At 32.7% G+C, this 144,179-nt stretch overlaps 8 protein-coding genes across 8 annotated transcripts; 4 read left to right on the forward strand and 4 right to left on the reverse strand.

The window, feature by feature from the left end:
* Nucleotides 1-6,565: 6,565 nt before the first annotated feature.
* LOTGIDRAFT_127724 (hypothetical protein) lies at nt 6,566-6,796 on the reverse strand (the record flags this gene model as incomplete). The annotated part of the gene is made up of 1 exon (XM_009063558.1): nt 6,566-6,796. A coding segment is annotated over one exon (231 nt), but the record flags the coding sequence as incomplete, so codon positions are not given.
* A 16,691-nt stretch (nt 6,797-23,487) lies between these two features.
* On the forward strand, nt 23,488-25,868 carry LOTGIDRAFT_207015 (hypothetical protein). The gene has a single exon (XM_009063559.1). The coding sequence runs from the start codon at nt 23,742-23,744 to the stop codon at nt 25,809-25,811; it is 2,070 nt and encodes a 689-aa protein (XP_009061807.1). The 5' UTR covers nt 23,488-23,741; the 3' UTR covers nt 25,812-25,868.
* Nucleotides 25,869-26,658: 790 nt separating this feature from the next.
* LOTGIDRAFT_179278 (hypothetical protein) lies at nt 26,659-36,210 on the reverse strand (the record flags this gene model as incomplete). The annotated part of the gene is made up of 14 exons (XM_009063560.1): nt 26,659-26,835; nt 26,960-27,058; nt 27,658-27,759; nt 28,040-28,091; nt 31,924-32,094; nt 32,295-32,370; nt 32,810-32,949; nt 33,303-33,382; nt 33,500-33,550; nt 33,945-34,118; nt 34,369-34,494; nt 35,068-35,162; nt 35,428-35,556; nt 36,102-36,210. 14 exons carry the CDS (start codon nt 36,208-36,210, stop codon nt 26,659-26,661), a joined length of 1,581 nt encoding a protein of 526 aa, XP_009061808.1.
* Nucleotides 36,211-37,252: 1,042 nt separating this feature from the next.
* On the reverse strand, nt 37,253-38,787 carry LOTGIDRAFT_150772 (hypothetical protein; the record flags this gene model as incomplete). The annotated part of the gene is made up of 4 exons (XM_009063561.1): nt 38,742-38,787; nt 38,417-38,464; nt 37,798-37,945; nt 37,253-37,311 (listed from the first exon to the last, which is right to left on the reverse strand). Coding segments are annotated over exons 1-3 (199 nt in total), but the record flags the coding sequence as incomplete, so codon positions are not given.
* A 204-nt stretch (nt 38,788-38,991) lies between these two features.
* Nucleotides 38,992-42,845, forward strand: LOTGIDRAFT_235069 (hypothetical protein). Its single transcript, XM_009063562.1, has 4 exons — nt 38,992-39,061; nt 40,347-40,396; nt 40,730-40,867; nt 42,229-42,845. Exons 1-4 carry the CDS (start codon nt 38,996-38,998, stop codon nt 42,314-42,316), a joined length of 342 nt encoding a protein of 113 aa, XP_009061810.1. The 5' UTR covers nt 38,992-38,995; the 3' UTR covers nt 42,317-42,845.
* A 3,997-nt stretch (nt 42,846-46,842) lies between these two features.
* Nucleotides 46,843-97,355, reverse strand: LOTGIDRAFT_91668 (hypothetical protein; the record flags this gene model as incomplete). Its single annotated transcript, XM_009063563.1, has 7 exons — nt 46,843-46,932; nt 52,451-52,558; nt 53,224-53,276; nt 54,886-54,999; nt 57,182-57,358; nt 65,747-65,874; nt 97,063-97,355. Coding segments are annotated over 7 exons (963 nt in total), but the record flags the coding sequence as incomplete, so codon positions are not given.
* A 7,000-nt stretch (nt 97,356-104,355) lies between these two features.
* Nucleotides 104,356-106,197, forward strand: LOTGIDRAFT_166508 (hypothetical protein; the record flags this gene model as incomplete). Its single annotated transcript, XM_009063564.1, has 1 exon — nt 104,356-106,197. One exon carries the CDS (start codon nt 104,356-104,358, stop codon nt 106,195-106,197), a length of 1,842 nt encoding a protein of 613 aa, XP_009061812.1.
* A 28,728-nt stretch (nt 106,198-134,925) lies between these two features.
* Nucleotides 134,926-135,315, forward strand: LOTGIDRAFT_166509 (hypothetical protein; the record flags this gene model as incomplete). The annotated part of the gene is made up of 1 exon (XM_009063565.1): nt 134,926-135,315. The coding sequence occupies one exon, from the start codon at nt 134,926-134,928 to the stop codon at nt 135,313-135,315; it is 390 nt and encodes a 129-aa protein (XP_009061813.1).
* Between the last annotated feature and the right edge of the window lie 8,864 nt (nt 135,316-144,179).

Here is a 144,179-nt window from a genome sequence, read left to right on the forward strand (position 1 = left end):
ATTTAAATGTTTTATTTTAATTGTAGCTATCATTTGGCTCATATTTGCCAGACTATTTCAATCAAAATCTCCACACAAAAAATTGACAGTAGGATTTCCAGATCCTCATATTTTCTTAGTAGTTATCTAGATACAGTTTTGGACTATTTTATTTACCTGATAAAATATCTGGTGGAGGTTCTAATAATGCATTTTGTTGCATATCTAACATGTACCTGAAATTGATACAAATACTGGTATATTATACCAGGCAGCATGTTGATATATTGAATTAATTAAATTAATCTCATTTACTTGATTTTATTATATCTGAAATCAGATTGCTTTATCTTTTATAATATGATTAATAGCTTGTCAGGCAAGGTAACATACACCCACGTCTAAATTACATCTAGAAAACAATATTGTATATTCTAAAAAAAATATTTTTTAAAGGGTTTATCCTCAAATAATAAACACGTTTTACCATGTTCATCAACATCTATTTAGAATTGCCACATATTTCAAAGAACAAGGGCAATAACTCATTAAATATGGTGCGTGAATACTATGTGATATTTTCCCTTCTTGATAGGGTTTAGTTTTGGACGATAAACAATTTCACCAAGTTTCGTCAATATCTGTCTACAATTATAACTTCTAGAGTGTTTACAAGCAATAGATTTGATCGATGCCAAATATGGGTGTACAAAATGAAGTTTGGGGCCCAGTCAAGAACTAACACAACAGCTTTATTTGAATATGGTCCAATTTTTTTTTTACATATTTTCTGGTGATAAATCAGTTTTATCTTTAAGTTATAAAATACACTCTACAAGTTTCATGAAAATGTTTGTCGGGTGATATTGAAGATCAGTAATAATTTGTGCTTAAATCTCAATGGTTTAATATGAACTTCAGATCAGTCTACGGGTCTATAAGAAACAGATTGTCTATGTACCAATGGTCAATTCAGCATACTGGGTTCTTTCAGTGACATAAACCCAGACTATTCTTTGACGTAGTAAAAAATTTCTTAAAAATGTATTAAAAAATATTTTACTCTTAACTACTTAAAACCTTGATTCTTGCCGGATTTTGACAAAATTTTATAATATTGTTCAGTAAAGTTTAATAGAAGTGTATGACAAAATGTTGAATATTTTATTATACTGCTTAACATTTTTATTCAAAATCAAAGCCTTGTCTGGCAAGCTATCTTTAAAACTGTTTGATGAACAGAGTTTTTAAAGAACTTTTATACCCTACTGAAACAATTTACTTGTAGGTCATTGCCATTATCTTACCTCTCATTGGAAATTTACATATGAAGAATCATGAGATTTTGTTGCGAGTGATTATTCATTGTGAAAATCTAGCCAATTTGTTGATCCCAAAGTTGTCCTTAATGCCAACTATTTTTAAGATTAATTTGGACAAGCCAATACCCAAGGCACAATGACAATTTGTAATTTGATTTTAATTGATTTTAGGCAAATAAAGCAATAATTTCAATAAGCTTCCCTACTGAGATCTGAAATTCCTTTATAAAGACAACAGAAATTTCGATTGTTGAATAAAACAACACATCTCATATCTTTTTAATTCTAAAATATACACAATAACAATATTCAACATATTCATACAAGAAACTAATTAGATGCTTTATTTTATGTTTAGATTTCCAAATTGTAGGCTACACCATCAATTTCAGCTCAAACTTTCTTCTGCATGGTATCTATCTACAATTATAAAAGAAACATACAGTGGTGTAACCTATTTTCGTTGATATAAGGATTCAACACCGAATTTCGTCAAAGTTAAAAAAAAACAAAAAAAATTTTATATGTTTTAGATGTTTCCTCAGATATTCTACAAGATAATTAAAATTGGTTTATTTTGATTTTCTTTATGAATCGTTCACTTTGACCCATATTTCATGAGCATCCAACTCGGCAACGGCGACAGAATGCGTCACCTATTTTCGTGTACAATGTTTGATCTATAGAAAAGTCTAGAAAAACACGTTATATGGATACCGGGTGGTATAATTAACTTTTCTTATGCAGCGGACACACAACAAGGCGAATTTTCACGGCGAATGGTTCGGGCGAATCAATCGGCAGTAAAATTCGCCTTGAGTCTCCTAGTGTGTCCAGTGCTACGACGTTCGCCCGAGCGTCGGCCGAAGCCATTCGCCGACATCAAGCATGTTTGATAATATTCGGCCGAATATTAATCGCCGCCGACTCATTCGGCAAGTGTGTCCACTCGGCCGAAGTTTAAGGCGAATATTCCTATAACTCAACCAATCACAGACGCCGAAGCGTCACATGACAAACAAAATGGCGACCTCCAACGATGCAATGTGGAGTCAGGAAAAAGAAGAGGAATTAATCATATTATGGGAGTCTAAGCCCAACTTATACGATATTAGCAAACCCAAATATAGGGACAGGGTGCAGAAGGAGGCGGCGAAACAGTTCATCGCTGATGCACTGGACACATCAGTTAAGTTTGCATGCCTACCAATTCAATTCAAATTAGCCCGGCAAAATGCCTTAACTGACAATTGCCACTTTCCGCTTCTTTCTGGACACCGCCATTTTGTGATCATGTGACTAAGTCTCCCCTACGCATGCGTAATTTAATTCGCTGGCAAATTATCGACACAAACATTCGCCCAGTGTGTCCACTTCGTCGGCCGAATGGATTCGGTGGCGAATTGTCGGGCGAAGTACCAGCGAATTAAATTCGCCTAGTGTGTCCGCTGCATTAGTATTTATCTTTAATATCAATTCATTATAACTAGTGACAATTCCTTCAAAGAACCACGATTTAAAAAAAAAATAGTGACTGACAAAATAAGATACGCAGCGTGATTTATTGCTAAAAGTCACTGAAACAACATAAGAATATGGTCCTCTTTGTGTTCCATAGAAATTTTCTGCTGACACGGAATCCGCTAGTTGATCACGTGACTTCATTCGTTGGACTACATTCTAGCAGACGACACTTGGAATTCCGATTACCGTTTGGGATTATAAGGAAATTCGGCCGATAAAAAATGGTGACGTTTGGTAATAAGTGAAATCCGCCATTTTGTATTTGTCAAAGTATACATTAAAACATTTTACATTGCTTGAAACTACTGGATTCATTCTACTAGCTGATATTGTAGAGAAAACCCATGTTTATCAAAACAAACTAATGCGGAGGTCGCGCAAGGTCGCTCATGTAAATTATTAATCGTTTCCGGAAGTCCACGAATAATAGGTTTCCACGAAATAAGGTTACTTGACTGTATATATTCTAAATATATACCATCAATACCCACTGTATTTGATGTGTGATGACCTTTATCAATTTGGAATCCTTCTTATATATCTCAACATTTCATGTTCTTAAAGTATTGAATTAATCAAACCCTCTAAAATGACAATTATTCAGGAAACACATAAACAGAAAATTTAATAAAGTGTTCAATAAAACAGGCATAGCATGGAGTCTTCCAGCTAAGATATACAAACCGGAGCACCGGATTAACGGGTAATTTTACATAGAAAATATTCCGTTCCCAGTAAAAAGCGTGCGGATATCGGGGTTTCCGGATTATCGGCAACCGGATAAACGCAGCTCCACTGTATAAGTATATTTGCGGCTAAAGAGAGACGATTCCTGACAATGAATAAAGGTAAACATATTTCTGGGACAGAATCTTCCAGCTGCTTATTTCTTCCCACTGCAGTTCATAGTCTGTAGAACTCATTGAACAGTAGTGGAAAGCAGTAAAGATATTGATAATATTCATATTATTGTCAAATAAACAATTTAACTGAAGAAATCAGATGAACCTAATTATAAATTATGTAATATAAAGAAAGATTATCAATATTAATGTCTTATTATGAGAGTAATTATTGTTTTCACAATCAGTAACAACCTAATTTATATTCTTATCCTTCCTAATATTTTCATCATGTATTGTTATGACAAATGTTGATCAATTTTAATTCACTCACTAAATTACAAAGTTTTCTGAACACTTTCAACTGATATCTTTCTTTATAGAATAGATATCTTTTTTGATATAAAATAAAAATAATAAAATAATAAAAAACCAAAGCCACATGAGACATGGGAGAATTGGTAGGAAAGGATTTAAGTATTAGACATCTAAGCATTCTGATATCAATAGTGTTGTTAAAGTATTCACAGACTTTCATTTATTATTAATAAAGTTTAATACATGTACATTGTAATAAACATAGCAATAGAAACATGCTTGAGGCCACCTGTGGTTACATATTTTCCTTCAAGAACAGAACTTTGCATTTTGAAAGAGTCTGAAAACAAAATTCAAAGAACATATTACTATGCTTTCAATATCATATGGTCTTTACCTTATAAATGAAACTTCATTCTGTGACTTTTCTTTCCTAGTCTGGATTCTTGGTAGAAATTAACTTTTAATATGCTAAGATATCACTCTTATAAACAATCATAAACTAAAATAAATAAAGACAATGTATAACAAATTCAATAAAACACCAAAGTTCAGCTTTCAAATTGAAAGTTAGATATTCACAATTGAAACTATTCAGATTGGGAATTTGAAGTCATATAAAAATAGATAAAGCAAATGAGGCAAGAGGAAGTTATAAAATTGAACACTAAAAATGAATAAAAAAAAAAGAAAAACTTACCTAAAAGAAATTGAATGAACAAATGTTAAATTCTGCATCCATGTACATTTTTTCTGTTATTTTGCTGACATGACAACAAGGTGAACTCTGGGATGTCTGCAGTCACAATGAACATGTACTACAGCTGTAGGTTACATCTCACCCCCAAACAATACAGGTGTACAGAGGTCTCCTCCCTATACTGATTACAGCTCACCCCAAAATAATACAGGTGTATAGAGGTCTACACCCTATTCTGATTTCACCTCACCCCCTGCTTTAAATATCACCTTTGTTTAACTTTCTAGAAACTCTTTAATACCCCTGAACAAAACTCATCATTAATGAACAAAATTTGTTACCTGAAACCCTTGAACCGAATTTATCATTAACATTCAAACCCTAGTTTAAAACAATTCTTAATTTAATTGAATTTAAATGAGAACTCAAAATGTACAACAAGTTTAATAAAGATCGGATGAAAACTGGCTATCTCCGGTCAAACTTTTTCAAATTAGTTGAATTATACTCACTTATAAAATCTGTAAATTAAATAACCTATACCTGCTAATACTACTATTAATATAACTTGAAATATCCAGTGCTGAAATATTATAGAATGTTTATTTCAGTGACTATTACTAAATATGCCACCACTTATTAGAGAAATATTTTGACATATTATAACTAAATAAGCCAATGTGTTCATAGTGATAAAGACAAGCCTTTCACAAATTTGATAAGTATCGCTCTAGTAGCCTGCAAAAATAAAAAGTTCTAGTAGAAGATTTTTATAAAAAAAAAATATAACCTTTTTATTTTCAAAAGAAACAACAATAAACTTACTGGTATTGAAGGTTTAACAGCTATATATTGGTCAGCTAACACAATAAGAAATCCTACACCACCACCAATACAACTAAATAATATTGGTTCTTGTTTAGTCACTATTAAAAAGATTGAAATTTATTTAAAATTTTGTAACTATGAAAATGCCAACATGGAAATTAATTGTGTTTTACAAAGTTTTGAATTATACATAAAAGTCTTGTTTCCCCTACAAGTTGCACTTGTACAAAATTTGTTGAATATCTGACCAACTCTTTACAAGAACTGATAGATGAAACTCAGCTCTTATGATTTTACTGTTTATTCATTCTATTATATTTATACAGGCCAATCCTTTAAACAACATTTGAAGTGTACAGTGTTTAAATATATGCAAATTCAAAGTACCTTTCTTTATTCTATTGATTTCTTTAGTTGTTTTAGATATAGCAGCACTGATTCCTTCATCATTACAATCTAATACATATGCATGCTGAATATTATAAAATAATCTTATGTTAGAACATTTATAATATAAGGTATTCCACTGTTCATAAAAAAGACACACTGCAATGGAATGGACTTTTATATCTACTCTTCTAAACTTTCTTCAGTTGAAGACGACATCAATGCTATGTAAAGTGCAATGAGGACAATTTTCCCATGACAGAGCATTAATTTTACTCTTGACTTCGATCCTAAGTTGAGGCAATGGAAACTCTGGTTGCCAATTCATAGGAACCATTTTATCTTCATCTTCTGTCTGAATAGAGCTCTCAATAAAAAAAAAATTGCTTTGTATTCCCAGCCTGGCTTTCGATCTCAACTCTGCAAAAAATACTTACATTATAAGATTTTAATGCTTCTGAATAATTCTTAACTTGAAACTCAACTTCACCTTTTCGAAAATAGCCCTAAAAATATACAATCTCAACTGTATTAAATGTAGAGTGAAAGTAGAAATAGTTTGTATTAAGTTAAGGGCAAGATGTCCCTTCATTTGAAATCGCACTAAATTATATCAATTATAAAAGAAATTGATTAAGTTCTACACATATTTTTTAGGCACTAATTTATAAAAACCAAACGTACTGTACCTTTGTCCAGTTTGGATCTAACTGTATAGATTTCCTAGCATCTTGTATTGCTAAATAAAATTGTTCAATTTTAAGGAATGCTGCAGATCTGTTGCTGTATAAAATAGCATTTTTTGATTCTATTTTGATAGCATGTGTGTAATGAAAGACAGCTTCAGTATGATTTCCAGCTTTCATACATTCATTACCTTTCTTCTTTAGTTCCTCAGCCTACAAAATCATTGATATTCCATACAAAGTTTAGTATGAAATAATTTTGTCATAGCCTATTAACATCGAGAACTGTGACTGCCTTCTGTCAGCAAGTGTGAAAACAACCTTACTAAAAAGAAATTGATAGATTTATTGAAATCTCAATGAAGATAGGCTGTAGGTCCATATCATCTTACAATATTGTATATTGTACCTGTCCTATTATGTTATATGTCTATGAATGAATATAATATTTATTTCAATTTACAGCAGCATTATCAGAAAAATAAGGAGCCAACCAATGTAATTGTAATAGTCTTTATCTTGCAGGAAACTAACAGGTAGTGTCGCCATAGGCCTATAGAGCTATCGATGTTACACTTGGCAGAGAGAGGTAGGCCTGCTTTAATCATATACATGTATGTCCTGAATATTCACAGCAAATTTCAGATCACAGAATACGTTTAATTTTTCCATTACCTCTGCTTTCATGATGACAGTTCAAATATGAGCGAACCTTTTAAGGAAAACTCAGAAAAACCACAAATCGCTCAGGTTTTTTTTTCTACGGTAATCCCTTCGGATTCCCCTACTTCCGGTGACGTCATTAGTCAATTTGTCCGTGTTAATATGTCACGTTGGACACACAAAATACGTATATATATAAAAAAAATATATATTTTTTAGTGTATCTGTAGATCTGCTTGTGAAATGAAATCAATTTCTCCACAACTAAAATTGGATGAATTAAGGTAGGCCTAAATAGGGTAGGCTAGACACAAAGGCTAATTTGAAAGCTCAAGGCAAACATTAACAATGCAATTTTTACATTAAAGTTCATAAAAGAATGCAGTTTCAGCAAAATGTGTCGCCTTTCAAAATGAAAATAAGGTCAGGTTACTTTGAAGCCCTTGTTAAGATTATCCCATGCAGATATCATTTGCTATTGGCAATATATTAAACAATGTTTATCAATAATACAAACATACATTTTATCCAAATTGCACTCTTTTAGCCTTTAGGCATATATCTTCCATCTAAATAAAAGAAAGACACATTTATTTTATTATTTTAATCAATATTAAGAAAAAAATGAACATTTGTTCAGAAGAAAAACAACAATGACAAAAACAACACAATGAATAGCCTGTTTTTACGACTAAATTGCACAGTTCTCCACAATTATGATAATAATATTGGAAGAGATAAGGGAAATATTGACAAATAGGGCTATTGGTTAAAAACTGTATTTCAATGAAGAAATAGGCAGTTGACAGGAAAATTTTTTAATCAACAAAGCAATGCCATAAAGGGAGGATATATTGGGGGTGAAAGATGACACTAGACTGACTTTTCAGAAGCACTGGCAAAGGCATCAGAATTTGAAGTGAGTGAGGGTAAGCATTGCCTTACATATAACAAGTATTGAAATAATCCTTGCATAAAGACAGAAAACAAATAGAAGGTTGAGTAAATTTGATATTATCAACCTATATGTTTCAGTGTAATAAATAACAGTAAAGGTTATCTAATTCAAGAGAGATATCCTATATAGAAGTCACTTTTACAATGACTGACATTAGAATAAGAAGTTTCACATACAGTATAACTATTATTCACACCAATGATATTGACAATGATAGCGAAACTGTGACCAGTAAAACATCAGCACAAAAATCCATTTATATCAACCCACTTCACAAACACTTAATATCCAAACTGTACAATGTAACAACTTTCTGAGAAGTTTGAAGCACAAATGATATATCTATTGCATAAGCATTTAGATTTAAGTTATTCAAAATGTGCCATTATCTTGGTTTTATAAATTGCAATATGATGATGAATTGAGTCAGTGGGGAATAAATAAAAACTGGCAATGACAAAAGACTTTTGATCCTTCAGGCTGTTTCTATAAACTAAGCATTTAACATCAGCTAAAAATTACTATGCAAATTTTTTAAAATGCTTTTTTAGCACCAGTACAAGTATTTGATTAAAATAAATAATCTCTTTTTACTTAAAATAATAGATTTTTATATAATGGTTCCACAATTTGTCTCTTAAAACAGCAATTCTTAAATATTATTCAAAATTACAAAGAATAAGTACTAAACTCTGTACAGATGAATACCAAATGTTAAAAATTTACTAGTATGTATCATTCAGCGAAATAAAGACAATATAAAGTAACCTGTTTATAGTACATGTACATAGAAAAGGCTTAAAAAGGATCATTGTCTCATATGATGAGAAGTCTATAGTAAAGGTGGAGAAAATGATTTAATTTCACAATTAGCTGAGGAGCTTGATGAATGATTGATTTTAAATACAAAATGCTGCCAAATTAAAACATTTTCTTATTGATAATCAAATATTTGACATTAATTAAATTAATTATAATTTTAGACATTATGGATATCAATTTAACTATGGTACAACGATGACAAACTACAATGTGAAAACTATTTCAATCATTCTACTACATTGATAACTATTTACACAAATGATCCAATGATAAATATGATAGTCATACAACTCAACTATATCATCTCTTGTTTCTTTTCTGTTATTATCGTTTCTCCATTACAGTGGTATTTTTAAATACCTGAACACAAACTGACTTCCTTCACAAAAACTTTTTACTATTACTCAGACATATTTGGACAAAATATTTATAAGGGTTGAAGCAGTAATATTTTGACACAAAGCAACAAATGTTCACATACAAGATGCAATTGTTAATAGAGTAAAAAAACATTCCGTAAAAGTACAGTCCATTTCACAAAGTAAAAATGGTAAAAAATCACAACTGCCATTCACAATATAGACTTATGACTATTTCACTATGCATGTAGAAACGGCACTGTAAAAACAAGCTTTTTAAGCTCAATTAAAGATTTCACGACACTGTAACATAATGTTACTTTGTATGATGTTTTGAGCGTGAAAATTAAAATGTGAAGTAACTATTGGTCCATTTATTATTACTCAAATAAATTATCGCACGACCGATGCTTCTTTATATTCTGTTGGGTCCATGGTAAAGAATTCTTCCAGTTTCCATTGTAATGTTTCAAATGTGGGTCTATCCATCTCATCCTTCCGCCAGCATTCTAACATAATCTCATATAATGTTTTAGGACATGTTGGAGGAGCTGGCATACGATAACCATGTTCTACTTGATGTAACACTTCAGCATTTGTCATACCTAGAAAAAAAATTACACTCAAGTAATATTTCCTGAGATACATATATATATGAGAAAATTCTTGGTTTTTATCATGCACAACTAAATAAATATATTTATATTTGTTTTAAAGTGCTTGAAAAAAAGACACCTTTCCAATCAATTTCAAAAACCAACTGATATTGATTGTTGTATCTTTTCTAAAGAGAAATAACTAATGTATCTTAAAATATGTTGCCCTCCATTCTAGAGAATTCATGCAGGTTAGAATGGGGTTAGACCTTAAATGTCCACCATATACTTCTTTCACAGAAATAAGTACTTACCAGGATAAGGTACACGACCATAAGTAACAATTTCAGTCAATAATATACCAAAGGACCAAACATCTGATTTAATTGTAAATCTGTTATAGTTTGCAGCTTCAGGTGCTGTCCATTTAATAGGGAATCTAGCACCAACACGAGCTTCATATTCATCCTCCTATTATATATATATATCACAGTTAGTTACAGAATTACAATTAAATTCAAATTACTAGGTCAAAGTTAAAGTTAAGTTAAAGTAAAAATCTAACTTATAAATCTATTAGTAAACTTATGTCCTATTTGTTACCTCCAGTTGTGGAAGACCAGTAGGCTATTAATTAGCATTTTGCACTTATGGTTTCTTGTATTTCAAGATATTTACATGCTCATCAATAAAACATTTTTCTCTGTTCTCTGTGAATGTGAACACCCAAAAAAGGATATCTTAGAATTGCATTCTGAGGAAAGAACTGGAAAGAGATTTGCAAGAGTTGAAATGTTGAAATAAAGAGAATGATGTGACAATATAGCACACATTGAAGAACAGAACACTATTGACAAAATAAGCTTTCAAAACATAAACATTGCAAATTAAAAGACTAATAAAAGCGGTGACTTAGACAGTAGCAAGTGATAAGCAACATAGGAAAATAAAATGATAGAATGAAGCGATAACACCAATACCTCTACCTTTATAACACGAGCTAATCCAAAATCAGCAATCTTCACATGATTAGAATCTCCTACTAGAATATTTCTTGCAGCTAAATCACGATGAATATAATTCTGCGATTCTAAATATGCCATACCACATGCTATCTGGGCTGCTATGTCTATAAGTTGTGGTAATTTTAAACTTCGACCTTTTCCTATATAAGAGAAGTAATGACATGATTCAAGTTTTAAGTGGTAGTGTGCACCAACTTGATTTTTCTATATAAAAGATAACTTGCGTTGCAAGCTAACATACGCCCACTGGCAGCTGTAAGAAATAATAAAACAGTCTTTAGTGACTAAAGTACGAATTTTCTCATATTGAAGAAATTATTTATGCTGAATAATTCCACAAAATTTTTTAAAATCAATATCAATAACCCAAATACAACAAACAATTAAATCACACAGCTCCAATCAAGGGCAAAAAACAACTTTTGACGCGTGTTTACAAAGTCAAGGGAAATAACTCCAAAAACGTTCATCAAAAATATCTCTTGTTAGAACTTGTCCGAGATCTGTGCTCACAAACAAATTTTGATGCGTTTTTCGCAAGTTAATGGCAATAACTCAAAAAAATTTCATCAAAAATGCGTCAAGTTAGAACTTGTCCGAGATCTTATCAATTCCAATGATCACACCAAGTTTCATCAGAATCAGTTGAAAACTGTAACTTCTATTTTGCTCACGAACAAATTTTGACGCGTTTTTAAAAAGTCAAGGACAATAACTCGAAAACCGTTCATCAAAAATGCATCAAGTTAGAACTTGTCTGAGATCTTAACAATTCCAATGATCACACCAAGTTTCATCAGAATCAGTTGAAAACTGTAGCGTCAATCCTGCTCACAAACTATTTTTAACAAATTTCGACGCATTTTAATCAAGTTAAGGGCAATAACTCAAAAACTGTTCATCGAAAATGCGTCAAATTAGAACTTGTCCGAGATCTTATGAATTCCAATGATCACACCAAGTTTCATCAGAATTGGATGAAAACTGTAGCTTCAATCCTGCTTACGAACAATTTTTAACAAATTTCAAGGAGTTCTAAGTCAAGGGCAATATCTCAAAAACCGTTCATTGAAAATATGTCAAATTCGAACTTGACCGAGATCTTATCAATCTAAAGTATCACACCAAGTTTTATCAAAATCAGATAAAAACTGTAGTCTCTATAGTGCTCACAAGAAATGTTGACAGACGGACCGACGGACAGGGGCGACGACAATATACGACCACATATTCATGTGGGCGTATAAAAAAGTCTAACAGCAGATTAAACCTGAATGTTGTAAATCATATAATTTATATCTGAAACATGTGTTTCCGGCTTGAGATGAGTCCTTTCCCTGTCATTGAAATACTGTTTTTGTACTACAGAATATTCTTTAGCTCCTGTTCAGTATCTATGTCCATCTGTGTTTTGATAACAACAGCTATGAATCAAAAGTTTAGATAAGGAGTTCTCTACTGAACATGTATTGATAGGCAGTTGTCAATGATGTACACACTAATACAAGTATGGAGTACATGAAGAGAAGTATATGGTATGACCATATAGATGTATCATACCTTGTAAGAATTCTAATAAACTTCCATTTTTCATTAATTCAGTAATAATATAAATAGGTTCATCTTGAGTACACACAGCATACAGTTGAATTAATTTAGTATGACGTAATTTTTTCATGATTTGAGCTTCAGCCAAGAAATCTTTGGGATCCATTGTACCTTAAAATAAAAGAAAATTACAAATCAATACTAGGGGAATATGAATATTTTGAGATACAAGATTTCATATTAAAAATATGTATCAATTTTTATAAGAATTTTGTTAAGACTGATATTTGAATATTCTTCAATTCTCTTTTCTCCTCCTCAAAATTCAAATTCTTAATACACAATCATCATAAGAACTGTAAGGAGAGTGTAACAGCCAAATTTGGTTGAAATTTTCAACTAGTATCTTGGTGCAAACTGTGCACCAATAATAAGTGGCATTGGAATAGCTCAGTCAGTAGCGAGTTTGATGCGATAAGGTGCTGTTTCTCCAAAATTCTGATGCCTGCGCCAATGCTTCCTAGAGTCGGCCGCGTGTCTGCTTTCAGCCTCTAATACCAATAATTGATTTTAGCTATAGTTATTTTCATTTACTTTATAAAATATGCAAAGACTAACATTAATACTACTTACCGGGTTTCAATGTTTTAATGGCTACGGGTGTTGTGTTGTTCCATAGCCCTTCCCATACCTCACCAAACTGACCATGTCCAATCTTTCGAATAAGTTTCAAGGAATTTTTAGGTATTTCCCATTGATCTTTAGTATTATAAGATAGACCAACAGTTTGAGGCTTTTCAACCTAAAATATAGAAAAACATGATAGGTTCAAAAGTCACATCAATACTGCAATATTATAAAATAAGCATGTGTATGTATTTCAATCCTCACAAGTTACCAGAACTCTAGTGATCATTTAAATAAAAAAATGTTTATCAGAAATATTACAAGGGAGTTACAATTTTCTTTATTTAAAAATATTAGTCCAATCAAAGGGATATTATCATTATCTTAAAATTAATTATACTAGCTGATAAATCAATTACAGTTAATCATATCACTTTTCAGAATTCTATCTGACATCAGGTTGGTTGCATTTCGAGGACATTTGTAGGAAATTTGAAGGTAAATGGTTTAGAATACTGTGAAAAGAAACTTTATTAATATTGAAACGCATAATTTATGTGATCAATAACTGACTACAGATCCCTAAAATGATGGATTTATTTTATCTCTTAATCAAAATTTATTTGAGGGTTTTATCAGTATTTACTGTTGTAATTATGAACTATAACTGCTGACTCTAATATGAAATTCCTGTTTGCATGGTATAAATATTTGTACTATTTATCCAACTATGTAAAGTATAATGTTGGTATGTTTTATGTCATCAATTATTAACAGTGATAAGCTTACATTATAATAACAATATTCACATGATATATCTCTATTATATTGTTAAAGACAGGTGACATACTGTTTAATATTCAACACACTATATGTCAATACCATATGTGTGTTGTTTGTAAAATTCTATACCAGTAATGATAATATGATACAAATGATATTATATAATGTCTCTATTTATTAATAACTTCTGACACTAATTAATAATTAGCCCACATGAATTAATTAACTAATTATTACTGTAGGTATTGAATCATTTTTGAAACCAGACATCCTAAAGAATAAAGTAGGCTATGAAAATATATTTATCCACATGGGTAGATATAAGTAATTTCAGGACAGTTTTTACATAAGACGAGAATTTGACTAATATATAGAAAAGAAGACTACAAGGAATCAAAATTGGATCCAACTGTCTATGTCTTGGTGTTTGGAAATCAATTTTATTATCTCTAGATAAGTTTCTAATTCTCTTCATGAATATAGCAGCAAACATATCCATAATCTCATGAATATGAACTAGGATACCAATTTATTAAAAAATCCTGCAAAATCAAGGCTAATAACTCAACTAACCCTGAATATAAATCATATATGATCGATAATGATATCATAATGATAAGAAACTGATTTAAATCCATTGATGGCAAAACATTTCATATGAAAATTATTACGATGAAACACATCTGAAATTTGTCACTTGAAGGCACAGTGTAAATTGTTTTTAAAGAAACTTTTATGACTTGCAATTCATTTCATTTACTAAATCTATGATCTATTTGAATGTGTTGAATGCAAGGCATGTTCATCCTTTAGGAAGAATTTATGTGTGACATTTATTTGCTATGATTATTACAGTGATATAATAGACAGGGAATAAAAGAAGAAGAATTTCTCCTAGAAATGAATAATTAGTGAGTCATAAGACTAGTTATAAAGTATTCCAACAGACACAAAACATCATTATACTCAAACAATTTATCAAATAATGAGTCACATCTACCAACCAGTCTACTAACTGTAATAGAATTACAGGGTTGTAGGTTTAGTTAAAGTAAGAGCCAGAAGTCAAAACTGTTTCTTTTCTAATACTTGAAAACTGAAGTGCGCATATAACAAAGGTTATTTAAATCAAACTGTATAAATGGACACACCCTGAACTGTATAAATTAAAGATTATCACAATCATTATTTGTAATGTATAAATAAATTGCTTAACATCTTCTTACATTCAAACAATTCTAGTTGTAGGTCTAAATTTTCCTTTTCCCTATGATTAAATTTGTATTTGACATCAACATATATTGAAATATATTTAAACTAGAGTTTTAATATATTATTAATGTGTATATTTCTGTTTTTTATTGTATAATTCAAGACATTTCTTCAAGTGTTGGTATGTCTTTGGCTTGATGAAGATTCCAGTTATTATTATTTGGAAATTCAAATTTACAGACAGTGTTTTACATTCCAAAATGTGGGTCATTTGAAAGGAATTGGGTTGCATATGCTTATTTTAATAGTAAAATGACCAAATCCTAACTTTGTATAGTATGTTTTAAGACATTCTAAGACAAAAGATATAGTATTCTTTATATTGTGATGGAACTTGTACTGGTAATGAAAATATGTATGGTTAATGTGACCTTAATAAAAATGTTACAAAAACAGATCAATCATCTAGATACAATATGGTATGAGAAATTATCAGCAGTTTTTTTCATCAATAACTTAATTCAAATGAATCAAATCTTCTAGTCAGGTTCTCTGTAGATTGATTGAAAATGAAACCAGTAAAAAGTGGAAGTAATGTGTGATAAGAATATAAATGAGATTTTAAGATAAAATAGAACCTGATTCATATTAGATTATACTATAGAAATTGTATTGATTGATCATTTGGCTTTCTATTGAAATACAATATTATAGAGGGTTAGACTGAAATTAACAGATTTAGAACTAGTTTTTCTATCGCTCTACTACAATTATCGTCCCACTTTTCAGACAGTGTTTTACCATAATTATTATGGACAGCTTCGATAGCAATAGCTTAAAATAGTCACCATAGACTTCATGTGAACAAGAATCCACATTGTACAGATTCTAAAAAATGGCTATGTCATGGCATTAAACTGGTAGATTGAGAGTATTGAGTTAGTTGTTTGTGTTAAAATCTGTATCAATGAGAAGTTGTATTCTAGAGTTGTCAATATTGTCTGGTAAAAGGTTATAAATGTTTGGATGTTGAAGTCCAGTAATGAAATAAATTGTTATTGATTTTTAAGACTAGAGTTAGAAGATTACTGAAAAGCCAGTAGTTTGATATTGAATTCCCATTCTCTATCTTGACACAGGATGTTTTCAATCTATGAAAAACTTTCCCTGTCAGTTACAATGAAGGTTAAATAAGCTGTCACTTTAATTATTTGACCATTTCCTAGTCCTATAAATCCATTATCATACTAGTTTCAAACAGTATTCAGATGAATATCATTATCACCTTAGACCTTATAGACATAGATTCCCTATTGAATTCACAGTCGGTTTCATTACTTCGTTCATAACATATGGTTAAATATTCAAATTGGATGGGTTTCATAATAGGTTTTCATGCCTTTGTATGTGTAATAATGGACTTCACACAGCCTACCCTTGTAACATTATATTCTGTGTATGGAGTTCCTACTACTTACAAATTAGTCACTATATAAACCTATCATATTTCTAATATTGAGATAAAGAATCATCCCCTGAATTATAATTTGTATGTTTTTTAAAAAACAAAATGGCTGACTTCAGATTCTAGAACAGTGTAATGGTCAAAGTATTTATTCACTATTCATAGCAATTAGGGTAAAATTTAAATAGGCTATTTCCTGATAATAAAATAAAACATGAACTGTAGCTACTGTAGGAAATGAATACATTAATATAACAAAACAAGCATCAAAATACATTATGACACCATTCACAATGGTTTTTCAAATATGACTCATTCTGTTTACTAATAAATATTTTGCACGTAACCATGTAAACTGTTTAAAGTACATATTTTGAGAGAATGATATTTTTATTTTCAATTTATCATTTTAATAGAAATGCAATAACAACACATAATTATACTTGCGGAATGTATGTATGAAAATTATCAGGTTATTGATTGAACATTAAAACATGTCATACCAAAATACACCCTGACCATCCATAGTGTCAAGCCTTAAACATCTGTTTATCTTTTCTGGATTGCAGGTTAGTTGGATCATACTACTGAAGTATTTCTTGGCATTTTCTTGTACAATGGATAGTTGACAATTGAATTGTGTGAATTATTTTTCTTTTTAAATTAGGACACAAAATTATCATTGAAAAAAATTTGTATTCAATGGACATCAACATAATTTCAGTCAAATTCAAAATATGCCACATTTTCAGTTTTGTCTACTTGGGAACACATTTACGGAACAGAATACAGTGAGCGAGTAATTTTCACTTTTGCACAAATATATCATTATATGATCTCAATGATACCTCACTAATTTCATGTCACAAGATGGACACAATAAATCATAAGATAAGTATAAACTTAATGCAAGAAACCTATTGATGAAGTACTAGTAATAAATTAATAACCTTACCTGAGAACAGGGTCTACGAAGATTAACACACAATCCATCAGAATCAGTACTATAATGATCTACTAGATCACTTAATGTTTTAAATGTTACACGTCGAGCAATGAAGAATCCACCTTCATCAAGTTGTCTTATTCTATAATGTTTGACTGTATCACCATCTCTAACTGTGAATAAATAGAAAGTCATTATAAACTATGTAAGATAATCAATACATACTATGATACCACACCCAACACACTTACATGTATTTACTACCAAACATACCATAATTAACTTGAACTACTGTAGATCATTTTTTTAAACCAGAGCAATAACAATAATATTAAGATCATTAAATGTGCTGTCTCATTTACCTTTAAATGTCCACATAGTTGATAAAATTTTTTTGTAATTAATCAAATAATGAATTTGCTGTATTTCTACACAAATTCAATTTAACTATTTCTTCGTAAGTCATATATTTCCAATTTACTGCCATTCAAAAACTATCATTGATGTAAAATTACTAAGTAAGCTTATTTAGTCAAACAGTAGCCTAGATTCCATATACGGGTCATGTCAATCCGTCATGCCTCATCGAAATGGTTGGTTTAAGAGGGTATGATTCCATATATGCAGAAGCGGTATCTGTCAAATGGTCTCCGTCATACGTCAAAAAAAAAATCGCCGGGTGTATCGCCGCGTGACGTGACGCGACGTATTTTGTGGGGATTCCGTCTTTTTTATGCACCAAAGCATTCATCTGTCTAGAAGTCTGTGCATCAAAAGAAAGATAACGCATACGTTTAACGCACATATGGAATCATATTTGACGCATGACGGATCCCCAAGGGCCATTTATGGCCGCAAGACGCACCCGCATGACGCTTATATGGAATCTTAGCTTTAAAGCCCTTCAAATCAGGTTTAATAATAGCTTGATTTAATATTAATATTTTACAGACACTGAACAAGAAATTACAATAGAAATTAATATTATTACCTGATAAAGAATAATCGTTTCTGCGACTTTCACTATCACGTATCAAATATGCACCATGTTCATTTTCAGGAGACAGTAATTTCTTTTCAGCTTCAACTCTTTTAATTTTACCAAAATACCACCTAAAACACAAATAATACAAAGTTTAGTTAGAATTATGAGCAGAATATAGGTTGATTGGTACTTATACAAAGGGTTCGAACTAGTGCTGGGTCATCTTCACAATGGCAAGCTTTTACAAACTGCGATAGCCACCATTCTTGCATCATGGAATCCAGAGATTTGATTGGATACAATAGCCAATACAGGCAATCAGAGTCCTTGACAGAAAGTCTGTAATTGACACGCAATAATGTGTTTTAGGCTGTAACATATTTTTTTGTTATGCCCAATGTTGTAAATTATGTGATATAATGTGTGGCATTGCCAGCTCTTGTTTGAACAAATCTTTTCCTTCTCACAAAAGAAACCATGAAGTTCTGCTTCTAACACATTTTCACGTTTAAGGCATTTAGTAATGAATTTACTGCCTTTGATCAAATTTTTAAAACCAAGCTTAATCAAGGTACTTAATCAAGGAATAAGAATAATTCAGCATCAAGGTTGGATATTGTGCATTACGTTACGTACAGATTTCAATCAACCTCCACTTATCATTTTCCGAAAGATAGGTTAACTATCAAAAAAACAGAACTACACAAAAACTGTCAAATATCAATGGTATGACAATATCCAAATATTTTAACATATTTCTCAAACTTGACATTATATCAACATGATAACATGTTGACCTTATACCTAATAACCTCTAATAGAATGGCATTGTGTGTCTGGTTTTGAATAACAAAGAACTTGTTTTAATACATTTACTATTGTTCCTTATGATAAGATTTATTTTTCCATTTTATATTTCAATGAAATATTGTCTTCTGACATGATGTTAGTATAAAATGGCGTAGTAAAAGTTTACAAACTGGATTTTAAACTAAAGTAGTACATGTAGAACATCTGTTATAGGCAAAGATCAAAATACAAACTACATTCCTATATAACCTTTCTATGTTATTTTCATTTAAAACACTATTCTATCTTACACAGGCTTTTAATATTGTATTTCATTACTTAGAACGAAATATAAAATTCCATTTCACAAAGTACTGAGAGAAATGACTTAAACAATCACCAGCTACCCTAGAATCCAGACTTAACTTCAGACCTTATCCATATTTTTGATTATGTTTGCTGTCATATTAGTATTATTTCCTTATTAGTCAGATTTTGTGCTTCTTTTACACTTTTGCTGAACATGTACCTATAGAAATTAACAAGAAATAATAAAGATAGCTTTAGATTACCTTGTACCATGAACAATACGTAAAGATTTTCTGGAAGATTTAGAACTCATCTGTTTAAACATGAAATACACCTGCATGATCACATAGGAAGTAAAGAGGTTAAAAAATTGATGCCCATATCAAAAACTAAATAGAAATCATAGGGAAGTTCACATGATACTTTATTTGAATGCTAAAATATAGCTTGTATCATTTGATATAGTTATTATGTGTAGGACAGTGACATTTTTCTACTTGAATTCTTGATATAAGCCTACATTTAGGTTCTAATTTACAAGTAATAGTTTCTCTAAGCTTATCTTATTCAGGATCTCCTTAATCAATATAGGCATTCATCTTTTTTATCTTAGAAAATTAACATAATAATATTTACAAAAAGGTCTGCATGTGAGTTTAGTATTTATCTGTCTACTTCAGACCAACATAAAAGAAAATTCTGGACCTATATATATCACAAAACATAAAAATTTTCTTGAATAACTCTGTGATGATTTTGGAATACCTGTTATAAGCTTAGAAATTATTATGGGGACAATTTATGATAATCTTTAAAGGGATTGTAAAGAGGTTTTCTTAAAATTTTATGTGTATAGGGGAAACTAATAGCATCAATATACGGCATTCTAATTTTCAATCAGACGTCTGCAATTCCACTATTTGATAAAGTCACTAATAGAGAAGAGCCTTATGTGATAAGGCATATTTTACAGCTTGTGGCATCATCACCACTTAGTTTGCAGGAATAGCAGAAACCACAGACGTCTTATTGAAAACTGGAATGGTGCAAATTGGTATTATCAGTGTCCCTTATACACATTGTAATGATTGTCAAGAAACAAAAAGTCAACTGATTTCAAATGCAGTAAATCAAATATTTTGGACTTGCTTTATAATTTTCTCACACATCAATACACAGTGGACAATATTGACAGCATTAAGGTCAAAGTAAACATTAAATCATAACAGTTCAGTTAATGTATTTTAATGACTAACAATAAAATATTGCTAAGTCTTGACCACTCCATCATTATAATATACCAAATTATTCACCTCAAAATACTGCATATCTTATTTTTTATAAAAAAAAAAACTTTAAAAAGTGCTTACTTTGATGACAGAAACTAGTGACAGAAAAAGCTTTTACAAGAAGAAATGCCAAAGTCTTAAATCAATAAGAGAATAGAAGACTGTAATCAGAGTCTGAAGTCAAGAGAATTATTAGTCACCAATTATTCAATATTCCTAGTCTCAATTACATCAATTATCACACAGAACCCAAAACACACTCATTTTTAAACCTTCATATCATTCATTATTCATAAGTTGGCATTAGTTCTTCTATAGGATTCAAGACTTTCACAGCAAGACAATTATCAATATTATGATGTTTGTTACAGTCAAGTAACCTAATTTCGTGGAAACCTATTATTCGTGGATTTCCAGAAAGGATAAACAATTTACATGAGCGACCTTGCGCGACCTCCGCATTAGTTTGTTTTGATAAACATGGGTTTTCTCTACAATATCAGTTAGTAGAATGAATCCAGTAGTTTCAAGCAAGGTAAAATGTATTAATGTATACTTTGACAAATACAAAATGGCGGATTTCAGTTATTACCAAACGTCACCATTTTTTATCGGTCGAATTTCCTTATAATCCCAAGCGGTAATCGGAATTCCAAGTGTCGTCTGCTAGAATGTAGTCCAACGAATGAAGTCACGTGATCAACTAGCAGATTTCGCGTCAGCAGAAAAGAACACAAAGTGGACCGTATTCTTATGTTATTTCACTGACTTTTAGCAATAAATCACGCTACGTATCTTATTTTTTCAGTCACAATTTTTTTTTTAAAATCGTGGTTCTTTGAAGGAATTGTCACTAGTTATAATGAATTGATATTAAAGATAAATACTAAGAGAAGTTAATTATTCCACCCGGTATCTATACAACGTATTTTTCTCGACTTATTTATAGATCAAACATTGTACACGAAAATAGGTGGCGCATTCTGCCGCCGTTACCGAGTTGGTTGCTCATAAAATATGGGTCAAAGTGAAGGATTCATTAAGAAAATCGAAATAAACCAATTTTAATTATTTTGTAGAATATCTGAGGACACTTCTAAGACATAAAATTTTTTTTTGGTTTTTTTAACGAAATTCGGTGTTGAATCCTTATATTCACGAAAATAGGTTACACCACTGTACAATTCACCTTTTTTCTGATGTTTAGCACAATGTTTAAAACATACGTTTGGCAAATTTAAAGTTTTCAATACTTACGGTTCAGATTCTAAACTCTTTATTTTGGCAACATAGTTGGACGGGATGTAACCTTCAGATTTACTAGATTTCGACTTAGCATACCACCAATCGCCTTGTGTATCATTCAATATTTCCAAATGCTCTCCTTTCCTGAAACTCAGATCTTCATCAGTTCTGGCATCATAATCATACAATGCCACAAACACTTTACCACTAGTAGCCACAGATGGTTCTAATGACAAGTCTGATTGATGTGGAGATGTAGTGAGAGATGGTGTAGCTGTTGCTGGGGCTGTATTTGCCAAAACGGCAGCCTGACCTGTTGTATTGGCACCATTTTCAATTGGTCGCTGAGGAGTCAATTCACTCACATTGTTCTGTAAATAAGGATTTGGGTGTTTTCCACAACAATTCCCCATTGTCTTACACCAGCATTACAAAGTATGTGAAATGTACACCATAATAGAATAATAATACATCCGTCAGAATGTCTTGAAATTTGTGTATTTCGACATCAAGGAATTTCACAAGTTATTGATTTTTTGACAGCAACATTGGTCTCGGCCACATCAATCAAACTCGTTTAGCCTCATATACACCAATATTAATACGCTTCATGCCTGGTTATTCATATACCAATTATTCTGGATAATGTAAATTCTAACAACAATCCATTATTAATTTCATTTGTGTTCCGCGAATTCTAAGATTGAAAAATATGACTGAAGTATAGAGTATCACTACTGTAAATAATGATACGGAACTATTTTGTCTAGAAACATTTTATTAGAAAGTGGAAAATAGTTTCGTTAATAGTAGCAATGTAATCTATGATTACATTGGCCAGTAGAAAAGGGGATTGGGTGATGGAAATGGATTAACCAATCAAATAAAGGTTTACAAAGTATACTCAGTGGCAAACTCTGTTGTTCTCTATCCCCATTTACTCTGACATACTTTTAAACGCGATGTTCAGAAAAACCTTATGAAAACGGGCAATGTTATGGAGTAGGCCTATACAGTGAAGGAAATTTTGTTCACAGCGACATTAGGCTAGCCTGCTCGTTTAGAATAAACTTTAAATTTAATTTCGGGCTTAAACACTAAACATCAATTCATTATCTATTCCAATGTGCGAGTCGAAGGTACATGTTAATTCATACAGTGATTACGTGGTCAAAGGGGTGCAACTGATGATTATTTGTGGTCTCGGAAAGAGAGCCAATTAGAATTTGCCAAATAAATATAGATGGCGTTAATGATATAACTCTGGACACGCCCACCTGTTAGGACTTTATTTGGAAGTGACAATTTTTGTTGCAATAATTAGCGACTGGATTAAGAGATCAAATTATGATTTGTTAAATTAACATTGTATACAATTGTTATCAAATATCTCGGTGAGCATTAACAACTAGGCTAGTAGAACTGATTTGATATTTTGTTCTGCACTGCAGATCTCCAGTCTCAATCATCAAAATAAACAAATCCACTACAATTTGTATAATTGAACACATTTTTATAGAATACAAAACTGACCATGGCTGACGGAACAGGATTAGCAAGGGTTTTAGCCAAACCAGCTTTTGATGCAGAATCATTTGTTGCCAAAATAGCTGCATCAGGGGAAGACCAACTGTTAGATATGAAGCATAAGATGCAAATGCTAAATGATGACACTGCTCAGTCATTAAAGAAAAATGTGTACAAGAATTACTCACAATTTATAGAAACTGCCAAAGAAATTTCTATTTTGGAAGGAGAGATGTACCAGCTTAGTCATATGTTATCTGATCAAAAAATTCTCATGTCATCTATGATGGCAATGTCTTTAGTTAGTGATAAAGCTGTTGTTGAGGGTCCAAAAGATGAGGATGAAGAAAGTGAAGTGAATCCAGAAGAAGAAACAAGAAAGAACTTGGCATTTCTGTTAGACAAAGTAGAAGGGTGTTCCAATGTAGCAGAAGTACCAGGCCGTCATTTAATACATAATGGAGACCTTGTAGAATTAGATACAGAAAATTTAACACAAGTGCAACGGGTTCATGCCTTTCTCTTAAATGATAGCTTTATGATTGCAACATGGGTTCCTAACAGACGTGGTCCAGTCCGATATAGATTTCAAGGCTTATATGAACTAGACAGTTTAGCAGTTGTAAATGTGAGGGATGTAGGTTCAGTGAAGAATGCTTTCAAGATTTTAATGTTTCCAGAAACAAGGATGTATCAGACTGACAGTACTAAATCAAAACGTCAATGGTTAGATATACTAGATGATACTAAGAAAAAGAAAGCTAACAAAGATAAACAGAAGAAAGAAGCCAACACAAGACTTGCTGAACAACAGATTCAATCTCTAAACAATTCTACCTCAGAGAATGAGAAAAATAATCCATTTAGTGAGGAAGTTGAAGATGAACTAGAGTTTGAAGATTCTAGCTTTTTAACAGATGAGTGGCTGGAGCTCCCTGAAGATTTAGATATGTGCATTGCTCAGAGAGATTTTGAAGGTGCTGTGGATCTTGTGTCCAAGGTTAACAACTTTCTGAGAAATAGACCAAGAACACCTGCTGTCAAGGAATTTCGAGCCAGGATTGATCATAGAGTTAAACTACTGACAGATGGTTTAATGGGTGAATTACAAGTTTCCCCAGAAAGATCATTACGTGGTGGACCAAGAGCTGCTAGACGAGCTGTAACACAACTTATTAGACTGGGAAAATCATCTCAAGCTTGTGAACTGTTTCTAAAAAATCGAACTGCATTAATTAAATACAATATTAGACAGTTAAAATTTGAAGGCGCTACAACTTTGTATGTTAGATGTTTATGTGGTGTATTTTTCACTAGTTTGTCAGAGACAGCTAAAGAATTTTTGAAAGCTTTCCCTGATCATAATGGATGTTTCTCTGCATTTGTTGTCTGGTCAAAACATGAACTTCAAGCTTTCATTGGGACATTTTGTCGTCAAGTATTTGAAAGTAAATCAAGTTTAACCACCATTACAGATTGTGTATCTTTAGCAAAGCTTCATTGTCTGGAATTGAAAAGTATTGGACTGGATCTAAGTTTCTCATTGACAGGTATGTTAGAAACTCCATTACGTCAAGTTGTTTTGGAAACTCGAGATCAGTTAATAGAGGGTGTTAAATATCGTTCAACTGATGATCTATGGAGACCAATGAATCATCTCAATAAAAGGGATTGTGATAAATTTCTTGCAGAAATGTTGTCCAGTGGACTGGAAGCCATCAAGGAATGTGTTTATGATGAATGTTTTATAAGTTTAACCATGAACACCACTCAATTTTCCAAAAGTGTTCTCATTTTTGCAGAAGATCTTTTGAAGTTGTTTACAGTAGAGTGGGAAGAATTTATAGCTGATTGTTTAGCAGCTGTGTTTAAAGCACAAATAAACCACATGGAAACTTCTTTGAAATCAGATAGATTTGTAAATGATGAGAAATTTATTTTAAAGAATGCAAAGTTTATTTTAGAGAATGTTGTGGCATGTATTGAGAAACTTTATCAAGATTCTGATAAAACATTTCCTACTCAATTACAAAATATTAATGCTGAATATAGAAGATTGAAAACTATTTCTAAATAATTTACTGAAATATTTACAAATTTATATCTATTAATTATTAAATTGATAATATTGCAATTTGAATGTTTTAATTCATTAAGAATAGTAATATGGCCCTATTTTTCTTAGATCTTGTGTCTGTCACAAATATTTTTCATTCTATATTACCCAGTATGGCTCAGAAATCCAACAAAAATCAACATGATCTAATTCTGGATCCATTCAAGCTGTATGTGAACTGTTGGTAGACATTAAGCCTGAGTAACACCAGAATTTCTGTAGCAGAAAAGATCACATAGTGTACAACTCTGATTAACATGTTTTATTAGGTGCTGTTATAACATTTCTATTTCTATTTTATGAAAGATGTGTTATCCGGTCCACCCTTTTTATTGAGTTATCAAGGCAAATGGAGCTTTATGTCAGATTGTCAGGGGACAATCACATCCTGTCTGGTACTGAACAGTATCTCACGTTGAAATTTTCCAATATTTCCTTCTGTTCCTCTACTTTTGAGCTGGAGATTACAACTCGATTTAACCCAATAGCTTATTGGTCCAATTTATTTATTTTCTAGCAACAACACCAAGGGAGATAATTATCTAACCCATATTCTTGTTATCTGAGATTAAATATCTTATAATGATTCATGCACATCAATATATTCAATATAACTTATTTATATCTTGAACTAAAAAGTTCAAAATATCATTCAATAAGAGTTTTTCTATTTCGTAACTTAAAAACATGCGATCCTTCATTCAAACTCATAACTTGGCTTAAAATATCAACACTATCAAAAAATGTATTTTTATTTATACCCTTTTACATTTCACATCAATATAACATCCTAAATATTTCACTATCATTATTTCTTAGTCTTTTTCTGTTTTTTACTTTTGGATTTTTTACTTTCGGCAGACTGAGATTGTTGTGTTCCTATATGTAAAGCATGGCCAGTCTCTTTAATATGTTGAAATAATTTATTTCTAGTTGTAAAACTTTTCTGGCAAACATTACATAGTTGAGGTTCTTTGTTTGAAGTCTGAAATAAAAATAGGAATTTAACATCATAGAAATGTAACTTCCAGGCCATTCTTAAATGCAGTAATTACTGATTGTTGAGAAATTTTTTGAAAACTATCCAATATTAACAGGGCCATAGGCACCTGAGAATCTTTCCAAACTCTTAGGGGGCAGTGTTGTATGCGGTCAACGAGAATGCTGTTCGAATTGGCCTCAGATGTATGGCCCCCAGTTTTCACTTCCTACTGTACTGATAACTAAATGTGAGAATGTCATAGAAATTCATCATCATCATTTTCTGAAATCAGATTTATAATCAGTGATACTAATAGCTGCTGAATCTAAAACTATAGTTAAATACTATTGTTGGTGTTCTGAATGGAATAAGTAACACTGATTAACTATGCCTTGGAAGTGCTGGATATTTACCTGTTGCTGAGATGATTCATTATCAGGTAAAATTAAAGTGACACCATGTTCCTCTACTAATCTATGTAATATACCATTATTACTGGTATTGGTAGAATCATTAGTGACTGACTGACTAGACGTCTTCTACAAATCAAGAAAAAAAAATCAATCAAAAAGTAGGGATGCAAAAAGTACATAAACCCAGTAGCACAGTGACTTTAGATGATTTTGAAGGGTGAACACTAGGAACTTACTAGTAAGATAATTGGTGTATTCAATCAAAAATAATAGTTAGAAGTATCGCTAATATGGCAACTGAAAACATTTGCAATACATTTTGACTTAAATGAATTTGGTCACAATGTTTGTATCAAATGATGTATGTAGTAGTATATAGTTAATAATGAGCTCAGTAAGTTAATAGTCTAACCTGTTCAGCTGTGATGTCATCAATTTGAGGTGATAATCTTTCTTCAATATCTTCTTGCAAATCTTCCTTTTCTTCTTCTAATTCTTTTTTTATGTCACATTTCTACAATTATACAGAAATCAATATATATATTGAGATGATATTTTAGACATTTGGACAGAGTTTCTCCTTTTCCATAAAAAGTAGGCTAATGCTGCTGACACAAATACTCTAGTACTCTGGTGTTAAAAGGAAAGTTTCAATATCAACTGTGTAAGCTTTGTCATAGATATCTAAACCCCATTGCTCAGACATTGAAATTAAAATCAATAATTTTTGTAATTATCATGATGGTAATGGGAACTTATAATTATCTAGTAAAAGGATATCAAAATTAACAAACCTCCAATTCTGCTCTTTGCTGTCTTCTTTTTTTCTTCTGTTTCTTTGATAACCTACAATATAAAATTATATAGAAAAATATTATACTGACTATATAGCACTATTGTTTATAAAGAGATATCAAACATGCAATATAACAAAGTTAAAGATGAGGTTATTTTTAGGCTTAGTCAAGAAATGTTTTTTCAATAGCAAATGTCTGATCCACTCTGATCAAACTAATCTATTCAACTCAGCTTTTATACTTTAATTCATCATATAATATATCTACAACTTATGTATATAAAAACACCCTATTTTACTTAACTTTACTTGTTTTCATTATCTATAGACATACTTTGTTAAATATATAGTTTAAGACAATCAGTTTCAAACTAAATCATTTTAAATGAATACTACCTCTTAGAATAAACATAAAATTTAACTTTGCAAATATGTAGTAATTAGTATATATCATTGGACCTGCCTGATGTCATAACTTTACAGAATCCTTGTAAATGACAATAAATGTACAGTAACGACACTAGGGAAGTCAAATGATGAAAATACCGTACTCATTTTGGCCAAGTTTAACATTTTTTTTTTTAAATTAAGAGTAAGTATTTCTTTCAAAGAAAAATAAAGTCAGAGCTGCTTTAATCATTTTTACATTTTGATTCTTTTGAATGGAATTGAATTAACTGTGCTTTTCATATAACGAAAACTCAGAATTCATAAGATAATATAATAACATAATACACAAGAATTCACTGTTTCATTATTTTAAAAAAATAATGGTCTACTACACTACAACACCAAAACCATGAATGGTCTACTACACTACAACACCAAAACCATGTTTGGAAATTTGATATCACTACAACATTCTATTGTTTCCTAAAGATGACTGACAGCTTACATGTAACAAAATTCTACCCTTTGTTAACTCTTATTGGGAAAATTTCTCCAGGTTTTCTTTCACAGATGATAGGAAATAGTTGATCAAAGATAACTTTTTTTGCTAGAAGGAGTTACAATAGATAAATTTCAGGATATTTCAAGATACTGAGAGGAACCATGAAATTCAGATTAATTGTAATATTTCTATGTTTTGTAAACATTAAAAGTGTTCCTATAGAAATAGAACCTGAACAAGAAGAAGGAAGAGAACCTATAGAAGGTAATTTAGAAGAGAACCTACTACCACCTGGTAATACCAATAATAATAATAATGGTAATCTAACAGTAGAGGAAAGACTAGTAAATGTAGAAAGAAGAATAGCTATACAAGATCAGAAGATAAATCAAGTTGATGATCAGATGATGTATATAGTAGGTCAGTTATTTTTTCGTTTATAAGGGCTGGTACTAGACAGGGGTGGGGCTTTAAGAAATATTTCATTCAAGAAACTCTGACCATATCCACAGGCTCTGACAACCAATTTTGATTGCTTGTCATCAGGGAGAAGGAAGACACAAATGTACCATATGAGCATATACGTAACAGATACCAAATAAAAAATGCCTACAGTGAATTTAATAATATTTCAAAAATTTAAATATTTGTTCAACAAGGGATGGTCCATTTTCATTTTGAATTTGAATACCAATACTTAGTTTAAATTTTGAAATATTTTGGCTAAGTGATGAGAATATCCCCAAAATACTGAAAAAATGAATAAGGGATCTCATTGGTATGCTCAAAGACCAATTTTGACATGTTGATTCAAAATAGTCATATAATGATGTTAAACTTAAACTTAATGAGTAAAGAAACTCAAAGAAAATCAAAAAATCAAAAAAGAAACAAATAAAAGTATTCTAATATTCATTTCAGTAATTTTGGTCTTTTTATGATGTTGGCAATATCAGTATGAATAGAGAGAGTTTGTACCAGTTCATATAGAAGTAATTTTAGATTATTATTATCCATGTTTTTTTCTTGAGCATTATTACATTTGACATCTTCTCTTTCAGGCATATTATTTCATCAGTTGAACTGGAGCAAAAATAACCAAAATAATCAGCAAAACAAAAACCAATTTCACAACAACCAAACACCAAACCAAGGAAATCCTAATAACACTGGATATCAGAATAATGGATCAGCAAGTAATTATGGTAATCAAAATGGTAGCTTAACAAATAATCAAAATGGAAATCAAGTTAGGGGTTCCAATTCCCACAATGGACATCCTTACAACTATCAAGGAAATCAAAGTAACCGAAATAGACAACAAAATAACCAAAATGCTTCACAAACACCAAATAATCAACAGTCAAACAGTCATCAAGGTAATTCAAATGGTGGACATCCTAACAACAGAAAAAATCAAAATGGTGGAAATATGAATAGTAATTCTAGAACTGGACAAGGTGATCAAGCCATGAATACTCCACAAACCCACAATGGAAATCCATGGCAAAGAAATATAAACAATAACCCCCAGACAACAAACAATAGAGGGTGGAACCAAAATGGTGGTCAATTCAATAGACATGGTCTGCATGATCCAACTAACCCATTTAGAAACTGGCACCAAAACAATGCGAATACCAATGCAGGTTCAACCAATCAACAGCCTCAAAATACTAACAATCCAAACTTAAATACTGGCTCATTTAATCAACAATGGGGACAAAAAGGTCCATTTAATCCAAGACAGCAAAGACGAGGGTATTTTGGTGGTGGACTATTCAGTTTTGAGCAGAATTCCATGGAGAGAACAATGAGTAGTATGCTTTTTAATAGACCTATGGGAGGTACAAGCAATGGGGCAGAATCCTTTGAAGACTTCGGAAACAGGAGAGGTATGGTGTTCCCAAATGGTAGTCAACATTTCTTTGGCAGTAACAGAGGACAAAGACATCCGCAATCAAATAATCATAATCATCAACATAATAATTCTCCATCCAATACAATGAACCCTGTAGGAAATCCTGGTCAGAACTCTGTTCCTAAACAATTAACCACCACACCATCTCCTAATAAAGGTCAAGGTCAAAACACTTCCACCAGTCTAACAACTCAGAGTACAAATCAATCTGGTCCACGTAATATCAATGGAAATACAGACAACATTGATAAGACTATGATCAACAATAGTAAGTCACCCAAGATGGAACGACCAATAACTGATGGCAATATACCCAACAATAGACCAATAGAATCTAGAAATAGAAACGAAGATTTCAACAACATTATAACAGATGATGGTTTTACAGGGAAGAATAAAGGAGGTAAACAGAAACCATTCTCACCAATATCAAATGTTCCGCAAACAGGTCAAATGCCTCTAAGGAATCAGAATACTCATAATGACAAAGCCGTCAATAAGGATCACAGACAACATGAAGGAGAACAAATCTGGAGTTCCAATGGACAAGTCAACACCAATCAAGAAAATGAAGAAGCCTTGGGTAAAGAACCAAGAGAAGAATTTGGTCAAGAAGAAGGTGAACCTGGCGAGGTTGGTGAAGGAGGAGAATTTGAAGGAGGTTCTGAGAGAGAAGGTAGTGAGGTAGAAACTCAACAAGCCATGATGCTTTCTAATCTTGGTGAATCACCCTATGAGCATCCTCCATTACTTCTTGTACCATCTCATGTTGATGAGGACAATGATTAAATAATGTCATGATATCAAATCATTCATCATTGTTTACTAATGTTTATTATAACATATACTTAACAAATACTTTTCTTAATAAACAGAATTATTTTAATCTTTTTTCAATAATTTTTAATTTTTAAATTCTTTTCTGGAATTCCAATCGAATGATTGATTGATCAATTCATAACATGTTATGAAGAGACAATTGAATCAGATAATCTATATAGTATAGGTCAACATAAAGAAATAACAGTGAAAATATTTTATTATTGTATGTATACATAAATATACATACTTTTGTCTAGGTTCATCTAATGTAAGATCTTCTAATTTAGGCAAATCTTCTTCAGAATTAAGATTGCTCTCATCAATATTACTATTTTCTAGTTCTTCTTCTTCTAATAACTGATCTCTTAATATAGCTACATTATCTTTATGTTTCTTTGATTTCTCATGATTCAACATTCTGGAACAAAAACATGGGATTTAAGTATATACAGACACCATATACTTGAAGGTCAGTTCAACAGAACAATGCTCTGTTAAAGACAACTATTTCCAAAATAAACTAGTATATGTATTATCACAGTATTAATTATTTCAAAACCACAAGTTACTTAGTCTATTAATATTTTATCAATTGTCATAAAGAACAATTCTACTTACGATTTTTCACTTTTAAAAGATTTATTACAAGCAAAACAATATAATTCATCCATTAACAGCTCTTCTTCTAATTCATCTAGAGGTATTTTACATAGTTAATTAACATAAATCTAGTTTTGTGTCATCATTATAATTCACAATTTATCCTTTTGTAAAAAGAAAACTAATGCACAGCATTGACCAAGGCAGACAAGCAAGGATAATATTCAGAAAATATATAACTTAAAATGTTAATATACACAATTTCTTCCATATAACTATTACAATATCCAATTAAAAAGGTACCTTTTAAATGCTTTTTAGTATGTTTTTCACAAGGTTGGCAAATTTGTCCTCAAAAGCATATTAATCAATTAATATTTATCCAAAATATATTTAAGGACATTGATTGTCAAATTTATATGTGTTGCCAAATTGCTGGTTATGAATTTACAGTCCCAAGAAATTCATGAAAATTAAGTCCCCAAAAGTGTAGATTATGATACAAAAATGTTGATGAATAAGTGAATTTCTACCTTCATCCTTTAGTTGTACATCAGAATCACTATCACTATCATCTCCATGTTGCTTAGCTAATGTTTTCTCTAATTGTAGAAAATCATTTTCTAGAGCAGATGTTGATGCCCAGCCCTCATCTTTATAATTCTCCATAGCTCTAAATTATCAATGTATATAACTACATAAGGGGGAATTTTTAGGGTTTTGCTCGTTGTAAATAATGCCTTTTCATAAAGATTTCCTTCTTAGTAAATCCAAATGTGTCACTGGATCTGCTCCTTAAAGATATATTAAGAGTTAAAGGGTAGGCTTACGCTGCTGAAAAAAATTCCCTCATTGCACACATCTACATGCCTAATTATGAACATATATGGATGTACATAATATTTTCATGTGCATAAATGGCGTGTCATAAATGCTTTTATTTTAAAAAATAAATCTTTAGGATATATTTGGATGCAATATACTACTTTCAATTGAACTTCTATAAATAGAAATGACACAACATACTGGAGTCTTTCTCTTTTTTGTTTCTCTCGATTTTCCTTCTGTTTACTTTGAGCCTCTTTAGCCCTCAATTCCATAAGTTCCTGAAATATTTGAGAAGAATATGAACTTCTTATTTTCAATTCCTGCAATTAATAACTAGTTTTACATTTACTTACTGACTATACTATAATATTCAGTAACTCTATGTAAGCACCTACCCTGTAAGCAATAACTCTTTTATCACGTTTCTTCACGAAGGCTACTAAATTCTGAAATGAAGAAAACATCTTGAAAATATAAATGACACAAATCAAGATACTAACCATGGACAAAGAGTCCAAAATTTAATGAAAATGAAATAAAATAAGTTTTACAGTCTATTTCATTTATCTTATTAGGATAATGAAAACTGACTATGCTATACTATGCAGTGTTCTATGAAGAAAAATTAGCAGAAAAGAATCATAAGCCTATTCTTTATCATTGATAATAGGTGTCTTTATCTTCATTTACAAATTGACTTGAGCTGATCTAATGCATCCCACATGTGTTATGGATAACAATCCTCATCAGGACAGATAGTTTTGGAAATGGGGGTAACCTTTGCCAAATCGGCAAACAAAGTAAATAAACTCATTGAACAGGAATAAAGACTGTCCTTACCCTTATTTCTTCATTTCTCTCCTTTTTAGCAGCGTCTCTACATTTTTTATTTTCTGCCTCTGCTTTCCGTCTAGAGTATCTATCAGGAGCATCTCTTGTATTATATTTCTCAACCCAAACATAGGATTTCAATGTAAAATAACTACTCCAAAAATCATAGAAAGCTTTCACCACCTGTTTAAAAGATAAAATAATTAATTTACCGATTGTTGGTCAAAACTGAATCAAAACCTGGAATCTATGATGTACACAAAAACAAATTTCTTGCAATTCTTGTGTTCTGACATTAAGAATTGTACATTGTACAGTGCTTTACAGTGAAATTTGGGAACAGACCAACATACCAACAGACATGTGCGACGACAACCTTCGCTCTTTCTTTCAAGTAGGTGCATATGAATTACAAAATGAAGCAAATACTTACCTCTTCATAAGAACTCTGAGAATTACCGAAATCTGGATATTCATAATCACTATCTTTATCTTCCATAAACGGTACATCTTGTTCAAATATAGTATGAAACACTTTTCTATAGACACTATAAAAACCCTGCATAGAACAAAGATAAGTTAATATTCTGGCACACAGATTTTTAAATGAAATCAAAGGAAATGAATTGAGTTTTACGTACTACTTTTCTGCACCATTTGGGCTGATGAAAACGGGCAAGTGTGTGCAGTGTGCAATTAGGGAAATTTTGCCAGGACAGTGGCATTAGCCTGAACTTTTTCGATCTTTAATGGGCAGAGCCTGTAGCACACAGGGCTTCGGTTTATTGTCCAAAACCGAACAACTAGACACTTTTTCCATGTCAGCCCCTTTTACCTGCATCACTGACAGGGGGAAACCGGGTTGACAAATCTGAAGTTATTATCTCGACCTATGCCGGGATTGAACCCTGAACCTTCAGTTTAGTGAGCAAGCGTCTAATTCATTGAGCCACTGCAGCTCCACAGATTTTAAAAGACAGACATATGGACATGTGATAGGACATTTTTGTGATGAAGTATATATAAATATATCTCATGTATCTAATTCAGACAAAAACAAAAAAGACAAATTGAATCAGAAACCAAATAGTTCTTGTTATTAATAAAAGGAACTAATATTCAAATAATATACCTTAGGATCATCACCAAAACCTGAATAGCAGGATGATGTAAAATATTGGAAAACATCTATACTATCATCTGTGTATTTATCACCCCGACCTAATCCTGCAATCAAAATTCAAACACTTGACTAGTACATGTCATTTTCAGGACTATTGGGCATCTCTTACAACTATGCCATACTAATTTTTGATACCCTGGATCCACCAATAAAGGTTTGAGTGACTAACTTGACGAAAAATGCATTGGGTCATATGATTGCAGAAAGTTTCCATTTAATTAACTGGTCAAAAAAGATTTTATAAGTTCTGTGGAAAGACAGAAAATACCTTCCACTGAGAAATAAGGAGAGATTTCAATATGATTTTACCTCCTCTTAATATAGCTTCTCTATGATTATCATACCAAGCACGTTCTTGAGGGTCACTCAATACTTCATAAGCTTGTTGAACCAAACGAAATTGTTCAGTTGCTTCTTCTAAACAATCAGGATTCTTGTCTATACACCAGCGAAAGAAATTATAAAGTTAAAACAGAATTCTAGTAGCCAGTTTTTAATCCAGTAAATGTCATAGTCCAGCCATAGATCGTGAGTTTTACTATGTATTCACAATCCAGCATTAGTTTTATTGGAAGCCTATCGGTGACAGTTCGTAACAGCCAATCAAAGCGTTGATGGCCTGAGGCAATCAATCAAATCACTGATGAACTTTAGGCATATGGCAGAGGAAATTTCATAATTTTCACTTCTCTCCGATCTGACATTGAAGGACTTGAGTGTAGATATGTTGTTCTATATTTGATATAGATAATTATGTTAGATATGTTAATTTGACCAATCTTGTCTACTACCATCTACGTCTACATCTACGTGACTACCTACTACTAGTAAACTTATGATTTACATGTATAAAAATTGACTCCACTGTAAGACTTTAACATGGGATTTCCATTTTCTAGATCATATTTTTCCCATTCTCAATTTCTTTTTTGAATGAAAAGTAACCTTTGTTAAAAATTTAATGAATATGAAAAAAAATCTACCTGGATGCCATTTCAATGCCAGTTTTCTGTATGATTTTTTTAGATCTTCTGCATTAGCGTCTCTAGCTACACCCAACAGTTCGTAATAACATTTAATTTTACTAGTCATAATGTAAATTTCAATCAGTTTGTGGTATAGACCAAAGTGTTTCTTCACAAAATATTGCACCACTCTACTTTTATTTTTTTGTAAGTTAATGGTCAATGGGAGACAACTCTAAATAATAACACTTTATCCAAGGGAATTAATTATATAAAGCGTCAGACTACAACCAACTTATTTCAACATTTTCTAGCCTAATACGAATCTTTTATTTCTGTTTTGTGGTGCGGATTTAACTTAATAGGTCAGCTCAGAATATCAAGATACGAAATTTTTTGCTACTTGCCAAGCAACCGATTCAAAAGGCATTATTTTAATCAATGTCTGGTGCAATCTCAGAATGCTGAAAGCTTTAAGCCTGACCCAATCTTCTGCCTTCAAGAGTAGGATTTTCACACTTGTCCTATATGTGCATTATATAGATCTGATATTCTGCCGACAGGATAAATACTTTCTTCCCATTGTGTGTTATATAGAAGTTACAACATATCGGTCATGAGGAACCCAATGTGCTACCATTACTCAGAATTCATCACACGCTTTTAAGAAGCCTATCTTTCAGACAGCTGAAGTGTTTCGTTAAAAGCATAGAAATTATTTATTTGGATTTTGTTGGTTCGAAGATATAAAAAGATTTTAATCAAGATGAATTTAGAGCATTTAGAGAGCCAATTCCCTCAGGCCTGGCCCAAAAAATACATGTCCAAAAATGTTGCATAATTCTACTAGATTTTACTACATCAGACAATGTTTATGACGAAAATTTTTATCCATCATTTTGTAAGTATGGTATGTATAATGGCTTAACAGCAATGATGAGAAACGGCAGACTTCATGAAAGCTCATGAAATGACTACCAGAAGCATTTTCACTTGAATCTAGTCAAACATCTTTGGAACTTAAGAATTACAGAATTCAAACAGCTATCATTTTCTGAGTTACATTAGAAGACAACATAGAATCAAATGCTATATGTATAGACAGACAAATGCCCATATTTGAGCTGTTAGGTCATGGATTAATGGCAGGTGTAAGAAAATAAGACATTCACTAGCAAGATATTTATTGAATTAAATCATGATCTTCAATGTCTGCCTTGAGGTTTTTCTGAAATTATAGAACAAGACAAACTTAAATAATAAAACATCTTCTCAAAGTTTAGAATTTTTTGTTTCCTTTTTGACAATATAATTGACTTTATCTTAAATTTTTTCAGTTGAAGTAATATAAGCAATTCAAAATCAATGATTTACTTCAACTACTGCCATAAGGACTAAAATTGAACATGTGAATCTGTCCCAATCATGCTGGTAACTAGCAGAGAGCTAAGATTTGTAATATTGAATTGAGTAACAATTAATCTGAGAATGGTTACAGCCTTCCTCCATACCCTTTGTCATTCATTTGACCAATCGAATCCTTTAGCTAAGCTTAACAATCAGTGTACACAGCTCACTGTCAAAATTTGAGCCTTCAAATCCATGTACATTCAGATAAAGAGATTTCATTTTTGTGTAGTTCTAACACTTTAAGCAAAAACAACCTCTCAAAAATGGCAAACAATAACCTTTAAGAGGAAGATATTTTTCTCACTTTTTTTAAGGTACTAATAGAAGCCTTATCTTAATCTCCTAGCTTCTCTTTCTGATTCTAATAATGTCAAAATATCTCCTTCTCTTACTGGACCTTTCACGTTTCTAATGATAGATCTGTTACTTTCATCTAAAAACTCCACTCGAACCTGAAAAAAATAAAACTGTCTGTATTCGGTGGTCACATAACATTCTAAAGCAGATCAAGAGAACTAAATGGCTTTAATAGTGTTCAAAGTACAAAATATCTAGCTAATTGGACATTGACTCATCAGCAGTTAAAAAAGTTGCCGATTTAAGAACAAAAGATTGAAAAAAAAATACTGTCCACTATTCAATACTGTGGCCATTTGCCGTGATTTGCAGATAAACTGTATTTTGATTGCATTGACATAATATGTCAAATATAATTTGGTAATTTAAAAAATTTAAGATGGAATCATCTGAATTGTGTAGGGAATGTATTTCATAATAATAGCCTCTCCCGAGGTTTTAAATTAATTCACTGATCCAATGATTAATGCATACGGGATATTAGAAGAAAATTTATTCCTGCAAAGAAGCTTATTAAAGCTTAAGGAGACACCTCAAGACAGAAATAACAACTTCAGATGACTCACTTGTGTACACTGACCCTGTGAACCAGTTCTTCCCATAACTTTTAAGACCTAAAAAATTAAATGAAATAGTTCACTTGTAAAACTTATCATTAAAATTTCAAAGAATCTGAATTTGATAATTCAATTTACCATACCTTTGATAATAAATTTTGTTCATTGTATTTTAAGTATTTGGGTTAGGCCTATTTGCGAAATGCGATTTCGTAAATATTGTGGGAAACGAGAGGTAAAGTAAAAGGCCTATTGCTCTAAAATATTGCTATGTAGCTCTTTACCGAGGGAAGAAAAAAACGTTAAAGAGATTGTTTCTAGAAACGAAATTTACTTTAGCCAACTTTATTGGAGCGATCTTGTCCATTTTGGATATTTCGTGAAAAAGGAACCGGAAGAGGCTACCGCGTGTTGAGTAATCTCGCAGACAACAATTTGGAAAAAATTAAATGACTTGACAGATAATGTTATATAAATAACACAAATCTACTAGGTATGTGGTTGTACTTCATTTAATTTCAATTTAGTATTTGCGTTTTAGTCTTGATTTTTAAATGTCAAGGACTTGATTCAGTGCGGGATGTAAAGATGGCGGCTCCCAGGAGAGAAGCAACAAAGATAATTCAGTTGATTAGAAAAGTGTTACAACCTCATGTAAGACAAAACTATAGCTTAGTAACGTTGATCGAACTTTAAACAACCCGTTAGTGAGTGTACTACATACACTCATGCGGAAAATATTGTGTATTTTTACCTTCTTTTGAGTATTTGACCTTGGCCCACCATCATTGACATTGTTGTCAATCTCTTTTTTATAAACTTTCAAGTTTCATGTCAATTAAATATTTTGATCACAATGATAATGGATATATTCATACATATTGTCTTCGATGGTTGTTGGATTAGAATAAAGAGAACAGTTTCCTATTGCCATACACCGTAGTTGGCAATTGAATTCCTTCACCATTTGAATATCGTGGGTGACCGCTTGAAACCTCGTATAACGATATCTGACGCGGAATTACTTTTCGAGAAAACCGCAAAAAACTATTTTTACGCGTATTTTGTTAAAATCTTTTTGATTATTTTATACGTGGTTTTCATTCTTGGAAAATATATACCTCGTTTAACAATTCGAGATCACTGACCTATTGAACCAAAAACTCGTATCATAATATAGTATACGAGGTTTTTCATCTTCATACTCAGAAAAGGAACATTCAATCTCATATAATGATATATTTTACGAGGTTTTGAATCTGACTGGTTATATACGTGTTATTTAATTAGCGCTTTTTGAGATATTTGGAATACGCAGATTTGTTCACAAGATCCACACTTTTACGACCTTTCGAACGGTACCTAAAAGTCAAAATGACCAAATATGACATATACGAGGATTCAAGCGGTCACCCACATTATATTGCCACACTTTCCCTTCAAAGAAATTTTGACTGAAATAACTCAAATTTTAATTGACATTAAATTTCTCAGTAGTATAGATCTATTATGTGTAATAGGGAATATTGTGCCTGGAATTCCAATTGAAACATGACTATGCAATTAAATAAGCATATCATGGCATGTTGTGTCATGTAAGTGTCGATTTACCGGGTACATCATGCCAGCAATTATGAGAATTGTTCCTTACAGATTAAAATAATTAAATTGTTGCTTTGTAAGGCACCACAAATTTTCAGGCTGTCCTCTAGTTTAAGGGCAGTAACTTCAATTGAATCTTAGATGTGGATAAACTGTGTTTCCAAAGCCTGAAAATTGCTTTCTTTTGGTTATTTAGAAAGCAACCTTTAAGAAGAAGTAATAAGACAATTTGGGTGTTATTCCATGCCACGTTTCAATATCTTTTAGACTTATTTGAAATTAGTCACTTTCTTGTAATTATGTTTGAATTATATAAGCTTATTGGCTTTATTTTCAGAAAGAACCTAATAATCCTTTAAGATTTGCTGATTATGGAATAGCAGAAAGGTATTTTTATTTCAAACTTAACATTTATTTTTCTAAATAAGTGACCAAAATATGCAATTTTATGTCAAAGTGGAATTCCGTCTTCATTAGCCCACAAGGTGCAGAAGAGTAGGACGTAAAACTCCATTCATTTCATTTCATTTCAAAGTAGAATTATTAGAAAATTGATATGTAACTGTACTTCATGCGATATACATGTAGTTAAAAATCTTGCTAATAAAGAAAAAAAACCTAACTGTGGAATTTAGTAGCTTTGAATAAGGATTTTTTCTCTGTATCTAAAATTGGAATCAAGGAATTTAGTTTTGGATTTATAACTTTGTCCTGTTTTAGAACTCAGCCCCCACCTGACCTACCTGATGGTCCAGCACATAAATTGTCTGATAATTATTATTTTACGAGAGATGCCAGACGTGATGTTTTACCACCAACAGAAATATTCAATGGAGCTCAACGTCGTTTGACTTCTGGGTAAGAAGTAGTTGATAAATTTTGATATCTTAATTTGCTTTGACAAGACATTTGAATATAATTTGCTTTGACAAAACATTTTAAATTTGCTTTGACAGGACATTATTAAATATTATACTTTGACAAGATATTTTATTATAATTTGCTTTAACAAAAGATATTTATATAATTTGTTTGACAAGACAGTTTTATATAATTTGCTTTGACAATACATTTTTATATAGTTTGCTTCGACAAGACATTTTTATACGCCCACATGAATATGTGGTCGTATATTGTTGTTGCCCCTGTCCGTCGGTCCATCCGTCAACATTTCTTGTGAGCACTATAGAGACTACAGTTTTTATCTGATTTTGATAAAACTTGGTGTGATACTTCAGATTGATAAGATCTCGGTCAAGTTCGAATTTGACATATTTTCAATGAACGGTTTTTGAGTTATTGCCCTTGACTTTGTTAAAACGCGTCGAAATTTGTTAAAAATAGTTCGTGAGCAGGATTGAAGCTACAGTTTTCAACCGATTCTGATGAAACTTGGTGTGATCATTGGAATTGATAAGATCCCGGACAAGTTCTAACTTGACACATTTTCGATGAACGGTTTTTGAGTTATTGCCCTTGACTTTGTTAAAACGCGTCGAAATTTGTTAAAAATAGTTCGTGAGCAGGATTGAAGCTACAGTTTTCATCCGATTCTGATGAAACTTGGCATAATCATTGGAATTGATAAGATATCAGACAAGTTCTAACTTGACGCATTTGCGATGAATGGTTGTTGAGTTATTGCCCTTGACTTTATTAAGATAGCTTGCGAGGCAAGGTAACATACGCCCACTGGCAGCTGTCAGAAATGATAAAACAGTCTTTAATGACTAATGTGCGAATTTTCTCATATTGAAGAAATTTTATTACTTTGAATTCCATTACATATATATGCCATTTATTTATGCTGAGTAATTCCACAAAATTTTTTAAAATCAATATCAATAACCCAAATACAACAAACAATTAAATCACACAGCTCTAATCAAGGGCAAAAAACAACTTTTGACGCATGTTTACAAAGTCAAGGGCAATAACTCAAAAAAAGTTCATCGAAAATTTGCTTTGACAAGACATTTTTATATAATTTGCTTAGACAGGACATTTTTATATAATTTGCTTTGACAGGACATTTTTATATAATTTGCTTTGACAGGACATTTTAATATATTATACTTTGACAAGACATATTTATATAATTTGCTTTGACAGGACATTTAATTGACATAAGAGATGATTGAGATAGATTGAAATTGTGCTTCTCAATTGATAAAAAAGATAGTCTTGATTTACATTCACTAACAATTTAATTTTTTCAGGGAGTCTGCACTAGAAAGTGGAAATGTGAAAACTGTCAGGCCAGGACATACTTTTAATTGGGAGACTGGAAAAAGTGATATGCTGTAGACATTATTTTCTATATATTTATTATGAATGTTTGTTTAAATAAATTTGTCTTGAGAGTGTGGTGAACATTTAAGTCTTTTACAAGTAGTTAAAAATCATAAAGGATCATAATTATTTTTAAAAGGAACAACTATTTTTTCTACTAAAGTAATTGTCCACTTAGTGATCACAGGTGAATGATGCCAATTCTAGATTTATTACAAATTATCATTTCAATGTAGTTATCCAGACAAAGTTATGAAATGGCTCAGAATTGTTCTTGTTGGTATAGGTTCAAAAAGGTGAAAATAGAAACTGACAAACCATGATAGTTATTTTATATATATTCACAGCGATGAGACAAGATGTGTTTAAGGTATCCCTGTCTTCTGTCCTTTGACATCTGTTTAGAGAAAATGGTGTTCATGGTCAAGCCATGAGGTGATAATGGTAATTATAAACTATAGTACATAGTACAGTTACTAATACAGTCCAATGTTCAGCCTTTGAATTGCTAAGCTAAAGCTATTAAAGCTATTATCGAAATTTGACATACAGGAATTTATTTTCCAAAGTTACAATTCAAAGCCAAACATTACAGGGCCATGACCAGGAATTTTGAGAGGGAATACATCAAGATTGAAAATAATCTTAAATAGAATGAAGGATGAGCACATGGGAAAGTGGGAGTCAATTTCAGATCTTGGTCCATGCGCAGTAAGAAAAATCTTCCGTACACTCATATACCAAAAATGAAAAGAAGCCGCCAGTGAGTGCTATATAAATGTAAATGGACGAACGAAATTACACGCATAAAACACCACATCTCTCCCATATTATGTTAAATATTGCGTTAAATCTTTGGCTTTTATACGCCCACGTGGAAATGTGGACGTATATTGCCGTCGGTCGGTCCGTCCGTCCGTTCACATTTCTTGTTGGCGCAATAGAGTCTACAGTTTCTATACGAACTTGATGAAACTTGGTATGCATGTATATATTGAGATCTCAGTGAAGTTTGAAATTGGTAAAGATTGAATGAACGGTTTTAGGGTTATTGATGAAACTAGATATGCATATATTTATGACATCTCGGTCAAGTTAGAAATTGGTAATATACGGATAATGAACAGTTTCAGAGTTATTGCCCTGTGTGTACAGCGATGAGACATTGTTTATGTCTGAATTTGATGGAATTGTTTCTGTTTTTTTCTTTCTGATTTTATGATTATTTGAAAATTCATTATTCAGCCACAAAATTTTTGTTATCTCTGACAGCTGGTAGTGAGCGTTTGTTAATTTGCCTGGCAAGCTATCTTTAATAATATGGTTATCTCCCTTATACTATAGAATTTTTTATAGCCATCCACCCTATCCGTTCACCAACAATTCGCTTGTGAACACAATACAGACTAACAGTTTTTATCTGATTTTAATGATATTTGGCTTGATCCTTTATATTGATGAGATTTTGGTCAAGTTCCAATTTGACGACATTTCGATGAACGGTTTTTGAGTTATTACCCTTGACTTGAAACGCGTTAAAATTTGTTTGTGACTACAGTTTTCATTTGATTTTTATGAAATTTGGCGTTATCGTTTATATTTATGAGATCTTGGTCAAGTTAGAATTTGACGAGTTATTGCCCTTGGCTTAGTAAAAATGCGTCGGAATTTGTGCTTGAACAAATATGATTTTACTGATACACTTACACATAAAACTGTCATTATTAACTTTATGTGACTTGTGAACAGTTTATGTGAGAATTTTATTAAATTTTATGTGTTGTTTTAAATCAACAACATCTTGGACAAGTTATATTTTTTGGTACGAGTTGGCACAGATTGACGACTATAAAAAAACTCGCTGTGACTCCAATTTGATTACAAGATATTAAACTAAAACATTTTTGTCGTTTTGGAAGACTGAAATAAGCTTAAGGGGCTTAACATCACACCCTAATACTCGCTCGAGGAGCATCGGTTTCTCGTCTGTAAAAAAAATAACTTTGCCCTTCCAAATATTTTGCTAGATAGAGATAACAACCATGTGCCAGAACATAGATACCGGAATTAAATTCAGTCTTGATAGTTTCGCCCCTCGTCCTCTATTTGTACCCCCAGTATCGAGAGGCTGGTGTGAAGCCGCTACTGAGCCTACTTAAACTGGCCCATATCTTGTGTTGTTCGAAAGCAACGATAACCAGAATATACAATACAAAAGGACTTTATTAAACACTTATATTCTTTGGTGTCACATAAATACATTATTTAAATAAACCTTCCCTTTGAGAGGCACCATTCACCCACATATCTATATATCTATCAATATACATTCTGTTCAGATTGGTGCTGATTGATGCTGATGACAAAACGGCAATTTCGTGTTGATCTTATATTGTGCACTGTGCACCAATCTGATTCCTATAGTTTCAGACGAAATTTCATAACAATGTAGAAGTAAAAAAAGACATAGATATCTTATATCGAATAAATGCCTAAACCCATTTCAGCATATTAAACAGCGTAAAGCGCGGCGGCAGAGATGCAGTGCTGCGCTGACTGGATTCCATATGAGCTTCAGGCGATACTGCCCTCAGTATGATAGTAAATTTTCTAAATACTGATGGGAAATGACACGGATAAAGCAAATCGCAAAACGCACAGAAAATCTCCTCTGATGGGGTTGTGGGCGTAGTGGAACCAAGGAAATGAAATGGAGTTTTACGTCCTACTTTTCTGCACAATGTGGGCTAATGCAGACGGGCAACGCCATGCACGGTGCAATGAGATATTCAGGACAGTGACATCAACCTGCTCTTTTTCAATTTCCATCTGTTGAGGGGTCTTTAGCGTGCACAGCCTGTAGCACACGGGGCCTCGGTTTATTGTCCCACCCGAACGAAAGCCTCTTTTCTATGTTAGCCCCTCTTACCTATATCACTAGCAGGTAGAACAATACCTACACACACAAGATACCCACCCAATGTCACTTCCAGACTAATTTCTCTTTGAAATTTCAATCGAAGAATACACCTTTAGTGTAGAAAGTTTCCATGATATACGAACCAATCGAACCACATTTAAAACATTAAACACGCGTATGCACATTTATTATTACAAAAGCAAATTGTTTTTGCTATGAATTTAATCATACGATTATTTAATCATACGAAATATCGAGTCCAACTATCAAGCTGAGCCACATCTTGATCTCAAATTTAGTAATAAGCCAAAAAATGCTTCTCCCGATTTTCTGCTGTATCCCACTCAACAGAGTATAGCTTATATAAAGCTGCACAGTACCGTGGCACGATGGCGGGTTTTGCTGATAATTAATCACCAGTATCATAATCCTCATTCTAGATTACAGAGTAAAGCTGGCTTAGGTTTTTCTCCGAGGGGGGTGAAATATCTGAGACTGCCCCTCTACTCCCCTTGGCTCCGCTACTGCAGATATCATATCAAGCTAGGCTCCTGACCTAGTTACTAAAATCAGATCAATAACTTGGTTGACCGCGTTGCTAAACCGAACTACAGTTCTCAAACGGAAACATGTGACGTTCAGACATTATTAAAGGAGCATTTCAACTTTCTTTCAACAGTTTGCATGAACAATGTTTTATCAATTGTAAGATGAGTTCAGCTTACAAATGTGGAAAATCGATTGTTCCTCTAACTACCTTTCGTCGCCACAATGAATAAATTATGCAAAATTTATTTATCATGGTTTTTCTAGAACTTATAGTGATACACTTATAAGTATACACAAAACCAATAGAAAATACATGTACATGTGATTTGAAGGCTTTTTTGAAATATACATGTATATGACATTTCTAAAAATTCTACTAATTTTGTCTGGCGTAATAATTCAAATGTCAGTCAACCAAGTTCGTGTTCGTGATAATTTTGTTGTGATATAGATAATCACAAATTTACGATTTTGAAAATAAAGACTTATAGATAAATTGACAGAAACAGAAACACGTCCTACGTTCGTCTGAAATTGTCACAAACATCGTAGCATTATCAATGATAAAAGTAAAAATATATATTATGTATTATTATAAGCTATGACTTCATTTAAAAATAGTTATTTTAGCTTGACATAAAAAATACTACTTTTAAGTTCTCTTCTGTTTTTCAGAATATATACATTGATCGTAGTATTTAATAATAAAATTCTACTTCAAATTACACTTGAAGCAACACAATCACATTACTCTGTAGTTTATTTTCTCACCGAGCTGTCACACATAATTCTAGAAAGAAAATTTTATGTCTCCACACACAAACAACCGGAATAAAATATATAACGACAATCCATGTTATAAGTTTTTACAACAGTACCATTTCTTTATTCTTTTCCTGAGAATCTCTAGTCAATCTTCTGAGGAACTGCTTTTAGTTCTGAGAGATATTTTTGTCTGAATTGTTCCATTCACAGTTCTTGATTCTAGTTCATAGTCCGAACCTCCGATAAGTTTTCTACCCAAACACGGATTTTGAGGATGTCGACGACAGATATACGTTCTACAGGCTGCCTGCATACTTTTTCTAAAGTTTCTTGACATGAAACCATAAATAATAGGATTGAGGCACGATTGAATATATGGTAAACATTCTAAAACAATCTGAAAAGAAATAAGCAGAGCGATTATAACATAGCCATGGATTATAACATTGCATTAATTAGGTTTCTCGAGCAAAGGTCGACAAATCAAACAAGCGGGGCACGTTGATGGTTGGAACGGAACGTATTTTCATTAGTATAATACGTCACAAGTCAGATATCAAATCAATGATAAGAAAAAACCTCATTTATATAGCAGTATATTATATTTATTAAGGACCAATCTAAGCTTATTCGAGTTTTTTTTTCGGTACCCTTACCATATTTCTGTAAACAGCTCAAATATGATTCGTTGCGTCTCATCTGACAATTTCTAGAAGAAACTTGGTAACCTTTCTAAAGAACTTCTTGTTGAGTTTTTGGAATCAACTGAAGGTAACTGACATTTGAGTGTTATGTAAAAGAGATGGAAATCATTAAGTACAATATGTAGGTATGGTATTGTAAGCAGGTGATGATAAAGGTAACATTGGTAGACCGATCTGACCTTTAAATTTCTACTTAAATCATTATCTTACAGAATATTATACTTATCAGAATTAGCAATATATGTACTTTGAGTAAGTAAAAATAATGTTTAATTTGATCAGTGTAATTTTCATACATGACCATAGAGATCGAAATTTCTGTTTCTATACAAGTCCATATTCCTCAAAGATTTGTTCACAGTTCCTCCCAATTCTGATATTATGTTCTTAAGTTGGACAGTAATTTAAACTCAATGTTATATGACGCCTTTACTTTCACCGTTTCTTTATCATAACCTATATTCCAGCCTCTGTTGGATATTTTGACAGTTGCCAGCTGGAGTAGTCAGAAAAAGACCCTGTTAAATGATAATTATGAGCAGTTCTAAGGGACAATTCTAACTTCTTTAATGTTAGGACAAGAAATTTCATTGGAACCAAACCTTAGAAATAAATGGTATTACTTTAGAAACATAATATGAAACGCACTGGAAAAATTACAAGGGCAAAACATTGTGCAGTGAAATTTTTCTAAACCAGTATAAAAGGAAAACAACCAAATTTACATGTGGCTTCTGCAATTTACAGTGTTCCGAAGATTTTTCAACTTTAACAGATGGAAATAATAATTGTCAACAGTTTGCTGCATTATGACCAAATGCATAAATAATATTGATTAAAGTTACATAATCGTGCGATTTGATAACTCTCTTTTACCATAATTCGAACAGTAATGGTACCAATGATGCCCAACTTGTTTGTTGATCCATATTGACAATTTCAAGTCAATATGTTAACCCGCTTAATCAGGAATAGCGAAAAATGCTAAACGTCGTTTAGCTTTCAATTTATAAGAATTCAGTGAAAGTTTAACCAACCGCATGCTAGTGACAATCAAAACCTTGGTTGGCCGACTTAACAGTAAGAATCCACAGAGTTTTACACTACTTTTCAACCCTACCCGTTTTCTTCCTCTTGGATATTGCCGAGGGCCAATGTAAATCCATACCAGATTGCTGAAACTGACATTTCAATTATGAACTTATGTCTGTCTATTGTTTATTTATGAATCATTTTTAATGAAAAAATATTTTTTGAAAAAAAACTTTGCCAACGTTATACAATTAAGTTAAATGTTAATGAAAGGTGTTATAATAAGTAATGATAATATACTCTAAAAATGTCACCAGAGATAGTTATAAACGACATTTGTTAAATTCAGTAAAATGGCACATCACGACGTGCAACAAAAACTTAACCTAAAGGGATTGTCATTAGATTTTCAATTGTTTCTTATTCACTAACATAAATGAAGAAAACACACCATTTATCATTTTCATAAAACAAACTTAGCAAAGATTAACAAAGGTTCATAATAGGAGAAGCCTCAGAAGAGATTGAAAGTAGGAAGATTGTTTTGTTTGTACACAGTTTGATTTTCAAGATATGTAAAAATAGATAAAAAGTTCTGATAATAGTTTGCGTCTGAAAGATTTTGGGGTTCTATAATTACAGTCAAAACAACCGAATAACTGTCAAGTACCAAAACCGAAGACTGAATAGATAGATTTATATATTAGACAGAAATTATTGAGATTGATGGAATATGATGCTCGACGTCAATGATGATAAATAAGGCAGAAAACTTTTATGTTTCGATATGTATTGAAAACCCACATATTCTATAATATAGATATCGTAACGATTAGTTCTATAAATTCAATCATTTTGATACACTGCATTAAAATCTTTGATTATCCATACTTATCCAAATAAAGATATATTTACTTCCGGTTTATAGTCAGGTAGGTTGATGTCGTTGTATCGTGACCTATTATTTTAGAACGAGTTAATTACTAGAGTTCATGCTTTATTTTCGCTATTGATACAAGATTGATAGAGTTATGCCAATTTATATATCGTTTCAAAAACCGTTCTCTTTTGAAATAAAACAACTGATGGCACTTTTCGACTGGGCTTGTGAACTCTGCATTCCTCTCACAGAGTCCACATAGTTGATATTGTTTATACTGGTTTTAAAACTTTACTGACTGCGAAAAAAGTATTTAGCTACAATGTGAAAATGTTTTGAAACCTGATGAATAGTAATGGTATGCCAGTGGAACCTCTTGACACTGTTCTACAAACAAGGTATATATACAGTTTCAAAACAATCTGCTGGAATTATTTATCATTATCTATATTCCATGGACATACAAACTTGGTCTTTTTAAAAGTACTATGCCTATTTTTGTCTTGTCTTACAGCCCACAATTATATTAGTACCTTATTTTAGAATTCGGAAAAGGTACAATATTAGTCTACTAGAAAATGTATGGAAAACACGTAGTTTTTCAGTGGGTTTCATCTTCGAAAAATCGAAAAAAAGATAGTAGGCCCTATTTTAGGAATACATGTATTTATGTATGCATTTAATTAGATTTATTTTCTTTTATCTTAATCTGATTTTTGTTTTCCTACACATGTCAATATTTATTTTCAACATCCCTATATATGGTACATGTATATATAGTATGTTATTATACTTTCTCCTTATTCCAGATTATCTCCAACCCACTTATTAGATAGATTATACTTTAATGCATTTTATAGGCTTAAAAGAACAGAGCGTCGGATTTTCACTATAAAAATTAATATTTGCGACGAGGTCAAATTAAACTCTTTTAATCGGATTTTATACATTCTATTTAAAAGAGCATCAATATGTCGAGTATGTAAAGGATTTCTTCTACACAGTTTTTGTCATGTATGAGTAAATACTTTAACTTATTTTTCTATATTTTTCCACACTCTCACATGGACAGTCAACGTTTACCAGACCGTGGACAAATCATTTAAATTAACGTTTAGACATGATCATTGGTGATGTTGATAGAAGAGAGAGTTCACAGATTCTGTTAACAATATAGGTGTATCTATCTTTTTCAACTACGCTAAATTTTCGACCGATTAGAGGAAGAGAAACAGAAAGACAAGGTTTCTGGATCTGATAATGTAGATAGATAGCCTGCCAGGCAAGTTAATATACGCCCACTGGCAGCTTTGATTTTGAATAAAAATATTTAGCAGTTCAGTAACAATCACCTGTATGAAATAGTCAACCAAATTCAGTCATACACTTCTTTTGAACTCTTTAGAGCAATACTGAATAATATCGAGTATGAGTATTACCCTTGTTCTTAAAAACGTGTTCAATTTTTAGCTCGTGAAAACTCTAGAAGGCAAATATTCCATCTTCAGCGCGGGACTGAATAATAAAACCAACTTCTATCAAAATCCAGCAAGAATCATGCCTTTTGGTGTTTAAGAGCTAAATTTCAAAGCGTTTTCAAGGGCAATAACTCATACTAATCATTTTTCGATTTTCTGATTTTCAATAGGCTTTATCCTTGGGTGATAACAAATACCCATGCCAAGTTTCGTCAAAATCCGTCAAGAATTGTCCCTTCTGGGGTGTTTACAAGCTAAAAATGGAACACGTTTTCAAGAACAAGGGCAATAACTCATACTAAATATTTTTCTGATTTTCAATAGGGTTTATCCTTGGTTGATAACAAACACTCATGTCAAGTTTCGTCAAAATCCAACAAGAATTGTGCTTTCTAGAGTGCTTACAAGCTAAAAATTGAACGCGTTTTCAAGAACAAGGGCAATAGCTCATACTAAATGTTTTTAGATTCTTCTGATTTTCAATAGGGTTCATCCTTGGGTGATTACGAACACTCATGCCAAGTTTCGTTAAAATCCATCAAGAATTGTCCCTTCTAGAGTGTTTACGAGCTAAAAATTGAACGCGTTTTCAAGAACAAGGGCAATAATTTATACTAAATATTTTTCGATTCTTCTGATTTTCAATAGGGTTCTTGTAGAGTGTTTACGAGCAATTGTGGACGGACCGACGGACATTGGTGACGGCAATATAAGCCCCCCATTTCATGTGGGCGTATAAAAATCACCCGAAAAGTCCATAGTTTCTTTCTAATCTATTTATTTAGTTAGTTGGGGAAATTATGTTAGACGGATACTCATGCAGTGCAATAAGATTACTAGGCCAGGATGGCATCAATGATCTAATGTCTTTTGCATTCAACTGACAATAGTTCTTCAGTCTGTCGACTTGGTTTGTCGCCATATCCGAACGACAGGATGGAAAACACGAATTCAGTCTATCTTTCCAAAAATAATATAATTAATTATTGAAAATGTAACGCTCTACTTCAAACTAACCTTACTTTTTATATCTAACGTTAATCAAAAGAAAAATGAACCCGAATATTGTTATATCAGATGATAAGAAACGAAGATCTATTGCATCTGATAACTTACACAGGTGAAATGAACACCTAAATCCGGGCATCGGTGTAAGTTTCAATGAAACATGTTTATTGCCAACCTGGCTAATTTCTATTTTCAAGATTTTAATAAGAAGAAATTACATGTAGGGTGGTCTGTTAGAAAGTTAACTAAAATAAATATCATTATAATATATAGCAAGGTGAGAATGAGAATGGTATGAAATTGGCACAATTTAATAGTAATGATATGAGTAAATAATGGCTAGTAAATGTCAGAATAAGAAGCCATGTGGTAGAACTTATCAACTGTAAGAATTACCAACGTAAATTACCAGGTGAATAAAAGTAGGCCAGTTATACTAACATACAGATCAAAGGATTTCACTTGTATTATATTTTTCGAATAGGCAAATTTTGTTTTTTGTAATTTTATTCTATTACACGTTCTCTTTCCACGGTTCACTTCCTCTTTCTTCATAATCTCTATCAGCTGCAAATCAGTGGTGTGAACCCAAGCAGTACTTGAAACAATATCTATATGTTGTCATCGCTTCCGCTGTTTTTATACTTCGATTGTCCTATACAGTTGAAGTGTGGTTAAGTTATAGGGGCATTTATCCCCCCTCTCCCTGACAAGAAACGCCGGAATGTCTGGCTCGAAAATATCTCCATTATCTTGTGAAATGTATTTAAATGTTCACCATAGATTGCAACAACTCACCTTAGCAGTGAACACTGACTGATGAAATATATTGACGTTCATTCTCTGTAAAACACGGAACATTAACTTTGGTCCCCAGCAAGCCAGAAACACTATTATAATAGTTATTAACATTTTAATAACCTGAAATAGATGATAAAAAATAGATATTTTACAAAACGTTTACGTTAGATGGCTTTCAGTCGTTTAATATTAGTTTTTTTTTATTTCCACGTCAATTTTCAATATTTCATAATATGAGGGATTCCTTCAGAATGAAGATTGAATTGCATTTGACCAGGTTATGAGGGTAATTTAAAAATTTGTGTAAAATTTGTTTTCTTGTAAAACCAAACGAGACATCGTGATCTGGCATTAATGTTATAATATTATTGTTGACATTTAAAACGAATAAATCTCTCCCTTGCTGTCATTATCTCTGATAAAAACAAATCTTCTCATAAACGCCTTTGTACCGACAAACTTCAGTAGGTGTATTAATATTATATTTATATCGTGCTGATTCAACAAGAGTATTCTTTTATCATAGTAATCAAATATTGAAGTTATATAAAATGTTACGTTCTCTTTTTAGTGCGGTCTGAAAAAGTAAAATATTCACAATATTTGTCAAACAAATTCTATTTACAATAGGAAAATAACATAAAAATCCAATTTCATTTTTCTCTAGAGTGTTAACGACGTAAGCCTTCGCTCTAATTTTTAGACCGAAACATCTGCCCTTATTCTAGCCTCTGATGGCTATTTTCAAAGTTGTCGGCTGTGTAGAGACAGAAAACCTACAGTACCTGTTTTATGAAGTTTTGACCGCACCGCCAAGGGTACGTGGTTTTTAAATTTACTTCGCGAAACCCAAAGTTTGTAAAGTGGGTATTTTGGTAGTTCAATCATACCATCATCATTTGCCTTGACTCTAAATAAGTGTTGGGCATTACCGTGACCTTCGTTTTGTTAGTATCAAGTGAATCTGTCAACTTTGATCACTGAAAATTCTAAACCAAATTTTATCAGAGGAGAAATATGGTTTGTGGTTGTGCTTCTTTTTTTTTCCGTTTAAATTATTCTATTTTTAATTGCAAAGAAAAACCCTATAAAGATGATTCAGTAAAATAAAAATGATGACTTTAACATAGATAAAATCAAGGAACACCTTTGTATTCCACCTGCAACAGATAATTTATCTCTTTTAAGACTTACTGAGCTAACCTCAAACGCCAAAATTTCCAGCTCCAGTATATTTGTAGAAATGAATTCTAATGTTAAAAAGTTTGTTTGATGCTCAGATAGAAATGAGGGTGTACGCAGGAATAAACACTCAAATCTCGTACATTAATAAGAATCGGTGGTACAATATAAACGTTATTGAAACACGAGACTTAAACATGCTTCTTTTGAGTTTTGCACAAAGGTAACAACACATCTTTCTAGTTTTCTTCTTACGATAATAGCAACTTAGATGTTACTAATAATAATGAGGTTTTCTAGAAGTCATAACAAACTACAGACCTAAATATATCAATATAAACAGCTATGATCTATCTTCTATCGGGATATTATTATTCAATTTAAAGATACAGTATTACTTGTAAAATAATAAATGTGCTATCCGAAGAAATAATATTATATAAAACATAAGCAATAATAGTAAAACAATATTATAAAGAAGTCCAAGATCAAACAATTGATTTATACATTGTGTTAACTTCTTTATATGTATAACCCTTCTGTACTTGTAAATCTATCTTCTCGACATGTATCCTTGGACATTGCTTTAATAACACCTAATACAAACCCCGTGTTGTTAAAAAATATACAATTGCCTTGAGGTAAATAATATGTAAAAACGATATACATATTGACTTTTTTTCATGTTGAATATTTAGTAGCTCGACTGTATCAGATACGTTATTTAAAATGTATACCTCTTCATATCCAGATTCTCGAAAACTATGAAATGAAACCACAACGAACATTATTTGCCACTTTGAAGTAATACAGGTGATATTTCTTTCATGTAAATTTTTCGAGTTTTTAATTAACGTGCATGTCAAACTGAAATCAAAATCAAAAATCTTGATTTCAGAGATCATGTTGTATTTATATTAGACAGACAAAACATCGGTATTCTCTGATTCTTATAAACATTACAAATGTTTGATGGTAAGGACATGCATTGTCAACTTATCCGACCTAACTTAATGTTTTTTCTTTGTCCTTGTATATTCAGGGTCTCGAGTAAAGAGATGTTCGGACCTCTTTTGTAACAGACTGGTGATGATTATGCACGTGCATTTTGTCAACTGACCTACAAAGCCTTGTTTTAAGCATCAGAAATACCATATAGATCATTGTATTTCAAAAATATATATTCTCAGAAGAAAAAGTAATTATGCAAATCACTCTAAGATTTAATACAATTCCCTTCTTTATCTAACTAAAGAGTAAGATACACACCTGTTTTCGAGCCCTGAGAACTTCTACACTATGTTCACGGGTGGCTTTATTAACTAAACTGCGTCTTGATCTAATATGGAAATGTCTAGAAATGGACGGGTTTTCAGGAACTGTTAATCTTTGTCTTGCTTCTATATCTGGAGAAGACGGTGCCATTAATTTACTGAAATAGAAATTAATCCGATTATTATTTCAATGAAATGATTTCTTGTTTCTAGAGCTATAAATTGATGAATAGTTTATTTATTTTAGTCACACGCTTAATTTTCACATTCCGTGTCGGTGTCAGACAAAAGAATTGCTGTAATCAACGTAATTGGCTAAAATATATATATTTGTATATCAAACCTTTTTTTCATGGTTTTGAAAAAATTTAAAACTCGTTTCCAATAGCGGAGAAATTTAGTTTTTAATGCTCAAGTTTGAGGAGCATATAAATATCAAGTTAGTATTTATAAACTTTACCATAGTTTCAATACAACAAGAACCCCCAAGACTAAGTTTGGCTTCATATTCACCATAATTGAATACAAGATCACCAAAATAGTTATCTCTTTGAGCGCATAGGTGCAGTAAATCGATACAGATTCCAATTTAGTCTAAATTAAGGTAAGGTTTAAAATTGTTTGAATCTGGTTTAGTTGCTAAGTCTTCAGAAAAGTGACAAATGAACAATCACATGAAAACTTGTTGATTTTACAATGTCCTTAGAAGGTTGCATATTGATTAAATCATACATGAAAATAAGAAATCATAAATATTATGCTGTCATATAGTCACTTAAAGGTACGATTGGTTTAAACTACCCAATTATCAGTCAGACGTAGTTTTTCCAACTAAGCGTTTTAGAACGTCACTATATCAAAATCTGTTTTAGTGGGATTACAAGAATTGCAGACAACTGAATGAAAATTCGAATGGCGCAAATCAATCAGTATCCCCTATACTCATTAAAAATTCACAAAACCTCTTTAGAATCGCTTTAACACTTGCACATATATAGGCTATTAGATAAAAATCGATTTCAATATGTTTCAGGAAAATAGTAAATAATTATGATTTATGTGTCGTTTGATATTCATTCATGCTGTCATGTCACGAGATTTTCAAGATTGTTTTCGAGATATCTCATCACAAGTGTATGTAATCGTCTCGAATTCTTACAAACCTCTACAACAGAACACAGGTCAGTCAGACAAACCGATCCTATTATCCCTCTCATAGATTTGCTAAAAGAATGAGGAGAAAATCGCCATATTAGTTTATACTGTCTATTGTCTTTGATCTTATCACATAGTATTATGAAATCGTGACCAGCAAGCCATTAGTTAGATCTATATCAACTATTTAAAAAGGGTCTTAAGTCGTTACTTTAATCATAATCTAAATTGCTTGGTTTTTATTAGAAGTGTTCTGGTCGTCATAGTATTTAATTTACCAGCTGATAAAATTTATGCTCGGCCAAAGCAACACAAACGATCTATATAGGAGTTATAACTTACAAGTCAGGGCAGAATATCTACACGTTAGAATATTAGAATAATGTTTCTGGGATATTTGAAATATGTATTGCCTTCCTATACATTTCCTATATCAAATTTAGGAAATGTTCCTTTAACTTTAACCAAATAGATTTTCATTAATATTTCTTAAGAACACCCATACGCATATGTCAAGAAAACTACGAACACACGAGATCTCCACAACAGATGATGCATTACAATACCACCCAATACGCTGCCAAAATAAACACAATTCAAATTTCCGCCTATATACGTACGTTGACATTTTGAAACTCATACAAAAAATATATTAATTAAAGTCATAATATACTATTTAAATAATTGTACAAGCTTTTTCAGAAAAATAAAATACGTAAAGTTTAAAGATCAATTTGGATGTGCAAGTAGCTTTTTTGTTATATTTATTTTGGTTCACGTTGTGTTTATGTTCTACACCTACGGTGTATTTTTAAAAACAATATTCCTGTTAATCAGACACACTTATTAAATTGATTGAATAATTCTTGTAATTATCGACACCAATGTTCAATTTCATTATTCATAATAAGATGGGAAATTCGTGTGTATTTCCTTTCAATAATTGAAAACTATTCTCACAGATCGAAGACCCTATACTAATAGAATACGTTTTGATAAAAACAAATGTCATATACTAAGCGTTCAGACAGAAATATAAGAATTAAAACAAGCTGCTATAAATGTAGAAAAAAATGGTCTCACCTTTCAGCGTTGTTATTGGGTCTAGTTAATGTTATTAACTGTCTGGAACTTATCCATAATGAATGAATAACAAATACATAACAGAAGAATAAAATAATTGTAGGAGCAACAAACATCACTAAAAACTGATATATAGCAAAGACAAGTCTATCTGGTTTTTCAATACCAATATCTGCACAATATATCATAATCACAGAAGTTTCATTTTTATAGAATACATTCCTCTCTGTATCCTGAAAAAATAAATTACAATCATTACTTCAAACATATTTTTATGTCAACATCATTACACATTAACAAGGTAGTATACGACCTTTCAGCAAATACTCCATGACAGCTTGAACAAAATTAATCTACTTCAAATTCTAATTAAATTCATGTTAAAATCAGTTCTCCACAATCGTGCTCGATAACTTGGTCACGGGAAATTAGATCGCCAGGCACAAGGTATTATGGTCACGTTAATACGGGCACAAGGTATTATGGTCACAGGAATACGGCTACAAGGTATTATGGTCACAATAATACGGACATAATCTATTTTGGTCAAAGTTAGACGGGCACAAGGTACCAGAAAACACCCGTCAGACTTTTGATGCTATTATTGGCTGACAGCATCACTAAAACAACTAGCTGAATTGGGCCTTACAATGTTTATAGATATATTACGATGTAGCTTATATCACTACTTCTATTTCCGATCGCGGATCAATGGCGACAATCGAGCCGCACAATTTTTCGTCATCGCCCTGAGCATCAGAATGAGGATGAACTGAGACATCAAAATCCATTGGTCATCGGTGAGCCCCCTGCTGAATTACCTGGAAGCGAAACGTAAGTTTATCTCCCCATATTAATTTACAAAAATATTTAGATGACTATTATTGACCATGGCATGCCTGTAGAAGTACGACTGGTTTTAAATATAAATGTTATGTTACTGAACTGAACATCCATTCCAGGATCGGAAGGTCCCAAGCCCAGCACATAAAGGTAATTCCAGGACGGCCCACTGTCTGGACTGTGCTCTCATTAATGTGACCAAATTAACTTGTGCCCTTATTACTGAGACTAAATTACCGTGTGTCCGTATTACTTTGACCAAAATAGATTGTGACCGTATTGTTGTGACCATAAAACTTCGTGAGCGTATACTAAGAGAAGTTAATTTTACCACCGGGTATCCATACAACGTGTTTTTCTCGACTTATTTATAAATCAAACATTGTACACGAAAATAGGTGACGCATTTTGCCGCCGTTGCCGAGTTAGTTGCTCATGAAATATGGGTCAAAGTGAAGGATTCAGAATATCTGAGGAAACATCTAAGACATAAAATTTTTTTTCGTTTTTTTAACTTTGACGAAATTTGGTGTTACACCACTGTATATATAATAATATATTCATCAGATGGACTTTCAAAGTGCCATGACTAATGAAAAAGAATCTTTATATAAGCCTAGGTAATTATCAAAAAAAAAGGCTTCAAAGAGCCTTTCAAAATTACTTAGTTTAATGGATTATTACTTATATGAAAGCAGGCTGGCAATTATTCTGTTTATATAATAACAGGCTTTATGAAGGTTATATCATCAACATAAAAACAAAAATGGTGGAAAATACTGATATTTTGCACACTGATTTTCGCTGCATTTTTGGATGCATATCACGTTCTCCGTCAACAACAACAACAACGGCTTCTTTATTCTTTGCTACGTGGACAATGGAGATTAAAGAGGAGTTGTAGCGAAACATACGAATTGGCCAGTGGGTGGCATAATATAATATCTGGTGTTCTAACTAATTACTAATTTAATAAAAACATAATTTTGACCATTTTATTGCAACTATCTAGCATATTGAGAATATTCTGGCTATAACTTTGCTAAGCTTTTCCCTCCTCATTACAGGATTGTATGGAGAAAGGGAAAGCCTACCCTCTGACTGTGTTGTGGTACCGTATGGGTAAAGGAATGGTTCTAACATGGATCGGAGCAACGCCGACATTTTTTGTCTGGTCTAAAAGTGCCGATACTCCATCAGTAAATCAAGTTTTAGTCGTCATGTTGGTTAATAAAAGTATGCTTGACGCATGCGCTGTGAATCTCCAGACACCCGCTGGCCTGCCTCATATAACCATAACTTTGTTTTTTTGGTTTTATTGGATAATAGAAGGATTCTGTCGTATAATTTTAACACTAGGTAAGTTCATTAATGAACAAAGACTCGTTTGGGCCAAATTTCTGACATTTCTCACATTCCGTTGAAAGCTACAAAATGAAAGTCTAATTTCTTTTTTCATTTCCTTTATGAGAAAAATAGTTCGCCTCAGCTGGCTTATTGTCATAATAATGGCCATCTTCACAATGTCAAGCTATTACGAATTTTGTCTTATATCTTGACTGCAATGGTCACCTTTCTTTATCACGACATTCAGTGATTTGATTGGATTGTATGCCAGCGAATACAGCCAATCAGAGCCCACAACAGAATGGCTGTAATAATTATGGTTAATTGTTTACAGATTTTAGTCGCTAACGTAGAATCCAGCCATATCACAATACTTACAAACCGTTGCTATTGCAGTCAAGGTATAAGACGCAGTTCGTATTTACTTGATATCGTGAAGATGAATATTGGACAGAAAGGTAAACTACTGCGACACGAGCAGAACTGAAGTCTATTATTTCCACCAGTAAATTGTGATTGTTTCGGGCAATAACAGTGAAAATACCTATGAAATAAATAAACTGACAGATAGAGAACATTATATATTACTGTATTTTAATGTGGGCTGATACAGATACATATGTTTAATGTACTCGTAATTTAGGATCCGTATGGTATTGTATATTGCTAACGATTTTTTTTTGTATCTTTGTCTTTACCGTTAAAAGAAATTTCAAAAGAAAGAACCTTTCATTAACTAATTTCTTAAAAACTAGGAACTAACAGATAATTTATCAAATAAAATAGCATTTCCTTTAGTACTTCTGTTTTATAATGGCACTTTAGATAATTGATACGGGACTGCCTGAATTGACAACCGACAACACTTGCAGTCATATTTATCGACAAAAAAATCTTATCCTAAGCAAGAATGCTTAAAAATAGAATGTTTGATAAACCAGAGCTTTAAATAAACCATTTTGCCCTTCTCTACAGACACAACAGGAAGGAAGTTAGTAATTTCGGTGTGGATTATGCAATATTTCCACATTAACTTATGCTACAGGCATTGATTATTATCATAATTATCGGTGCCGGATAGCTTTTGAGGCATGATGAACCGCCATTCCATGCCATTACTGAATATCCTCCCGATAATAGCATGTATGGGTGCTGATTACATTGATAGTAATTTCATGCTTTTAAATTGTTACCAAAGGATCAATCAGGAATAATTGATATTTTTTTGCAAGTTTGCATGCTGTAGGACATTGAACCTTCCAATACCTTTTGTGATGATTTTCTGATCTAGAGTAGGTGATTTATTGCCTTCTAAGTCAAATCCTGTTGTTGAAACTTTGAACTAGTGAACTTCATAAACACGCTTAGAACGAGTTAAAGGGAAAGATGATTGGGAGGGGGGACAGGGTTAATCATGAATATAAATTATGTAAATAATCTTCAGAAGTACTAGAAATGTATGAAAATCGCATCATCCCTTTAAAAATACTTAAAACAATGAATTTCAATGTTTTTTTTAATATGTCTTTTCTATATATCACAGTGTATCTCAAAAAGACGAGTCGTCATTTCAACATTTTGGATAATTCTGGACACACATGGATTGGATGGCTCAAATTTCGACGGTGAGCTGTGAACACTATTACTTATTGGCTTGGTTAAAAATTATGAGACTAAAGTACGATTAGATGCTTCTGTCCCTTTAACCCTGATGGAAAATACGATACAGATATTCCGATTAAGTTGGAAATCAGAACTTTCCGCATTCTCTAAAAAGAAACGAATCTAAAAAAAATGCACAATGATTCATTGCTACATTCTCAGTTTCTTAAGATAAGAAATAAGATAGTTGTTGGTTATCTTTGTCTGTAGTGTATTAGTATATATTTGACCTTATTCGTGGGTTAAACGATTCGATTAACTGTTTAATCTACATCTAGAGTACTACGTCTAGCCGTGAGAAGAATATAATATGGTGATTTCGAATACTTTACGCAATGGTTTGGCATAATTGAACGTCACATAGACATTATACAGACAAATTACTCTCATAAACTTAAGACTCTTAATAACATCTCATTAAGGAAGATGATGCCATGAGATCACCTATCAAAGTTTTTCCTGTATATTCATCCCTAGTGGTCCATTACGACGAGTGTTAGTTGAAGCAAGATAAATAACTTAAAAGTGCATATACCAGCAAAAGAATCGTTGGTTTCTAGAAATAAAATTTCATGTGGTCAAATACTGAACAAGACAAGAGCATTGTAGACGTGATTGATATTTTCAGTAAATCTTAAGAAGAGCCCACAAGAGTCCACAAGATGAAATATTGCTCTCATGGCACTAACAAGCATAGACGATAGCAGTGAGCCACCATTGATTGTTTTGCTGAATATCCTTAATTCTATTCATTTCAATGAATGCGTCTTAACTATAATAGAATGACATTTCTGGAACAAGACCACATCACAAAATGGTTTCAACAGAAATGACTTTAAACTTCAATATAGATGTGCCCATGGGAGACAAATTTCGTGTAGATTTAACAGCGGAATTCCTTACTTGTATTTGAGAGAAAAAAACCGTAGGGTCTATAGATGAATGTTTAATGATTAATGACAGCTGAAATTAGCACGGAAATACCGAGAGATGATAGATCACTTCATTTTTTATTTTCAGACAAGAATTTCTCTAAAATTGTTTTACTTAATATGGATGCTGGAAACTGTTTTTAGACTTTGTGTGGTTAAAAAAGACCATACCAGATATAATGGATACACAATTTTTTTGTTGTTCTACATTTTGTACATCAAAATACTGAATCTTCAATAGCCCCTGGTAAAGTAAGCTTTTGTTAAAGGAGTATCGCGTTTCAATAGAGAAAATATTGGGCATATTCTGGTTTGATCTTCAATACCACTTTGTTTTTTTTGATCATTTTGTTTTGGTTCTCGACGACACAGAGGTAAAGTCGTTTTCATAATTAACAGTTATACTGATGACTACAGGCAAGTGGCATAACATCTAAATATCAGAAATCAAATATCAAATATTTAGACATAAATATACCATAATAATAACCTCTTCAGACATGCAATTTTTTTTTTTCTTATTAAATCAAATGTTTTTTAGATCAATTTTACTTCAAAATATATGCGCTGCAATAACAATTGTTGACACGAATTTAGAATACATACACCAGACTTCGGTAAAATAAATGGATTAGATTGATTTCATCATTTTAACCATTATCGGTATATAACATTCTGGCATGGAAAATTTATTTTCAATATTAAAGGAGTAGTAAATCTAATTGATTCTTTCCGAGGTCAAAACCGTCTAGACACATTATGTATTTTGAATGCCCGATAGTGCAGCATATTGGTTTTCTAAACATAATATAATATAGTAGTCGTCGAGAGTAAAAAGTTGCAAAAATTTTATTATAGAAAATTGTTATATGCTACTATACATACTTTAGAAACCATGAACACATTCCCAACACAGTACGGAGAATTAATGTTAAATGGACAAACCTAAAGGTGTAATGATTACTTTTGTGAAAACGCAATATGACGTCAAACGTTGAAGAAATTTTATTCTTTAATTAATGATGCTCTTGGGTCTTTTTGTTTCGCAATCTTTCAAAATTTATGGAGCCAACAATCAACATGTGGATGTGTTGTAATTTCATTTGACTGTACGTTCGTTAAATTGAGGCTTAGTTGATGCATTGTTCGTTAAATTAAGGCTTAGTTGATGCATTGTTCGTTAAATTGAGGCTTAGTTGATGCATTGTTCGTTCCATTGAGTCTTACCTGGTCCACGGTCCGTCCAACTTACCTAGTCTCTATTGTTCATTCTATTGAGGCTTACCTGATCCAATGTTCGTCCTAAAGAGACTCACCTGTTCTCTTTCGCTCGTTGTATTAAGGCTTACTTAGTCTATTTGTTTGCCCATGGGGTAAACCGGGTCTACTGCTAGTTGTATCCATTGATCGCTCTATTGATGCTTACCTGATCTTTTGTTCGTATTATTGAGACTCACGAGATCTATTGGTCGCACAATTGAGGCTCATTTAATCTATTGAGTGCTTACCAGATCTACTGTTAGCCCTTGAGGCTATCCGGATCTATTGCTCGTTCCATTGAGTCCTACCTGATCTACGGTTGATTCTATTGAGGCTAACTTGATTCATTGTTCGTCCTATTGATGGTCTATTAAAAATTCCGATTTGTCTGATCCATTACTCGTACTATTGAGTCATACCTGATATATGGTTCGCTCTACTGGGGTAAACCTGATCTCTATATATCTATGGTTCGTTCGATTGAGGCTTACCTGATTTATTGCTCGTTCTATTGATACTTACTTAATTTGTGCTAGCTCTACTGAAGCTTACCTATGGTTCGTTCTATTGAGTCCTACCACTTACTCATGCCAAACTGTTCATCTAGCCCTTACTTCCACCTTTTTATCTTCGTAAGACATTCCTGTTCTCTATATTAGCCTCGATCGACCGGGGTCGCTGTGGGGCCATGCCGATTACCGAATGCTCGATGAGCAAAACCTCCAACAAACATATCTTATTTCATCCATACAATTAAATTTACTGAACCATATCTGCTGTCTTGCAACCTTGATACAGTTGAGAGAACCTCATTTAGTGTAAATAGTTTGTAAATTTTTCCCTAATTTGTATTGTATTTTTGAATGGTAATGGATTTATATAAGCTTAAAGCTTGTTTCCAAAACCATATGTTTATCTATATGTATATTGTAATATTTGTAATTCTTGAATAAATATTGTTTAAAAAAAAAAAAAGTACATTACATACAAAGAACATTTTCGAAAAGGCAAATTACTTCCTTTGAAATTAATAGTAGCTTATTCCTATTGTGTCATATTCTGCTCAAAAGTAGGACAATTTACGATCTTCTGGGATCCTCGTACCCATTTTCTACAATTGCACTTTGGTATCTCTTGTGCAATAAGAGGTGAATACTTCTCTGTAAAGATTATTGAGTAAATTTAAAACGTTAGTAAAGTTGACCAAGAGGTCACAGATGTATCTTATAGCGTACCCCCAATGAGTTCTTGTATTTCTGGTTTGGTTCTACGACTAGGATCATCTTTTCATTCAAGTTATGTGATATTGATGCATGTTTTTATATAAAATATTGCTTCGTATCTCAACCTGCCCTGGTGTATCAGAATTACTACCAACTACTAATTAAATAACACATTTGTAAGTAGGTTAATGACAGTTTAATGTTCATGTCGTCTCTTTCTATCCTATTGACTACTGACTAAATGTCTCTGTTGTATTTATTTACTCAATTACTCCGATTTTTCTTCCACAAAAACACAAAACAACGACTCATTGAAAAACAGCAATTGTTTTTGCACCAATTACTTCAAAAATTGAAGAAGATAATGAAAACATATCGGTTAAAACTGCATCTCAAGTCACTTTTTCTCTCAAATTAAAGCCACTCATTTCGATATCTATACCAAACGGTGATAAAATCTGTTTTTTTTTTATACTTTTTGCCTTGTTTATTATGGTTATAATGATTAAATATAGATATAGTTACTTTGGATTTCCTTGTACTCTTTGACAGTATTTTTTCAATGCCGTGCTTGGTTCTAGCCCCTGGAAGAGACTTCGAATACTTCCCTGTACCTGATATCTTAACAAACAGATAGCAGCAGGATAAAGCTTGATAAATAATAACCACTGGTAAAAAGAAACAAAAAAAAAGAGATACCAAAAGAAAAGAAACCTTCACCTTTTCGTTTCAGTAATTAAAATATTTTTTAATTAATTGTGGTAACCTACACGCCATCGCGCTTTTGAAGTGGAACTGTTTGCAATTATATGACCAAAAAACCTTCTTGTGCAGTTGGTCGATCAAACCTATACAATTTTAAGAAATATATCAAGAACATTTTTTTTCTTCACTTAATTCTCAATTCACTTAATTTAATCATTATTTAGATAAAATTGACAACGTTAACAAACATGCAGAAATGAAAACATATTGTATTTAAATAAAAGTTTCTAAAAGATTAATGCTGCTCATTATGTTCCCAGGGCGTTTGATATCTGCACTGATAACGTTCTGAAGACTTAATGACAAGAAGTAACAACGGAATAAATGCAACTGTAGCTATAAACCTTGGCTAAAAATGATTACTTTTAAATACCTATTCGCGCGAATAGATAAATATTTTCTGGTTTTATTTGTTGAATCAATGATCGTGATAAAGCAAAACATGTAAAGGTTGGCTTTGTGAAGTAATATTTATCAACCTCCGTGATTGACACTCATACTTTTAAAAAGTCGTTAATATAAATGGCATAATTTATTTTCTAAAAGATGCACTAGACAAATATCAAAGAACTTGGATGTTACCTACCATAACATGGAATGTTGGCGAGGATAATAACAGAGCAATCAACCAAACTCCAGGAAGAATCTTTTTGGTATTACCCAATGTACACCAGGCTCTTGACAATATTGGATGAACTATAACTGTATATCTGTAATAGAAATTAATATAAACGAAATAATATAACCTCTTAGAATGGACATAAATTGTTATAACCAAACTACAAAGTATTGATATATAATGTGTCATCCCATAAACTAAGAAATAAATGAAAAACGCTTAAAAATATTAAAGTATGTTTTTCAATAAAATAATTTTTTTATGAATGCTTTCTAGTTGTGTGGATTTATTGGATTATACAGAGATTATGCTGTATGGTTATGACATTAGGTAAGTCCACTGCTACTAAAGATAGGCTACTCATTTTGGCCAAGTTTAAAAATCCCAAGAGGTAATCGGTCATCCTAAGAGGTAATATACCTTTAACACTTGATATCGGACTGAAAAATCATATGTCAATCATCATTTATGTCGAATACAATCTGTGTTAATATTTATTTCTCAATAAAAAGATTATTGAAAAGATACTAACAATGAAATTTGAATAAAGAGAAGGTAGTCTATTTCAATATCAAAAACATTAAATATTTTTCTATCATGTTTAGTTTAATATTGCAAATTTTTCATTACTAATCACCATAAAACATCTCAGCAATTCCCGATAAATCAGCAGGGATTGGAGATGCAGGTATTGATAAATCTTAAAAACTCTATATTTTTTTCTAATTATGTAATTCTCTTTTTATCCAAATTAAAGTGGTAGTGTGTTCAAATTTGCAGAGATTACAATTTATTATAACATAATCATATATTATAATTGTAATAATGAATTTGAAATAAATGTTATGCTGAATTGGTTAATAATCGGATTTTTTGTTTTGATTTTTTTTAAAGTTTTTACATAATTTGCAGAGTGATTTGTAGTAAGCTTATGTTATCATGATTAGGAATTATAAAATGTCAATCCGCCAGATTTCTTCTTCTTAGAAAAGAAAAGTTCACTTATAGTGACAATGTTTGTGAGAGTCAGCAAAAATATCTCGCCAAATCCAAAGAGCTGAAATGATCACATTACAATACTTTTCTACAACTCGAATATAACTTAATACAAACAATGATTCCTTATGATTAATGCAGGGAAATCCTGTTTATCTACCAATGTATACAGGATAATCTACAAGTACCTATTTCTCTACAAATGTATACAGGATAATCTACAGGTACCTATTTCTCTACAAATGTATAATCTACAAGTACCTATTTCTCTACAGATGTATACAGGATAATCTACAAGTACCTATTTCTCTACAAATGTATACAGGATAATCTACAAGTACCTATTTCTCTACAAATGTATACAGGATAATCTACAAGTACCTATTTCTCTACAAATGTATAATCCACAAGTACCTATTTCTCTACAAAAGTATACAGGATAATCTACAAGTACCTATTTCTCTACAAATGTATACAGGATAATCTACAAGTACCTATTTCTCTACAAATGTATAATCCACAAGTACCTATTTCTCTACAAAAGTATACAGGATAATCTACAAGTACCTATTTCTCTACAAATGTTTACAGGATAATCTACAAGTACCTATTTCTCTACAAATGTATACAGGATAATCTACAAGTACCTATTTCTCTACAAATGTATAATCTTCAAATACCTATTTCTCTACAAAAGTATACAGGATAATCTACAAGTACCTATTTCTCTACAAATGTATACAGGATAATCTACAAGTACCTATTTCTCTACAAATGTATACAGGATAATCTACAAGTACCTATTTCTCTACAAATGTATAATCCACAAGTACCTATTTCTCTACAAAAGTATACAGGATAATCTACAAGTACCTATTTCTCTACAAATGTATACAGGATAATCTACAAGTACCTATTTCTCTACAAATGTATACAGGATAATCTACAAGTACCTATTTCTCTACAAATGTATAATCTTCAAATACCTATTTCTCTACAAATGTATACAGAATAATCTACAAGTACCTATTTCTCTACAAATGTATAATCTACAAGTACCTGTTTCTCAACAAATGTATACATGATAATCTACAGGTACCCTTTGCTCTACATAATATATGCAGGATATTCTATAAGTACCTGTATTTCTACAGATGTATGCAGGATCTCCTACAAGTAACCTCGTTTCTTTACAAATGTATACAGGATAATCTACAAGTACCCTTTTCTCTACAGATGTTTACAGGATATTCTACAAGGACCCATTCCTCTGTAAATGTATACAGGATATTCTACAATGACCTGTTTCTATACAGACATATGCAGGATATATTCTACAACTACCCTTTTCTCTAAGGATGTATACAAGGTATTCTACAACTACCTTTTCTCTACAGACATATACAGCATATTCTATCAACTATCTGTTTGCCTACAAATTTATACAGGATGTTTAACAAGGACTTGTTTCTCTCCAGAACTGATGTATACAGGATATTCTACAAATACTTGTTATTCTACAAATGTATTCAGATATTCTACAAATACTTGTTATTCTACAAATGTATTTAGATATTCTACAAATACTTGTTATTCTACAAATGTATTCAGATATTCTACAAGGAATTGTTTTTCTACAAATGTATACAGAATATTCTACAAATACTTGTTATTCTACAAATGTATACAGATATTCTACAAATACTTGTTATTCTACAAATGTATACAGATATTCTACAAATACTTGTTATTCTACAAATGTATACAGGAAATTCTACAAGGACTTGTTTTTCTACATGTATACAGGATATTCTACAAGGACTTGTTTTTTTCTACAGACGTATACACGATAACTACGAGTTCCTATGATAGACGCTTTTTTGTTTTTTTGTGTAGGTTGAAATGTATGAAAACTATATACCAAAATCTAGAGAAATATGTCCCTTCACTTATCTGAAAACATTAACTAAAAAATCCAGCCAATAATTTTTAACGCCAAAACTTTTTTTCAAAGACTACGTAAACTTTTTAAGTTTGTTATCCTTACTGGAAGATTAAAGAAAACTACTGTACGGATTTAAGCAAAATAAAGTAGAGCAATATGTATCCTACTTATTTTTCACCAAAAACAAAGTCAAATTGTTAAATTAACAATCAGTACTATTTTTTCAAATCTATAGATGTTAATAACATATTTTAGAAATATTTTCAGATATAATTTAAGACGTTTTTGATAATGAAAGATTTGCATACTGCCCCTTTAATAATAATGCAGGCAATTAAAGCAATAACTCATATATTGATCATGATTGTAATTCTAGATTGAAGAAATGAACTCGTGTTTAGGTTTTTGACTTCATGTTATGTATTACTTGTATGAGTTGAAACCTTGAAATCCATTTCATTTCACCTTAAATAAAAATTCATAGTTTGAGAGGGATTGAAGTGTTGACCAATATTATTCCGTTACATCAACTGCTGTTAATGAAAGTACTTGAAGGTCCTTAACTTTTGCCATTTAGTTCTTTCGCAATTTCAAAATATTGAAACTTCAAATTCTCAATAGACCTCAGGAACGATAAAGGAATGTCAATATAATACAAACTTTAGTATACATTCCATCAAATACCATCATTTAATCATAAAGATATCAGAAAAAAACTAATTTGAGTAATACGTTATTGTCTCCTTAAAACGATTTTTTTTATAGTTATTTGGAACGACATTTTTATATTTTCTGTCGAAATTCAAGATTTATGTGATATCTCAATCGACGTAAAAAAGCAGGATTTAAGATGGCCTTCATTCATAGGGCACTTATAATTTTAAATTAGCCTTACTTTTCGAATCTGTTTTACTCGTTTACAACATGAATCTGATGTATTAAACCGGTTTCGGATTTTTTGTAATGAGTAGGGCCTAAGCAATCTTATACCAAACGTATGATTTCGCTGCCATACGTTATGGGTTAGTTTGTACCTGCACAAAATTTTTGACGAATGCCATCATACGTGGGTCATACTAAAAACCTTTTACTAAAGGCACCATCACACCATGGCGATTTATCTAGGATAAGGCGAAGTGTCAAAGTTCTCTAAAACGCTGACATACGGTGAAATATAGAAGCTTTTTTTTTTAATTTTGGGCTTATAGGCTACATAGTGTTTTCATAACGAATTGCACATATACATTACGTAATATTAACTAAGATAAAACGTTTCGAAAACTCATAGATACATTTTGTATAGGTCAATAGTCGAAAGCTTGGACGAGGACCGAAGGTCCGAATACTACGTCATTGTCATTATATTAGACCAAGCTTGAGACCATTAACCAACTTAAAATACAGTTCACAAACAATAACATCTACTCAGGCACGTGCTTTAATATAGGTTCTCATGAAATCCAATAACATAGCATAATAATACAGACAAACTTTCAAAATGTCCGGTCAGGATTGATACAAAATATACCTGTTCCGAGTTAAATACTGTTATTCACTTATTATTTTGTCGTTCATTTTCTATTAAATGATATGGATTAAAATGGATATTTACTTACTTCATTTCATTTGATTCATGGATTACACTTGTAATATTTATATGTATGATACAGGTCAGTTTTTCCCTTTATGGCTCATTCAATTATTTCATATTTCAGAATCGAAATACAAGATGGCATAGCGAGGATTTGGCAAATGTATTTAATCTAGGAAGGCGGAGAATATATCCAACGCGATTTTGGAAGTGAGAATCGAATAAATTCACTCTATATGACCACTGTCATGGCATTTATTGTATCGTTTTGTGATTTGCATAAATTTTGCATTGCTAGATTACATTAGCAATTAGTGATAAGGATGACAGTATTGACCGAGCTATTAGAAATATTCTTTCTTTCTTTCGGTAGATATACCTGGCGTCATAAGTAACATAACAGGATCCTTATATAATCCAATAAATCAAAAAAACTATAAAAAAAAACGCTTGTCGTTCGTTGAAAACGTTATAGATAAGTTAAAAGTACACCGAAGCACGTTGGTAGCCTTTACGTCGGCTCACATGCGTGGAACGTAAGCTTAGCTTACCTAAGACGAATATTGACTTATGCAGCTTTATTTGCCGTTACTGAGCGTGTTTCTCACTTAAAGCTACTCTGTACTCTGACTAAATGACCATGGTGTAACAGGGCATTTTGGGGAAGTAGTTTGTTTTAGTTTTACAACGGTTGTCTATAAGGTAATTTTACGGTATATTTTCTGACTTTCGTAAATTGTTTAAAACCTCGATAATGTAGCGTATGCCAGTGTTCTAGAGAAACTTTGATACATAACTCTAACCATGGTGTGACGGGGCTCTGGAGGTTTCATCGTCTAACTTGAATATGTGTATCAAGTATGGTGACAGTTTTAAACGAAACGAAATAACGATTAATGTCCCATAGACGGAAGGATATTCAATTAAACGTATAAATTACAGCACGATTTTACTAAAAGCAGGATTGTAAATTTTGATGTTTAAGATTGAAGTTAAGTCTTGAATGTTGATCTAGAGTCTGGTATTCTATTAGTCTGTCAGGTAATGCTACTCATCAGATTATAATGATTTCCCGTGGTTACATTATCATTTACTAAATTCTATCGCCGAAGCCCTAGTTTTAATGACACTTCCTTGTCAGGGTAAGAAACTCGATACAGCACCTGAAATTCCCAGTGTTCTAGGATTGTAAATAAGCCTAAATTCACACGAAAATGAGCCATGAAGTATTGAGTAAACTTCACAGAAATGGGAAAGTGTATATAAAACGAATTGAAGCCTTAAGCAAAGTCACACAGACAAATGTTTCTAGTTTTTGAATAAGAATTTTCAATTCAGTTATAGTGCAAAAGTGATACTTATATGGTATGGGTTTGATTTTTGCATCCCTGGGCAAGACGGTAGATGCAGATAGTGTTTTCAAGTATGATAGACAGTATCTTAAAACAGAATTTAAAAGGACAGTTAGTTTTGAGAATTTAAGATAAAGCACTTTAAAAAATACGTAACAAATTGACATCAATTATTGGAAGTCGCCATTTTTTTAAATTCAGTGACGCCGAAGATAGACAATAATTAGGTTGCAAATCCAAAGCATGAGGTAACCTCTCACCCTTTGAGAGGGCCCCACCCCAGAAAAAATACAGTAGAGCACATACATATGTTCAAAAGAAATCCCGGAGCAGGAAACCTCAACAAATTTTAGTCCACTGACCCCCTACTCATCTCGTTGAGAATTTAAACCTGGATTTCATCCATTTAGTAACGTTATTTTGGTGATTTCACTAAACCTACAATATAGTAACAATATAGTAATGCTGAAAACATAGGCAATACATTATTATTGAAAATAAGTTTGGTATTGGATGTGTACTGGAATCTATATATTTAACCCTTTAACTAACATTGTAATAATATTGTCCTTTATCATTCATATGAATTACAGTTATCGCATGGTTCATGCTGATCACAAGGAAAGCTGAAAACTTGATCCATGGATGATCTATATGTTGACTAAACTTTTTACTAACATGGTAATAAAACTGTCTGGGGTGTTAAATGACTTGCTAGAATCTGAGACAAAAGATTGCACGTAAAATGATTAAAAACGTGAAAGAAATAATCTAGAAATAAAATAAAGTCTTTACTTATGTGAACTAGATCAATATTGATCCTAAGGGGACTTGAGTAAATCCAGAAGTAAGAGTTGAAGTGATATACATGTATGTGACATTTTTCTGACTCTACTCCAGCAAATAACTGTCAAAAGATATTACGGACAACAGTTGGTTGCAAATATCTTTTGTTTTTGTTATATACAAAAAGACACTGTGTAAAACCTTACTTGCTTCGGGAAATGTCAGGAAATCGCCTTTGCGGGCGTCAAATTCTCAAAATTTTCTTTTGGAGGTACCACAGTCCCTATACAAATAAACCTTAAATTCGTCAGGAAATACCAGGCAATTGCGTTTCAGGAAGTCAAATTTGATATGATTGGTCCAATCTTATGATAAAAGTAGTGTTTATTTAAGATTTTGTTATCGTGACTTGTTTACAAAATAATAAATGTGGTTCGTGTTTTTCCATACCAATTATCCAATAACTTAATACCGTCAACCAATCTTCTAGTCATCTGATAGTGGACATGACTGTAATAATCCTATCCAAATCTTTTTTCAATAAATTATTTGATAAATCTAATCTATTGCAATCGATCAATCTTTTTCTTTACAACCACTTGTTACGTGCCACTCCAATCCATGTCCGATTAATGAGTGAATTCAATCCACTATCGGCTTCACTACAAATTTGCAACCATAACATTAGTGGTATGGAGGTGAGTTGTCAGTGCTTCTCTATAGGGCTCCTTCGCCCTTAGAAGGATAGTGTGCCATTCTTTTTGACCAATCATAGTTTAGTCTCAGGAACAGGAATTTTTCCACTAAGCCAATCAGTTAGAGTGTTCACAGCTCCCCGTCGAAATTTGGGTCTTCAAATCCACATGTGCCCAAAATTATCCGCGTTTGAATGCCGACTCGTCATTTTTATACGCCCACATGAAATGGGGGGCGTATATTGTCGTCACCCATGTCCGTCGGTCCACAATTGCTCGTAAACACTCTACAGGGCACAATTCTTGACGGATTTTAACGAAACTTAGTATGTGTGTTCGCAATCACCCAAGGATAAACCCTATTGAAAATCAGCGAAATCGAAAAATATTTAGCATGAATTATTGCCCTTGTTAATTTTTAGCTCGTAAACACTCTAGAAGGCACAATTCTTGACAGATTTTGACGAAACTTCGTATGAGTGTTTGTAATCACCCAAGGATAAACCCTATTGAAAATCAGCGAAATCGAAAAATATTTAGTATGAATTATTGCCCTTGTTCTTGCAAACGCGTTCAATTTTTAGCTCGTAAACACTCTAGAAGGCACAATTCTTGACAGATTTTGACGAAACTTGGTATGAGTGTTCCTTATCACCCAAGGATAGACCCTATTGAAAATCAGCGAAATCGAAAAATATTAAGTATGAATTATTGCCCTTGTTCTTGAAAACGCGTTCAATTTTTAGCTCGTAAACACTCTAGAAGGCACAATTCTTGACAGATTTTGACGAAACTTGGTATGAGTGTTCGTTACCACCCAAGGATAGACCCTATTGAAAATCAGCGAAATCGAAAAATATTAAGTATGAATTATTGCCCTTGTTCTTGAAAACGCGTTCAATTTTTAGCTCGTAAACACTCTAGAAGGCATAATTCTTGATGGATTTTAACGAAACTTGGTATGAGTGTTCGTAATCACCCAAGGATAAACCCTACTGAAAATCAGCGAAATCGAAAAATATTTAGTATGAATTATTGCCCTTTTTCTTGCAAACGCGTTCAATTTTTAGCTCGTAAACACTCTAGAAGGCACAATTCTTGACAGATTTTGACGAAACTTGGTATGAGTGTTCCTTATCACCCAAGGATAGACCCTATTGAAAATCAGCGAAATCGAAAAATATTAAGTATGAATTATTGCCCTTGTTCTTGAAAACGCGTTCAATTTTTAGCTCGTTAACACTCTAGAAGGCACAATTCTTGAAGGATTTTAACGAAACTTGGTATGAGTGTTCGTAATCACCCCAGGATAAACCCTATTGAAAATCAGCGAAATTAAAAAATATTTAGTATGAATTATTGCCCTTGTCATTGAAAACGTGTTCAATTTTTAGCTCGTAAACACTCTAGAAGGCACAATTCTTGAATGATTTTAACGGAACTTGTTATGAGTGTTTGTAATCACCCAAGGATAAACCCTATTGAAAATCAGCGAAATTAAAAAATATTTAGTATGAATTATTGCCCTTGTCATTGAAAACGTGTTCAATTTTTAGCTCGTAAACACTCTAGAAGGCACAATTCTTGAATGATTTTAACGGAACTTGTTATGAGTGTTTGTAATCACCCAAGGATAAACCCTATTGAAAATCAGCGAAATCAAAAAATATTTAGTATGAATTATTGCCCTTGTTCTTGCAAACCGTTCAATTTTTAGCTCGTAAACACTCTAGAAGGCACAATTCTTGACAGATTTTGACGAAACTTGGTATGAGTGTTCGTATTCACCCAAGGATAAACCCTATAGAAAGATCAAGGAAATCGAAAAATATGTAGTATGAATTATTGCCCTTGTTCTTGAAAACGCGTTCAATTTTTAGCTCGTAAACACTCTAGGAGGCACAATTCTTGACAGACTCTACAAGTCACAATTTTTTTGTTCATAATCACAAATTACAATAGATGTCATTATTTTCCTGAGAAACTATTTTGGTTAACAAATAAGAAAATTTAATTTAATCATTTAACATGTCCCTAACCAGCCACCATGCATGTACACCATCATAAGATAATGGATAAACTGTCATAATAGTAAAATTCAATTCTTTTCTTGTCCTTATTAGCCAAGACAGCTGCAATCAAGTATACTTACAAATCCATTGCATTTCATGCAAACTAATCAAATCTTCGAGAAAAAAAATGTAAGGATATAAAAAGATTAAATTCAACACCTGTCATAAACTCCCACCTGTCATAAACTCGATACATAAAACTTTAAAAAAAATATTTCAACCTAATTTGCTTGAATATAATCTGCAAATACACAATTCATGACAGACTTATTGAAATCATCCAAGGATAAATCTGATCTAAAATCTTGTAAAACACGTAATTTTTATTCTACAAAGCAGAAGTCTAAAACAAATTTGACAACTTGATGAAATTGATCACAATCAAAACTAAACCTTTTGAAATATAAAATACAAGTTTTTGCCGTTATTCTTACAAATGTGTTTGATTTTTAACTTGTGATGGCACAGTTTGTGATGGATTTGGGTATAAGTTGAATATTTCCTGGTGTCTATGTTTGCTATTTTCTAACAAATATTCAATTTCAAACAAAGCTATCAGTGGGCGTACATTACCTTGCCTGGCAAGCTATCTTTATATACTCTGTGAGTAAGATTCAGAATTTTAGATATTTTTGAAGGGATTGTGTTTCTAGTACTTTATTTACATATTTTCAAGACTAAAACCAACCGGTCTAGGCCGAAGACTTATGTCGCCGATTAGAGCCTTGTCTCGAGTTTCAACGACTGACACGGGCACACAAAAATCTCCAGTCGGTGTATTCCATCTTGTCGATAATCACATGCAGAGCATGTAATTGAAAGGAAAATGAATCACATTGGATGATGACGGTCTGTCTTGCAGACGATAAAACAGTCGGAGAAAATTATCAAACTTGTTTGATATTATAAAGCCTTCGACGACACGATAATCTTTTCGTGGAAGCACGGGCACACGCGAGATTTTACGCAAGACCGCTCGCGTGCCCACACCTTCAGAATACAATAGATGCGACTTATGGAACAATGAGCAAATCATGAAAACAATTGGAGTAATGTCTATTGACACTTTCAAACGTGATTATTTTGTTATTTATCATATTATAGGTATTTTGACTATAACCATATTTTAACGTAAAGGGTAATAATAGAAATAAAAGTAAATCGAAATAGTGGAGGTGTCAATATAATTATAAAAATGATATCTGGTATTAGCATTGTACTTCAACCAGACTGAGATAGACAATAGCGGGGAGGTTTGGAGTAGAGGTGAAGTGGTATTTAGAAAGAGTTATTAGTTATCTAACTTGTAGAAGTACTCAGTAAAGTATTGATTCTGACTTATTTCACTATTTATCAATTCAACATATAACCGAGAAAACTCTTTAATCTGTCAGATTTATTCTGCATCTACAAATCTTCAATAAAAACCTTCAATAAAAACCTTCAATAAAAACAAATCATTAAGTAAAGGAGGAAATAACAAATTCAACTAACAGTGTACTTCAAGAGGCATACTCTTTCCTTGAACAATTAGTATGAAAAAGTTGAGTTAAAATCGATCTGTGGTTACCGAAATGAAATCATTCTGGTACAGCTTCCAACCGATTAGATGTAAATGGAAAATGAGATCTGCGAATTTATGATATCAACTTTAAAGTCCAAATTACATTTTTAGACCAATTAGAGTCCAAGTTTCTACATTGGTAAATTGATATGACATCAAGAGATTTATAAGTTTCGACATTTTAAAAGAATTAACTTGCTCTTCATTTAATACAATGTACTTAATAATACTTCAAAATAAGTTGTTAGTGTGTTTTCCTCACATTCTAAGAAAACGAATTAGCTTAATATGCCAATTTGCAATTTGTCAAAATTAACCAACCAATTCATCATTCATTTCAACCTGCAAGCTTGTTAAGGAATACCATTACAATGATTGTTTTCTTTGTTAATTGTATAATATTAAAATGTTTATACATGTACGTCCATTAAAGTTTTTAATAAACTAGTAAGAAATATACTTTTAAAATTTGCATTATACGCTAAATATCCATTATATAAAGCGGGTCAATAATATTATTTATATGAGATTTTTGTTTTATGCTCAATCTCAATTAGTGCTCTTTTGGTTTTAAAACTATACTAATGTATGTTAATGCAATCTAATGGCCACAATTCTTCAAATGTCTTTGAAGGCAAATAGACATTTTATCCTTCAAGTTTAGATCAATTGAAAGGTCTATTAGACAGATTAAGCATCGTTAGCAATATAAGAAATGTCTAATGTTGAATAACCCTTTCTGCTTACTAATACCCAATTCGCTTGATGGCCTGCTAATAAATTTTATCGAGTATTCCAGAAATAGATACAATGATGAACGAATAAATTGAGCTTTGTTGTATCAAAAGATTCTTTGGTTGCACCTTGGCATTTTGATGAAACTGGACTTAAAGGGATTGTAAAGAGGTTTTCAAAATCCAAAATCGATGTGTATCAGGGACACTGATAGCATCATTTTGTACTATTCCTATTTTCAATCAGACGTCTGTGGTTTCTGTAATTTCACTAAAACTAAGTGTTGATGACGTCACTAATTGACACACATAAAGTATTTATATATGCCAAATAACAAAAGACAGTCTGCAAGACAACATAAAAAAGTAGCCCGTGACCTTATACTCACTGTTCATCGAACTTGGTCCTATATCATATTTTTACTAAATAGTTTATGATGATGAACACTAGGCCTTTTTGAAATACAAACAATAACCCATTAAAGATATATCTAGATATTACCATTTTTTTAATATAAAAGTACCCAGTGTTTTCTTATATTGATATAAGATAGGGTTATTGACTCAAAATCAAACCTTCACTTAAAAAACATTTCTATTTCCTTAATATGATAAAAACAGATCTTAGTTCTTTTGTTAAGTAAATATCTAAACGTCATGATAATAAATAATATTATTGCAATTTTTTTTTGTCTTTCAACGGTTTATAACTCTCTTAATATAGATTTTGTATCTGAGGAAAATTTATCTCAACCATTTTGTTTGATCATATCTATGGAATCTTATTTCAAATTGATATATCCAAATACGTATTGTGAGAGGTATAACCGCCTTGCAATTGAAGATGTACAATTGCATTAATCTAACTAATGTTCAACATGGCAAATAAAGAGAGCTCCAGACCAAACAAAACCATGAAAAGACCAAAATCTGGCAATAAAACGTATTTTAACCTGATTGGCTCAAACCCTACTGACAGAATATTCATTTGAAGATTATAAAAACGTTTCGGAATTATTGCTTTATACTTTATACTACACATGTACAAGAATGTTATTATTTCATCCAAGCAATTGGCACTTGTCCCACTGACCCAATACCCCATATTTTTTGTTCAAAATTATATTAGACGTTGTAAAGATAATGCTAACATAAGATATTTGCTTGTGTATCTCCAAATTCTAGATATTCATTATCTGGCGTGTATAGCTTATTGTAAGAATCACGTTAAACTACGTGCGAACATAATGCAAACGTAAAGTCTCTGAGAAATGAAGATATAATATCAAAGCCGTCCACTTCAAATTGATTCTCTTCTGGTACTACCGATTCTAGAATGTATGTGATGACTAATATTGTATATAATCGTGAATGTATTAATGACTGAAAGCTACTTGACTGTAATGTGACAATAATATATTGCTGAAAAAATACAATTGAGCTTGGTTGGGAAATTTGTAGAAGACGCGTTATAAATGCTCATAAGTAACCTTCTGTTCATTCACTTAACATTTCATCTGATTGTCTCGAAGTTAAGGTGAAGAATATAGGGCATGATCTACCCCCAACACTAGCCCTCGTATTCTCCCAAAGCGTTCTTGAACACAAGGATTGGTTTAATGGGACGTTGAGTTAGAAACAGGAAAATTTTCTCTAACTAAATGATTCTAGTAAAAAGGTCGGTGACCCATATGCCTGTAGCAATATTCTCCAAACAATTTCTTCAAAAATAAATAATTCAGTCGCTAAGTCCATTAATCTTGTCAAAATAGAAAAAAGAGATTCGCGAAGAAGAATTATTAACAAATGTTACAAACCAAAAGCGTCTTTTTTATATATACAAAGTCGGTTTTTAAATAAATTAAGAATTTGCTTGAGAACTCTTTAGATTCAATACCAGAGTTATTAGAATTGTTGTACTGTCTATTCCTTGGAATCTGCCCACGTGCATTGACGCCCACACACTTCTTGATTTATAATTACTTTGAATAAAACTTAACCAATAAAAACTTTAGTGAGCTATCCATTACTGTGTTTTAGCAAACTCTTTAACTTGGCGATAACATCAATGTATCCCGAAGAAATCTTTACATGTGTAAAGAATAATTGTTGTAGAAGTCTCGCTCCTATTTAGTGACTTCACACGACAGTCGTTTTAACAACACCCCTTGTCAATAAAAACGGGTAACTTTATCCAAATAGAGTTCGCGGTATATTCTAACAAATCAAAACGACATCCTTCATACGAGTTTGTGTGTTCATTCTTACAAATGAAATGTGTTGATTGGTCGGTTATAATAACAAGTGACATACCCGGTATTTATTATTTCAGCCCTTATAACGAGATTTACCTACTGAAGAGAAACCGGGTACAAACGTGAAATATTTCTCATACTCCAAAATTCAAACCAGTTCCTAAACTGGCTTTGCTGATGAGTATTGGGTAACCGAAATATGTGTCGACATCTTGAAATTAGTAATGATTACTGCTTATAATTTTTTTTTATGATTGAAAAAGGTTTCAGATCTTACTTGTAGGAAATAGAAGAGAAGACATAAAGAGTTTTGTAAAAAATCACGTGAATATTTCTTCATGGTGTGCAGACATGCAATTTATTTTTTGTATCAATCTATTGATGCTGTTCTATTGTTGCTAATGATTTCCAATTCCACGACGCTTTTGTAGTAGTTTTTTCGTCGGTTTTTTAAGACGTTTCCTATATCTCATCTAAAGGTAAACCACAATTTCAAAGCAACTTCCTCGTCAGTCGACACCATCACATCAGTTATTGATATGGGACTGATACTAACAATGATAAGTTCCACAAAATAAGATCAAACATATCTGTAAAATGCTAGACTTGCACTTTTGTATCAGGTTTTCCTTCAGGCTTAGTCAGGGATAGTACCTGTTTTTCATTAGTATAAACTATTAATAATATAAAAGTATTTCAATAACTGTCTTAATAGTCCATCAGATAGGAGAGTAAAATATGAAATTGTATGCTTGTTATGGGATTCGGTTTTTTGAAAGAGAAAACCGTACTTTTACAAATGGAATTGTTTTAACAAAGATGGTGAGCCTAAATTGTGAGTTTTGGGGGTTTTTCACTCGATTTCATTATCTACTATAATAGTTGTGTCCCACTCATGTTACTAAATTTGCTCTTGCTCATGGGATAAATTGAATCTTATGTATATAGGAGTGGTTTATAACTTAAACAGCAATAGCATTGTCTGCTAATCGCGCGCAAATAGTCACGTGGTCAGTCTTGTCTTCTGCCATCTTGACTACAGGCTGCTACTTTGATTAACCACTTTTTCTAAGAATTTTCAAGTATTCTTCTTTATAATTCACCTCCATTTACCTAATGACAGTTTTCCGGCAGTTATAGAATTTTAATTTGGTGTTGTCAACTCTTTCGGTTGAAGTTATTAACTTTTAAACTGCAGAAACTTCAACTGTGATATGATTTACAGATTCTGGAATCCAATATGGCGTCTGCGTTGTAGTTATTAAGGGTGCAGAATATATCCTAAGGCAAGACTCGACTTTACTCGTGTCTGTGTGTTGGTATTCATTATGAGCTCCGGTCAACGACCTAAGCGTACAACTGGTGTGGATCTATACAGATACTGGACTGTTGACAATTTTAAATCTAAGTTAAACAAGCTGGGCATCAGTGCCCCCTCTTCATTCTCAAGAACAGAATTACGACTCCTTTTAGAAGCTAACTTATTGCATGTAACCACACCAGTAACAATTCACAGTACTAGTAATACACCTACCACTAATACAACTGATTCCAGAACACCACAGACACTTGTACCTTCTTCAGTGTCACAGATTCTGTTACCAGGCTCTATTGCTCAGGCTACTCTTACACAACCATATGATCATTCAGTTCCAAGTGATTTACAACTTGTTCAAAATATCACTTCTTATCAACCTACATTGAATTCGGCTCACCCGTCTGGTAACTCACTTTCAATTGGTATTACTAGTGGAAATTTGCCAACTCCATCCATATATCTTCTACTTCTATACAGCAGGATACTCAATCAAATATTTTACAGACTCCAACAACTTTTAGTATGCTGTCTGCAGACCCTCTCCACAGAACTTCCCTGTTACAGAACCAAAGTGTCAGAACTGTTTTTGATCAAACTAGAGACTCTGTTATGCATCATTTAACTGTGCCTAATTCTGGACCAAGTCTTGCTCTTGATATCAATGATGCTTCTCACTATTTACATCCTACTATTAGTACCCAAACTATACAAGCTCAGTCTGTTGCACCTTGTACCCAACCTGTACAAGCTCACTCTGTTGCACCTTGTACCCGAAATGTACAAGCTCACTCTTTCACCTTGTACCCAACCTATACAGGCTAACTCTGTTGCACCTTGTACCCAAAATGTACAATCTCACTCTGTTGTTCCTTGTACCCAAAATGTACAAGCTCACTCTGTTGCACCTTGTACCCAAAATGTACAAGCTCATGTATATTCCATGCCAACTTGTACCCAAAATGTACAAGCTCATAATTATCCTGTTCCTGTATATTCTATGTCAACTTGTACCCAAAATGTACAAGCTCAAAATTATTCTGTTCCAACTTGCACCCAAAATGTGCAAGATCAGACATTTTATTTTCAAGATTGTACCCACAATGTACAATTTCCTAATACATCTTATAATTCATTATTACAGCAGCAAGCTTCGCAGATTCAGAATGATGACACTCATTCTAGTTTACCTGATACAAGTCATACAATTAATAATCATTTATTTCCACATATTTCAGTGGTGCCAAATCGTCGACCTCATGTAGCATCACATTTGGGATCAATACAGAGTGCCACTACTTTTCCATCTCAACATCATGGACTAGTATCCATTCAACCCACAAATCAAAGTTCTGTTCCACCTAACGGTATGAATCTTCATAATTATTCTGATTTACCTTTTGTAGATTTTAGGAATATGCAACGTGCAAATGCACAAGATTTAGCTTATGTGGACATGGTTTCTCCTGATATTCGCCGAAGAATACTGAAGGGAGAAGATGTTAATTTAAACAAGCTCTTGTTGTCTCATACAGATTTTCTTGATTCCTGCATCTCTGACAAGGTAGATAAAGGGCGAACTGATTCCAGACTAACTCGTAATTTATCATTAAGTGAATTTATCATAGCTTTTAATAGGTTCAAAAGAATTTTATGTGATCCAACTGCTTTTCCATTGAGGTCTGATGAAATGGATATTTACTTAAATCATATTATTGAGACTGCCAGTATATCTACTATAATAGTTGTGTCCCACTCATGTTACTAAATTTGCTCTTGCTCATGGGATAAAGAGGAATGTGAGCCTGTCATATTGTTTAATTTATCAGAAAACGCTTAGACAAGACTTAGTTTAGAAATTCAAAGCGTTTGGCCGTAATTCCTGTATTGGTGTTATGGCAGATATCTGAAGATGGTTAACAGGTCGACTATAAAGTATAAGTACAGTATATACCAACACCTACTTCAGATAGATATTTGATTCTTGGCCTTGATATTTCATTACTATCATTGAATATATCAGGTAAAGAAAGGTTATATATTTTGACATGATTATTTATCTTATATGACATTTCTAATCATCTGCTAACATCTTATATCTGTATCACATCCGAATTGAGATTGGCTACTGACGACTGGCACTGTGGAGCAATAGGAAATTTCTTAAGATTGCCAACAATTACAGTTTTTAGCTTTAAGGTTCCCGTTACACAATGTTTAAAATCGAAGTGTTTCATTTCAAAATTGAAAGCAAAACAATTTTATATAATGTTCTTCAAAACAGCATTAAGATTTTAAGCTGACCCGTACTTTAAACAAAAGCATTTTGAAATACATTTAGATAATGTTGTTCTTGATTGAAAGTAAAAATATTGGAAATCATTCTTGTTATTTTATTAAATGATTTTTCTATTAAATCAACATTCCATCAAATAAATGCTTCCTTCTTGCACCAATATCAAGGAGCTAACCTGGCTGTTACTAGATTGTAGAAAAACTGAGAAAGAGAAAACATTAAGCTTCGCACTTCGTCATCTTTCTTGTATCATGGAAGATACAGGCAATGAGAGGCCTCGGCCGAAAGTATGTGAACATAAAACCATGTTTACAGCCTTTCTATTGAAGGCTCTGGCTGTTTTCACTGGAGTACTATCCAATCAAATCACTGCATTCCATGATACAAAAAAAAAAAATGTTCAAATTATCAATTTCTGCTCAAATGTTCCGCACATATATCAATTAGGAGGGTTCTAATTCGGTGTGTGAGTCTTTAAGTCATAATCTGTGCAACATGTGGTATTTATTATGAGTTTCTATAATTCCTCTTCGATATTCTTAATGGCTATTAAACTGATTTAGATCTATTATTCAGATAATGACATTTCTCTATCACCAGAATAATGTTTCAATTATTGAAAACATAATATAATATGTCCTTAATCATTCTTTAGGAGTGAAAAGTTCCAGACAGTGTTTAGTTTATGACATATTAAAAAAAAAACTTTATGAAAAGCTAATTACTCTATTCATTCGGAATAAAAAAATAGTCTGCTTAGACCGATCTTTTGCTGTCAGCTCATCTGCCCGTCTGCTTACATTTAACTTATGCTCACAAGGTATTTTTTCAGATTTCAGGTTCTCCATTATGTTTCTGAGGTGGTTCTAATGAAGACATCAATTTTGAATGATCACATCATTTCAGCGCTGGACTTGGCGAGAAAAAACACTTATTAAAAGTGTGATCTCCAAAATAGCATGAATCACAATAGAAACGAGTTGTAAAATAAGGATATCTTTCTTTCCAGATTCCGAATAGTGCCTACGGAGTACAAGGGTACAATGTGGTCTACATATTGGAAATTAGGTCATCAAATGTCACAAAAAACTATGTTGATATTACAACAAAGATATTTGTCACAGAAATAGACACTGAAACATTACAAATGTCCTTTTCATTACCCATTTTAAATGATATCGTATTATTTCTCTTTTAAAATGGTATATATTTAACACCCCCTTAACACTATGTTTTAATGATCCTTCATCAAGGAGTTTAGAGAGGGTGTATAAAGAGGAATAATTTAAAGACATCTTGGGAAAAATCGATGATCTTGAATGAGTAATGAAATAGACTTGAATTACCTTCTTTGATGAAAGTTTTATCATAACTTAATCATTGGATGTGATAGACCATAATCTCTCACTTAATTTAGGAATGAAGACAGAGTTTAAGAGATGAGGAAGATAATGTTATTCAGGACAGATATCCTCCACCTAAAAAATCAATACAACTATTTTTTTTTTTATTGAAGCGTCTATAAAGAGCAAGTACTGGTCAGTTATTAACCATTTCAATCATTTTCTCAATCTATTACGAAGTTTGTCTTATACCTTAACTGCGATAGCCACTATTCTTGCATTACGGACTGTAGCGATTTGATTGTTTTGTACTATGGCTGTTTTAGCCAATCATGGCCCTCGACAGAAAGACTTTATGGCTCCGATCCATTGTCTTCGGTAGCATACAATCCAATCAAATCGCTCAATTTACAAACTCCTTTAATTCAAGAAAAGAACCTATTGCAGTCAAGGTATAAGATGAAGTTCGTAATAGCTTGGCATTGTGAAGATTTATCATGATTAGTTCACGATCTTCTGAGGAACATCTTTCATGGACAACTACTTTTTCCGATACCATCCTTTTATACCGTGTAATATTATTCCTAGACAAAATAGAAGATAGGGAGAGATAATGTATAGTAGTCGACTATCAGGTACTACATAGACACAGACTTCACAGGTCATTTTTTTCAAATATTGGATGAAATTTAATTTATTGTTTTTAAATAGCATTACGTGTATCGTTTTACTCCATGTCTGGTAAAAAAAAGCCCAGAGAAAAACGTCTTTCTTACAAAAGAAAAATACTTCGATTCATCTTTAATTTATACAAAAATATCATTTTCCTTTAATTTAAACACAAGTTGTTGCCGTGTGAGTGTTTGTAATCACCCAAGAATTAACCCTATTGAAAATCAGAAAAATTAAAAGAATATTTAGAATGAGGTATTGCGATGGACATTTTTTTAGCTAGTAAACACTCGAGAAGGCACAATTCTTATTGAAATTGGACTAACTCTATTGAATATAAAATACATACTATATAAGTGATTGAAAACGCTTTCAATTTTTAGATCATAAACACTAAGAGGCCGGATTTTGACCAAACTTGATAATATTGTTCAGTTTCACCCGAAAAAGTTCATAAGAAGTGTATGACTGTAGGTTGAATATGTCATACTGGTGATTGTTCTGTATTAGCTTCAAACGTATTGGTAACATGGTAATCTTGCCATGGTTTACTGCAATTGTTGCATGGACCACAGTCGTCGACCGGGAAAAGGCTTAGGTTCAGACATAGAATTCTGTTATAAACTTCTATACGCTTACCTTTGCGTACTAACCTAATTTTTCTTAAACTTTTTAAATTCAATTTTTTAGACCCATTTGTACTTATTTAACGCAGTAAAATAATTTATTCATTAATTGACAGTAAACGATCCCCATTCACTGGGTTGAATTATGTAATTGGTACATGTATTTTTCAAATGCTTAAGGAAACATTCATTGTTTTATCGTGTACAATGACGTACAATGACTTTTAATACCTTTGTATACCTGAGTGTAAGTCATTACGTATCCTTTTTATCTACTTTACTATTCATTTTATCACATCTGGACAGTATTTAGGCTCCTAACATCTAAATCACTGTTGAATAAATCAAACATATGTCTTTAAAATAGCATCATCATGATCTACCCGTCAATATTGAGTGAAATATGGGAATAGTAAACCCAATAATGTATTCATCAAAGTGGAATAAGCACATCATACAGACAGGATAAACATCGAACGTGTCCCTCATATAGCCTCATATAGCGTAAGTGAAAAAAGCCTAATTATGAAAGCAGCTATTATTGGAATCTTGCACAAACTGTTCAAATTTAAATGATTCAGTAGGTTTACTACAAATTGATAGAGAAGTCGTCAGTGCAAGAAAAATGTGACAAGTTACAAATAAGCTGTCAATCTAGCACTTTTCTATTAAAAAAACAAAACACTTATACCATATCTTGCTACATTTATCTTATCTACGAAAGTATAAAACATACGTTTGAGTTAATCTTTTTATGGTTTTCAGTGCTTAATTTCATTGAAATTATGTCAGTACTTTCTGAAACACCTGATGCTTCACTTCTCAGACCAATATGCTTTATCTTAATGACCATTTTCTAACATCATCTAAAAAACGTTTTACACATACTCAAGATTCAATCCAATAAGCTTGGATTTAGTATAACATTAATACAATAAACTACTCAGAACATGTGCTTGACATTTCCAGTTCGAATCGAAGGCTTTAAATTGTCAAGTAAAAAATCTGTCCTATTGTACAAAACTTGTTTTACTTTTACTTTTACAGCACAAACGTAAACTTTAAACAAAATGAACCATAAAAAAGAGTTGCGTGTTTCTGTTAAAGGCGATGGTACTCACACTGTTATGGAAACACTTAATTATAAGTTAAAAGAATCAATTATGATGTAGCCTAAGACTATTATGCCATCTATATATAGTGCTTTAATTCTTTCCTGAAAGTATTCAATTATATTTAGAACTTCGTGGCCGATGGCAAACGTCTGAAATGGTGCCACAGCTGGTCCTTTATACTATACATCGGAAATTAATTCAGATATCATTGTATATTACATAAGACATTAGAATAGACAGGCAGCAATTAGATTAACCTCCGGAAGTTTTAGATGTTTGGTAATTTCCGAGAGATAACGATAGTAACATAAAATTAATAAGTACTTGCTGTTTCAGGATTTCAACCCCAATTAGCATAGACAGAGTAAGCCTTTCAAATTTATTTGATCGTCCCCAAAAAAGCAATACGTCAATCAGTCTAAACTATTTTCTCGTGAACTTATTGGTTCTACATTTTGTTGTGAACACGTCATAGACAGGTCACAGCCTCCTTTTTACTAATGTCAATGTGTCGAAACGTGGTGCTTCTTTATATCAAAAACTCTCAGAAATGAGAGTCTTATGTGACTAAAATACGAATTTTCAAATTTACAAGCCTCTATTGTATATACAAGAAGTGTCGATTGGCAGACAGGAGCGACAGCAATATAGAGCCGTAAGACTGCAGACTTCAACCGAATATAGTCGATGCAGAAATTAGTGCAAACTACTGTGTTGTTTTGTAAGTGTAATTGTGTCTGTGTGTCAAGGATAATGTTCCTAATAAAATGTTAATTTTTTGTGTCAAGAATTTCAAGTAGAAAAACATGTACAATTAAACCTAGTGAAATAAGCTAACAAAAGTATTTTATAACAACTATTTTGTTAAAAACATTTTCAACACTTTAAAAGCATATATATACCTATGAATTTTAGGTTGTAACATTACGGTTTAGTATTACTACTGAAGCACAAGGTCAGGCATAACCTCTGTGAGAGAAATTTGTTTGTGTAGTTAGTTTGAATAGTATAATTTTAATACAATTCAATTGAATATAGTATATGAAATAAAAATCCTAGGGTTACTGTGATTATTTATAGTTTTCCCGAAACGTATTGCGCCGTGAGATTTTGGCCGTTTTTGTCTCCATATCCAAGTTTTGTTAGGTTGTGCTCAAATTTTGCCGTCGGGCGATGAAGCGGCTCCTCCAAGGTGCAATAAGGTTCGGGCTGCGGTCTACCAGGAATGCATGTATGTAGCTTCCCGGTCCAATGAGTTTTGATGGGGTCTCTCACCTTGTTCACATCTTCATCAAGGCCTGATACGTCTGGCAAGGCCTCCTAAGAATCAATCGTGGACGCTTGGAGCACGTCTGTACCCACGGTATAAAGAAAATGTAAACGTTTACCCTATATAGATGTTCTCGGCAACCACGGCAATAACGCTTCAGACTATCGTGGGGAAAACGGCATGACAATAATTACGGTCTGTCACATTTGCCTGTTCGGTGAACCGTGATTACAGAGGCCGCCGGGAAAATAGTGTAAACCTAGCATAAAGAACGAGTATAACAGGCATGCTGAAACATACATTTTCATAATGCTGTATATTTCATAAGAGTAAATTGCTGAAGAATTAAAGTGATCATACTTCTCTTTAAAAGGTGTAGAAGGTAATTTGGAAATGTTTTGATCAAGCTTTATAAATTAGTATTAAATAACCATATGGACATGTTTCCATAATTTTCTCATTTTTCTTCAGCTACAGGTATTTCATTTTCAGCTATTGGGAGCTGTTTGGTACAATACAATTAACAAGTAATAAATCACTAATATTAAATCGCGATTCTGCCAGTATGATTAATTAGCTCTTTTCTATCTTGATTCATTTTGTTGTATTTTTTTGACAAATACTAGAAAATTCAATAACTTATCTGAAATTAGTTCAAGTAGCTATCTTAAAATCTCCTCGGATTTTTCGGCATAGACAGATAAGTGTAATGTAGTTTATTAAAAAGTGAAGTAGATTTAAATTAATACGATTTAAAAAATTTCAGATGCAGAGTAATGTATTGAATATTAATATCGACGTATCATGATTAACCAACTTTAATCCATTCGATGCAATGGAGTCAAGAGCCATGTTAACTGCTGATAAGGTAATTGAAATGAACCAGAAAATAATATGGCTTGAGAAAAACGACTGTAACGACTGAAACAAATTTGTTTTAATTTGTATGGAGTTGAAGAGTTATTTCATGACGAGGATTCTGAACTCTTTATTTTTTAGAACCACTTTATAATCTAATTCTTTTGATAAGCAGTATTGTGTGTCATTTGAAAATCTCAATAATCAGTACGGAAGATACAAAGCGTTAAAGAGGTGCTAGTTATATTTTCATTCTTGATTCAGTTAATTTCTTTAATAAATGGTCATTCGAAAACTATATACTGTGATGGGAACTTATACAGACTAATCTCACATCTGGGAAATAATATGGGTTCTTTAAGAAGAGTAAAACAATAACTTTCTACTTGTGGTTCTTCTGGTTTGACAACCCAATATATGATATCAAAGTAAATCTTTAAAATTGGTCCTAAGACGAGTTGATGTTCTTTGCTAGGTCAATAAAATTATTGAAAATACTTCACCAACCGATCATCAGAAAACTTGTCATGTAGACATATAGGCCTAATCATTATGAAATCAATTCAGAACTTTGAAGTTTGCAACCATCTAGAATTTAAAACGAGTCAACTATCGCCATATTAAAAATGCTTAAGGTTGTTTGATTTTCAACTTATTTAATTTTTTTAAAACTAGTTTTCTCGTTTCATCAACTACACAGCAGCATATTGACATGGCGCAGATGGACATGATGGGTCGTGTAATATGTATGTCGTTTAATTGAATGGTATGAAATGGTGCAGAGAACAACTTTTTCCTCAGATAATTTTTCATAATACAGTTTCCACTTTAGCAAGAAAGTGATAATTTTTTCAATTACCCCAATTTCAACCTATTAATAGAAAAAAATATTAATGCTCAATCGTAAAAATCACGTAAGTGCTGACTGGTATACTGGAATGGATTAGAAAAACCAAAACAATTTATAGTTAGCAAAGATTAGAAAATTCCTTATTCAAAATAGTATTACGTATATATATTGATCGTCTCTGGTATAGACTTGATAAAATGTAGCTCACCTACCTGTTGTGTTTATTCTGAAATTATTCGTTGAGTCTAAATATGGATATAATTGGTAAATAATCGATTATCCATTTGAGTTACAAATCTAGGTTTATCGTTTAGCAGGTTAAATATGGCATAGAATTCAAATCACAGCACGTACTCTTCTGAAGCTCTTGTTGAGAGATCGGATTATTCACGGAAATGACTGCTAAAAGTTATGGAATCTAAATAAGAAGCACTCTATTGTGCAATACCCGTCTAATAACTCCAATTCTCAAATAATACTAACAAGTATCCAGATATTACTAGTCCATACTGATATATACCTTAGAATACGGTATTTTAATCATTTCATCTTAATAACAGATAACCGTTTTACTTTAAAGCATAAACCACCGTCCTGTTCCTACAAAACGTACCTACGTAAGCACATCAAGGGCGTTTTAATATTCACTCGTGGACTGCTTGTAGTGACATTAAATAAACTTATTAATGTTGAATGGAAGAATGACCAGACGTAAGATTTTGATTTTGTAAAGAGATAACACATCAAATTATTTGATTTGTCTTCAAATCAACAGAGGTCATTGTTAATAGGTCTACCTTCGCAATGGAATGCTGCAAACTGTCAAGCTGATTCAATGTGACGAAAAGATTGTAAATTCTATTGAGATGATAGTAACTAGATCATGTAAACCATAATGATTACTGACATATTCTGTAATTGGCAAGAAATGTTTAATTGGGTATAATTAATGTAATTTATGTATAAAGACGTGGTAGATAATTCTATTAAAAGGAGAAAGATATTACCCAGGTGCTTTAACTAAAATCAATGTACAAATATTTCTACTAACATGTCCATTAACATCAATTATCTCATTTAGTAGACTAGAGAACCAGCTGGTGTACCAAATCATTCTCAAGAGAAAATGGGAACAGGTTTACGGGCTCTTGAAATTAAGATTACACGAGATTTGAAGGCTGCTGTTGGGCACTAGGCTACAGATTAACCTTATACTGATCATCATGACCAACTTATTGCTGGGGGCTTGTTGGCATCTTGCATACAGTACTAAAAAACTAAAAGTTTAGTCACCTGACTAAGTGGCGACCATCATAGACAAACTATGAAAATAATGATGAATGTAATTGTTTCTTGGAACAATTTAAAATGTTTTAAAATGTGATCATTTTTCGTTTCTATTCAGGGAAAGGTAATCAACTTAAGAGGAATAAATAAATGTCATCCAAATGTCCATTTGCCATTAAGAAATGAAGGAGAAACGTCCATTGTCATACATAAATATAGATATCAATAGAAGATATTCTAATAATTGAAGCGTCCTCTGTAAAGTGTCTCACGATTAGCACTATGTAGCAAAAAAAAAAAACACAAAAAACTACCACATGCTTTTAATTATTTATTTTGTGGGTTTTTTTTTAGAAAATACCAAGGTTTAGTCTTTAGTAAATGTGTTTACCGAAAAATTCATATACCACATAATGATAACATTATAGCAAGGGAATCTGTAAGTCTAGAACAGAATAGAATGTGTTTATATAATTAATTCCATCACACTTTTAGACATAAAATTAGATTTATTTATTCCTATGGTTACTTCATATGATGACACAGTAGAAAATATGCGAAAATAACAATGAAACAAACAGGACGTTATAAATATATAAATTTAACATGTCAAATTGAATCTGAATAGACTGCCATTGTCTGTCGTAGGGTTCAAGGAACACTACCTTTTAGAATGAAAATAAAGTTTAGATTTTCCATATGAGTGTATATTCATCTATGGACCTGCCCAGTGTCATAACTATACAACATAATCCAATAGAGAGTGTTTTTAGATATTTAATTTACAGTCTTCTCTGTTAAGATCATTATTTTATCTGATTGCTTGTCACCATTTCTAAACAGCAGATGTTGTGGTCTATTCTAGAATATCTGTCATTCAATAACAAATGCGACATAATATTCTTGATATAGTCATTAACTGTTAATAATTATCCCAAGGCTAAAAAACTCGCATCTATATTAAATAGCCCTCCTAACGGAAATACCACAACTTTCATATTACTTGAAATTAGCCTGGAACTCTTGTGCCAGGATGTGGAATATATAAAGAAGCGTTGTGTCAACAAGTGTCTGATGTATGTATATCATTGAAAGAAACCAAATGGTACAATAGACAGAAATACAAATTTCCGAGGGAGGCTAAGAGGCGCACGTTTCCGGAAAAACTGATGTCACTAATGGGGAGGTCATTACGAAACCTTCATACCTATACTCCTTTTATTCTTTAATCTGTTCTCAAGCAAAGACGTCATAACATAATAATATACATAAAGTGCAAATTTGTAATGGTTTACGAAATCGTCATAAATGATATCCATTAAAACGACAATTTGAAATGAGAACGCATTACACGTCTTTTCCAAAACAAACAAAATATATGGCATTACCCGTTCACTGACTTCAATCTTATATATTATTAGTTTCCTTTTGTAAAATTCATCAAGAAAATAACCCATCTTTCAATAAAATTAGAGTTTATATTGCTATGGGCCATCATAAATGACATGTTTAAGTCTCTATAGAATTATTATATTCAATTTCTGTTCCAATTTAACTGGCGGCGATGAGTATGATTATTTAGTCTTTAAAAAGGGGAACCTGGAGATTTACAATCCTGTTTTATAATTATATGAATTTCAGTATTGACTTTCATCATGTATACAAGAAACTGCCTTAAGCATGCATCTATACTGTTTCGGGGAGTTTAGGTGCAGTTTGTAATGATTGACACATAAGAAACTTTGAAACCAAAAGATTACACGCCAAACTATTAGTTTCTAATTTTGTAAGCCACTATTTACTGTGTCGACCAATAGGTATTTGTATCATAGAATTTTGTTATACAATCTTCAGAAAACGCCATAACAAAAGGTTCCTAGTTTGCAAGCCAAGTTTTAAAGGTGTCGGCGAAATAAAAGTACTTGTTTTATTGAAATAATGACAGAAACCACAGCGATGATAACGTAGGCCTATGAAAATAATATTTGCCTATAAATCTAACGCAACGAGGCATGTAATCGACTATGGACAACATGAAACATACATACATTTACGGGCAATACTTGACCTTCCAATCTATGAGTTTCACCGCCCTGTCATTTCTCCCCATCAGATCTAAAACAATTTCCAACCAAGAAGCCATCCAATTGATAAAGATACTAGTTCGAACTACTACGACAAACATCAATTACCCAGTCTGCAATATCAGCTTCAGCCGTGGACATAAGTGGGTTTGGGCGGCCCCTACCCGAGATTTTTTCTTTTAAGATGCTCTCCTGCCTTCATTTTCTTAAATAAGGGTATAATATTGTCTTTGGAAGGGCCCAGTTGTGAGACATTTTACCTTGTATGTACCTTTTAGTTACTTATTTCGGCACATTTTTTTCTGAGAGTGGGGCCCTTGGACTGGGTTCAACCAATCTCTGTAGTAGTTAAGCCACTGTCACCTACCAACTTAAAGATTAATCAGTTAAACCCACATGTTTGATATCTGTTTCCTAATATGGTAATTATAAAAAGCCGAAACCGTCATACAGTCCTATTCTAGGTTACGTAATCAAGCTGTGTTCAGCAATTAATTGCAGGAATTTAAATATTCTTTATCTTATTATCTCAGTTCTCAAAAAAATTTAGATGGTGGAATGAAAAATAATGCAATAACTTAACGCTGGTTTTGTGGTTTCTTCCTAAGCAATAAAGCTAATTATAGTTCAATATCCAGTAATTTACAGGTTAAGGAGTTTCCTCTTCATTTTTCATTTAAGATTCAATCTTTAAAAAGATTTTTTTAGGATGTACTTCCAGAAAATTACCTCAGTCTATTTCAGTTTAATCTAATTGAACATGAAGAGTTGAAATAATGGCGATATATCAATTAAAGAGATGTGTTGAATGTCGGTTTTGAATTACCGACGTAAACTTGGTGAGTAGCTATTTTATTAAATGGTGTTAAATCGACACGCTAAGGCCACATTGGTATCGTTCCTTCCCCAAATATGTGAAGCAAATGATATAATCATGAATACCATCAGGTCAAAGTCAGCCGAGTCAAAAACTGCACTTCTTGTCCTTAACTTTCTCCTTATTATGAATCTTCCTTTTTTCTGTTTCATTTTAACAGTAATACAAACACTGTATTACACAGGTCTCATTATATAGTGACTGTGTAGCGAAGCAGACCATGCATACTCTCTTTGAAACACCTTATGCCTCATGGTACGTTGGAGGAATTCAATACTATACAACTTTCACTCTCGATTTGGTCATACTTTGAACAAGAATTTCATTAACGGAATTGTCTTGCTTGTTCGGATTTCGGATTTCGGATATCAAAACAACTGAAAAAGGCGAGCATCAAGATATATGGAAAACCTGCGTCAAATTCTACTTTCTCTGTCGTAAGGTTAATGCGTTAAAGAAAATTGCCGCAAGCCCGGAATTCTAAATAAACAAGATTTTCCCATGTAAATATACAAACCCACGAGATTCTTTGAATCTGAGAAATGCCCAAGGTGGACTTTCGACGTCAATAAATGTATTGCGAACCATTAACTAACAAGAAAGATTACGTTTTGATGATTGTTGGAGGGGGTGGCATGCAATAAAAAAAATTTGGTTTAGCATTTAAAGTCGATTTACGTCTGATATCGGTTGTGCAACCAGATTCATTTTTGTGTACCCATCACATCTTATTAAATCAGTAAAAAGATTTATCGGTAAAACCAACATCTATAATTTACTGAACATGGGTCGTTTCATTACAATAGCATTTTTACTATCAAGAACAAAAATGATTGAAGTACATGTAGTCTATATGTGATGAAATATAAGTACATAATTGTTTTACAATTCTTCATATTTCAGTGATGCCAAGTCAACCAAGTACACGGCTGTCATCTAGATTTCAAACAAATACATCCTTTAGGTGTATAGTTTGAAATATAAGCATCATTACTTCACTGTTATGTTGGTAGTAAATTGAGTTTACAAGGTCTAGATTTCGTCTGATATCATTAACATAAGCTTGGTGTATATTAGTTAACATGGTTTACAGAATAGTATTTCATTACATCTCTTAAACAAGTTTTTAATGAATTTTCAATATTGGTTTCATTCTTGAACTGAGCTTATTTAATAGCATGTAATGGTACATACCTTAGCATTGATTATAGGAGGTGGATAGTCCAATCAAGCGTTATAAACAACCTTTTTCCTTTCTATTACCCTTTCAGAATCCTTGATTGATTGCATTACCGTCAACCACTTACTTGAAAGGCAATTCGAACAACGTGTGTTATGTACCTTGTTCCTTGTCTTAAATGTACGAAATCTTTGTTATAATTCATCAAAATTATGTGTAATTTTGTACAGGCTAATCATATAAACCTCAGCAATATTATTACAAAATTAACGACAATATAAGAATTGGCACAGGATGCAAATTATTCTGTACTGTAAACAACAAGTATACAAATATTGTAATTAAAACACTAAGTTATATGGATATTCTACTTAATAATTAATACAACGTTTCGAAACACATACAGGTAACGTTATCAAGTACAAGTGGTATACTGTGTAATTATGTGTTATTTTATTGTGTAGAGTAATGTGTAATTATATATACTTTCTTGGTGTGATTTGTAAGGTGTTATTATTTTTCCAATTCTAGGTGTGTCTAATTATCTGATTTTTTTTTTATGTTGTATGTAATGTGTTATTTTATAATTATGGTTACCTTTGCTTGTTATTCTGGGCTCTACTCATTTAAATTCGTGTGAATTAGATTTCTCTGACCTATTGGACACATGTTTCTCTCTGTCTGTGTGGATGTAAGCATTAATTAAATAGCTACAAACGATAATTTGTCAAGTAAATTAATCAAATTTAGACTAATAAATTTTGACATATAAAGTCTAACACCGGACGTGTATTATAGCACATGGGATGTACTAATTACATAAATCTAATAAAGAATCGACTAACTGTCACCTTACAGAGTTAAGGTAAATATGGACTTAACATTCATCAGCATAAAAAGTGAAAATCGATTTATAAAATAAAGATGTATCCTGATACATAAAACAGACTTATGAAATAATAAAAGCTAATAACCATGTCAATTGCTAGGTGGCTCATATTGATTGTCATACCAGCTTTTGGTTATGTTTTAAACCAACCTTTAAACGCACACATGGAATATAGGGTGTATAATGGCGTCACCCATCCACAATTGCTCGTAAACACACTGGAAGGCAAAATTCTTCACTGATTATGATGATTGGTGTTCATAATTACCCAAGGATGAACCCTATTGAAAATCAACAAAATCGAAAAATATTTAGTTCAATACGCGTTCAAATTTCAGCTCGTAAAAAATGTAGAAGACAAATTCTTCACGGATTTTAACGAAACTCCCTATGAGAGTCTTGAATCGCCCCAAAATTAATATGAGTTATTGCTCTTGTTCGTGAAAATGATCGTGAACACTCCAGAAGGCACAATGCTTGACGGATTTTGATGATACTTTGAGTGTTTATTATCACCCATCTATGAACCCTATTGTCACCATCAGCATGATACACGTAAGTTCTAGAAGTGGATCATTGGAAAAGGGAAGTTTTATGTCTTTCAATAAAACAAATTATATTTCTTACCTTTCTATTGATACCGCCGTTAAATTTAAAACTGACGCCAAGGCTGATAACATTTCTACATATCCCGATAATTTACATAAAAACGGTCCAATTTCCCAATGTCCTATAAAATATCTGGAAGTTTCAAATGGTACACATACCATTAGGTAAAGCAGATCTGCTATGGCCAAACTGACCATAAAAGATGCCGTTACACTTCTTGATTTTCTGTCACCTAACATGGCAAAAATTACTAAAGTATTTCCTATTAATCCGATGAGAAATGCCGCTCCATATATGGTGACAACTGGAATAAAGTGGGGTTCGTGAATCCATGGTTTTCGAAGGTTATCTAAATCACCTTCATAATAAAATTCATAATCACCGGTTCCAGTATTGTCGTAATAAGCTGCATCAGAATCCCCATACAAGAGATTTTTATCAGTCGAATTGTTACCACTGTCCAAAGACACATTTACATCAGTCAAAGTCATAGTGCTTCAATTATAACAACAGTTTGCGATTATCTTCCATTCGCTATAATTTGTAACGATCTTCGTATATCTATTCACTGAAATCATAAATCTTTCAAATATATTGGCAACTTCAACTTACACGAGTTCTGCACAACAGACCTGACCTGCTGAATATTTTACTTGAAATGCTTTATAGATGAGGTAGGCTTACGTTACTTATCCTCCCATAGGGCTATCGATTATGACATTCCATGTACAAATTTAAAGATTTTAAATTTTCCTCCTTATTAGATTTCATTACAGACATTAAAAATTTTAATCCAACAAATACGTCACAAATATATCATGAAATTTACTGCGATAGGCAAGAGCATTATATCGCATTTTAATAATTTGGTTAATTTCATTCTCGAGACATATTCTATCTCCACTAGATTTACTTTTAATACTACCAGAAATAAAAAATAGTTATAAATTCCTATATGAATCACATATATTCCAATTTAATTAGGACCATATTCGCATATGACCCGATTTTCCACAATAAATGTTTCAATGTGTTTCTTCGGAAACTTTTTTTATCGGACTCTGAAGTTTAGAAAAGTAACTGGCTTCCAATTGTAGTAGTAAGACTTCTATTCTCGATCGACTTGAATGATTAAGTTATCGTACAGCAGAAAAGAAGAAGCGTGGAAACCTATAAATTTATAGAAGAGAAGAGATCATCAGGTGGTTACAGCACTGCCTGATATTTCAATGTGTTGATATAAGCTATATAGTCACGAGATTCCAGCCTCAGGGCAAGTTTTAGTAGAAACTTGTAAGCACTAGATATATTTCAACTTTATTGCGTAAAAGCTATTCTATCTTCGTTTGTACTAATGAAATGGTTGGTGGTACTAGAAGTAATGATTGATTAATAGAACCACTAGGACCACTTTTCAAAAAATCACAAGAAGAGTCATAGATAATGAATTTTCAACGGGTTGTGTTTTAATGAAGTCCACACCTGCATATTGAGACGCATTATTGTGGAAATCGATGCATACTGTAATTGCTTATCATAACATAATGCGCTGTAAATCTCTTTGATAACTTAACTATTCCGTTCCTTCATAAACATTTCAACCAATCTGAACACTCTTTCAATCTTCCGCAGACAATGCATGTATTTAACATTAATATTCCATTGGCGTCTACTATATAGAGTTATATACCACGGTAACACATTCTACTGACTAGTACCATATTACTTATACACACGTGTTTCACATTTAACCACACCTTCACGAGTTGTAGTGTACCTGAAATGTATTGAATATCTAATTAATTTTAACCAGAAATATATTAGTTACTTCAATAAATTTAATATAAAGATTACAGACGACATATTTCAACTTTGGCTAAATGAGTTGTTGGTGTGTCATTTAACCGACTACTTCATATTTCAAAATCTGACAGCACTTTATAACACCAAGGAAAACATCCAGGAAGAACTTAAGTGATGCGATTGGTTAAACTTTGTACTTGTCTTTTTCCGTTTTATTTATCGCTTCAAACAAAAACTATGTCTTTCATAGTTGAAATTGTTTTTTTTCCAGAAGTAGGCGGATGAATTATTTTCGATTGTTGTGACGGTCAAAACCGAAACCTCATCATTCTCGCAATCCTTGAAAAAGGCTCAGTTTGGCAATAGCTTGGTCTGGGCCATACCATGGTCTTAACATGGCTCATCTATGTGTAGAGAGGGCAAGATCATCATAAAGGTGCAACCTTATGATAGTTTGTTCCATTTATACTTTGAAGAAACCTGTCCCGAAAAAGGCTTGCTTAACTATTTCTTGTATTACTTGTATCAAATCAGTTTGTATAAAATGAACACAATATGTATAGGATAAAACACGGATCAGATTTTTTATGATATTTAAACCCGCATCCCGAGAGATTGTTAATGTCATAAAAATGCAAGTGTTTTATCTGACTTATAAAGCGAAAAGTATTTTGAAACATTCAGTTATAATCAAATAAGGGGCACAACTCTTGCCTTCAGAACTAGGTCAGTTCATCAAGCTACGACGTCGACCAGTGAGTAAGACTATATGTTTACTCCTTAAAACTTCGGCGATTGCCATAGAAAAACCGAGACATGAATAATTCTTGCTATTCTGATTGCGTATGGTCTGGTGAACTCCGGAAAATTCACCCTTGATCCTGACCTTCCCAAAATGCCATTAAAAGCAGTTTCTACATCACCGAAAACCAAACCTAAGCTTGGTCGTTAACAATGCGAAAGTTACGTTAGATTTTAAGAAATACTTAATTCAAAAGTATTTCAGGACTGGTTTCATTGCTATATACAGTATATTTATGTCAAGCTGTGTGTGTCTTTTTAACTAAAATCATACTAATATCTAATTTCAACACAATTAAGAAGCTTATCTACTGCTCTGTGGCCTAGGCCAGTGCTTTCATTACACCCTCAATTCTAACTTGGGGAATATTTTTTGAAGCATCCTGAAATTTGACCTCACCTTCCCACTTGTGACGCGCTAATAGATCAAGATCATTAAGTTGTAAATAAGTTTAAACCTGGACAATTCTCATAATAAGTTGATTTTTCAAGACAGTAGGCAGACTCACCTTCTTAAAAATCCTCACAAATCGCTGATGCAAGATCAAATGTCCCCAAATAGCTTACCGCCTATTTGTTCTGTCTCTACACCAGCTGACATCTGTCCGATTAGCTATCAGAGGCTGGAATATATAGACAGATATTTCGGTTTAGAAATACTTATTTCAGGACAGTCATTGCTATATACAGTATATTATATGTTAGAGAGTGTCCATGTTTGTGTGTATGTCACTCGTCTCAATACACCATAACACTACTGTAAGAATAGATTTACGTCTAAATACGCCCCTGAATGTCAAATAGGCCTACTTATTAAAATCAATTTCAATCTTCGAAAATATTTTCATTACAGTCAGCTTAGTTCTTATAACGTACTCTTTTATCTTCAGACACGCATGGTAATACCATGTATAATTCTGTGATTTATAACAGGTGTGTTTCGAGCATGTCATTGGGTAACACACCTTGCATCAGTTCATCAGTGAAGGAGATCAATAAACTTTTCTACTTTATCTGACGATTCCGCCGCTTATTGTTTTCAGTCGTTGTAAATCCAGTTGCTCTTAGATTCTGTCAGACTCAAGATCGACCTTATCCCATATAGATATGAAAACAAATGCATTACACTTTGTATTACCGTAAAAGATCAGCTGTTTACAGAGTTCCCCAGTATTAGTAGTACAGATAAGCTTTAAAGATTGTAATACAACTCGTTTGTTACCTTCTATACAAGACATATTAATGTACCAATAAGCAAGAACCACATCTGTTATAAAATAACACATGGTTTTATCGTTCAACCCAATATAAAATAATTATTACACCAGAGAATTAGTTTTATTTCTAACCATTAGGTTACCACAGGTTACGGTTTCACCGGATTGACGTAACACTTTATTTGTTACATGCCAGTATAATGAAAGAGGATAATAATAATATATCAAAATAATAAATGAAATAATATTGTGTGACGCAGTTGTTAAACTTTTTTTTATATTGAATACTCTAAGTTGCGAGCAAAACAAAATTTTATCTGTTTTCAGCTTACTGTTCACATTTTGAACTAATGGATTATCATCTAGCTTTGGCAACTTGTTGTTTATTTCACGTATGTTTTGTGTGTGTGAAAATTTTAGTACGTTCGAAACGCTCTAACAGTTTAGATTGTCTACAGACTGGTGTTTCTACAACATTTTAACTCACAAATATAAGTATGGTTCATTACATCAGTTGAAAAGAAAGATATTTAGTATATACATGATTGGTTAACACTCTAACAAATTAGGAAATGTGACAGGAATAGGTGCCGATGTTGAAATTGGCCAATTGAATATTGTTAAGACTTCGAGAGAGGGACGATCACCAGGAAATTAGATCATAGATTAGACATAGTCTTTATACTAGGACATTATTTACAAAAAGTAAAATCAACATTCTAAAACATTTTAAAACCACAAAGCTTTGGTTGAATTGTTTTCATTGTACCAAAGACTTAGTAAAGAATTACTTTCAGCAGTGATTAATATATGTATATACCTTATAATTCAGTAACATGGACAGACTTCGGAAGCCTAATAAAATTCCATGAATATGACAGAACATAGAAACAATTAAAACAGTTTTGACAGCACATATTGTATTGTATTTATAGATCAGGTGTAAGTTCGTTGTAGGATTCGTATATACTAATAGGTGTACATTGAATTTGTATATATCTTTAAACACGAAACCTAGTTAAGATATCTCGGTCCTCGAGAACAGGGCAAAGAAATACGCCTGTATGACATAACATCAGATCAAAACTGGCGCCACTTTTTCGTTAAAGATTTCGAAAGTGTGTATTTTATGGTATATTAAATTGGATATTGCATCCAGATAGAGATTTTAAATGTTAACATCTCATATAACGGAACAAAATTTTCGGTCTATAAATAAATTGAGACAATGCCCGTCTACTTGATACAATGCTTTCAAAGCTTCATGATAATGTCGATATGATGTCAGTTAAGAAAACTTACTAACATAATAATATAGATGTCGACGACTATCAGAACCTTATATAAGGGTAATGTTTTAGCTGTCAAACATTCAGATGTGATTATTTCACAACATAGAAGCTGAAATCAGATCGTCACATCATAAAAAGAAACCCCAAAATGGATAAATACCATACAAATACTTTGTGTTTTTTTTTTTACTTAAGTTGCAGTCATAGACTTTACTAAAGTAATATCAAAGAAAGAATGAACAAAGAGAACAAATCGAATACATGTTCTAGTAGATGCCTTGGTATTTTCTATTCCGGCTTCACAGGAAATAGTGATCAAAGTCTTCAAGAAAAAAACAGCTTCCGTTAGCCGGTGATGGTAAATGTACTTTGCTATCTCGTTCAAATTAAAACTCAACTGCCTTTGATATAAACTAATCCTCGACCGTCGGTTATACTTGGCCTTAGATAGTTCAGAATATCTGAATGAGGAAGTTCTTCTATGGAAGGAAGTTTTCTATTATGCCATTAAAATTATTACAGGCGGTGGTTCACCGTGTTCTGGTGTTGATCGTACGTTGGTCTCAGATACAGGAATTGTACAACTAATCAGTAGTAATGAACTGATGGAAAAAGAAAAAAATCAAAAGTGAAATTCCTATGAGGAGATATTTTTGAAGAAATTTTCGTACAGTTTAGGTACATCCTCAAAAATATATTATAGAAAACAGCAGAATACAACTTGAAGGTAAAATGAACCAGATTTAGACAATCTAAAAATCTCAAATGTAGACCAAAATATATATAAGTCAATTACCCTGCCATGTTTTATAACAAAATTATGCAAAAAAACGACTTCGTTAAGGTTTATCGCGCATTATAAACATTAGCAAATTATTTTAAACCTAGAGCACGCACATCTATTTGAGTCTGTATAATTCCCTTAATTCCATAGAATTATTCTGAAACTAGTGAAAAAACAGCATTTTATAACGTTATGATATGCAGGGAAAAGGAATGGCGTTATTTTTTTGAAAAGTTGAAATTTGTCAGAATAATGATTATATATCACGTACTTGTAGAGGAAATCTGGAACCATCACGTACTCGGAAATTAAAATCCACCAAAGTCGACAAGGGAAAAAGTTTAATTGATTTTGGGTCAAAACATTTTGTGTTTAAGAAATCAAACAATTTGTTAGAAACGGGAAGGGAAGAAAATAACCAGGAAGACCATTAAGGAGTATCATTGATAAGCTGATCTCGTCATCAATAATCACAATTATTTTTCCAATCTATATGTTGGAATTTTAGTTCCCATGAACCTGTATCAAAAGTAACTAAAACTAATCTAAATCGAATTTCGAATTCTTTTTTTTTTCGTGTCAATTAAAATTAAAAAAATAACGTATAGAAAAGAACAAAAACTTACGAAATAATTGGTACGACTCAAATCTAAGAAATTATAGTGATCAATATAAAAATTGTGTATAGAAATCTTAAAGCACTAGTCTTTGCTTAGTAGAATTAGATTACAATTTCTTTTTATTATTTCTGATACTGATCATTATAACAAGTTTTTTTTTTATCACAGTCTCATGTAAAATGTTATCTTAATTAATCAAAGCGTGCCAATATCTTGAAAACCATGACCAATTTTATTGCGAGACAGTGAAACCGACTGAAGCTGCCATATTGTTATGTGGCCATCATTTACTGAATAGTATATACAATAGTCCTTCAATTAAAAAGTACTAACACTAAGTCTAAAATGAACGTATGGATTCTGAGATTTGGCGAAATATTGTTTTGCAAATCAATATATCTTTTTTTTTAATCTTCAAGTATTTACAAACGTTTTTTAAAACCGTTAAATGCAGAATCGCGAAAGTTGAACTCTTATCTAAATAATAAGTATACATGTACATATAAATCCGTGGTTTTAGACAATTCTGAAACGTAAATAATGTATGAAATGAGCAAACAACGATAACAGGACTAGACATCCACATTATATTGTAGGCATATAAAATCTTATCAATAATTATATTGGACTTTTGATTATAGATAATTTTTTGATCAGACATCTTAAAACCTTATCAAGAATACAATATCCATGATAAAGATTTTTAATTTTAATTTCAAACTGCAATTTGTGTAGAGAGAATGTTGCGTCTTTTCATATTAATTTGCTTCTTCTCCCAATCACTCGGGAAGGGAATGCTCTATCCGAGAAGTTCAGAAAGCAGAAAGATGCAGTATTTGGATGGAATGTGGGATTTTAGAGCAGACGACTCGCCAAGCAGAGATGCAGGTTTCAAAGAGAGCTGGCAAAATCAACCACTTTTCAAAACAGGTCCAGTGATTCCAATGGCAGTACCATCTAGCTACAATGACATAACAGCTGATAAAAATATACGAGATTTTGTAGGATGGGCTTGGTATGATACCGAATTCTTTATTTCTAAAGATTGGGCAAATCGTCGAATTGTTCTTAGATTTGACAGTGCACATTACTACTCTATTGTGTATGTAAATGGTCAACAAGCTATGACTCATGTTGGTGGACATCTGCCCTTCGAAACAGAAATTAATAACTTTATCAATGTGAATCAACCTAATCTCTTGACATTAGCGCTGAACAACACACTGAGTCCCACAACATTGCCACCGGGTACAATCAGTTATAAGAACGACACCAGTAAATATCCTGAAGGATACTTTGTTCAAAACCTTCAAATGGATTTCTTCAACTATGCTGGTATTCATAGACATGTACGCATCTACTCTACGCCCAAAACATATATTGATGACATAACTGTTACCCCTGATATCAATTTTAATCGTAATTTGGGAATTTTGAATTATGAAATCTTAACTGTTGGTGGAACTCCTGGGAAGCTGCTTGTGGAGTTGCTGGATAGAGAAGGTTCAGTTGTTGTATCTGAAACGGGAAATAAAGGATTTTTGTCTGTGAGTAGTCCTCATTTGTGGTGGCCCTATACTATGAACCTTCAAGATCCTGGATATCTGTATACAATGAAAGTGACTCTTCAAGGAAATGATTCAGATGTGTATAGACTTCCAGTGGGTATCCGAACTGTTAATGTCACTACGGATCAATTCCTTATCAACCATAAACCATTCTATTGCCACGGTGTCGACAAGCATGAGGATGCCGATATTAGAGGGAAAGGTTTGGATTATGCTTTGATTGCACGAGATTTTAGTATGTTGAAATGGTTAGGAGTGAATTGTTTTAGAACATCACACTACCCTTATGCTGAAGAAATACTTGATCAAGCTGATCAACAAGGTATAGTTATTATAGACGAGAGTCCAGGTGTAGGTATCAAGAGCAATAACCTTGGAAATGAATCACTAAACCATCATTTGGAAGTTATGTTAGAAATGTACCAAAGAGATAAGAATCGTCCTGGCGTTTGCATGTGGTCTGTAGCCAACGAACCAGAAAGTGATATTGATGAAGCTGTACCCTATTTTAAAAGTGTAATTGATTATACTAGAAAGTTAGATCCAACTCGACCAGTAAGCTTTACTTGTAGTCATGATTACAATAGTGATAAGGTGGTACCATTTGTAGATGTGATCATGATTAACAGATATTATGGGTGGTACAGTGATACCGGTCATCCAGAAGTCATTCAACTACATGTTAATTCCGATTTCAAAGAATGGAGAAAACTGTATAACAAACCGCTGCTAGTGTCAGAGTTCGGTGCGGGAACTGTTTCCGGGCTACATGCTGAGCCCAGTTCGGCATATACCGAGGATTACCAAGTTGATGTTCTTTCCCAGTATCATCAGGCATTCGATGAAAGCATAGGCAAATTTTTAGTAGGAGAGCTGATATGGAACTTCGCAGATTTCATGACTGCCCAAGGATCGAATAGGGTAAATGGCAATAAAAAGGGTATTTTAACTCGACAAAGACAACCGAAACCAGCTGCTCATTTGGTCAGAGCTCGGTATCATTCTATGTTTAATGCTACATTTATGTCTGAGAAAAGTTATTGTCCATTGAAATTTGGTTGTCATTAAATATTCTAGACTTTTCGTTTGTAGAATGTAATGATTATTTGGTTATGGTTACCTCTCGTAACCTTTCGTATTTATATTTGATTTCAATAACCAATTAAAAAAAAAAGATTTTATTATCGTAAAATGTTCATAATGTGTTTGTCTGAATTTATATACACAAGGGTTTCTCAGTAATTTTAAATAGTGTCTTCTTATAGTGCGGGGTATAATAGTTTCCAAATTTATCAAAAGGGACTGATTTCGGTCGGCTGAGATAATGTCCTTGAGGAAGATTATATCAGCCAGGGAAATTGTTGTTATAAAGTTTTAAAGATAATGCTCAATGCTATATTAGCTAGATATGCATCTCAAGAGTAAGGTATTGTTTAACCACTTGACAATAAGCATTGTGGAGGCCATTGTTAATTTTCTTTTACTTTTCTTACCCTATGTCATACACCAAAATATGTCCACAAATACGTGGCAATTTTTTTTGTGTCCAGTTAAACTTATTCTTAGTATAACCCCTGTATCACGACACTATACCAATAATTGCTTGTTAGGGCATGCCTCAAGTTATACTTTTTTACCTTTTCTGACGTCACAATAATATAATATCCGGTAAAACGAAATATTGGGAAACTGAACTGTTACACCAAGTTGCCAATTACAATAAACGCCTGCACACAAAATGTTATTATATTTGAATTTGTTGATGTTGTTTAGTTCCTTGATGTTTATGACATTTATATTGACAATAATAAACGCAATGATAGTGAGGCAAAAATATTACGGGGATATAGTTATTATACCCGTGAGCACATATTTAGCGACAACTTGTCTACAAAAAGGAAGGGGGAAAATATAGTAAACAAGGTCATTTCCTTAACCATAACCATGTCAACAGACTCAACTTCATTAAATTTTCAACGTAGTGATTATGTTTTGTTTTTTCACACTTAACCATAAACACAAATGTCTTGATTTTTATCAAGAAACTTGGTCAACTGGTTTCATCGGGTATTATCTAATAGATGATACCGATAGCATTCAATACTTAAATCACATAATATACAACTGCCTCTGTGGCTTACTAATGATAATACCTTTCGAAATTGTTCGAGGAAGTCATAGCGTATAATATTAAACAAACTCAATTTTAAAAAAACCATTGATAATTTCAGAAGCATCTCTTTCTATTCTAGATAAGTCTATCTTCTGAAGTTTTTACGATTGCCTGTCACTATTCGTATTGGAATGGAGAGTGGTGAATATGACTTCCTGCTTTTTTTAAGTAGAGATCTCTTGATATCACTGAACTGTCTGCAGATTTTCTCAACCGACTAAACCAAGGGGCAAAATAATTGTAGTAAGCATGAATAGGAGGCATTTTTGTTTAATACTTGACTCTACTTTTACTTGATTGTCAACAAAATTACACTGTATACGAAATTTCACATTCTTTCTTAAACCAAATACAAATAAGTACAGTTTGTTTTATATAAATAACTGAAATCCCATCACGTAATGCACCCTTTATAAAGAGTCAGACGTTACAATTCTCCATGACATTTGATAACCCATTACAAAATTTGAATTCAAAAAGCAAATTATAGTTATTAATTAGACAGGGACTTTGGTTTGTGTGTCATGAGTAATATCTGGTAGATCCGGAGGGGTGGCCTCATCCCCACCTTGCCACTGACATAATAAGAGAGAAGCTGTATTGTCAAGGATTGCTAGCAACTAATGACATACGTGGCAATTTTCAGCTTAAGCTACAGATGCAATGAGGTTCTTTGAATTGCTAGTCGATTCCAGCCTACTTTTGAAAAATTGCAGTAATCATACAATGCAGAACATATGTATTAGGTATACATGTATATATCCTTACCTTCCAAAAAAGTCAGTAAATATTATTTTGCAACAAAACTCGGTAGATGTTAGAAGGTGTCAATGCTATGGTCAACACATTCCTATTACTAGCATATACAAAACAGTAAAACCATACCACAATCGTTGTTTGAACATTCCAATCCGTTTCTCATTTATATGTCGTTTTGTCGTATGGTGACAAGGTGGCAATCTCTAAGTAGTCCAAATTTAAGTAAGAAACGTTTACAATTCGTCATCTGTAAACATTTAACTGTTATATTTACCGTGCTAAAACCATCAACCCCTGAGGTTAGCCAAGTCAAAACATTTCCTATATAAAAAAGCTGGGATGGTTTTCTAGCTGATTCTGGACGATTTTCACTGCGCTAGCAAAAACACCAGTTTCATAAATATATATTGGGTCGCCATCAACACTAACGATTTTATTCTGAAAACGAAGACTTCACAATGAGTGGATACTTCAAAGTACACATCTGAAAATTACAAATTGTCATTAAATAATGTACATTATAAACCACTATTATTATAAAATAACCATCTCAACAGTTCAGCAGCAATTTTGAAAGGATTTCCTTTGTGTTAACACGGGCGAAAACTAACGTCCACTATATAATAAAAGCCTTAAGGCCTGCTTGTTCATTGTTCGTTGATATCAAAATGAACAGACATAATGAAATGGACTTGTACCCTTCTTGTAAACAATTTCCTTTTTATCTTCTTTACTATGATAGATCACCCATATTTTCATATTCTAAATGTGAAGCATGGCTGATCAGTGACCTTAACAAGGATGTTTCCGCATTATTATGCTTCTAAGCGCCTGGTTATAATGTGGCGGGCTAGCCCGTTGAACCGAGCTGGCTCGGTATTCCGGGTAACTCGGGTCTGACGTCACTCTAGTCAATTTGTACGGATTTACGCAAATGCATTTATATGGAAAGCGGCCAACCCGGTATTCATATAAACACGTTTTTACGGGCTAGCCGCGATCCTGAGTCACAGGACACTTTTATAAACCAATATGACTATTAAACGTGATATAATACGGATGGAGTAATGTCTGAGTTGCTTCGATACATTTTTGAACAAAAGCCAAATTTGTTTATTTATTTCGTAATTGGTCGCTAGATATTATATTGTGCCACCCACTGGTCAATCCGTCCATTTCGCTGCCAAATATTTCTTTTGCATGATAATCGACCAATACGACTCCTCTTTAATCTTCATTGTCCAAGTACCAAAGAATTAAGCATAAGCAGTGTTCTGAATATATCTGTATTTCTTGTATGATCAGATTATGTCGGACTATTGCTTAGCATGGAGAATTTAATCGTGTTCTGAAGCGGAAATCATTGCTTAGCCAATCAGAAATAGCACTTGCATTACGTCATTTATTAGTCGATCAGCCACATATTTTCATTTTCATTCATAATCATCATTCATCGTTCATATTTAAGTCGTAGTGACCTAACATCACTTTAGGGCAGGAGGAACACCATTTCCAGGTATTATATTGATGAATTAAGCATTTATACGCATCTATAATGTATCGGTTTATACATAATATCATTTTAAGTAAGAATGAACTAGAAATTAGCTTCCCGGTCCCGGTCAAGTGCAATAGTCCTGTCCAATATTTTAAGTCTCATATTTATGTCCATGTCATATTATTGCCCATTTATTATTAAGGTCTATATTGTGTCAATTTACTATATTTTTAGTCATTATGCTCATATTTTATGTCATATTAGTAGTTTAGACTGTCTCCCTTTAGCATCGTCTGCTATTTTGAGACTGTAAGTCATACAAGCTACTGTGCTATTTTAGTGTCATATTAGTCTGTCAGTGTCTTATTATTTGCCATATATGTCATTTCAGAATATAAACTAGTGTCCAAAAGAAACGATACCACCTGTTTGCAACGACATAAAAGAAAAACTAAACAATGCAGAAGTTTAGGATTGGTGTTATACTTTTGAGGAATCCTTTCACAACATCTGTACAAAAATTTCATTTCGATAAAATCTGTACAACCAATATGACAAGCCTTTAAAGATGGGTGGGGTCGAACATTTCGTTAGAGCACTGATCACAGAAACAACGGGAAATGTCACACCACACGTCACAAAGTCAAGTCAGTAGCGGGTATGTCCACCGTGAGCATCAATACATGCCAGAACACGCCTACGGACTGATGCCGTCAAACGTCTGATGACGTTGGGAGTGATGCGTTGCCATTCCTCGAGGAGACATCGTTCCAAGTCTGGAAGGTTGACTGGAGGCACACGGCGACGTCGGATTTGCCGATCGAGGTGGTCCCATAAGTGCTAGATGGGATTCATGTCAGGTGAACATGCGGGCCATGGCAAAACCTTTACGTTGGCGTTGGCAAGGAAGTTCTGTGTCAATCTTGCTGTGTGTGGCCTTGCATTGTCATGTTGGAAAAGGAGTCCATGAGGCTGTTGCTGAATAAAGGGCACCACAACAGGCCGTAGGATGTCATCAATATAACGCTGTGCATTCAGGTTTCCACGAATTACGACAAGCCTCGTTTTGACGTCACCACATATGCCATCCCAAACCATTAACCCTCCACCTCCAAAAGGCCGGACCTGTTGGATACAGTTAGGCGCCAAATCGTCGGCATACAAGCTGCCGTCCATCGTTTTTGAAGATGAGGAATCTGCTCTCATCAGAGAACATAACACGTGCCCAGTCCCGCCGTTGCCAACGTCGAACTCGCCTGGCCCAGATCAGTCTGTTGTTACGGTGTCGAGGCGTCAGGAGCGGTCCGCGGTAGGGATGACGTGGTCGGATACCATACTGCCGTAGTCTCCTGTAGACGGTCTGTCGACTGATCCTGTGTCCCAGTGCTGTAGCCGCCGTGGTCGTCGCTGTTACGGTGCGGTTCCTCAGGTGTAATACTCGGATGTAACGATCTTCACGGGGCGTGATTACTCGTGGTCTTCCACTCCTGGGCCTGTCTGACGTCTGACCTGTCTGACGTAACCGCTGCATCAACGTCGTGATAGTGATGCGTGCGCAGCCCAACCTTCTGGCGACGTCGACGTGTGTCGCTCCTTGTTGGACCATTCCAACGGCTCGCTCTCTCTCGATGGCTGTCAAACGAGGCATATCTTGTGTTTTCTTTTTGTTGCTGTGATATCAACGTGTCTGATCAGCCGTTTTATACAGTTTTTATGCACGTGCAGAACATGCTTGAGAGGGAAATGTCACTTTCACGAAATTTACGTTTTTTCCCGGAAGTGATCACGTGTTCCCGGTATTTTTATCGACTATGCTGTGTTTAGGATGTGCAATACGAATTGGCATGTTTTCATATTAGACAATTCACTTAGTAAAAAACAATTTTGAAAATAAGTTGGTATCGTTTCTTTTGGACACTAGTTTAGAAGTCTGTTTACTGTTCACAAAGAAACTATGTTCGCCAACAACTAGGCCTAGTCAATAAAATAAAGTCATTATAAAGTCATCATTAGTCGTCAAGACATTTTTCCTTCGTGAACTGTATATGAACAGATATGTCGATAATCTGTTTCATATTACGGAATACCAGTCTGCCACATAATCCTGCCACATAATTGATATCGCTAGGGATCAACAACAAGCAGTTCTTGTTATTGATGAAGAATATGATATGCACTCAAAAATGCACAGAAAATCAGTGTGCACACCATCAGTATTTTCATGCTATTACATTAAGGCACCATTTTTGTTATGATGTAACGTTCATACCATATAAACAGAATATTTGCCAGCCCGCGTTCATATAAAGAGAAAAAAAAATCCAACCCGGATAACCGAGCCAACTCGGCTCACCGGGCTGGCCCGTTACATATAACCAGGCCCTAAGTCAAAGAGCAAAGATATAAGATATATTTACTATAATTATTACTGTGACATAGCAAGTATTTTCTTTCTTCTGATAAACCTGATGACACACTGTACCTCTTTTGATCAACCCTTTTTCGTAAGGACAAGATAGGCCATTTGATATATTCATGAATAAAATAAATCTACAGACTCGACGCGCTTGACATCATTTTCGTTTACAACTATACATGTAATCCAAAACTGGATTTCTGATCTGCCACTCGTTTACAACGGTTTACCCTGAATCCGAATACAGATTTTGAATCCGTGAAGCTGCCTCTTGAAGCGGCTTTGTGAGATTTGAAATTGATAATTTGCCATTGATGTAATCAATATGGACCTGTCTCTTCGATCAGAGTTAGCCGAACAAAGATCATGATATCTCATGTCAACGGGATTCTGTTGTCCAGTCAATAATGTACAGTATAAAAAAACAAAAACCTAAAAAGACTAATACAAGACAAAGAAACGCAGCAGGAATAGCTGAAGGCTCAGCTATCTTGCTTTTCGAATCTGTGCCATTCGTGAACAAAACGAATCTGGTGTACCAATTCGGTTTCGGATTTCTTGTAAACTACTAGGGCCTAAGGTATCTTATATATACTATCTTAAAATCCTAATTAAAACCCAGCTCTATGACTAAATAAATCCCATAGCATGAAAGTACTTGGAAAGTGAAAAAAACCCAACCCTAGGCGATGTGGAATTAAATTTCTCATCGCAAAAATACCTAAATAAGTACCATAAGGATTATATATCGTCTGGAATTCAAGATTTTGTCTATTGCCTATGGGCTATAATATAGTGTTCAAATACGACTTGCTAACACAACAGATAAATGCAAGTTATAAGAAACGATTCCATTCTAATATTGGACAATCAATTATCTATTACAAGATACAAAGACAGATTTAAGAGAATTTTACTCGGTGGCAATACTAGTTAATTTCACTAACTGAATTGAAAGTCTGAAATGTATATTGAACGCCGAGCAGATTTATGATAGCATTAACAATCACAAAGAAGTTGTTTCTACTCCCGAATAACCTGTAATGAAAACGGGTAGATTATAGGCATGCAGTTAAGGAAGAGGGGAACTATATAGACACTACATGTAACTTTTTTTCATTGTTTTGAAATAAACATGAACAATATACATTTTAGCCATGTGACAAACCCAGTCGCACGGTGACATCAGGTGTTCTGGAAGAGCGAGCATGACATGCCTCACAATCGACAACAGCCAGAATACTTATCACTATCGTTGTGCTAAAATATAAGTTTTTGGACTTGGATTTAGGGGCTTTAAGCTGAAAGTTTGAAGAGTAACCTCGGGGACAGTTTTTTCCACTTGCAGTCATTTGACTATTTGTTTGTAGTTACTATATCAAGCAAGATACTTTCATTGAGAAACTGATACCTGTAAGTGTTACTCATATTAGGAATATCAAGGAAAGAGGTTATTTTAGGAAAATGTATTAATGTTGATTGGAAAGATCCCCACAGACGACGTATATCAACTCATTTATCCGATAACAAAATGTCAAGATCCGTGGGCACATTCATTACATATCACTTTGCTGCAGATGCATTGGACATAACTTGATTGGATGATTTACGAGATCGTGATAATGATCCTACATAAATAGTATGTATCTGAAAATGTCATGTGATTTAGTTAGTCTTGTGTGCCATGATAGCTTGTATGAAAACATGACAGAGCTTCTGACGCTCTTGAAATTCCACGCCTCGCTCAAACATGTCACTTTGACATGGGTGCACATTTTTTGTTGTACCAGCCAGCATAGTACGAAAAACTTTCAAGACACTTCCAGATACATAATGTGTATAACAGTCTTCGGGCAATCTATAAATTTCAATTTTACAATAAAAAATAGTTACAATTAATTGTATGGTTCAGCAAACGTCATTATTAACACATGTGACAATCGAAACTACAAATATAGACATAATCTTATTACACTGACAATGTTGCATTTTGAACAGCACAAAAGAACCTGATTTAATTCATCATTAATCAATTTCATGTAGCTCTTCTTTTACATCAAAATCTCTACAGACAAATCAATGAGTGATTTAACTAGGGCCATTAAGTACCACTCAATCTCTCGCCTGAAACTCCTTCTACAGTAACCTATTGTCTGTGTCTATTTACATTTTATATCATGAGAGTACACTAGAATTTTATTATCAATATCTCGACAACATTTCAGAACGTCATCGTCAACCTACAAGGTAACGTAAAAAAAAATCAGCAAAGAAAGCAAAAGCATAAAGGATGATTTGTCCTTATGTATTAAAAACAGAATGTGACCGTGCACTTCCTTAAAGCTGGTACCCTGGTTTTGATCTATTAAAATCGTTGTCAGAGAAGAGAATAATCATCTTATCTCAGTTGTTCAGAGACATGTCAGGTTGTCATCTGATATTACCTAATTCGACTCATCTTCTATCTAAAAATTAGTTTGATATTAAGTTTTTCTTCTTTTCCGCTCCTGATTTAGGCTAATAAAGGACAATGTCATGGATTGTGCAGTGAGGAAACACTTGCTAGGTAAGCGGCTTTAGTCCACTATATTTTCTATTTCCGTTGAAGGGGGAAATAAGATGATATATGGACAAGAATATTTGTCGGATTATGTTTAATAAACCGTTCGCACTAAACATACTAAATAGAAATTTTATGTTGAACAACCGTCCGTTTTCAACTTTTAATAATCATAATAGGCCTACGACGGGCTGACTATTAAATATGCATACTATATTCTCACTTTTTAATAACCATTATTGTTTTACAGGTACTTTATCCCACCATCTGGTATTATAAAGTACTTCTATATTGTCTTGCTAGAAGTGTATTGTACCATTTATAGTGTTTTTACGCTGTTAATACAATACATAAAATATGTATACTAGTACATAATAAAATAGAAATATTAATTGCAATAGTATTTTACACGGTCATAAATATCAATTGTTAATTGGTCTGTGATGGTACAATCAGCTATATTTCTAATAGTCGTTAACGTTCATGCCATATCAATCCGAAATATAGTGTTATTACATGTCCATGATTTCCGGACATCAATATCCACAATCTTCTTGTTTTGAAGTCGTGTTTCTTCAATGAGCTAGTGATTGGTCGTACTTCAACTTTATTCAGCAAGTTTTGAAATAGCGCCCTTAACCGTACACACGGCTAACTTATAACCAAGGCATTATCCTTAAAAACCTCTTTTATAATACAGTCGTATGCTCAAAACATAATAATATTTTCAGTCTGAGAGAGGACCCAATACTCTTGGGTGGTGTTGATGATGTTGCCGGTGAGCTTTTCATGTAAACAAGGTCGAGTTCATGAATATCTCCTGAATTTCATCATGGTTGGCGTATACATCGACTTTATAGACCAAAAGACAAAATGGAACACAAGTGTTTACGGATGTTACATCTGGTATTTTCATGTCGCCGATTATATCTCATAATTTGTAAGTTGCGGATCGTTGTTTGAAAATCTGTGATCTGTGTTATTAAGATTAATATTTTACCAACCTCTTTTAACATGGAATATTTCATCGGAAACTTTCTAGTTCATTCCACTCTTCTTGTTTATCTGATATGATATATATACACATAAAGCTCCAAATTAGTTGGACATTTTCTAGAGGAATATCTTATGGCATAATGTTAACAATTTTCAGGGTCTTAAGCAAGGCCATGTTCCTTTAGCAACGATGCGATGATAATTAATTTTGCTTGGTAGAGAGTTTACTTCAATCAACATTTTGCGGGAAATTAGTACCAAACTTACTTTCTTTTAAATCTCAAAGTTCATGGTTGAGTTGTTGTCATGGTGCCAAACAGCTTTGATAGTTTTCAGAGAAAGAATAAAAAAAAATCAACAATTTTTACGCCTCCTCGAATAATATTCACATTTATTCCAAATGACCTGCGAATCTCATTTCGTCGTTACTGGGAAAAATCCTACCTGAAAACTTTGAAATTAATTTATAATGGAGGGAAGCGTAAGATTTTTTTAACAATTTTTTAAGTACCTTTCTGTCATGTTTCACATCGATCACTGATCGACAAGTGGGTTGATTGACAGCTCACTCAACAGGCCGCTAAAATCAGTCAATGTACGGCCACTTACAACTGAATTGTTTCCCTCGGTCAGCAGTTGCTGTCTGATGCACGTCACATCATTCAAATAAGGGCTGCCATTCGAATTGATCACGTTACTATGGTTGCTTGTATAGAGCAAGCTGCTTTCGATGTTCGCGCAGTAGAAGTGACATACGACTTGTAGCAGCAAATTTCGATGCACGCTCATCCGATCGCAACTGTTAAGTCTGTAATCTTGCAGTTGCATCTTGAGTGGATGCACACTTGACAACCTATTTTCGTGGATACGTTTATTTAATTTGTGTCATCGAATTGCAACATGTTATGTAAAGGGTTGAATGAGCTCAGTCTGTTTGAGCGTGAGAATTTGTCGTCATGTGCTTGACTATACACAGAACAAACAGAGGTTGTAGGATCTAATCTCGATCTGCAAATCAAAGTCTAGTGACCTTGAATACATCATCATTATTCTGGTCCACCCAGCTGGAAATTGGAATAATATATGGATGTTGATAATGCGAGAAAGATCAATGCCAAGAAGATTTTCAGTTCTGTCACTAAATAACTACTCTTTTTGGAGAGTTAAAGAGTTAAGGTAATTAAGGACACCACTGATTCTAAGTCTTAAGCGTTCTACATGGATTTGCTTCTCGAAATTGTCAACAAACACGATCTTTGTGTCAAACTTTAGACAACTTTGATTCTCCCATAGTAAAATTTCCATTCATGTGCAGTAACACACCACAATCGCCAGCTTATGGAATGTACATCACTCATCCGCTTTGTTAAGGCTTATTCTGTTTATGAGGATTTCTTAACTAGAAGTCGAGTATTAACTTTGAAATTGCTGAAACAAGGTTACTTGACACACAAACGTCATATGTCATGTAATAAATTATATGTTCGTTATACAGAACTCCTTAATAAATACAATAAATCTATGTCTGCTACTGTCTGGCATTTTGGCTGATTTGTTTGGTCAGGCATGAATTGATTTGGTTGTATCTCATGATTTTTACCATTGTTGTAGTGGCGGGTGTACAGACCATGCTTACTCTTTTCGAAACACCTGATAGTACTTCTCTTTGGAGCAGTCCACTACTACAAACTACTGCAACTTTTACACTGGATTTTGTCATACTTTGGACGAGATTCTGATAAACGGAATTGTCTTGCTTGTATGTATTTTTTTTTGATCACCACCTAACCTGAAATATGGTTTTTGTTTGAGCTCAACCTTTGTCCTTGAAGATCTGTCTTCTATAAAAGAAATTAGAATGATTGAAGGATTTCGGTATTGTTTACGTCGAGAACACATTAGGAAGTACTTAAGTAAAATAATTGATCAAGGACATCCACACTGATCATTCATCAACATGCTCTAGACAGCTTTACAGTTGACAGCTAGCTTAACCAGCTTCATTGAATTATGTCTATAGATCACTGAGAGTGAAATCCATAATATGAGCTTCGTCCACCATATAGCTATCATTATGACATTACGAAGACCAATTTGGCAACACACATAGTAAGTAACAACACTCTTTGCCACCTTCTTTTACATATTTATAGAGATACTGATATCATATTGCGTTAGAGTTAATGGAATATAATATGTTTAATATCCACGACCTGAGTTTGTAATATGCTTAATGCAATCGTTCATCTAGATAATAATTCTTCACAATGAGAGGGAGGTGATTTTGAATCTGAATTATTTCTGGTTGGAAATGTGTACCCGTTTGCTTCTCTGAGACATGCAGAGGCTTAGACGCCACACCTGACGGTACTCGATGATCTTCACCCAGATTGGACAGCAGAATAGCGATAACGGCTGTATAGTTGTAATATATAACCTTGGTTTGTGTCAGTGTATTATATGAGGTGTCGATCTTGTTCCAAATTGGCCAAACAATCAAACAGGTTTTTTTCGGACCCTTCACATTTGGTTTGGACCATGTGAAAGAACCATGTGTATGAACTACTATTAATGTTAAGATCAGAGCAGTACAATGTATGCAAGATAACTTGATGACATATAATTTTACCTTGATTATCAAGACATTAAAAATGTCTAAAATTCATACTTTTAAAAATCAGATAATCATTTGTAACTGATACAGAGCGGAAGCAGGCCTTATTATAGTAGGCTATTTTGTTCAGAAAAAGACAAGTTTATATGTACTCTATTTGGACGCTTAAGGTTAATTTGTCAGGATTTTACATTATAATTTCAAATTTAAAAAATATATGTAACTTGATCGGAAAATAATTTTATGGATAGGCCTATACAGTATTCCTATTAAATATGATTCAGTATATGACTCGTTACACAAGAGACTAGCGGAATGTATTGTTTATAACACACCTGTATTTCAAATGGTGACCTATTCTCTCTACAGAGTTCCTGTCTGAAACAACATAGTTTTCCTTTACTCTATCATATTTACGGTATATTTCATTTCCTATAGAAATAAGCATGGTAAGGTATAATTTCTGTAAATGAACTCTGTAGATCTGTCTGTACGGATCGTTGTGTATTTAATTCGAATATGTCCTGCAATGCATATAATATCTATTAGGTTTGGCATCGAAATTGTGATAGTGCACCGAGAGAAAAACAGGCTATATAATAATTGTTGATTTTCAAATTGAATTTCAGTTTTTTCATCTTTTTACATGAAATGCCCATAAAATTTATATAAATGGAAAGAGAATTTTCTCGATATTTTGGATCTATTGTCTCTGCTATTTCCCGTCTGTGATATATTTACTAATGAAATAAAGTTTTATTTATATTTTTTTACTTTATATCATCAGTTTTGGGACCATTTAACCACTCTGAGCATAAAGTGTCTCGGCATTTGTACCAAGGAACTAGCCATAAGTTTAAGTCTGTCTGTAGAACCGGGGGATTTGGGTCGATAAGCTCGGGTGTGCTTTTTTGACGTATTAGAACCTCTGATCTTCTGATTGGCGAGCAACAAAATGTCGTAAATATTAATAGTATCATGGCTTATGGGAGATAACCCTGTTTTAATTCAGACTTTCAAACAACATCGAATTCATGAGAGCCCTGTGTGAATATTGAATGTAAACAATGATTACATCTAATTGCAAGATATCACTCCATTACGGTATTTAAAGGTTGATTTAAAATGGGGTTTGGCTTGGACAAACAACTGTACATGCTAAATTTAAAAACTCTTGCATGGGTTGATGGAATGGCTTACTGTTTATAGCAAAATGAAACGATGATAACTTATTTCACTGTCATAGACATGTACAATTTATGGGGTAGTATAATATGTGGGTGAGACGTTATAGTTATATTCGTTTAATACGTAAATCAATTGATATAATTTAAACGACTAGTGATTAACTTTATCTCTTAGCTCTAGTGTCGTAGATACATCCGCTATGTGGGTGTCCTGAAGAAGACATGATGTAAATCTGTGACATGGTTTTGCCCAGTGATGTATATTATAGGAGTATTCACATTTGTTGAATTTATAAACCCAAATTGTTTTACTCTCGTCAGTTGATAAAACCTTTACCAGTAGGTAATGGATGCAGAAATCACACGAATACATGTTGGTTTTACTATGTCCTAGACGATAATAGAAAATAAAAAGTGTCTCTTTTGGAAAGAAATGCAAACTTCACATATTTTGAATAAAATACTTTATTTGACATTTTCAACAATTTGTGTCTGAAGTTGTTTGATTAACCTGATAAAAACTAATGCAGAATATGCAAAAATATGAAAAATGACACGGTTCGTGAAAATAATTGATCAAAATCCAATAAATCAAATCGATGCCAAAAACAGTGTAGAAAATTGCAAATGTTATAGTATCTGAAAACATGTCTAACATCATTATTCAATATTCAAGTCTTACACCATTTAGATTTAAATTGCTAAGCTTTTCCATTATAAAGTTCAGTTGTACAAATCACGGTGTCTAGACGATAATATGAAAATAAGATTTATTCAACCACAATCGGTTCCATCTCTACTATACTGAACTGTTTTTTCAGTATTTTGTTCTATTACTACATGTTTTATGACAAAGATAATTAGAGGTATGTCTAGTATTTAGATATACAGAGTGTAAGATAATGTATAAGAATCTTTGTTCAATACTCAAACCAGTTAGACGGAATCTTAGAAATGGGCTCTGACCGTATTAAAACGTTCATCTTTTAGACTAATGTGTCTGGGTAATAGTGATAAAATGTTTTTAGTTGGAATGATTTATTTGAATCATAAATTGATGAGTTAATTCTCGCCTTCCTACTACAGCACATGTTGCACATTACTGATGATTTGGGGATTTCTCTCAGCTGTCTGTTAAAGTTATCAGTTAGACCCTCGACCATTTCAAAGTATCATACGCAGTACAATAGATTCTGGGCCTGAAACAATAACAAGCGGTCGCCCAAAAGGCAACATTACCACATCTTACTCACACATTAGAAAAATAGTCATGTCAGCTTACATTTTTTTTCGTTTTCAAATTATCATAATTATCTTACATGTTTCCAGTCAATATCTCAAACACTTATAATTGAATTAAACTAATACCCAATGTACAATTATGACAAGTTTCATTTACATCTGTTCAAAGCAGCTGTGGTCTTTATCATCTTCATGAGCAACATACTGCAGTCAGTCAACGGCAGTTATGCTAGGTTCTCAGTGTCGTCCGATTCCTTTAGAATACCACGATTGATTCCCAAATCCCAGGGTTGTGAAATGAGTCAATACGTTCTGATCTGTTCACGATTTGCCTATTTAAGGTGTCACGATCTTATGCTTCGTTCAAATACGATTACAGACGTTCCAATTGGCTTGATTCGCTACGTGCAGATAAGCACCAGTAGGGCCAACGCTAGTCGAAAAACGGTGCGACCTATTACGATACGATCATAGTCACTGTGTCTTTACTTCGACTGACCATGGGCTTCATTGCTTCTTGAAATGTAATAAGGGTATTCCTTTTTTTGTAAAAAGTTGTCATTATCTAAATCGTCGTAAATTATACCTGAAAATACTTATGCTATTTCTATCCTTGCATCTTCTTGATCAATCTGAATTTGTTAATTAAGCAGTTTGACCTAGTTTTGGTGTTGGGCTAAATGGGTCGATATTATTTGTTGAAACCTTTAGAATGCATAGGAGACACATTTCTCTACAATTAGGCGTACTCAAATCCGTACACTAGTTTTCTAACAGCTTCCAAAAGCATTACGAACTTTAAAACCTTGAATATTTGAGTATTCAAGTCTTCTTCAGCTACTGAGATAAGAAAGAAGCTTACATTAACTACATAAAACTGTGATAGTCTTAAAAATCAATAAAATTTTAAGCTTGTGAAAGTGCCTTTAACAATAGGTTATTTCAAAATTGCCCTTTATTACACATTTACAAAGCCCTTAATCCGGCCATTAACTATTTCTATTCGAGAGTTTAGCATCAAAAGACACATCTATCCAGCCATATATGATGCCTACTATGGACAAAACAACAATCTCTGACATGATGTGAGTGGAATCAAGACTACGAGTCAGGCCAATACGTGTATTGATTTTAGAATCTAAATGTCGTTATGTTACTAGTAATGCGTTTATAGGAAAACTTGGGTGATCAGATGGTAAAACTAACCAATTACACGTTACTTAGATAATGGAATGTATAGTTTTACCTTGAATGACTGCTTACAGGTAGGCTCAACTTCTTTCTTTGTGTTGAAAAACGCCACTTGTTTTCTTCTTGTTAAATGTGTAACGGTATCAGTTATGATTTTTATTTAGCTTAAAGAAATTTCGAAACAACCTAGTGAAATGTATTTGGAATAAGCAATATTTTGGGTGTCCAAAGGATAGGGAATCATTTCGTCCAGTCATGGAGGAAGGTTTTGAATTATATTTAAGCTAGTGTTTCATGTATATTGGATATTTGTTGACATCGCGTTTTGATTTGAGGACACTCGAGTAATAAGTGGTCGATCTTTTAGATACATTATATAATTGGTGAAAACAAAAATGTTAATAAATTCTTTCACTAAATATTTGTTCACAAGCTTTCTGTTCTGTCCGGTTGACTATCTTTATGGTATTCGATATGGCCGTGTTGAATAAGAAATATGACTTTCATACGGAAATATTAGGGTTACGTGTTCATGTAGATTAAAATTGGGTACTGGGTGGAATGTTGATTCTATAGTAAAAACCAATGAAAGGTAAATACACATTAGGAGAATTATTTCGTCAAATGTAAGGCTGCGTTTCATGATAATACTTTCAATTGTAGATTGTTGTAAGCATTCATCGTTAAGTCTGAATGTAAAGGCAGCTGCACACGGTGTTAATTTAAGATGAAATAGTTACATATATGTCAATTGTTAACTGTCCTAGAGCTGACATTGTATTGATTTTTTCATTCAAAGATTAGTTTCTTGTATGCAAGTTTGTCTGATGAAGATGTCGTGAGAACTATTTAATTATAGTTTTAAAGATACTGCTATAATTCATATGCAACATTGACCTGAATAATCAGATTCTCATTCTACGTGTGTAACTAAATTGAAAGGTAATACGTATGCTGGGCAGAAAAATGTTTTGCTGTTTCGCAGGGCCGTAACAAGGGTAGGCTATAAGCTCTCCTTTGAAGTCACGCTTTTTTTTCCTAACGCTTTTGGTAAACTTCAAACGGAAAACCATCTTTGCCATAGATAACAAATAAACGCTATTTATAAATTAATTTTTTTTTAAACCAAATATCTTTTTTGTCAAATTCGACATGTACAAATGAATAAAACTCTTGCTCACTATAACCTGAGGGTACAGGTTTCTTTCCCCTTTCCTGGTGCTTTCAGAATATTCAATTATGTTTCTATTTGTTACTCTGGCCGGTCAATGGGCAGGAAATTGACAAAGTGTGGGGCAATTTTTGCACGTTCAAGATCCCATGGAATAAAGGCCCATGCAGTTGTCCTGGCACAATTTTCCTCCACACTGTATCGCATATGCTGTCTTCATTTGCCCAATCTGGAAAGGACATAAAGGCAGTTTTGCGTCGAATAATAATATCTATATTAAGTTAATTTACCATATTTTTTCATGCGTTGTCTCCTCTCTATTTGGCTGAATAGTTGGTTCTACTAAATGTATATAAGGCTTAAGCCTAATAATTGCTTATACATGAATGGCGATATCAGATTTGAAAGATGATGTATTTTATGTCCATTTCGCAAGTAAAGTGTCGTCTATTATGATTATAGTTGTAATTTAGTATTCATTGTGTTCAGTAAGTATCTAATAAAGGGTGCTATTAAGACTATTTTAGACAGACATGTAATTACGTGCGAGGCAAATAAATTTTAAATTTGATAACCTAAGACAAGTTTTTCATTCAATTGATTTTCATTTTCTGAATTTAAATCATTTAAAAAATTTGATCGGAGTTGTCCCAACCTAAAGGAAAGTCTTTGTTTCAGACAAACTATTTAGACGTATAAGTAATGATATATAATGAAGAAATTATAAAGTTTTAATATTTAGATCGATTAAGGCAGACATTTATTCTGATTATTCAACTACTTCGGTAAAGTTTCTTCCCTTGTGAAGTCAATTTGGGTTCATCCAATGTACTGATTTCATTCCAAAGCTTAATGGCTAGTTTACAAAGTTAAAATTTAACACAAACAGCAATGCATCCTAGAACTCATAATGTTGAATTTACGATAAGAACGTGGCTAAAATTAATTACCTACCCCCTCAAAATCAAGACTGTAAACGCCCACATTCGCCAATCTGTGAACACCAATTTCCAACGATCAGTCAGCCTGTCATTCAATATGGATAAATGAAGGAAATTATATTCGTCTTTTTCTAATTGTGTAATGTCAAAACGGAGTGCTGCTCTTGGTAATGTGATGTTATATCTCTTAATTTATTGTAACAAAACTCATGATCAAGTGAGAACTTAAAATTCGGTTCTCTTATTTTGATTTATTTATATATAGATTAAATAATTGTATAAATCGAAAGCAGAGGTGTTCTATAATGATTGGGAAAAATACCAATTTGTTTCAAAAGTCAATAATTAACTCGTAATTAGCTAATTACGAGGTGATTGCAGCGGTCACTTATTAAAGATTATCAGGTCTCACAATTTCCAAGGGAGGTAACTCTCTGTGTCTTTTCACAGCCGAACTTTACCAAAACAGCCAAATACCAACCGAAAATGTTTAAATTTCAATGGTTATCATTCCAAAACAGGAAAAAAGACGAAAAAGAGCTCGATTTTTGGAACTGTAACACTCGACAAATAGATACACTCGAAAAATAGATACCACCCTTTTCCCAAAAATTTAAATATACCGTGGTTCTGTAAGTTATATTATTTATGTAATTAAAAACAAAAACAATCTTGAGCACGTGAACGCAACCTGGGCAACATTTCACGGGTATTCTACTCTCGCAGAAATAAACTTATTGTCAAGACCAATAAGTTATCATTGGTTAAGATGTTGTCATATCGCGTGAGTCCACAGCCTAAAAATGATGCTTTTGCACAAATTTCACAGCTCAAGGGAAATAACTGTTCTAACATACATATATATTCCGAAAATAGGTCACTACGAACTGTGAACACCACTGCAAGAGCTAAGGTTGATATAATTATTCAGTCAACCCGTTGTTTGGCGACTGTGAAAGATGAAAGAATGATTTTTAAGTAAACAGACAAATACCTTCACTTTATTACAACGTATTGACATTAGTAGTAATTGTATGTTATCCTAAAAAATCGACCGGAAAGGTTTGAGGTAGTAAATTTGGTCACTCTCCTTGGGTGGGGCGGGTCGATTGTAAGAATAATTAGCCTTATTTTGCTACCATCGTTAATCTTGTCAATGCTTTACAAAATAGGCCCGTGAAATGTATATTAGGAGATACAACAGTTATATCAATCATATTCTACATCTTTGTTTGTGCCTTATGGTAATATATGACAAACATACTACAACTTGATTCCACAGTTAAAAGCAAAATGCCATTAATTACATACACATCGATCCTTGATATTAGTCTGCAAGATAAGCAAGAAATGGCACACGACCATTTCAACAAATATTGTGGATCCTTTAAAAATATATTCTGCTGATATTTACTTTTATACATACACAACATTCATAACCTGAGTAATGGTAACTTTATAATCTTGGTTATTTTCCTCACAAAGATAAAAAGATGAACTAGACCATCAGCATTATTCCGACGAACAACCCATAAATCTGTTTACAAGTTGAATCCTGCTACATTTTTTGAATAATTGAAAACAATCCGTCGTACCTATATTTATAACAATACTGAATTAATTGTTATTGTGACAAATTGTAACCAGATAATACGCCTAGGCCATCGAGGATATATTTTAATCGTATTGATGACATCAATATCATTTATAAACCAGTAAAATACCACATAGATAGATAATGTTGTAGAAATATAATCCAAATTGAGCTGTTTTTTCGCTGATCAATTTGTCAATAAATCAATGTAGATTATATTATAAATATGTAATAGAGTTATGAGGGCATATTCTATGAGAGAAGCAGTTTTAATAAGTGTATGGCTTTCTCTATTTCGATTTTGTAACAAATGAACATAGTTCTATGAGCAAGTTTCAAAATTAAAAAACGTCTAGCTGTTCCAGTATGTCAAAAAACCTATTCAAATGGTTTTTCCAGCATTATTAAAATGTGAACAAATCTGAAACTCTGATGACGACAAATATAGCTATGGTGGTATATTGTTTTTGAGAACATTAAACTTTATTATCGCTGAAATAGAGAATCGCTTGCTCTTTTTGGAATAATATAACATTTAATAGATAATAAACATAGTTCTGAAAGATCTATCAAAACTCAAAAGCTTCAGTTGTCGACAATGGAATTGCGTACTGTGTGAAATTCAGAACACGCAGTATCTTATTAATTAATAGACGTCAGTCGGAAATGAGTTGTTGACGATTTAGTTTTTATTCTACATGGTTAGCTTAGATGAGTGGGCCTATATTTCATCAGACAACTAATATCCGGCTGTAACAGATTATAATAGATATTGGTAAATTCACAAGTTCTTTTAACCTTCCTCTCTAGTCAGCTAACATAGTCTGCAGCAAGTCAATAAAGAACTTTCTCTTATATACCTAAAAAAAAACCTGCATCAATCGAGAAGATCGTTCTGCTCTCCTTCTCACTCGCTGATTCAGCGCGGGGAAAAATTTCTTGTCTGTGAAAGATTTAATTTCTTGATAGATTGAAAATGGATGATTCCACTGTTACTTCCTATCTTACAAATAAGATTAAAACAATAAGACCTAATTTGCTCATCGATAAACAAACATTGTCGAAAATGTTCACAGATATAATTTTCGACAAATGATTGATTTTATCTTTTTGCCAGAAGAGTTTCTAATAAAATGACTTACAATGATAGTTTCCTTGATAAAGAGTTCCTTTTTGTGCATCGCAATTTCTTAACTATCTCCCTTTAAAGTAAGATTCTTCAATATCATGAAATATTAAAACTGTCATTGATATTATGTCGGTGTATGATTTTATATATGAAACTAAACGCTCAATATGACAAAATAAATGATGATATTGGAAATGTGAATCATATATTATTTTTTAATTCTGATTTTCATGTCATATTTCAAACAGGAACTAAAATCCTAATGTATGAATATTATGTGGGTCATGTAATTTAGAAATAAGTTATCATCAACTGTGTTCAGTTGCTGTTTTAGTGACCTCGGACGTCATTTTTTGAAAGTATTTATGCCATTTTAGAATTGAAGCTAATGATAAAACCCGCTTGCTGTAACAAAACGTTTTTCTAATATATGTGAGGAAACGGAAAGCCGTGCCTACTTCCAAAAACCAAACAGAAAGAAGTGAATGACTACGCGATAAATAATTAAATACTGGTGAATGGTGATGGTTGACGTTCTGCCAATTTTATTGTTCTGATTTAAACAAATCTTTCAATAGGCGTATGTTATCATGCCTGCCAGGCTGTCTTTCTTATAGTCGTGTATGTGCTCTTAAGCCACAATATTTAGTCTACAAGATAGTGATGGTGGTAATAATAGGATTATTTTCTTGGCTAAGAAGAAATCAATGTAATTATTAGATTTTCGAAATGACTTGTTTTGAAATAAAAAATCAGTGTTCAATATTTTAATGTTATATATGATCGATGAATTGGCACTTTAACTCTACTAAAACGGCACACGAGCTCATATAGCTTCAGTTTCAACGCATTTCGTGATGTACTGGTTATTATATTATGTTCTTTGAAAAACATCGCGTAGAAACATCAATCAAATAAAATGTCAGTTTTGGACGGAAAGTACGGAGCCCCTTAAGTGCAATTTTCAACACTTTTTATTATTATTTGACGAAATAACTATTTCGTTTAAACGAAATAATATCACATATTTCCTTTAAACGAAATATTATTTTGTTTAAACGAAATAATTATTTCGTTTAAACGAATTAATTATTTTGTTTAAACGAAATAAATGATGTTATTTTGTTTAAACGAAATAATTATTTCGTTTAAACGAAATAATTATTTTGTTTAAACGAAATAATAAATAAATATGTTTACAATTGCGCCTTAGGGGCTCCGTAGGAAAGTTATGTTACTTGACATATTTTTTTTTTCTCTCTCTTCTTATAATCACCCATTCTTCTTTTAGGCTGCAGGAATTGTAGGTACTCTTCTATCTTTGATGGTATTTCCGTTCTACTGAAAATAACAGGTTGAATACAAGGGATATCCTTAATCGTAATTTTGTAAATTGAAACACTGAATGCTTTTGGACTGTTTCGGAAACTGACTTGGAATGAAGTGTCAGATCTTTGCTTTACTTTGTTTTCACCTCCTTGTTACATGTTCCAGACTATGTGGTATTGTTATTCTTGGATTAAAAAGTCTCTTTAACTATAGAATAGATCGGAACAACATGCTGAATTATATTTGAAGTATCTGAAGAGAGAATGTCAAGCATGTTTGTAATGTATTGTGTTTATTCCATCAAATGATTTGAGTTGATTTTTATATTATTTGATAATTATTACTACAATTTTGATGTTGTACTGTTCTATTGATCACGATGCTAAGCTAAAAATTGATTATTGATCTAAAACATTGTTTGTTTCATTTACAACTTGTTACACTTGATTCAACAAACCATACACTATATCATATATTTGAACCAAAATGATCTTATATAGATTATATTATGTTTGATTCGCTATCGAGATTGGTCACTACGATCTTATATAAATTATATTATGTTTGATTCGCTATCGAGATTGGCCACTGTGATCTTATATAGATTATGTTATGTTTGATTCGTTATCGAGATTGGTAACTATGATCTTAGATAGATTATGTTATGTTTGATTCGCTATCGATATTGGTCAGTATAATCTTAGATAGATTATATTATGTTTGATTCGCTATCGAGATTGGTCAGTATAATCTTAGATAGATTATATTATTTTTGATTCGCTATCGAGATTGGTCAGTATAATCTTAGATAGATTATATTATGTTTGATTCGCTATCGAGATTGGTCAGTATAATCTTAGATAGATTATATTATGTTTGATTCGCTATCGAGATTGGTCAGTATGATCTTAGATAGATTATATTATGTTTGATTCGTTATCGAGATTGGTAAGTATGATCTTAAATAGATTATATTATGTTTGATTCGCTATCGCGATTGGTCCGTATGGTCTTATATAGATTATATTATGCTTGATTCGCTATCGCGATTGGTCACTATGATCTTATGCATATTATTTTATGTTTGATTCGCTATCGAGATTGGTCAGTATGATCTTGTATAGATTATATTATGTTTGATTCGCTATCGAGATTGGTCAGTATAATCTTAGATAGATTATATTATGTTTGATTCGCTATCGAGATTGGTTAGTATGATCTTAGATAGATTATATTATGTTTGATTCGTTATCGAGATTGGTAAGTATGATCTTAAATAGATTATATTATGTTTGATTCGCTATCGCGATTGGTCAGTATGGTCTTATATAGATTATATTATGTTTGATTCGCTATCGCGATTGGTCACTATGATCTTATGCAGATTATTTTATGTTTGATTCGCTATCGAGATTGGTCAGTATGATCTTGTATAGATTATATTATGTTTGATTCGCTATCGAAATTGGTCATTATGCTCTTAAATATCTTCTATTATGTTTGATTTGCTATCGAGATTGGTCGGTATGATCTTAGATAGATTATTATATGTTTGATTCGCTATCGAGGTCGGTCACTATGCCCCTTAAATATATTACATTATGTTTCATTCACTTTCGAGATTGGTCAGTATGATCTCTAATAAATTATATCAAGTTTGATTCGCTATCGACGTTGATCTCTATGATCTTTTTAATGTTTGATTCGCTATCGACTTTGGTCAGTATGATCTTAAAAATATATAATATGTTTGATTCGCTATCGCGAATGGTCACTATGATCTTATGCAGATTATATTATGTTTGATTCGCTATCGAGATTGGTCACTATGATCTTATATAGATTATATTATGTTGGATTCGCTATCGAGGTTGGTCACTATGCTCTTAAATATATTCTATTATGTTTGATTTGCTATCGAGGTCGGTCACTATGCTCTTAAATATATTAGATTATGTTTTATTCGCTTTCGAGATCGGTCAGTATGATCTCTAATAAAATATACCATGTTTGATTCGCTATCGACGTTGATCTCTATGATCTTAAAAAGATATATAATGTTTGATTCGCTATCGACTTTGGTCAGTATGATCTTAAATATATATATTATGTTTGATTCGCTATCGAGATTGGTCGCTATGATCTTATATAGATTATATCATGTTGATTCGCTATCAAGATTGGTCACTATGATCTTTCACGGGAGCAATTATTTGATATAAATGTAATCGTGATAAACTGGTAAAGAGTGTAACATAATAGGGTATACAGCAATGAATAATTAAAATTAAGGTATTATGTTACAAATATAAATGTATCATTGGGTAGTGTAATATACGACATACTATATAAATTTGATTGAGAATTATTTGGGACAGAGGAAAGACATACTACAATATTGAGTACTATATATGACAGGGATAAGAGATGTTACAATATTGAGTATTATAAATAACAGAGCAAAAAGATGTTACAATATTAATATATAGTATATGACAAGTGTACTAGATGTTACAATATTTGTTGTTGAATTTGACAGAGGGTTAGAATATTAGATTTAATACATTACACAGGTAAGAGATGTAACAACTTTCGAGGGATCTTTAACGCGCACCGTCTGTAGCACATGGGACCTCGGTTTATTGTCCCATCCGAACGGCTATATATGACAGAGGTAAGAGATGTTACAATATCTAGTATTGTTTATGACAAGTTTGTTGACAGATAGGAATTGTTATAATATTGAGTGTTATATATGATATAAGTATGGATGTTACAATATTGAGTATTGTATATGACAGAGATAAGAGTTGTTATAATATTGAGTATTGTATATGTCAGAGGTAAGAGAAGTTATAATATTGAGTATTATATATGATATAAGTATGGATGTTACAATATTGAGTATTGTATATGACAGAGATAAGAGTTGTTATAATATTGAGTGTTATATATGATATAATTATGGATGTTACAATATTGAGTATTGTATATGACAGAGATAAGAGTTGTTATAATACTGAGTATTATATATGATATGAGTATGGATGTTACAATATTGAGTATTGTATATGATATGAGTATGGATGTTACAATATTGAGTATTATATATGATATAAGTATGGATGTTACAATATTGAGTATTGTATATGATATCAGTATGGATGTTACAATATTGAGTATTGTATATGATATGAGTATGGATGTTACAATATTGAGTATTGTATATGATATAAGTATGGATGTTACAATATTGAGTATTGTATATGACAGAGATAAGAGTTGTTATAATATTGAGTATTGTATATGATATAAGTATGGATGTTACAATATTGAGAATTGTATATGACAGAGATAAGAGTTGTTATAATATTGAGTGTTATATATGATATAATTATGGATGTTACAATATTGAGTATTGTATATGACAGAGATAAGAGTTGTTATAATATTGAGTGTTATATATGATATAATTATGGATGTTACAATATTGAGTATTGTATATGATAGAGATAAGAGTTGTTATAATGTTGAGTGTTATATATGATATGAATATGGATGTTACAATATTGAGTATTGTATATGTGAGAGATAAGAGTTGTTATAATATTGAGTATTGTATATGACAGAGATAAGAGTTGTTATAATATTGAGTGTTATATATGATATAAGTATGGATGTTACAATATTGAGTATTGCATATGACAGAGATAAGAGTTGTTATAATATTGAGTATTGTATATGTCAGAGGTAAGAGAAGTTATAATATTGAGTATTATATATGATATAAGTATGGATGTTACAATATTGAGTATTGTATATGATAGAGATAAGAGTTGTTATAATATTGAGTGTTATATATGATATAATTATGGATGTTACAATATTGAGTATTGTATATGACAGAGATAAGAGTTGTTATAATATTGAGTGTTATATATGATATAATTACGGATGTTACAATATTGAGTATTGTATATGATATAAGTATGGATGTTACAATATTGAGTATTGTATATGATAGAGATAAGAGTTGTTATAATATTGAGTATTGTATATGATAGAGTTGTTGTTATAATATTGATTGTTATATATGATATAATTATGGATGTTACAATATTGAGTATTGTATATGACAGAGATAAGAGTTGTTGTTATAATATTGATTGTTATATATGATATAATTATGGATGTTACAATATTGAGTATTGTATATGACAGAGATAAGAGTTGTTGTTATAATATTGATTGTTATATATGATATAATTATGGATGTTACAATATTGAGTATTGTATATGATAGAGATAAGAGTTGTTATAATATTGAGTGTTATATATGATATGAGTATGGATGTTACAATATTGAGTATTGTATATGACAGAGATAAGAGTTGTTATAATATTGAGTGTTATATATGATATAATTATGGATGTTACAATATTGAGTTAAGAGTTGTTATAATATTGAGTATTATATATGACAGAGGTAACTTTTTAATATAAGTTATTATATTGATTGTTATATATAACAGAGGCAAGAGAAGTTATAATATTGAGTGTTATATATGACAGAGGTTACAGAAGTTACAATATTGAGTATTGTATATGACAGAGATAAGAGTTGTTATAATATTGATTGTTATATATGACAGAGATAATATTTGTTATAATATTGAGTATTGTATATGACAGAGATAAGAGTTGTTATAATATTGAGTATTGTATATGTCAGAGATAAGAGATGTTACAATATTGAGTATGGTATATGTCAGAGGTAAGAAAAGTTCTAATATTGAGTGTTATATATGACAGAGGTAAGAGAAGGTATAATATTGAGTTTTATATATGACAGAGGTAATAGAAGTTATAATATTGATTGTTATGTATAACAGAGGTAAGAGAAGTTATAATATGGATTGTTATATATGACAGAGGTAAGAGAAGTTATAATATTGATTGTTATATATGACGGAGGTAAGAGAAGTTATAATATTGAGTGTTATATATGACAGAGGTAAGAGAAGTTATAATATTGATTGTTATGTATAACAGAGGTAAAGAGAAGTTACAATATTGAGTGTTATATATGACAAAGGTAAGAGAAGTTATAATATTGTATATATGACAGATATGAATGTTACAATATTTAGAATGATAATATGACAAGGGATTGGGAAAGGTCTTCATTGATTTCTACAGTGATAGAAATAGATTTAGAACATTTAAAGGAATAATCACCTTCGAGCTGTTTAGAACACCATTTATATACTAACTAAGGTTTAACGTCCATTAGATATTAACAATAAAACAAAACATTTATCGGTTGATATTTTAGTACTAAAATGTTGAAGCAAGTAACGGGTTATGTTAGTGCAACTGAGACGAAAAAGGTAGATAAATTGTAGTTGTTTCATCGTGTGGAACAAATGGGTTATTGATGAGACACGCTTCTCTTTCCTTGTCTTTAACGGTAAATTTTTACTTAATTTTTATCATCATTGACTTTTATGTTTGTAGCATAGGACAGAAAATGCATGATATATCATCATAGTTTTTAACATTACTGATATAACCCCAAGACTATTATTCTAAAACTGTCAACACCTCACACATATACGTCTGTCAGTCAAGAGAGAAAATAATTCTGGATAAACTGAATATTCGAACACTTTCGGAAGACAAATTTTAGCGTTCGTGATCATGTTATGTTAATTCCCGACAAACTGTGTCAGACACACATTCATAAAGCTATATTCACAATGGCAGCTGGCTCATGCCTATAAAGAGATACATTTCTTTCACGAATTTTATAATATCTTACTCGAATGTCTATTTAAGTCAAGTCTATATATTTCATACTTTTAATGATATGTATAATAGTTAATCCTGTTGTTCTTTTGTAGGGCTATCTACATACACCATTCAATATGATAATCATACAACTATTGAATCGATAAAATATTAAACATGTACAATTATGTACTTAATGTTGAGGATTACTCCGTGTATTTAGAACAATAGTGTCTCGAACTGTGTACAACTGTGTACTCTTTTTGGACTATTCCTGCAAAGAACTATGTCTAGGTAGACTTTGTACTCTGTACAATACATGCGAGTTTGATTATGACTTGATTTTTATGTGATTTTAATTTACATGTGGTGCTAATTCGGAAAAATGGGGCAAATTTCAATTTTGTTTTCATTGTCTAAAAGATAAAAGTAATCCACATTATAAGCCCTAATTTTAATACCATATTTGGCTTCCACCAAGGTGCAAGATGCTTTTTGAATATGTGTTGGTCGCAGAGCTGAAGCGGAACATGAATTTAAGTAATGCCCGAATGACTGCCGAGTGATATTTTCCCTATAAAAGTTGTTGCAGCTTGATTGAATATCAATGAATTCCAACACAAAATCTTAAAGAAATTATTCAGATTTTCACTGCATTAGCGGTGGAAGTATTCTACAGCAATTGAGATATAATATTACAAAATCGATTTATAAAAGGAATATAATAAAGTATTGTTTTAAAATAACTATGAAAGAATCATAAAATGACACACACATTCTGTTCTATTACAATAGTGATTCAATATTCTGGAGTTAAATATTTGATAGAATGTCGACTTGATGCGTGTGTAAATTTATGAATGATGTTTTTAGAAGTCTTATTAAATATTTACATTCTTCTATACCTCTTCCTCACCTAAACCTTTTCTTTTATTCTTTCAGAGAGATCTAATCGTACAGCATTCTTCATAATCTGGAACAAAACGGATATGAGGTTTTTTTTATTTACACGAGTTCTACGGTATTGATTAAAGCGAAAGATTCAATTGGAATGAAGTGAAACAGGTTTATATTAAAAATTTTAAGGTTATTCGATATAAAAAAGAAAAATTTGCTTTTGGAGTATATGTACAACCTTTTAGTCGTGAGAGTCAGATGGCGTTATTTGGAGGATTTAAAAGGCTCGCTGCAAGCGTGACACGATAAATGGCCAACAATACATCATCCATCCACGTGATTTTAACAGCATTAAAACCAGGTTGTGATCCTGTAGCTATAACCAATAGTTCATTACTAGCGAGTAATGAAACGGACAGTGGTGCAGTTGTCTACATTATTGCAGTATTGGTGTTCTATTCTTTTGGGGTGCTAGTGATGATTGTACAATATTTAAAAACGGAGAAAAAGGAACTGGAAGAGGAAGCTGCCTTGGATAATTTCTTTCGTGGCATGCCTGATACACGTGTTGAGCGGGAACATCGTGTTAACAGAATGGCGATACATGCATTCCATACTTTAACTTCAATGTCATATGACGACGATGACCCGGAGCTCGATTTTCAACAATCTTCACCTATTTTAGTGACAGACTTGTGACAAATATTTCATTTAAAATCCAAAGTATGTAAATAATGTTATATTTTGTTACCCCGTGTGAACCTTTTTTTCATAAATGATAGTAAAATGCACTGCATCACCTTTTATTTGTCCACCTAAACACAACCGGTCAGTTAAACAGTTTTGTTTTACAGATTTTGTTGAAACGTGGTCTAAATATCAAGGAAATGCGGGCTCTTGTGCAAAATTGAATACATGTAACTTGTGACTTTAATTATTCCTGTTTTAGGTGAAATGAGTATGTGAGTTGATGAGTTGCAGTTTCTTCACAATAGATATCTGCTATGGAATCTCCTTTGTAGACAGTGTTATATGGTAAATCTATACTCATGTGACAGACGATGACAATTAGTTTGATGGATGAATGGTGATTATTGATATTTTCAAAGAAGTCCCAAATATGTTCACATTATCAAAATAGCTTCTACAAAGCAACCAGAATCATTAGGTCACATTCCCACTCTGCCATGGAAGACATGAAACTGTTCCTGATGTTTGCAGATATGTTTTCCATTGAATGCGTCTACCGCGATTACTCTGACACTGTGTATGATTCATTACTATAAAGTTCCTTTCCGGATACTGTCAGGGATAATCATAGTCCGAAAGATACGTGTCTATTCTAGTATCTGATAGCTATTGTGACAGTTGTCGATTGAACAGAATATCTAGGCCCTGTTTTATGGGATTTTCCACACCTCCAAAGGTGTGGGTTTCTTAGACATCCACCCATCACGTGACTCTTTAACCCCGAATCACTTTTCTTGGGGTAGCTGACTAGTCTGAAAACTTTCGAAAATTGATAATTCTTAAAACTCTTGGGGGTGGGTCTCAAATCGCAGAAAATGGCTCTTACGGACGATTATTATTCTTAAAAAATTCGACCCCTTCGCAAATTTACACAGTTGGTGCTCATGTGTTAGATAAATTTTTTATCACCATGTGGAATTGCGTATCAAGTGCGTTTGGAATCTAAAATGCAGATAAATAATTAAAAAAAATATAATTTTCGAAGGTAAATTATGGCAGATCACAATCGTTCTCAAAAACCCCAAAAAGAACGCTTTGGTGGAGATTTTGACACCTGAGAATCGTCAGGAATACGCTTTCCGGATTTTTAGTTTTACATCTTTATTAGGGGAGACGCCAATACCCACTTTAAAAATAAAAAAAAGCGAAGGCGTGACATATACATGGTTTAGAGGGATAATTCTGATATGACTAAATTACACAAATATAGAGATTAGTATATTCGAGGAAAATAAATAAAATCTTTAAAACCACTGAAACTTCGGATATGCAAAAAAAAAACCCACCCTCAAAATAAGACCAACCCTCCTTCACCAGTCGACAACACTGTAACAAATAGCTATCGGAGTTTAGAATAGAGGCAGATGTTTGAGACTAGAATAAATCAATCTTTGTCAGTATACAATTGATCTTAGCCAAGTGTAAGGTTTGGCATATAGGTACTCATATTGTTTTGGTGTATATGAGAATTTATAAGACCTTTCATCATACGTAGATTTATACTATAATACACGGATCGTTCAACCTTTCAATAATCCTCATCAACATCAAAGATGTAATAAAACAGATTCCCTTCATTAAAAACTCACAATTACTGAGTTGAAATTCCCTAGATATCAATTTAAACAATTGGAGTTGGAGAAATGGTGTCAATCCAGGAGATATTGTTTCTGCGCCGGTGATTTATTTGGTAGAACGTGCCAAAGATTGGTTGATTTTATCCTAAGGGTATTATTGCTCGGTTGTAATGTTAAGATGATTCAATCTTAAAGTTGAAACTGACACTCTACTTGACTCACTCTACTAATTCAAATCACATCTGTGTTTCTGTAAAATCGCGAATTTCAACTATGCTGTTTTGGATTTTGTTTTATTTCAGTTTAAAAGTAGATAGTAGATCACTGACGGATATTATGACGCACCTGTAACGACAATTTTCACACTTCTTCTTCCTCTTCTAAAAAGTTACTATTTCATTCATTAAAGTTATGTTGCAGGCAATATACACCCACTGGTATCTTTGTTTATGAATAAGAATATTTGGCAGAACGGTAGCAATCTGATTGAAATATTTAACATTTACACTTCTTTTGAACTTAAAATTTTCAGTATGGCTCTTCCTTCACAACTAATGATTTCGTCCAAATCTCGAACCAGGTCCTCTTCAGAGTTTACAAGCTAGAAACAAACGCTTTTCGAAAAAACAAGGACAGTAACTCATTTTATATTTTTCGATTTTTCTGTTTGATTTTTAATTGCATTCCTTCTTGACTCAAACTCTTGTCCAAAAAAAAAAGAATAGTAGGCTTAACTCATTAACCATTTCTCGATTTATTTATATTTCTATTGGCTTTCCTACTTGATTCATTATAAACAATTTGATCATCATTCAGAAAGATGTCTGTGTCTTCTACAATGTCTACGATCTAAAGAACAAGCACAATAACTCATGTTCATCCATCAATTGCTTTCCGTTTTATTTATTTTCTATATGATTCAGGCCCCAAATTTGGTCAAAATACGCCAAAAATTGTGCCTTCTATAAAGTGTTTACGAGGAAATACCTTAACGCTCAATAGTAGACGTAGACTGGGGAGGCCTATACAATGCATTTTTCTTTGAGGTTGTAATTACCTACTGTTTGTAATGTGAGAATATATTGATCTCATTCTATACGTGACATTTTCAATTTATTACTCCTTTTTTTGTATTAAAAACATTATGGTTTTAATTAATTTCCCTTGCCTTACAATCACTTGGTTGTTTGTTTTTTCTACTGAACACCCAAACCATAATGAATTTTATGATCTATTTCGTCATAATCCTCGTTGCCCCCCTCCCCTCCCTTTTCAGAAATATGGTTTGTAACCCCAAATGTACCCCCACTTCATTTCTTAAATAATATGCTTTGTTTTGTTTTATTGAAGTTTAAGCCCCAAAATAATTTACCAAATCAAGGATATTTTCTCGACCTCTCTGACCTCCATTGTGCCTATTCACTTCCTCTAAGTTGTCGTCAATCTGCCCCCCTACATTCTCGGAATATGTGGGATAGTAGAAGATTTTCGTGCAACGAAAAAGGATTTCCTCTTTTCAAATTGACTTACCCAAATGAGAAATAATTGTGCACTTTTAATTCTTCCAACGTTATCAATAGTATATTACGGATATGATTAATTCTATACACCATTTTAATTATATCACAATATCTATCAATCATGTACTTTATACCGGATATAATAATTAAAAATATCTATTATTAATATTTTACTACATGTTACTGACAGAAGATAAATAGCAAGAAATCTTTTCACGTAACATGTACAGTAGTAGAATATGTATCTAATTTACTTTCGGAAAGAAATGAATGGTGTTTACGTCCTATTTTTCTGCACCTAAAAACGCGTTAATGATTTCGAACTGTAAGAGATAATAGCATCAGACAGTTAGAACTAGTTTATTTTGTACTTATAGCAAGCTCTTGAAATATTCCATAAAGCAGGCTTCCTAATGTAATTACGAAAGACGATATTATGATATCTGGTATTAAGGTCTACCAGCAAATATTAAGTTATTGAATTCCCTTAAGAATTGAATTAAATATGTCCATCAAAATGCTAATGGACACCAAATGTTTCATAATGTTTTTTAAGATACATATAAATTTTATGCATATTAGGCGTTCTAAAAAAAGGGGGGGGGGTGAAAGACCTAACAGGGCGGATACATCGGCAACGACACGGCTAGTTCAACGAACATTGACAGAATTACCGGCAATAACCAAGTGTCATTGTGGTAAGGTATGCAAGAATCTGAGAGATTTGAAGATCCACCAGGTAAAAGGTAAATGTAGGAATGAGAAGCCACAGGAATAACGCACAGCCAGGACCACAGCCAGGATGACCACCACAGCACTTACCTACTGAGGAAACCCAGATCAACATTTAAACAAACCCGGCACATACCAATCCTGACCCAGCAGATGATCAAAGGAAATCAGCAATACAGTGGCCATGAACAGATGACAAAAGATGGGAGGCATTTGAGAATGACCTTGAACAGATTCTGATCAACACACTCGTTGGAGATGTACATAGGAAAATAGCATCATTATCAGCATTAATCCACACAGTAGGACTGGAACAATTTGGTGCAGCAGTAAACAGACGGAGAATCAACAAGGAACACCAAATAGGCGCCAAAACGAGATCCAAGGCCTAAGATGCGAAATAAATACCCTAACCAAAAAATACAAAACAGCAAATGTCCAGGAAAAAGCAGGCCTTAGTGAGTTAAGAACTATCTTGAAAGGAGAAGAGTAATGATTTACAATGTTTATAGCAAATCCATATAGATTTACCAAATCAACACTGGAGGGGACTAGGCCAGGAACACTACGTAGCGCAAAAGAGGTGGTTGAGACACCCGGAGGAAACACATGTGGATGAACAACAGAGAGCACTGGGGTCATGTGAAAGAATTAAAGAGGTACCAGAACCAAAGATACCAATGGACGGAAAGGAACCGAATTGGAAAGAAGTGCAGGACATATAGTCAAGAAAGCTAGATCAGCATCAGCAGTTTGGAAGGCAAAGATACCACCTTGCTGGCTGAAAGCTGAGGGATGTTTTGTACCAAAGGAGGAGAAATCAGAAGGCATAATCCAGTTCCGCACAATTTCACTTTTGAATGTCGAATGCAAGATCTTCTTCTCAGTTTTAGCAAAGAGAATGACAGTCTACATGTGTGGCTAAGGCCAACATAAAGAACCTCACAGTTATATGGTTAGATTTGGCAAATGCATATGGGACCATCCCACATATAGTCTTATAGAGGAATAACTAATCCATTACCACATTCCAGAAGCTACTTTAACATCAGATTTACCACCATTAGCTTTACAACATCTTGGCATCAACTCCAGGGCATCATAACAGGATGTTTCATCTCAGGTATCCTCTAATGGGCATGAAAATGATTATAAATGCAGGAGAAAGAGAAACTAGGGGACCAAAAACATCCAGCAACATCCGACAACCACCAAAGACCACAAAGCTAAGATGGATTTTAAAGGCTCTAAAAGAAACTGTTTCCTGGGCAACAATGACTTTTAAAAAAAGAAGTCCAGATCACTTGTACTTAGGAAAGGTAACGTGACACAACAGGTCCAGCTAAATGTCTAGGAAGAGAACATCAGAACCCAATTAAATGTCTAGGAAAATGGTTTGACGAGACACTCGGAGACAATAGAACAGCAAGTAAGTGAGGGGATGCGGAATATTGACAAAACAGGTCTCCGGGAAGTTCAAAGCTTAGATATACCAACATTGACTCTTACCACTGAATGCAGAGAGAAATGATGGCAGACTTGGAGTTATCCAGTGGAAGTTGGGTGCAGAGGCTTCCCTGCACAGTCAGTTTGGAGAATGCATTCTGCATTAGGAGTAACAAGGAGAAGCAGACGGACGGACGTCCAGAGAATATCCCAAGCTGTAGGAAATCATCATGCTGGGTGTGGATGAAGAGAAACAACAGTAGCTGGAAACCCGCCAGCTAACTGATCATTACTGTGGACCCCCTTCTTGAGAGGGTACCGAGCTAGGGGTCGAAACACACAATACACAACACACACATAAACATCATTGCTGTATGTAACAACTTCTAAAATGTTACATGAATGAATCATACTATATTCCAATCCGAGTGATTTGACATGATATTGAGAAATGGCACACTTCCGACAAAATTTTATCGTAAGATTTTTTGACGATGATCTCATTTTAAGACGATTCCTCGATTGCTGCATATTTTTTTTCGTGTTGATGCCGAGATGTCGATTTTACAAAGTTCTGCAATACACCCATTTCCATGTTAATTGCCTAATACCGCTTCAGTTGCAATTTCTTTTTAAAATCAGGAATTTGTTATCAATATTGTAAGTAATTGACTGATTTGATACCATACTAAAAAACTCTTTAGTGATAATCGATACATCAAAAATATAATAAATACTTGCTATTTATGTTGGTAAATGTTAATGTATAAATAATAGGTGTCAGCATTTGCGAAACTTCCGTTCTTAATCAAGTGCTAGAATAAACGATTGGAAGAGACCACTTGATATTTCAATAACATGTTATAGCACTCTGTACTCGCTTCTCTTGTTCAATAAAATCAATAAATTATCGATTAAATCAACTTAAGTTTAAAAAAAAGATAGACTTTTCATCTTAAAGTAGGACTGTCAGAAATCGTAAGACCTTAAACTTTGTTCAGTAGCAACCATTTGACCTGACACGAATAGATAACGGAGTTTTAAAATTTGAACATAGCATACGGTAATTAACTACTATTTTCATCTTTTCTCCTTGCTGAACCCTTGATGAATAGACAATTGACAATTTACATTGGATTTTACAATGTTTTTGGCTAGTAAATTGAAGTGGTTTTTTGTGTGAAATATCCATGTATTTTCGCTTTAAAATAGTTTTAACAAATCATTTCTTGCCTTTACAATAAAATATGAAGATTTTTATAAGCTGAGTTGTTCTTGATATTTCTGGACTACCATCCTTTAATAAATTTATTGATTAACGTCACATTGTATTTTCATCTTTCATTTAACTTCTATTGAATAATCGGATATTGAACTTTCTTTCCACTTTCTATTTCCTGTGTTCAAAAATCCCCAGCTCACAATCATGAAAGATAGCTTGCTAGGCAAGCCTACTGGCAGCTTTGATTTTGAATAAAAAAACAATTTGGCAGTAGGCCTATGTACAGAAACAATCACCAGTTTGAAATATTCAACCTTCAGTCACACACTTCTTTTTAACTTTTTGGGGCGACAATGAATAATATTACCAAGTTTTGTCAAAATTTTACAAGAATCGCACCTTTTAGTGTTGACGAGCTAAAAATTGAAAGAGTTTCCAAGAACAAGGACACTAACTCATACTAAGTATTTTTCGATTTTTCTAATTTTCAATAGGGTTCAAAATATGTCAAGAATTGTGCTTCCTGGAGTGTTTACGAGCTCAAAATTGAACGCATTTTTAAGAACAAGGGCAATAACTAAATATTTTATGAATCTTCTGATTTTCAAAAGGGGTTTATCCTTGGGTCATAACAAACACTCACACCAAGTTTCGTCGAAATCCACCAAGAGTGTTTACAACCACCCGGCGGACGGGCGGACATGGGTGACGCCAATATACCTCCCCCATTTCATCGTTTACGTCAATAAATTGATTATAGGCTTACGAGTAGTTGCAGGTTAACCTAAAAAGTTTTTCACGATAAAAACATAGTATAAAGATCAACGAGATAGCATGTTGTAACAAAACGACGTAGATGAACTCAGACCGACCGTACAACTGGTAGACTCTGAAAAAAGTAGATCCAGCGATTATTAGCAACTGGCGGCATCTGAAACTGATTAATCACTGAGCGCACCGACGATGGATCGTACTCCAAAGTAATTCGGTTCCTAACAACTTGATATTGCATCCTACATAATTATGTTAAATGTCATTTTAAGTATGTTGTAAAATGTCTATGAAGGTGTAATAATGTCAGTATTGCCTTTCTGAAAACCGTATTTAAGAAGAGCTGTCGGTGTATTTTCTCATAAGGTTACAATAATTACACCTTCAGTCCGAAGATTATTTTATTTACAGCTTATAAGACTTATAACTACTATCTCACACGAGATTGGTAATTGATATTTCAATTAGGAAACCTTTAAAAACGCTCACTCCATATTCAAAACGTTGATCCGAGACAATTAATTTAACCACGCATGTTCGTTTATATGCAGTAAGATAATTTGAAATAAATGAAGCAAACTAACAATTTTAGCTATGTGGATTCTCCGAAAGGAAGTTGACAAATCCAGATGAAACTGAGAGGGAAAATTACGTCTTACTTTTCTACTCTAATTTGGTGATCATACTAAGCTATCGGGCAAAATAAAATTTTCACCTTAAATATAGTTGTAAAAAAAGCCAAAAAACTGGTACAGGTTTGAGCCCTTGCAGAAAATATTCGTCCAAATGTAATATGAATTCAACCACAACGCAGATTGTCGAACGCAGCTTTCTATGATTGTGGTAAGAAAACCGACGCTGGAGAGAGTAAATATTCATTAAGCAAAAAAAAACCATAAATATGCCCAGACTTACACAAGCACAACGAGACAGAGCGATCAGTATGGTTCATATGGTTGCTACTCAACGTCAGAAAGCCAGAACATTCAACTGCTCCCAGACCACCATCATCAAATTGATAATCCGTTACCAACAAACAGGACAGACTCAAGACTGGCCAAGATCGGGAAGACCAAGACCGGCCGAGGCGCGCTACATCCGGCAGATTCGCCTACGAAACAGATGGGTGACGTCGATGACTTCGTACAGCTGGTTTACCGACCTTCCGTGGAATGGCCTTGACCCGTCTACAGCGCCAAAACAGACTGCAATGGGCACGAACTGTACGTCGGTGGGGCCCTTGAACATCTGTGGGATTATCATGTTCGTCAGCAGAGACAACATGTACCGGCTCCAGCAAACCGACTGGGACTTGAGCAAACGCTATTGACCTTATGGAACATGATCCCTGCTGATGTTAACCGCAGACTAACGACGTCAATGAGGAGGCGTGTTATGGTGTGCATGGATTATGATTATTGTAGCATGGAATGTACTCTTTTACATTTTTGAATAAACTCTGATTTGCGTAATTTTTTATTTGGACCGTTTGACTGTTCCTTTGCAGAAAATGTAAGATCGGCATTTCAATACATTTTAATTTTA

The sequence above is a fragment of the Lottia gigantea genome (genome assembly GCF_000327385.1).
Source record: "Lottia gigantea unplaced genomic scaffold LOTGIsca_58, whole genome shotgun sequence".
In the NCBI taxonomy this organism is placed as follows: domain Eukaryota; kingdom Metazoa; phylum Mollusca; class Gastropoda; family Lottiidae; genus Lottia; species Lottia gigantea.

Coding starts and splice junctions, on each gene's coding strand:
- LOTGIDRAFT_207015 (XM_009063559.1), top strand. CDS start 23,742: ATGGCTGACGGAACAGGATTAGCAAGGGTTTTAGCCAAACCAGCTTTT.
- LOTGIDRAFT_235069 (XM_009063562.1), top strand. CDS start 38,996: ATGGCGGCTCCCAGGAGAGAAGCAACAAAGATAATTCAGTTGATTAGA. Junction 40,397..40,729: donor GATTATGGAATAGCAGAAAG/GTATTTTTATTT, acceptor GTCCTGTTTTAG/AACTCAGCCCCCACCTGACC. Junction 40,868..42,228: donor CAACGTCGTTTGACTTCTGG/GTAAGAAGTAGT, acceptor TAATTTTTTCAG/GGAGTCTGCACTAGAAAGTG.